This window comes from Rhinolophus sinicus, linkage group LG05 (genome assembly GCF_036562045.2).
Source record: "Rhinolophus sinicus isolate RSC01 linkage group LG05, ASM3656204v1, whole genome shotgun sequence".
NCBI classification, from domain to species: Eukaryota; Metazoa; Chordata; class Mammalia; order Chiroptera; family Rhinolophidae; genus Rhinolophus; species Rhinolophus sinicus.
In genome coordinates, this window is record NC_133755.1 from 121,162,236 (window position 1) to 121,284,131 (window position 121,896).

The 121,896-nt window shown below is 38.0% G+C and overlaps 1 protein-coding gene and 1 pseudogene across 1 annotated transcript; both read left to right on the forward strand.

The window, feature by feature from the left end:
* Positions 1-42,215: 42,215 nt before the first annotated feature.
* HTR1E (5-hydroxytryptamine receptor 1E) lies at positions 42,216-115,859 on the forward strand. The gene is made up of 2 exons (XM_019743235.2): positions 42,216-42,746; positions 114,209-115,859. Exon 2 carries the CDS (start codon positions 114,394-114,396, stop codon positions 115,489-115,491), a length of 1,098 nt encoding a protein of 365 aa, XP_019598794.1. The 5' UTR covers positions 42,216-42,746; positions 114,209-114,393; the 3' UTR covers positions 115,492-115,859.
* Positions 90,443-91,931, forward strand: LOC109453487 (E3 ubiquitin-protein ligase RNF13; annotated as a pseudogene).
* Positions 115,860-121,896: the final 6,037 nt, after the last annotated feature.

Genomic DNA, 121,896 nt, shown 5'->3' on the forward strand with positions numbered 1-121,896 from the left:
AAGAAGAAAGATGAGAGCAGAGAAGTAAGCAGAAGCCAAAACAAGACTTTGTCAGCCATTATAAGAACTTCAGATTTTATTCTAACTCAGATGGAAGCAAGCCAGTGGAGGGTTTTGAGCAAGTGAATGATATGGTCTGACCTAGTGGTCTACTTACTGTCTCTACTTGAGTGTTTCACACGCATCTTAAACTTAACATACTCAAAGCAGAACACTTTACCTCTCTCCCACCAAAAATAAAACAAAATCATCCTGTTCCTTCTCCATTTTTCCCCATTTTAGTAAATGGTATCACAAACTATCCAATTACTTAAGCCAAGAACTTGCAAATCATCCTTGCTTCATCTATCTCCTTTATCATCTCTCACATCTAATCCAGGCTAACACACACACACACACACACACACACCTTACTTTTATCTTCAGAAGAGATGACTAATCTATGTGCTTCTCTGTGCCTCTCGTGCCAGCAACCTAGTCCATGACCATCTCTAACCTAAATTATAACACAGAGGCCAGATCTTTTACAATATCTACTTTCCTTCAATGGCTTCTCCATTCTCTAAAACTATAATCCATACACCTTGCCATGATCTACAAGGCTCTTGCATGACGGGGTCCACCGCCAACACTTTGATATTTCTCACCACTCGTCCCAAACTTCCTTTGCTCCAGCCTCACTGATCTTTATCATTTCCTTGTGCACAACTTTCAGACATTTGGCTTACTATTCACTGTTCTCTCACAGCTTGCTGGCTTTTTCTTGTCCTTCACTGTCATATTCACTCAGGGAGGACTTCTCTACCCATCCACTGTACAGTTGTCCTCCCCTGTTGTTCCCTATCACAGCACCCTCTTCTTTCATTTTATGGCACTTACCACACTGTAAGCTTTATGAGAATAAGGACCATGTTTGTGTACACATCCCAGAATTATGCCTGAAGCATAGTAGTCACTCAATAAATATTTGTTGAATGAAGGATCAGTTGGTACTCTTATCCCTGTGTCATTTGGAAATGTTTGCAAACATACAAGATTACCTCCCTTAAAAAAAAAAAAAAAAAAGACATTTTTCTAAAATGCCAGCTGAAAATGAAGTAAATTTAAGGAATTAGACCATATTACCCATTTGACTGTTATATAAATTTGGTTATGCATTTCCACAGGGGGCAGGGGGAATGATTCTAAAAAATTATTAAAAGTAGAATTAAAATCATAGCAAATCTTTGAAAACCACACAGTCCATAAATCAAATATTTTTTGAATGACAGGGATAACATTTTTGAATCTCATCTGTTTCCTGGATACTGTTCTAGGCACATTCCTTATCTTGCCTCATTTAATCCTCACAACCATCCTGTATCTTAGAAACCATTGTGTCTCATTAATAGACGAGAAAACTGAAGCTCAGAATTGTTCACTAAGCTGCCTAAGAGAATACAACTAATTAGGACAGAAACAGGATTCAAACTCCACTGCCTGTTATGTTACAGGCACCATCTGAAAATATATTTATATATTTTTCTAATCACAATATTAAAAATAGATAAAGACCAATGTCACTTAACTTTAAAACATTGGACCAGAAAATGTCTTTACTTTGACCTACATCATGGAAGGAAAAGAAATATGTTCTTTGGGCCTGTGCCAAACACAGTGAAAAACTCATAACAGGTCAATTGTTGTTGATCATTTAAAGGATTCCTTAAATATCGGTTATGGATTTCTTTATCACAAGGTAAACATTCATAAAAACTTAAAATCTTACTGTATTCTTCCTTGTGTGACTTCTTTTGATTGTTCGTTTCTTTAATAACAGCATAAGGCTTTTAATGTAAGTTAATACCTAATCTTAGCATCTTTTGTAAGGTTTTTCAATGGCAAAATTTATAGAGACTTATTGCTATAAAAAAGTCTACCAGTTGCCATTGTATGTATGATAGGCATAATCTATTATTTTCATGAAGCTAAATTTCTATGCCCTGATCCATTTTAATGAGCTCACATATGCATATAGAGTATGTGCATCTGGCTGCCCCAAACAGAAGAATCTCTTTGGTATTTCCACAATTCTGATGAACAGATAAGTCACCCATATAAGTTAGAAGTTAAGAATTCCATCTTTCTATCTTCTCACAGTTCATGGAACATAGTGGGCACTTAAATATTATTTGTTAAATGAATGAATAATTGTATAAATGAATACATGAGACAAGTGAGTAGAAGGAAGAGACATATGAACTTTTGCTTTAAACAGAAAACACTTCTATTTATATAGAGGCTGTTGATTTTTTAGGATGATATTCCTTTTTCACATTCTTGATAACTTATCATTTAGTGCTTAAACTAATTTTTATTTTATCTTATAACTTTGTATCTACTATGAAAAGCACAATGCTAAACATACTATAAATAATTAAAATGCTCATTTTATTTTCCAAAGTAGTATTTGTTAACACTTATTGACAATGATATCTGCTTTGACCTATCTATAACTTAGAATGCACCATGTATTGAAACAGGTATTTTGCAAATATTGTACTGTGTGATCTTCGTAAGAACTTCAAAAGTAAGTACCATTGTCAACCTTTTTTAAAGATGAGGAAACAAAAGTTAAGGAGGTTATATAATGTTATAGAGGTAACAGTTCTGGCCTGGGACAGAACGACTTCCAGCCTAGGCTTGTCTGACTCCAAAGTCTACTCTAACTCCACACAAGACTTGGCTCTAAATTGGGTAGAACCACATGGCATTGCCGATAGTCAACCATTTTAGACATAGTGGAAATTGTGTGTGATTCCATCTAATATGAATAAAATTAGTTTCCATTATTACTTTTGAATCAAGTACCATGACAAATAGCATCAAAATATCAGGTTAAAAGGTTAAAAACAGGTTATCAGAGGATGTGGGTTCAAATCCTGGCTTACCCACTGACGAGCAGTGAGAAATTAGTAGGCAAATCACCTCACTGCGGGTTTATTTCCTTGTTGAAAAACTAGAATTGGCTTGCCCTGAACACTTTATAGAAAGTGTTTTTGGGGAGCAAATGAAGTATATAAAATTGTAAAGGATATAAAACATAAAATGATTATATAAACAACACACATATATATATGGTAAATCCAACAAGCCACATTTCCAAGTTTCAAATGTGAAACAGTAGCATTAGAAATTAGTGTATAATGTAGGTGGTATTAATACAAAGTTCATAGGCTTTTGGACTCAAAGGCAGACCAAGGTTTGGATCTTTACCCTCCACTTACTGTGTGACCTTGTGCAATTTGTTGAACTCATTTATAAAACAGATTAATAATGCATCTCATAGGATAATTGTTGAAAATTAATAAAATCATTAACATAAAATGTCAAAAAATAAAAAGAAATTAGTGTAGAAGGCCCAAGAGCCCTCTACGGTGATGCTGACTCCATTTTTTATATTCATGTCAAGGCCAAAGCCAATCCTTCAGAACCCTATGAATGATTAGAGAATCTGACTCATCCTAAGGACAATAGCATATCCTAAATGTCAAACAAAAAATGCTTACACAGAAATTTGGCCTAATCTGTGAAAAACTCATCACCATTTTTGGTAAAGCTCTCAAAGTTGTTCAAGAAATAATTATTGCTATACTATGTAAAAGCCCCAATTGAAATTTCAAGAAGCTTAGAGATTTCCATGCATCTTACATAAATTTAAAGAGAAGGAAATATTGGCCAAGTATCACAACCCCAGAACATGTGCCTCAGCTGGAGAAGGTTTCTTTAATAAGGGCTTAGAGGAACTCCGAGCAGCCCTTGAGATGCTCTTTCTACAACGCTCTTTGCTACACACCCTTCCTGGAAACGGAAATTAACTCAGCATGAGGAGATTCTTTGGAAATATTTTAGCAGTGTGATTTACATTCAAGAGTTTTATTCCTTCCAATACTTTTAGCATGTGAGATAATTTAAGTGAACATACTTTGTAAATTGAAAGTCACTAGACAAATGGAAGGATTCTTCATAATTGTTTCCTAAGATAGACATAGAAGCCTATGAACCCTTTCTGAACCCTCATCCAAGCAAGAATTTTAAGATGAACTTAATTAACACGTAACTTTAATGAAGATTTACTTTTGCTCTTGCTACTTTATGAAAGATGTCTTCAGCAACTATTAGGTTTATATAACTAAAGCATATTGATCTAATGTTAAGTCTGGTTCAAAATTGGCATATGTGCTCCTCTGATTAAATAAGATAACTCTTGCATACCTTTTTAAAAAAATTTTTAACCTTAGCCCATCTTTTCCCTATGGTTATTCAAAATATTTTTCATTCTAGGAAAATCTCCATTTCCACATTGCCTTCTACGCTTAGCCAATGACCTGATCTCCTTCAGCTCATTTTGAGCAATATCTCTCCAACCCTCCCTCCCCACCCCATCTTTTTCTCATCTCTCCTCAGAAAAGGGTGGGAATTCCTTCATTTCCTAGGTGGACTCTTCCACCTGGGGTTCCATTCCTTTCCCCTACAATTTATCTTCTCTTTCTCCTTCATCTTTGTGTGTTCCTTTCCTATGGAATGGAAGTCTTTCTTATCTCTAAGAAAATAAATAAATAATCAATCAATCAATCAAGGCAAACAAACAAAGACTTACTTCAATTTTATTCCTGTTTTACATTCCCATTTCATGTTACATCTTCTTTGACACCAAGCCCTTAAAAGAATATTCTGTACTTGTTTCCTGAACTTCTTAGCCATGTGCTGTTAATCCTATAACCTAGTTTCCATTTACTGCTCTTCATTAATCTTCTAAAAAGTCTTCTCTCAAAGGCCTGAATAGTAAAACACCCTCTCAGTCATAGTTTCTAGAATTCTCAGTCATCTTTATTAATCTCTTCCCTCTTTCTCCAACAGTCCCTTATCCAATCAGTTAGTATGTTTTGTCAAGTCTTTCTCTACGCTGTTCCTCATACCCGAAGCTTCCTATTTATTCCAATAAGAATAGGTCAGGCCCAATTTCAGTCCTTCACCCCTTCTGCCCTGGTTATTACAATTCACTCCTATCTGGTCTCCCTAAACTTTCCTCCACCCCAACCCTCTATAAGTGTCTAAAAAGTAAGCACTCTTCTTCCTCCATCATTAGACCCAAGCTCTCCTTCAGGCTCCCCACCTCCTGAGCCCTCTTGGCCCACATTGGTGTCCTCATTTCTTCCTGAGCTTCCTGACTTATGATTTTGTTTAAACTGTACCCCTAGACTGGAAACTCCTTTCAAATCTGACTGTGGAAATGCACATACGTTTACTGGCTGCCTCCTCCATAAAGCCCTCAACAAAGTACTCATAAGTTAATAATACAAAAAAAAAAAAAAAAATAGGACACTAAAACATAATTGCATTGTAATCCCAATTCACATGTATATTTGTATTGGTATATAAACATACTGGATAGAAATCAGCTGTAATGTTAATGGTGCCCATTTTAAGGTATGATAGTCTGAAGATATGTTATGGAACTTTGGGCTCATTTTCTTTTGTATTTTCTAAATTATTCAAAGTAGCTAATACTTATTGAGTGCTTCCTATATACTAAACTCTTTACATGCATTAATTCCTTTAACCTAACAACAACAACAACTCTCTGATGAGGCGTTAGTAACTTGCCATCACCAGGCTGGCAAAGGTGGCCTGGCTCCTGAGCCTATGCGCTTAAGCACTGAACTGCATGAAGGATTTTCATAACTGGGAAAACATAGTTTTAATTATCTTTTTTCCTCCTGTTTTTACCTTCTGCCCGCCTCTACCCCTCCACCAAACTCCAAATTCTCCTTCCATTTCTTTCAAAGACACTAATCTCAGCTAGATGTTAAGGAGAAAAGCAATCTGATTAAGAAAATTTGCATGAACTTGTGAATTAGTAATTGCCATCTTGAGGTAATTGCATCTTAAAAAGCATTCTTGTTAACATAAATGAATCTCTAATTAGTGAAATTTCCGTTGCTATGACTAAGTGAATCCGGCATATTATTGGCAGTGTGTGGAGAAGTAGAGGAGTATCTTGGGAAAGAGGATTTTCCCCATAGACCTTAAAGCACAAAGGCTGTCTTATGCACAAGCCCTCCCTTTGTCTCGCAAATCTATCCTCCTTCCACAATGAGTTTTGTTGAGCACCAATAATCCCCACCCTGAGACCTCTGTAAAATCCTGTTATACCTTTTTGATGCTGCAGAGACCACCAAAATCCAGGCTAAGAACCAGAACTCACAGGTGTGCCCAAGGTTATCTGGCTGTAATTCTCATTTTAGCCTGACAAGAGCACCACAATGTTAATAAATACATAACTGCAGCAATCGGTATGTTTATATTACGGCATTTATTCCAGCTGTGTGTTAGCTTTCACAGAAAAAAACGTTCCAATGTAAGTGTCTAGTCTAACCTCCTTTGTACATTTCATATTTCAGGAGGTGAGTTTTATGGCTTGTATTTTTGTTGTCCTACTTTAGTTGCATAACAATGAGATTTTAAGTCAAGGATTCTGCCTTGTGTTTACTACCTTAAAATAATACTAGGGATCCATATGACATTATTTTCTCTCTGCATTCCTAGACACTGAATGTCCATCGAGTATTTACTATGGTCAAGTTCCTGAGAGAAATCCGTGGATAGAGCACACTGGTGTCAACTGCAGGGCAAGCTGTTTACTCCCTGAGGAATTGGTGGGGGCTGAAAAACAACGGACGTTCATTTTCAGACAAAAAGTCTTGAATGAAATAAAGGATCAAAAACTGAGATACCTAGTAAGAACTTAATATTTTTTGGATGGATGGATGGATGGATGGATGGATGGATGGATGGATAGATAGATGGACGGATGGATGGATGGATGAATCAATGGGTGGATAAAAGCACTCTTGGAAGAACAAATGGTCATAGACCATAGTGAGGGAAGCAGGAAGGGGAAAATACAATAAGGGAAAAATGAAGTAAGTAACACTCTTTATTCCCTCTGCCAGTTTTGAAGATAGTTTTGTTGTATGTATGTATTCAGGGAATTGGGCAAAAAGCAAGCGCTTCAGTCTGACAGTCAGTCTTCTGCAAGGCAGACTCAAATCTCAATGGGAAGAGAAGAACCACTGGAGGAGGCAAAGCTGAGAGAGAATTTCAGTCATTCTAAGATTCTACATATCCAATGGAGTCCAGAAAGTGCCAGAAAACGGAACGAAGAAGTAAATGTTCCCCCCAGTCTTGCACACCCACCCAGAGAAAGGAGTACCACCGCAGGGGGAACAAATGAGGTGAAGAGCCTAGGCAGGCTAAGGTTGCCCAGAAATTCTGAAAATCTAACACAAGTTCTCTCCTGGCTTAAAGTTTGAAATTCATATTATTCAACGGTTTTCTGTTATTTAAAACTTTCAAAGAAGTTTCTAGTGAGAATAGCTGTGGCAGAGACCTTTGCTACTCATCAAGTATTCTTTGCTGTCCCACATTTCCCACCCTCTTGCAGTACAAAGGGCCACACGATTAGCTCTGGACAACAGACTGCAAGCAGAAGTGGCTTTTGTCACTGCCAAGAGGAAGCACTTAAGAGCCAGCACATGATCCCATGATGCATAGACTGAGGAGTCTGCATGTTCCAGATGTTGCAGCTTCAAGATGGCAGAACCCCCATTAGCTTGCACCAAGGACGATGTGGGCTCAAATTTCAATTCTTTCACAGGCTAGCTGAGTGATTTTGGATGTGTGGCTTAATATCTCTGAGCCTCAGTTTCCTCAGATTAAGTGAGTATAATAACAACAGTACCTACGTCAGAAATTTGTTTAGGGTGGCACAGAGTGAGCACTCAATAAATGCAATCTATTATCAATAATCTTAGAAATAATAAGAAAGGTCACACAATAAATACATTTTTTGATTTCTCTCTGTCTCTCTCTAAGAAATGAAGGAGAGGCTGAACTTTAAAAAAAAAAAACAACTAAGTAATATAATTTATACTATCACTTCTGTGTCTTTTTCCTTGTTATGGAATTTCTAACCTCACAATCAACATTCTGTTTTTTTTTTAAAAAAAGTCTATCACAACCACATTTTCAGATTACAAATATTTTAGCAGGTCTTAGTTTTCCTTTTCTTGAAGGAGTATATCTATTTCTCTAGAAATCTATAATATTAAACTTCCCCACAATTTTCATGTGATTTATGCCCCTCTGTCATGTCCAATAATTTCCCACACACACTGAGCTACTTTGCAAAATACTGAATTGACTGGTGATTCATCCTCAGTGTAAAATGAGATGGAAGCAAAATAAGAAGGTTGAAATCTGGTTCTGTTTCCAGAGATTCTAAAATAATATCCAGGCACTATTCATTCACAGAATTGTAACACGCTGGGAGTTTTCTTATCTTTTCTTTTTTATTCTTTCTTTTTTTTCTCTTTTTGGTCTCTTTTTTTTCTCTTTTTGGTAGTATCAAATGAGTAAACAGAAACCCACAAAAGTCTGGTCCAACTTCTCATGATATAGCTGAGTAAAGACAGTCACTAGACTCAAAAACAGAATATTGTTGCTACTTAGCCACGTGATGTTGGATAGATCACCTCATATCAATAGACTCAGTTTCTCCACTTAAAGTGTGATAAATAGCCTCCCTCTTTATTGCACAAAAGAGTTTGTCAAGGATTTACTATGATAATATATGTGAAACATGCCTTAAAATCACTAAGAAAAATACAAAAATTATATAAAATGTGCACAGAGGCAAAGAATATACCAGCTTCCTTATCCATAAGAAGTTTATAATTTCAAAGTGAAATTTAAAAACTCATATTGATGAATAAATAGATGAATAACTCTCAGTGGGAAGAATCACACCACAGACAGGAAGCTGTACAGTGTCTTCAATAATTGCTAAAGGGCCAGGGTGGGAGAGTTAAAAGACAACAGAGTGCAAAACAGAAAGGAGATTTGGGGCTATACAAACAAGGGTATATGGTTTGGTGATGAACAAAAAGATCATTTCATGCTTTGAGAAGATACTGGCTTATCTAACACCTATGAGGCCGGGAACCACGTAATTCATTTTCAATGGTGCAATGAGGAAATACAGTGAAACAGCCAATGTCAGTTCAAAACTATTCCGAGTTCTTTTCTTGCATTTATTGAATACTGTGAGGGGTACACGTAGACCATAGCAAAGCTTTGTGAACATTTCTCCCTCTCACCCCGCAACACTTCCCTCTCATAGCACAACAGTCCTGGAGAATATTTCTTGTTCATCTGGAAATCACCTACTCTGGCTAGAAATAGCCCATAAGTATGTCACCCCTCTCCCCACCACAAGTTGGAGGTCCAACCATCTGGGAGCACAACCTCTGTCCGCACCAACACCAACAACACCAACAGCCCCCTGCACCAGGACCTCTGGGAAATATCATGTCTTCTGCCCCCAGGGTTGCTTCCTGTGATAATTGCAACAAACCCCTCCCCCATCCTCTTCATTTCTATAGGGGTGGGAGAAGGTTGTAGACTCTGTATTAATAATTTTTATCCCATCACTTTTATTTAAGGTTAGATTTAGTGTAGTGAGTTGAAAGTTCCACATTTCGGGAGGGCAGAGAAGGCTGACTTGACATTCAATGGGGGACTATGAACAGGCAGCCAGGACAGGCTTGATACAGACCAGTGACCGATAAGGAACATAGTGACAGAGACTCTAGGGTTTGTTTGATCACAAATGTTCTGATGGAGAGAATTATTAAAAAGTAGCCAGGCACAATATCAAAACTTTGACATTTAAAGGAAAAATAAATGTGTTTGTGAGTTAGGTGTCCTGTGTCTCTTAAGCATATATCTTGTTCAGGAGTTCCAGTAGGGGACCATACACATTTAGATATCCTTAACCAAAGAATTCTTCTTTCTCCTCTCTCTGTCTCTCTTTCTCTCTCTCATTCTCTCTCTCTTTCTCAACTAAAACTTACAAAACATTTGCCATTTGCCAGGCACTATCCTTAGTGATGTAATCCTGAAGGGATTAACGAAATAACCCATTCCTATCTATAAGATCTGTTCCTTTGTTTGGCCAAAAGGATTTGAGATAATTTGTTAACCTCGAGGCAGTCTCATATCTTTGTCCTGGAGTGAGGGAGACATTCCAGGACCTGGAGTTTCAGGATATGGCTGCTTTTTGTTAATTCCAATAGGGACACCCCCCACCCACCCCATCCCACCCCCCACCACCCACCCCCAACCCTGTCTACCTAGCAATATACTAACTAACCTGTCTCATTAGCACTTTACGAATATTAAATAATTTCATTTTTCACAATGCCCATTTTTCAGATGACAAAATCCAGGTACCAAGAGACTAAGTGACCAATCCAAGTGGAACAGTCAGGGTTCAAGCCCAGGTGATCTGGTTCCAGAATTAAAGCTCATATGTACTATATTATCCTGCCTCCCAATTAATAGTACAGTCTTGGGAAGGATGCATATGAAACATAAATATTTAAGGAGTAAAAAGATGAGGAGAAAGTCTTATTATAGAAACCAAAGGAGTAACAATATCAAGGAAGAAGCTTCAAAATATATCAATGTACAGAAAAGTCAAGTCATCAAAGGACTAGAAAAGTATCCATTGGCTTGGGCAATCCAGGAGAGGCTGGTGACCTATTCCAGGTTGGTTTCTGTGGAGTGGAGGGAAATGAGCCAGAGCACTCAAAGTGCTGAGTGTGGAGAGCTTTTACTCAGATAGGAAGGGAGCCCAGGAAGGAGAAATGGTGTGTTTCCTTGAGATAGCAAGTTGTCATTGCAAGACACTTCTTTCCTTCCTGTGTCTTCTCTTCTCTACTCTTAACACATTTCTAAGGGTAAAAAGACAGAAATTAAAATGGTAGTGCAGGTGGTAATGAGGCCTTTGGTGGTATGAACATTAGGCATATGAAAGGCTTCAGGGAAATGCTGTTGGCAAGGCTTCTCATTATGGGTGGGCTGGATGGACTGAAGACTGGTCCACATTGATGGTGAGACAGAGAAGGCCACATAGAGATGATAAACCAACACCAGGAGAGAGAGTAGGGCTGAACTCCTTAGGTAACATGACCAGATTTTGACCCCATACATTGCTCCAATCTCTTTAACCACTGGGACTAGTAAGGCTGTGACACAAGCTCAATTTAACCCAACCTAAAAAGTGAGAGATTCAGTAATCTCTGAAATCCTTTGCATTTTCATCCTATAACCCTATAAGTAGCCAATATAGCCCCAATGTTCCATCACCATAACTCCCCTTCTCTATCATCAATTTCCATAGTTCCAGGCACATAAAATAAACTCACTACCAAAGCCAACGCAGTTCCTGACACCGAATGTGGTGAGGGAGAGAAAACATCAAGTTCACTATCTCTGACATTCTTTCTGGGTCATCCTGACACATTTGGGCAAAGCTTGAATCGTCACAGTTTAATGATACAGAATGTCAGCCTGTAGAACTATAAGCCTAAAATTTCTATTAAGATCATTATCTGCTACGAATAAACAATATAAGAAACTTCATGTTAAAAATAACTTTTCTGTAACTGAGTTATATTTAACAATGTGACACAAGAAAAGTATTGTAGATTGCACAACTAAAACTAGCTCTGCCCCTTGAAATATCTGTGCATAAAACCACCTCACCAGGCTTCAGATATAGGCCAAGTGGTTCATCAAAAGTTACAAAGAAGTGGAAAGAAAAATAGGAATAGGGAAGAGAAGTTTCTATTCTGTTTTTATAGGAGCGCTGGGAACAACTAAATGTCAATGAACTCAAATAAAGAAAATTGAAGCGACTCTTCTGTTCACTGTTGAAATGACCTTTCTAAATTTCAGGGCATTAAAATAAATACTATGCACATGACCCACCACAGGAAAATATTTGAAATAAAGGTTTATTTTTATGTTTTTGTACTACTATGAAAGATGTCAGGCAGTGCTATAAATGATGCTTTCCTGTTATGTTTGATTTCCCAGCTTAACTAGATTTTTATTACAGAAAAACAATAGGTGGCAGATTCAATGGCATGATAATTATGTAGCGCCTGGACTGATATGCTACTCAGTGAGTGAGAACATGAGTTTCTAAACTTCATACTCAAAGTTCAAGCCTAACACTAAAGCAAGTCAGTTTCCCACTAGCACCCATCCATTTTCTTATAAACATGTACCCCTCCATTATGAGAGGAAGAGAGAAAAGGGGCTGAAAGAACAACACAGCCAAAGCAGCGACTACAATGGCAATTCAATGAGTACTCTGTGAAGAGTGGCTCAGACACCATCATGATCTCTGTATATAGAAAGCAGATCATGGTAATGTTTTATATGGCACAGTTTCATAACCAATATTCAAAACTACTTTATCGATCACGATGATAAATCTGAGCTCTTAGAGCTCAGATTGGAAATCTGAATGATTTCCAGTCATTCAGACTAGAAACATTTCTCGATATTAAGAAAAATATCTCTTTTGATCTCTCTCAATTTCCTCCATAGGCATGTATAATTATTGGCCTATCCCAAAATATCTTAGAGTGACAAGTTTATAATACACTTCTGGGTTCATTCTTGCAAATATTATTAATCCTTTTGTAGTGTACATATGAAGACTGCCTACTACGGTAGAGTTATGGAACCATCTATGTGTTTGTGGGTAGAAGAATATGTACATCCCCCGCCATGGATCATACTTATACAAAAAAGTTTCCTTATATGTGTGACATATTTTGATGCAAAACACTTCAAATCAGTTAATAATTAATAACTATGACAGCTTCACTAAAACTACACTATAAATTAGATCATCCACAATTTTAGCTAAGTTAAAATAATGTGACTCTCTTGAGTCTCTCTTCCTCTCTCTACCCCAATGTGAATGTAGCAATGGGTCATCTTATAAGTGTCCAAGGCACCTGTGTTCTATTTTCAGACTCAGTGTTATAAACTAATTTATTTAAATAATAATATTAATATACCTTTTCCATTTTTACCAAATGTAAAATCACTTCTTATAACCTTATTTGAGTGGTATTAGTATGGTATCGTTATTATTATATTAATAGAATCTACACAGTATCCATCATTTGTTGGATTTCATTTCATTTTTGTTGTTGCTGTTTATTAAAGGTCATCTCATACTAATTCATTAATTTATCCTGTTATAGTAAGATGCTCCAAGAATGCTGGGGGTTGGATTAATTATATAAATATGTATCGAAATAACACAGAATGTCTTCTAGTCCTAAAAGAATATAATCAGGTGTATAGATACATTCAATGAAAGCCTCACCAGAAAAAACATAATCAAGCTAATAATACCAGATTCAGGAAAACAAACCATGGCATTGTTTATCTAGCACTATTCAAGACAGAGGCAAGCAATCCCATCACTAGAGAGATATTCTACATTGAGGTCTGCTAACACGCCATACTACTTCTTCAGAGCTCAGTAGAAACATCCAAGCAAATCATTCTGTTGTTACTATCAGCAGTACCTGGGGTTTCTTGAGTAATATGAGGAGAAAGACATTAGTCCACTATAACAAAGTACATCAAACAGCCCCAAAATATAATGGCCTGTATCAGATCGAGGTTTCTTATTCTCTCGCACAGCCATCTGGATGTGAACAACCCAGGACTGGTGCAGCTTACTCTACCATCCCCTACATAAGGCTCTCAGGGTTGTTCTAATTCTCATCATTCCCCAGTCAGTATCGGGGAAAAAAAGAGTGTCTAGGATGAGAGAACTAATCTCAAAGGTGAGGATCCAGGAACCACACAGATCCCTTGTATTCAAATACAATTGGTCAGCAATTAGCTGCAAAGGACATAAGGCAAGGCCATTCCTAGCTGGAAAAGGTGAGAGGATTTTCTTACTAAAAAAGAAGAAGAGAAAGGATACTAGGAGGAAGTGATTAGTTTTTGTCACATTCTAACCTTCTGATCATCCAAATATGCATGCACAGTCATTTTTACACATATAGAACACTCACACCTTCCCCATGCGCCCTGCATTTCATCCAGCTCAAAGCCCTGGGTCTTTGAGTGAAACGAAGTCCTTTCCATCAGGTCCAAGTGATGCGCCTTACATTTCAGTGAGCTACAGACTAATATACAAGTGTTCTCTCTCTCTCTCTCTCTCTCTCTCTCTCTCTCACACACACACACACACACACAACAATGGTAGAGAAGGAACAGGATAGCTGCCATAAAATCTATTTATAAAAGACAAGAATGGCACATGCACAGCAGAGTGGTCCCAACAATGAGGAATCCTGCTGGGTGGAATTTATGAAGACACCCTGTCCTGGAAGTCTAGGAGTTCTGTTTTTAAAAATTGTTGTTTGTTTTTTTTAATTACAGTTGACATTCAGTATTATATTAGTTTTAGGTGTATAGCATATTAGTTAGACATTTATATTATAAACTAATCCCCCCAATAAGTCTAGTACCCCCCAGCCCCCGACTCAAAGTTCAAGCCTAGTAGTTATAGTATTATTCAGCATAGGAGTTCTCTTGATTGGAACCTGGTTCTGCTCACCAGTTCTCTTGATTGGCACCTCCTTGTCAATTATTCTCTGTGGCCACTGGCATTGCTCTCTGGATGGTTTTCTCTTGTTCACCATCATAGTGGCCCACACCTAAAGAAGGGGTCATTGACACATGTTCCAGTTTTCTGATGGTACAGGTTCAGGGGGGCAGGGAAGAACAGTTATAAGCTTTTGTAGGTCAGACTTGTGGTTTCTTTGGCAAAACAATTCCCTCAAAATGTAGTAAGCTCTGTGGGTTTGCTTCTGCCAAGTTCCAAGTGCAATAACCATTCCTAAAGTTCTCCTCCAGGCATAGTTCTTAAATTGAGTGACTATTCCCTTTATTTACTGACCTCTGTATTTCCTCAATTTCATGACTGCTACCCGGAGGCCATTCAAAACAATAAGCTTGGGAGGGAAAGCATTGCCCTTAATCAGATCCTTGCCACTGAGTTACTCCCAGGTCTGGATATGGTGTCTTAACCGATTTTTCAGAAAAGCTCTCTAAATGACAGTTTTATCTTCAGATGTTTGCTACAGAAGAGTTGAGTTTTCTAACCCTGTGAATCCCAAATTTAACCTGTAGGTCACAAGCAGAGGGACTTTCCTTTAGCAGATCTATATTCCTTCCCATCTCTGTTTCTGAAACTGGCTAATCTTGTCTGCTTTCATCTCTCTTTTGTAAAAACCCAGCAAGAAGAAGCCAATAAACATCAAACCTTTACGTTTTTCCATGTAGTTACGCTATGCCAACAGACTCAGTAAGCATGTATTTTGTCTTCCAACTTATTGTAGACTAAATTTTACCAATTATTTTTTCACAGCCTACAGTCAGCAACATGACAACTGCAGTATCTGTTGCCTTGCAATATCTGTCCCCTGTGCGGGGACTGCTAAGCGCAGCTTTAGTTATTGGTATGTAGGAACTCACTTCTAGGTTATCGCTTCCTGTTAGTAGGCTGCTATAACCAAAGACCCCCAAACAGTGGCTTATAATAAGAATAAAGTTCATTTCTTTCCCACAAGTCAATCGAGAGCTCCCAGAGGGGCTCTACCATTGGTGACACATGGCCTTCAAGGTTCTTCCAGTTGTCACCATTTCTCAGCCAGCACACAAGGGGGGAGAGACAACCCAAGACACACAGGTTCTCTCTAAGGAGATGACTTAGAAATTACACACATTTCTGGTCACATCCCATTGGCTTAAACTTATTTACATGGCCACAACTTGATTCTAATGTGTTCTCTAGCTAGATAACCACCTGTTCCACTAAAGTTTGCTGGAGAAGGACTCTATTATTAAAAACAAAGGGGAAAAGGGTTAGTGAAGAGCCATCACTAGTCTCTGCCGCATGGGATTTCAAAATCCCAGCCCACCATTAGTCTATTGTTCTGATTCCCTGTTTTAACGCAGGTTCCCAACAGTCTGCAAAGCAGAATAGGCAATGTAGTATCTCAAATAGAGACTCAAGACTCACTTTTGATGAGTTTTCATAGATTACAACACCCACACACATTACACAATCCCAGTCCAGCCTCCCATTCACCATAATATTTCACATCCCATAAAAAGGAGGGAAGAAGGAAGCAAACTAGCATGTAAGTCTATTACTTCCATTCTGGAATGTTTGTACTTGAAGATTGCCTTTATTACCTTTTTGTTATGCTGAAATTCTTGGAATGCTGTGTCACACAGCACCCACTCATTTGCAACAGCACAGTTTTCAGATGGATCTGGGCATTGCCAACCTTTTCAGCCCAAATGTTATCCTCCCTAAATTCCACCAAAACCAAAAGTATGACTCGTGGGAATATTATTACTCAGAACATAGTCATATAAATGTGATACATAGCATTCTAAGATAAAATGGAAAACAAGTCCATTACTGATTATAGTTTATTGCCCCTTAACCCAGGTGCCAAGGGTTCCGTTGGAGTCTGTGTAATGCTACTTCTAGGACATTCTACTTCTAGGACTATAATTCCATGCTTATCTTCTGATAAGTAATAAGCTCACTTCCCAGACACTTTGATACCAAGAATATATATCATGGATAAGGGATTCATGAAAGGTCTGTCGCCGAGCATAAATTGGATATAACGTTATTATGCATGAGTTGCATGTACATTTAATAGCAGTGAGTCTGTAATTAAGAGACAATAATCTCTGGTTTAACCAAGCAAATCTTTTTTCTAGACCGACAAGGGCGTGGGACAAACAGTAGAAAAATGGTGATTCAAACAAGATGCTTTTTCTAGGAGACTCTACTTACAGCTGAATTGTCTTCCGTACAGCAAACTCATTGGCCTTCCCTGAAACTCCTATAAATGCGTTTCTAATTCATGTCAGTAGATCTTTTGTGAGCTGTAAATCTAGGGGAATGTGTGATCTTGCCAGTTATTTTTTAAAACACTTAAATAGGAACGACTCCAACACTAATTAAAGTAATACGACTGCTCTTGGTTTCTTATTTTCTTTAACAAACTCCTATTTAGAAGAAACGCTCATGCACACACCACATGTACCAGAAGACCAAACACTGACGACAAAATCCTTTTCATCATATGGGTTGATAAGTATACACTATACATCATCTACGCCCATAAGAAATATTCTAAACCAGTCATAGCACCCTTCACCACAAATGCCAGAAGTAGTCTTGAAATCATTCTTTATACAAAACCCCAGGAAACTGTCTTCCATTAGAACTGGTCCTCAGAGTGAAACTGTTCAACACTCTAACAATTACACACACACACACAGATCTAAGGTCACATGAAAAATTAGTGGTAGATCTAGGACTAGGGTCCAGGATTTCTCTTTCCTGAGATTAGCACTCTTTCTTCTACAAAGTATTGTGATGGCTTATTAGTACATTAACATTTGTAACAGCTTGAAATGTCTTTATTTGCCAAGGGGAAAATCATTGAAAGGAAAATCAATCCATAGCTCCCTGGATAGCATTTTAAAAGATCCATACCATAAAAATAACTTCTAAAAGCCCTTCTAAATGTTAAGAAGGTAAGAAAATTGTGGTTAATTAAATGCTCAGTTAATGTTTATTATAGTTATTATGTCACTATTAGGCTAAATTTATAACACAGTAGAGCTGCATGCATGTGCTTCTTATACTTTATAGCATATTTGTGCTTCCCTGTATAATCAAAGTTTGTGAATATCAATGCCAGTTATATAGGCTTTTAATAAGGAGTATAATAGTCAGTATTCTGACAAATTGGGAGACATAAGAGAGATCTGCCCTTAGGTTAGAGGATTGGTGTGAGCTAGTCACTGACTTCTCTACACCCTAGCTTTCTCTTTGTTAAGTTGAAGGGGTCTTTATGGTCTCCGAAAGTGTTCAAGCCTTATTATTCAAAGCAAAATTTTGTTATTATTATAGGATACTAAACTTGAAGCTTTCTTTCACAACGTACCTAAAATATTATCAGCTTGACACCAAAATTTCAAAAACTTTTATGCCTCCTCATATACTATTGAGTCTGAATTTTTATCTCAAATGTAATAGTTACGAAGATGCAGTTTCTAGTATATTGCATATTATGTGCAGTAGTTAAATGCGTTTTTAAAATATACTTGGAGTTGCAAATTTCGCCTGTTCAATTAATGAAACATACCTGCTATATAAAACTTCACTAGCAAAGCCAGTCCTCATGGTCAAACCAATTAGTCAAATCAGACTTTCTTTTTGCCATAAAAAACCCAACTTCATCTTTAGTAAAATGTCAGTATGTGCTCCATAGCCATGCTTTTATGTCTGAATCCTATTAATATTTCTAACATACACAGACAGAGGCAAGGTGGACATAGAGGCTTTCCATGAATTTGTGACCTGAATAAAATCAAGCATTACTTTCATCCTTTTTTAAAAAATTTGTTTGTTTGTGTTACCAAATCTAGGGACTCTCATTCAGAAGCTCTGTATTTTCAAACATCCCTTTGTTTAGTGCCCTTCAGTTTTTCATACCCTGGAAATTGCCTCATAATACGATTCAGATGGGAGAGAGGTGCACTTTTCTTTTTAAGTAGAAGAAAGTCTACTGTAAAAAAGGAGGGAGGAAAGGAGAAAAACTGACTGCAGGTGTGGCTCTCTGGTCAGCTTTAGAAAGGGACACAATGGAAGTTGAGCATCTACAAAATGATTTGCCTAAAGCTACCCAAGTTGTGTACCCCTAGAAAGTCTTCAAGTTCCCTAAGGTATGTATGTCCTATTTAAAGATATCTGGACTGAGATTTCTATAGGGTTGGGGGGGGAAAAAGTATGTGCAGCAAGTTGGGATGTCTTTATTGGAAGGAATGAGACAGAAATCAAATTCAAGTAAGAATTCACTTCCCTGGACCATTTATGCTCAAGCCCTCAGGGCAAAATTATTTGCCATGCCCCCACACACAAATGGCAAAGAGGTTTTGTCATGCAGGGACTCAGCTCCCGCTCCCCACACAAAAACGCAGGATATGGCGAGGCCAAAAAGACACACCAATGGAGCCATAGACAGGGGAGTCATACCGTTATATTCTCGCTGGCGTCTGGGTTGGAGACACAGGAAGCAGGAGCCACACGATCTGCAATCCATCGTCCGTTTCTCTGCCAACCAACCAACCAAAACAACCCCCTGCTGTAGCCACAGCAGATATATTAGTGGCTAATGACTAACTGGTAACAGCTGATGGCCAACTAGTCACAGCTGATGACCATCTAATACCCGAGCCAGCACCTTTCCCCGTGAGGTCAAGAGCCTGGAAACTGCTCTCCTGGCTCTGTTCCCACAGGTTTCATCTTAGAAACTGCTCCTACTGGCAGGAACTTCCTAGAGTATAGGGATGGGTTTGTGATGTCGAGTCTAAGCTCTTCACAAAAAAAGGCCATGATTGATGAGCAATATCGGGAAGGGTGGGGAAGTGACAGCATAAATGCCATATCATTCTTCCTACATTAAAGTCATGATGACCTAACCAAACAACTTTATTTTAATGTCATTAAAATAAACTATGGTTCCTAGAACTCTGAATGTAGGTACATTCCAAAGAATATTCCTTTTTAAAGGAGATATACACAAGATTTTCACTTTATCATATTAGGTTGGTACAAAAGTAATTGTGGTTTTTGCAATCATTTTTAACCTTTTAAACCACAATTACTTTTGCACTAACCTAATATATGTGATATCATATGTAAATGTAAACAAATTTTCCCCACATCAGAAGAAAATAAGTGTATTTAGTAATCAATTGAGAAAATAGGATTTATTCACTCATTTATTACTAGATAGAGAGATAGACTTAAAAGAGAGTACACATGCTGTATTTAAGGAAATGAATTAATTTTAGTATGGCTGGAAAATAAGGTGCAAAGGAGTAAGAAGTAAAGAGAAGCCTGAACTAATCAGCAGAAGCTATGTCATGAAGAACCTTGTAATCCATAGGACTAATTCATAAGGCATGGTAGCCATCAATTTTAATCTTCATATGTGATCAGACTTACGTTGTAGAAAGCTCCCTCTGGTGACAGTGTAGGGAATAGATAGATTAAAGGGCAGTAAAACAGGAAATGCACTTGGGAATGTTGAGGCAAAAGATAATGTTGAGCTGAAAAAAATAGTATTTGTAGTGGGAATAAAGAGAAGTGGAAAAACTCAAGATTATAATAGTTGGAATCTCCCAGACTTGAGAATTTGTTGGATGTAGGCAGAGGAATGGAGGGCAGAGTCACCAAACTGGGGAATAAAAGAAAGTATAACAGGTTTAGAGTAAAAAGACCGGGAGTTCAAATTTGGACACGCAGAGATTGAGCCACTTAGATGGGTCTATAGTTCAGAAGAGAGGTCAAGGTCAGAAATGGAAGTGGGGGATTTCTGACATAGAGATAATGGTCAAAGATGTGGAAGTGTAGTAAAATTGGGGAGAGTGTGTAGTGACGAGGTGGGGTAGGAAATGGCTAACAAAGGAACACCAACATTATAGGGATGGTTCAGAAATAGGAGCTTGCAAAGGAAACTGAGAGATATGACCAGAGAGTTAAAGAAAAACTGTAGTAAGGCGGGGTTCTGGAAGGCAAGGAAAGTGCTTCAACAGAGAGTAGCAAAGGTGTAAAATGTTGCCAAGTGGGAAGTAAAAAAGGACTAAGGCATATGGACTGGATGCATGGCAAACTATTTGTTGGTAAAAGGTTGCTCCCTGTGTTGGTAACTTAAGATAGAATGCCATGGCTTGAGAAGTAATGAGAGGTGAAAAAAGGGAAGAAATTTGAATATAAAAAGGTGACAAGAACAACAATAAATGGAAAAAGGCACATGGGCTCAAGGAAGGCTGTTGTTTTGTTTTGTTTTTTTAATTTACGGAGTGACATTGTTTAATAACATTATACAAGTTTCAAGTTTACAATTCTATAGTACATCATCTGCATCATTTCTGTTTGCAAATGCAGCAAAAAGAATAAAATACCTATGTATAAATTTAAGAAAGAAAATGAAGGATTTATACACTAAAAACTATAAAACATTGTTGAAAGAAATCGAAGAAGGCACAAAGAAAAGAAAAGATATTCCATGTTCATGGATTGGAAGAATCAACATAGTTAAAATGGCCCTATTACCTAAAGCTATTTAATGCAATCCCTATCAAAATTCTAACGGCATGTTTTGTTTTGTTTTAACACAAGAAGGATTTGCACAGTTTTAAAAGGAAGGGGAAAGTCTGTACACAAATGAAATGTTTAAAGATTGAGGAGAGATGTGGTATGCTGGAATTGTAGTGAAAGGCAAGAAGAGGCAGGAGGCTTTGCCAAGCAGAGGTGGAGAGAAGAGCCTTAGATAAGAAAAGGGACGTTATCACAGGAGGGAAGGATGAAAAGGAAAGTAAGGATGAAGCAATAAGCTGTAGGTTCATTTATAACTATTCTCTGTACAAAGCAGAAGGAAAGGTCATCTGCTGAGAGTATTGGGAACGGAGTAGCAGGGGAGATGTAGGGAGATTTAAGAAGAGTAAAGAATGTGGAAGCACCGGCATGAGAAACAGGAGAGAGCTGACTATGGAAAGGGAGGGAAGCTATTCTAAGTTACCATTTTATTTGACACATAGCTAAAATCTAATTGAACTAAGAATTTTTAAGAACAGATGAGAAACTACTTAGGTTAATAAAATACCCTAAATTAATGTTAAGTAATGATTGTAAGTTGTTCTAAAGAGCTGATTAAGAAGACAGTACTTAAAAAATAAAAATTAATGAAAGAATAAATATAAACCAGCATTTTACTGGAATATAATTCTTTTCCTATTTCTGCTCATTCTCCTGGATTTTGTAATGTTTTCTGACAAGCCCCGCAGGAAGATATACATGTAAGAAGTATGGATTCATTGATATTATCATTTCAAATTACAGTTAAGAAAGGTGTGGAAAAGAGGGTAAATGCTGTGTTTATCTTCTCTCACAACCACATCAAAATTACAACTAAACTACAAAACAGCCATCATTGAGAATCACCTAAAATCATGCTGAACCAAAGCTCTACAATGAAGGATGCGCAAAAGAAGCCACCTCAAGACTGGGAGGAGGGGCATAGACACCAAAGGGCTGGTCCCACAACCCTATGTGACCATGAAAGATCAGGAGGGATATCTTGGCTATGGCGGTCCAGAGGAGCTACAGGACCCTGCTACACCCCAGCCCAGGGTTACAGTGCCAGGGAAAAAAGTCCCCACAATTTCTGGTTGTGAAAACCAGTGGAGATTGTGACCGAGATTGAGGGTGGCTGCATTCCCAGGCGCTCCTCTTAAAGGGACTGCACGGACTTACCCACCAATGGAATCACTTGCTCTGAGCTCCAGCACAGGAGCAGCGGTTGGAGAGGCAGCAGGGACATATGGTGGGGAACTGAGTTGTCTGGCTTGGGACAGGGTCTGGAGAGGTGGATTTCTCCTGGATGAAGGAGCCAGTGGAGGCCACTGTTTGTTTGTTGAGCCCTCCCCTTTCCTGGCACCCAAACATAGGTGGCCACTGTATCTGAATCTCCATCGTTTATTTGCCACACCCTGGCAATTCAAGACCTGCACCACCCAACTTACAGACACAACCTTACAGACACACTTCCAGTGACTTTTTCATACAAGCCACCTGCCTTGGCTCAGGCTCCAGACTTTCCTAGGATCTCTCAAGGGTTCGCAGAATCCAGACAAATGGCATCTGGCTTGAGCATGTCCTGTACCTCTCTGGCTGAGCAGTCCTTAGCTCAGCACTGGCAGCAGCCGGCCTTGGTTTGCTGCTTGGCCTCTCAGGGCACATCTGGGCATGGCACAGGCAGTGGCCACCTGCAGATTTCTGCGTGGTTCCTGCCTGGTGGCCCTGGTTGGTACATAGACTGTGGCTGAACTTAACCTGTAGTGAATCCCCTCCAATGTGGTCCTGGGGCTGGTGCCCCCAGTGGCTGGCTTCAAAATGAGCTGAAGCATCACCAAGCTGCCTTGAAGTATGACACACCAAAGGGGCAGATTGGGCAGGCACCAGAGTCCTGCTGAGGCAGATAGGGTAAGCCCCTGAACAAAAACTGTTCCACTGTATTCAAGGCCAGCCCCACAATGAGTGAGCCCAAGGGTCAGTCCTTCCCACTAATGTGCAATTATCAACCAAGGCACAACTACAAGAGGAGGACACACATAACCCACACAAGGGACACACCTGGAATGCATGGCTAAGGTGGAGACTGCACCACTGAGCCCCACAGCACACCTACTACATAATGCCACTTTACTAAGACCAGAAGACATAGCAGCCCTACCTAATACATAGAAACAAACACAAGGAGGCAGCCAAAATGGGGAAACAAAGAAATATGTCTCAAATAAAAGAAAAGAACAAAGCTCCAGAAAAAGAGCTAAACAAAATGCAGACAAGCAATCTATCAGATGCAGAGTTCTAAACACTGGTTATAAGGACGCTCACTGATCTCAGGGAGAACTTTAACAAAGAGATAGGAAACATAAAAATGAAGACAGAAAACATGAAAAAGAACCAGTCAGAAATAAAAACTATAATAACTGAAATAAAGAATATATTACAGGGAATCAACAGTATATTAGATGAAGCAGAGGATCGAATCATCGATGTAGAAAATAAGGTAGCAGAAAACACCCAACCAGAACAGCAAAAAGAAAAAAGAATCCAAAATATGAGGAGAGTTTAAGGGGCTACTGGGACAATATCAAGTGTACCAACATTCACATTATAGGGGTACCAGAAGGAAAAGAGAGAGAGAGCAAGGAATTGAGAACCTATTTGAAGAAATAATGACAGAAAACCTCCCTAACCTGGTGAAGGAAATAGATATACAAGGCAGGAAGCACAGAGAGTCCCAAACAGGGACCAAACAGGATGAACCCAAAGAGGTCCACACCAAGATACATCATAATTAAAATGCCAAAGGTTAAAGACAAAACGGGAATCATAAAAGCAGCAAGAGAAAAGCAGTTAGTTACCTACAAGGGAGCCCCAATCAGAGTGTTGGCTGATTTCGCAAAAGAGACTTTGCAGGCCAGAAAGGATTGGCAAGAAATATTCAAAGTGATGAAAAGTAAGGACCTACAACCAAGATTACTCTACCCAGCAAAGCTATCATTTAGAATCAAAGGACAGGTAAAGAGCTTCCCAGAAAAGAAAAAGCTAAAGGAATTCATTATCATCAAACCAATATTACAAGGAATCTTAGAGGGATTTCTTTAAGATGGGAGGGGGTTGAGGGTGGGTGAAGAGAGGAGGAGATTGAGAAGTACGGATTGGTTGTTACATAGTGGTCATGGGGATGTGGGGTATAGCCCAAGGAATATGGTCAATAATATTGTGATAACTGTGTGTGGTGCCAGATTGGTATTAGATCTATCGGGATGATGGATGGGAATGGTTTGGGAGCAGAGTGAAAAATGTGAAGGTACTGAGAGATTCAAATTAGTAGTTACAAAATAGTCATAGGGATGTGGAGTATAGGGAACATAATCGATAATATGGTGAAAACTATGTATACTGCTAGGTAGTAATGGCTAGGGTGATCACTTCCTAAATTATATAAATGTCTAACCACTCTAATTGAAAATTTAAAAAAGCGGGGGAAGATCAATAATATTGTGATAGCATTGTACAGTGTCAGATGCTTGCTGGACTTATCACGGTGATCACTTCTTTAGCATAGGGAACAAAATCAATAATGTGGCAATAACACTGTATAGAACTAGGTGGGTACAGAGGATAACTATGATGTACTCCTGAAACTAATATAATATTATTTGCTAACTGTATTTTAATAAAAAAATCTTTAGAAAGAAAGAAAGAAAGAAAGAAAGAAAGAAAGAAAGAAAGAAAGAAAGAAAGAAAGAAAGAAAGAAAGAAAGAAAGAAAGAAAGAAAGAAAGAAAGAAAGACAGTAAGTAAGAGAGAGAGAGAGAAAGGTGTGGAAAACATGACAGAAGTAGAAGATCAGCTGTCTAGATTCCCAATGATTAGGAACAGAGAAATATCCTTCCCAGCCTTCCTGGTCTTCTGTTCTGCAACTATGCAACAAACATCTATCCAATGTTAGATCCCATGCTAAGGAGTAGCCCAATAGTAAAGGGAACATAGTTTATGTTTGCAAAATGTTCACAGTCTCATGGTAAATAAAGTAAGTACATGGGCTCTTTCATCTCCATGTAATGTGGACTAAGCATATTTTGAGACTGTTACCACAGTTTGCTCATTGTGTTTACTTATCCCCAACCCCCCACACACACACACCCAACACCACTTGTACAGAAAGCATTCAGAGGATTCTTTTCTGAGGAATGTTATCAGTCTAAGAGAAAAGCCTAAAGATACCACCCAGATTCCCTGATGAAATGGCCCAGTCAGGTCTCCTGACAAAGCACACTATCAACAAGCCCTGCCCACATGCACACAGCTTCCAATCAGCTGTATAGATCCCTCATTTAAATATGAGGAGAGAGCCAAAGATCACTAGACATCTAAGGAGTGGGCTTTGAGAGAGTGGGGGAAAACTGTGCCATTATAACTGAGAGGGGCAGAAATATAGGGCTTATACTAGTTTATAAAATTGTTAACATGTTTGAAGATCCAATGAATATATGTTCTACAACAGAGATCAGCGAACTAGTCCATGGGACAAATCCAGCCTACCCACCCACAGTTTTTGTAAGCAGAGTTTCATAAAAACACAATCATGCCTATCATTTACCTATTACCTGTGGTTGCATTCATACTACAATGGTAAAGTTGAGTAGTTGAGAGGGAAACAATATGGCCCACCAAGCCTAAGGTATCTGCTATGTGGCCCTTTATTGGCAAAGTTTGTAGACCTCTCTTCTACAAAATAAATCATTCGAATGGTCTCTTCATTCAATTTTTCTTTTTGTTGTGTGCTCACTATATGAAGGGAGAAACAAAGATGATTAAGATATGGAATCCATCCTCAAGCAACTTATAATTTTGTAATAAAAGATTATATATATAAAACCACATTGGGAGTACGTGGTATAACAATTAAGTTGGCGAACTTGCCACCGTGTGCTTACATTGGCAGCACTGTAAAACTAGCTCAGTAAGGTTTTATAACATTGGTAGATCAGTGTCTCACAGCTGTGTTTGTGTCAATGTGTGGAGGTGTCTTCTGGAGTGGTGTTCATTATTGTTGTTGCGTGTTTTTGTGTGCCGTCGCAAGAATGTCTGAACTTGAATTAGAGCAATGAAAAACATTAAATTTCTTCTTAACTTAGCAAGAGTGGAAGTGAAATCAGGGACTTGTTAGTCCAAGTTTATGGGGATAATGCCATGAAGAAAACAGCACAGTACAAATGGATTAGTTTTTCTGAGGGGAAAGAACACATTACTGATGAAAAGAGGTCAGGGCAGCCAGTAATGAGCAGAACTGATGAAAACATTGAAAAAAAATCATCAAATTGTGTATCAAAATCATCGGCTGACTACGAGAAGCATAGCAGACCAAGTATACACCGATAAAGACACAGTTAGGAAAATCTTAATTGAAAACCTTGGCATGAGAAAGGTGTGTTCAAAAATGGTCCCAAAGGAGTTCACCAATGAACAAAAGCAAAGGAGAGTTGAAGTTTCCCCAGACGTTTTGGAGAAACAAGATGATGTTTTTGTCCATACTATCACTGTTCATGAAACATGGGTGTACCAAAACGACCCTGAAACAAAGCATCAAAGTGCCCAATGGAAGTCAGCCAATTCTCCACGACCAAAAAAGTTCCGTCAGTCCAAATCAAGAGTCAAAACGATGTTGCTAAACTTTTTTAATATGAGAGGAATTATTCATTATGAATTTGTACCAACTGGACAAATGGTTAACCAAGTTTACTATTTGAAAGTGCTGGAAAGGCTGTGTGAAAAAGTTAGACAAAAATAACCTGAAATTTTCACCAACAATTCATGGCTCTTGCAGGAGCTCACATGGCACTGTCTGTGAGGGAGTTTTTAGCCAGTAAACAAATAACTGTATTGGAACACCCTCCCTACTCATCTGATCTGGCCCCTGATGACTTGTTTCTTTACCTGAAGATAAAGGAAATATTGAAAGGGAGACATTTTGATGACATTCAGGACATCAAGGGTAACACGACGACAGCTCTGATGGCCATTCCAGAAAAAGAATTCCAAAATTGCTTTGAAGGTTGGACCAGGCACTAATGTCAGTGCATAGCTTCCCAAGGGGAGTGTTTCAAAGGTGACTGTAGTGATACTCAGCAATGAGGTATGTAGCACTTTTTCTAGGATGAGTTCACAAACTTAATTGTCAGACCTCGTAGATAGTGGAAAATGCTAAGTGGAGTCCAGATAATATGCTATAGTTGTTGGGAATTAGACAAATATTTATATAACACAGGGACACAGAGATTCCTAAAGTAGAGGATATTTGAGTTGGAACTTAAAGATTAGATATGTCTTTGAAATCTTTACATTCTTTTATGCTCTCTGAAGTACTTTAAATATTTACTTGAAACTATGGGTTTTTAACTCAGATGTTTAAAACATAATAATAATCCTGTCCTTTAAAAATATCTTTTATACAGCTTTTTGTTACAATTGTATTTAATTTCATTTCTATCGAATTCTTGTCAAAGACCTTGAAAAATTTGTCCAAAGAAGCTAACAATGAGCTCACATCATGTTCTCTACAATACTCTGATTTGGTAGGAATCATTTATTGTGAAATACTGTATGGCAGGGAAGAAGAAATGGTTAGGTCAAAGTAATTACAGCCAAGCTGTCCTCTAATCTCAAGGTAATTTTGGCTGTTTGACATGAATCTAATTTTACAAAAGATGCCATTCATTATTGCTGCTGTGAAAGAATATTTTTTGAAGAACACTGTAGCTCTATACAGCAACAGAAGACTAAAATTTTATTTTAAGTTTTGAAATTGTATTAAAATTAAAGATGAACATTTTTTCTGAGCTCCATATACATGAGTAAGCTGAGGCTGTTCACCCATACCAGTCTGGAATGATGGCTTACTACTTTCTTTTAAAATATTGCAGCTAACTATTGCAAGTTTCACAATAAAAGGACAATCTCTTCTTGGGAGGGGATCCCTAGCTCTTATCTCAAGACACCTGTATGAGCGTTCCTGCCACCATCTTGCTGGTTTCAAGCACTGGTTATTGATGCTGATCAATAATCACCAATGCAGAAAGGAAAAAGCCTGAAAATTCACCAAGGCTTTATTAAAGACTCTGGAATAACAAGTAAACAGCATGACAGAGAGAGAGAGAGAGAGAGAGAGAGAGAGAGAGAGAGAGAGAGAATTTTACATTATTTAACTTTTTATTGAGCCATTTGAAAATAAGTTGTAAGCATAATTACTGACAGATACTCTACTCCAACATGCATCTTCTAAGAATAACAATATTCTCTTACCTAACCCCAACACCATTATTTCATCTAAGAAAATTAATGAGGTGTAATTGTTGTTAATGGGATGTAATTGCTTCTGAGACATTTTAGTTAAGAGAGCAAGGAATACCTATATACAATTAGTTCATGCTACCTCCAATGCAAATCCAATATCCCAGGTTTCTTCCTTAATTTCTCCCATTCCATATTTGTAGCCCCTTTCTCTCACAATGAAAATTCTTGTTTTCCCCCAAAACTTATGTATTCACTCATTCGCTCTGTCCTACTCCACAAAATAGTTTGAGAGTTACAACACCAATATCACTAACAACAGCAAACCTAAGAAGAAGAATTCAAAAGTGTTTTGTAATTGTCTATGTCCTTGGAATATATACTTGTAAGTATGTATGATCAAAGCACTCTGTTCAAAACTTATTTGAATTAATAATGCCTTTTTGTGTGTAGTTATGATATCAACCTTACACACAGTAAGAATCGTTTGTATCTGTTCTCAGTTTTAGTGTTTGTTTACTTGTTATTTATTTATTTTTGAATATATACAATTACATAAAAAATTTAAATGAATGTATAAAAGATTATCAAAGTCAAAACTATGTAAAAGTACATTCAGAGAATTCTAGTTTCCAGTTCTATCCCTTCCTCAATTCTCACCTGCCTACTTGTGGAACCACTTACATTAGTTTTGTTTGTCATTCTGTGTTTCTTTTTTGAAAAACTAAGTAACAGGTGTGTGTGTGTGTGTGTGTACTCTTATATATATATCCAGGAAATCATTCCATATAGTTTCATAAAGATCTTGCTATTTTTATGGTGGAAAATTACTCCATTTTTATGGTTATTCAACTAATCTAAGAGTGGGTATTTAAGCTGTTTTAGTTTTTATTAAGTTTTATTAAATTTATTGGGGTGACATTGGTTAGTAAAATTATGTTGGTTTCAAGGGTACATTTCTATAATACATCATCTGTATATTGCTTTGTGCTCACCACCCAGAGTCAGTTCTCCTTCCATCACCATATATTTGTCCCCCTTTTCCCTCTTCTACCCTCTGGTAACCACTAAGTTGTTGTCTGTGTCTATGATTTTTTGTTTGTTTGTCTTGTTCATTTGTTGCTTTCAGTTTCATATCTCACATATAAGTTAAGTGATATGGTCCTCGACTTTTTCTGTCTGACTTATTTCTCTTAGCGTGATAATCTCAAGATCTATCCATGTTGTCATAATTGGCAGTATTTCATCTTTTCTTATGGCTGAATTGTATATATATATATATATACAATTCAGCCATAAGAAAAGATGAAATACTTTTATATACTATATATATATATATATATATATATATATATATATATATATATATGTATATATATATATATATTCCTCATCTTCTTTATCCAATCAGCTATTGACAGACACTTTGGTTGTTTCCATCTGTTCACCACCTTGAATAATGCTGCAATGAACATCCGGGTACATATATCTTTATGGATAAATGTTTTCAGATTTTTTTGAAATCCCAGAAGAGGAACTACTGGGTCATACGGTAATTCTATTCTTAATTTTTTAAGGCATCTTCATAGTGTTTTCCATTGTGTCTGTACCAATACATTCCCACCAGCAGTGTATGAGGGTTCCTTTTCCCCTACAGCGTCTCCAACACTTGTTATTACTTGTCTTGTTGATAATAGCCATTCTAACAGGTGTGAGGTGGTATCTCACTGAGGTTTTGATTTGCTGTTCCCTAATAGCTAGTGAAGTTGAGCATTTTTTCATATATCTGTTGGCCATTTGTATGTCTTCTTGGGAGAAGTATCTGTTGAGGTCATCGCCCCATTTTTTAATTGGATTTTTTGGTTTTTTGATGTTGAGTTTTATGAGTTCTTTATATATTTTGGATATTAGCCACTTATCGGAGGTATTGTTTGCAAATATCTTCTCCCATTTCCATTGGTTGCCACTTTGTTTCATTGATGGTTTCTTGGGCTGTACAGAAGCTTTTTAATTTGATATAGTACCATCCATTTATTGTTTTCTTTTACTTCCCTTGCCTTTGAGATCAAATTCATAAAATACTCTCTGAACCCAAGATCCATAAGTTTAGTACCTATGCTTTCTTCTATGCAATTCATTGTTTCAGGTCTTACGTTTAGGTCTTTGATCCATTTTGAGTTAATTTTAGTATGTGGTGACAGATAGCAGTCTAGTTTTATTATTTTACATGTGCGTAGGTTGTTTTCCAATATTTTACTAATACATGTCATTTTGCCATGAGTAATTTGGGACATTTTTGTTTTGTATTTGTAAGATGTATCTTCAGGGGCTTAATTTTTTTTTTTTTTTAAGCATTTGGCATAAGAGATGGTTAAATGCTAGAGATATGGTTAGGATAATATGATAATTTTCTATTTAATATTCATTTTCTATTTCCTCCTAACAGATTCCTGGTGTAGTTATAGGCCTCAATATGCCAACTAGAAGACTATATCCCCTACCCTCTCTTAAGGAGGTAAACTCAATAGGAAGGGGATCCCTTTACCCTTCTGTCCTCTGCATTCTTTCTGTCTAAAACTTGAACAAAATGTCTGGAAGCCCCAGGTGCCATTTTGGACCATGTGGCAACCTAAAAAGCTAAAATCTAAGTGCAAAGGATGGCATAGTGGACAAATATTAAACTGAGTTCTAGCCCCAAATTGCCTGCCTCCAGGTTTCTTTTACATGAAAGAGAAATAAACTTTCATATTGCTTGAGCTATTTATTTGGATTTTTCTTATAAACAGCTGAATAAAATCTTAGTGATACAGAAACTGGTACCTGAAAGGGGAGTGCTACTAAGAACTTAAGCCAAAATATGTCAAGGCTTAGTGGAGGCAAATCAGCTGGAAAACTAGTGATCCTTATAAGGAGGTAGCACGATGCTCAGTTAAATGCTTTCCTCTGCACTTTGGAAGAATGTCCATGTGCTGATAGAGACTCCAGTGTTAAGAGAAATGGTTGGAATATTCATAATGATACATGTGTTGGCTCTTTATTGTCGCTTTTAGTAAAAGCTACAAGGGAGAGATAAACTCAGACCAGAGCTATCAATTCTGTAAATTGAGATTAAAGGAAACACTGCCTGAACAAGGAAACTGTTCTCTACCCGAGGTCTGCAACGTAAGTTGAATGAAAGACTCACAGTTCAAAGCTTCCAACCTGTAAGAGCAATCACTGCTTCTGTACTTTCAACCAGAGCAGTAATAAGAAATGTCTGTAAAACTGCAGACTTCGCAACACTAGTGACTACATTCCCCATGCTGCACTCCACTTCCCCGACTACCCCACAATTACCAATCTGCACCTCTCAATACCCCAAACCCACCCCCTCTGGCAATCACCAGTCTGCTCTCTGCATCCACGAGTCCGCCTCCATTCCATTTGTTTGCCCATTCTGTTCTCTAGACTCCACATATAAGTGAGATCACGTGGCATTTGTCTTTCTCAGTCTGACTTATTTCACTTAGCATAATGCCCTCTAGGTCCAGTAGTGTTGTGACTGCTGTTTGGTTGTGGTGGGTGGTAGACTGACTGGGGGTGGGGAGGGGGAATCACTGCGTAGGTTGTATAGGTGTCTGGTCACTGTGCTGCACATCTGAAACTAATATAAAATAGTGATGAATGTCATTTGTAACTGAGAAAATAATAATTTAAAAAATAATAAAGTTAATTCAGAACCTGAACCTATGTTGTAGAAGTACAAAAAAAAGAAATTACAACATTAACAGTATTTAAGATGGAAGGTGCATCTGTTGGCAATGACAAGCCTGAGGATGCCGCTTCCTACTGGAGCCATTATTTCAAATGTCCTCAAGACTTCAGCCTTGAAGTTAAGAGTGTTGGAGAGAACACCAAAGCCAAAACTAAAAGCTAAACTCTTCAGGCTTTAGAGTGATGTATCTGTGGGTGAGCTGGAATGCTGTCGTCTTTTTCGGAATGGATATGATGCCATTGAAGCAGCCCAGGACTGCGACCATAAGAACTGTCCCTGCCTCCTTGACTTCTGTCTTCCACAGGAAAACCAACTGCTACTGAAGCTCATGTGTCTGCTCCAAATGAGTTATATCAGGAATGCTGCATGAGAGAAAATTTGTCATTGGCTTTCTTTCTCTGAAGACTGGGAGGAGATCAAGAGGTCTAGCTGCTATTGGATGGACCAACTACAAGTTCACTGAACCAGTACATTCTGCCAGCTGGGTCCTGCTGACCAATATACAATTTTACCTCATAATCCCTGGTACCTTTTGAGCCAAAAGACTTGAATGCTAGTCTTTGACTCTTCGAGGGAAGAAAAAATATCTTCAAAAGAAGATACCTATGCCAGGATTAAAGTCTGCTTTGCCTTTTTCAAATAAATCCCCTAGATGAGATCATCGCAAGGCTAAATTGAAGTGATATCCCTTACAGACTTCATGAAGGAGGTGAAACTTGAAGAATGGGTAGAACTTAAATTAACTGTTACCTCCTTCGAGCAGAATAAACAGCATGAGTGATATAGTTGGACAGGGTGTTTAGTGCAAAGCTAATACATTTGGGCTTTGTTCTGTTGGTAACAAGCGTTCATAGAAAACAAAGGGTGATGTTTGCAAATACTGTTTTTCGTATGAGTTATATAGCAATGCCCAAAGGTAAATCATGGAGTCAGCTAGGACCCATAGAAAACAGCACAAGCCCAATTGAGGAGAGTGAATAAGCAAAATGAAATAAATCAGTGGTTAAACTAGCAAGTCGCTTCAGTGCTCACCAGCATTGGTCACGATGGCAGAGTTAAACAGGGGCAGCTCTGCTTTTCTGGAAAAACGCTTTCATTTTTACTTCTACAGAATCAGACTAACCAATTTGGGGACGTAGGTAGCATATGATGAATTATAGCTGCCAAATGAGGACTTTTTAAATCTTGCCTCTTTTCTCTGCCTCATTGTTTGATAGTAGGTGAGCATTGGACTGCTTCTAGGAACATCGAGAGTCAGATTTGTAACTTGTCCCTCTAGACTAAATCTGTTCAATTGTGTGGCCAATTCTCTTTTTATGAATGCATTGGAAATGACTAACTAAATACAAGGACAGAAGTTCTTTTAAGCTTACCAAGCAACCTTGAATTTTTTGCATCAATTTATGTAGTACTCTCTATCAGCCTTAATTGAGATAGGATACAAGATATTGTCTTTATTTTGTCTCATTATGTCCATCAGATTGTGTCACCTCACTCTGGCAATGTACTATGATTTCTCTGAATTTTAGGCAATGTGATCCTGAAATGTGCTGTAACCTTTAGTGACCTGTAATCTTTAGTGCTGATTGTGGTTTACTGATAATGATTTACTGAACAACCATTATACACACATTGGTGCAATCATCTCAGCTTCTGAACTGTCAGTTCCAGATTACAAACTTGATTTCCCAAGGTGGGGCACAGAGAGAGAACATTAGGTCTGGCTTTAAAAAGGGATTAGAAGCAAAGATAGATTCAACTGTAAAAACACTATTAAAAATAATTAATTAAAGCAAAAACAAATATTATCAATGCCTCTCTAAGAAACAGAATTAAATTATCTAAACATGACTGCAACAGGATTATTACTATTTATTAGAGTTTATCTCTCTCTCTCTCTCTCTCTCTCTCTCTCTCTCTCTCTCTCTCTCCTGTATCTCTCTCTCTGTCTCTCTATCACCTCTCTCCTGTTTGGTACAGTACATCCTTTTAAGTTATGTTTTGCTAAAGGCAAATATAGTTTTTGTTGGTGCTTTTCTACATCTGAAGTGAAAGCAACGCTGAGTGTCATTTGAAGGTAGACAGAATCTTATTTGTTCTTTTGGAACACTTCCACACCACAGGTACTTGATAAAAGCTTAAAAATAAGGAAGTAACCCGTTATTAGTGGTATATACCATCAAGATCAGTTTTTATGGTTATCCTAAGAACAAAACTTTAACTCCATAATTCCAGAGTTTGTGTTCCCATAGACATATGAAAACCTTTCTGAACTCAGGCATTTGACCAGCTCGATCTAAGCTCATAAACAAGGTGAGAGTTCTGATTATCTTTTTTCCTCCACAAAATAATACTTTCTACTCCTAAAAGGAATGCATAGCCATCAAGAAGAAATTAACTGGGCATTTTCTTTTTAGTTTAAAGATTTTTGTTTTTTTAAGGAATGATATTATCTAAATTACAGAACAGTCTCTGCAGGTTAGCCTAATGTATTAATATGGAGACAAAGATGATTATCTGGTACAGAAATCCAGGGGTTCTTACCAGGTGTCATGGATTGAATTGTGTCCCCAGAAAGATGAATTGAAGTCCCACTCCCTTGTACCTGTGAATGTGAGCTCATTCAAAAATAGGATGTTTGCAGATGTAATGCAGTTAAGATGAGGTTATTAGATTGGGCCCTAATCCTATATGACTTGTGTCCTTATAAAAACAGGAAAATGCCATGTTAAGACAGAGACACAGGAAGAAAGCTATGTAACAATGGAGGCACAGATTAGAGTGATGTGGCTGCTAGCCAAGGTATGCCACCCACCACCAGAAGCTAGGGAGAGGCAAAGAAGGAATCTACCCAAAATCTCAGATGGAGCATCACCCTGCCAACATCTTGATTTTGAACTTCTAGTCTCAAGAACTCTGAGGGAATAAATTTCTGTTGTTTTGAGTTTGTAGTACTTTGTTATAGTACTCTAGGAAATTAATGCACTAATATAGTATTAAAACAAAGGCAGGAGAGATGCATCAGGAGCCTGGAGTAGCAGCAGCCAGTCAGCAGTCTCTTGCCTCAGGAGCAGGATAAGAAGCAATATTTTGTCCTCAGCAATATTTTGTCTTCAGCAATATTTTGGTTTTCTTTCTAACACATTAAGGAATAATTTGGGAAAGACTTTGAAAGAACAGATTTCTGGGCTACAGCCTCAGAGATTTTGATTCACTAGGTCTAGAGCGGGGTCTGGGTTGTGTTGTTGGTGTTTTTACATTCTCCAGATGATTCTGATGCACAGCCAAGTTCAGAAACCATTGCACCTTCTCAGAAATAATAGAAGAAATGAATGAAATCCCCTCCTCCCTCTAAACTTGTCTATACCCCACCCACTCCTTTTCTTACCAGTAAAATGAGTTTAAATGAATCAGAGTGTTAGATTGGAATCAGTATGTAGAAATTTTCTGATGAAGAACAAGAAACTTGCCACTCTGTGGTCCAATGATCAGATAATCTACACAAGAGCAGGATAAGAACCTCAGGAAGACACAGAATCAATTCTGTCTGCTCACCAGATCTGTTACAGATCTCCAGACACTTGGGTTCAAAATAATCTCCTGGATTAGTCTGTTTACTTTCTATTTACCTTTGCCTTTTAAAACCATAGATTTTTGTCTCCCAGCCTAGAAACAAGTGAAAATTCCAACACCCTTTTCCCTCCTGCCCCTCCTCTCTAGTCGGTCACCAAATCCTATTGATTTTGCCTTTTTAAGTCTCTCTTAAATACTTTCTTACCTCTGTACTTAACCACAACCTCTGCCTTATTTCCAATTCTTATGATTTCACACAGAATTATTGCAATAGCTCTAGTTTTCATTGCTTACAGCTTGACCTTCGATGATCTAATCCTGGTTAAGGTCCTCCACATTCCTTACAGGTACCAGCAGGGATTTTTTCTCCTTTCAAGCTTAACTCCCACAGCCTGACCCCAGTCCTGAACTATAAACACACAGCCCAGGGCCAGTCACATGAACTATTTTATTCTCTGAAAATTTTTTCTCATGATACAAATGAATTTCACACACTTTCTATTGTAAATTGCCCCTCTGCTTGGAATATGACTTCTCTAAAACTTGTCCAGTCATATTCATCCCTTCTTCCAAACCATCCTAAATGCTGCCTCCTCTGCGAAATACCTGCAGGGTTAACAGGGAAAAAAAAAAAAAGTTTTGTGAATAACTCAAATCTCTGGATAGGGCTGTTCTTGGTAAGAAAAAGAGTATGGGGAGTTAAAAACCAAGCCGTGAGTTTATGTCTCTAGAGCCTGGGATGTAAAGCAAAGAATCTGATAAAGCCATGATGAAGGGAGAGTCTGGTGCCTGGAGAGAGTCAGCTCTGCAACATTTGTCTCAGCACTGCAGTCATATTTGACATTTCCTAGAGCTGGAAAGTTGAGAGAGGCTCTCATAGAAAACCAGAACTATTTTCCTTCCAAGGACTCACTTTGAGAAGTACTTGTTAATTAATTTCCAGAGCCCGATATAGCTAAATTTCAAAACCTTTCTTTAATGCCAACTCTTTCTGAAAGACTTGTGGCCAATGCCCTCCGTGTAGACATGGTACACGGAATTATCATGTTTGCTCAGTTACCTGTGAATTCAATAATTCACTGGAACTTCAGTAGGTGTGGGCCCTGTCAGACATGCATTCGTTGGGCCTCAACCTCCAAGACAAGCAATGATGTCTCCCTCAGGCTTTTACTTCCTGTTTCAGCATCCTCCTCAATATAAGCTCACTCTTTTTCTGTTTCCCACCACATTAGGCTTCACAACAATCTTTAAGAAAGAAGCTAATAACGAAAGTACCGCCTTTGGAGTCAAGAGACCTGGGATCTAATCCAGGCCCTGCCTCTGACCAGATGTGTGACTTTGGAAAAGGTCAGACACATCTTTCTTTTCTCAGCCCGTATCCTCATCTATACAAAAAAAAAAAGAAGTGTACTATATATTAATGTCTAGGTGTCTAATTTTTCTAAAAGTCTCTGGGATCTGATAAATGAATTTATATCAAATATATCTATATTGAGAGGGAGAGAAACACCTCCATTTACTAGCAGGGGCCTTGAATAAATCAAGTCATCTCTTAAGTTCTCTAGGTCTCACTACGGTGCCAGGTTACCTGGTTTTAAACTCCAGTTTAGCCACCTACTGGCTACAAAGATTTCAGAATGTTAGTTAACCTCTTTGCACCAGCCTACCCATCTAAAATATGAAGACAATAATAGCAATTTCCCCATAAGTTTGTTGCAAAGATTAAAAGAATTACTACACATAGCATATTTAGAGCCGTACTGCAAATGGTAAGAGCTCAATAAATATCAGTTACTATTACCATCTTTATTGTTGTGACAAAATGAGAATAACAACCTGCTTGGACCCCTTCCCATGGTCATGAGGGCCAATTAAGATAAAGTGATTTGTAAATTTAAAAGTGATATTTAAAATTAAACAATTACACAAATGTCCAGAAACTGGTGACTGGGTTTTTTTAAATGTGCCATATCCATACAATGGAAAACAATTCAGTAATTGAAAGGAAGGAACTAACGGTACATGCCACATACAGATGAACCCAAAGACATTTTGTTAAGTCAAAGAAGCCAGATACAACATATTGCATATTTATATGCACTGGCCTGCAAATTTAGAGTCAGAAACCAGGTAAGTGTTTGCCTAGAACAGGGGGCGTGGGAGCTCGAAATTGACTACAAACAGGCACGAGGGGACTTTTCAGGAGAACGAAAAGTTCTACAATTGCATTGGGGTGATGGCTGCCCCCCTCTATCATTTAATAAACCCATTGAACTGTATACTCACAATGGATGAATGTTATGTAATATAAATTATACCTCAGTAAAGCTATTAAAATAAATAAGTAAATAAATAAAGCTAAGGTGTTATTGTCACCTAATTATGTTTTGCTGTAAACCATGTTTTGTTTTGTTTTGTTTTGTTTTCAAATGATTTGAAGTTACTAGGTTTTGTGAAGAGAGCAAAAGAGTTTTGAAAGTTTTGAATCTCTACACAAAATAATATTACTAATAACAAAATAAGAAACACCGTTGAAGGGACTCTGTGATTGGCCCACCTCTCCGCCTGCCCCACACCCTCACTATAAACTACCTCTGCAGGAATCCCCCGCTTTGGTGAACCTGAGTCCCACCGCCCCCTCACCCCCATAACCAGGCTTTCCTTACAGCTCTATCAACCCGTCTCTGGAACACATTGCAATGGAAGAGACAAGAACAGGCTTTAGAGCCAGTCATGGGTTCAAAGCTCACCTCAGCCACATACCACTTACCTGTACGTCTGTAGACAAAATATTTACCCTGAGCTCCTCCTTTTCCAGAGGGCAGGAAGACAGACAGTGAGGCAGCAAGATGAGCCCTACCCCGGGAGAGCCTAGTCACACTCTGCACATCTTTCCAAATCCAGGTTAGCCCCAGTTCCTCCGGCATAGGCTTCCCTGCTCCTGTGGCTCTCACTCTGCTCCTTCCATAATTTCAGGTAGTAATTCATGAAAGTGCCTTCATACACCTTGACTTGGAGCTCCTTGAGGGCAGGGACTAGCTAAAGATATTTTAAGCTTGCAGGTTGGAGATATTCAAGAAATATTTATTGAAAAGGTGTCAACTATTTCTACTCTTCATTGCTACTCACAATTATTTTCGATGAAGGAGTGTGTTGATCATGGGCCACTCTCCATACAAGAGCTTGAAGTTTTGTTCCATGTTAGATTTCTCCTAATCTACCTAGTCGGTCTTACTGATTTTCTATGGGAACAAATGTTAGCATGTGCCAACATGGAGAAATCGCCAGTCTGTGGCCACAGAATGGAGCTTTTGCTCACGGCAAGACCAACTTTTCCCGTAAGGTTTGCACCCCATGACATGTTCTGATCAGTTAAGTTAATAAACCTAGATTCACTATTTTGCTCCCTGTCTCCTGAGGTTAGTGAACACCATTAGCCAGTAGACTCAACAAGTAAATATTTTAGAGGAACAAAAAAATGCCTTTTTTTCAAAAGCTTTGCTGAAGACTGTTATGAATTAAATAATTTGTTCACAACATTTTGACGCTCCCAGGCCCATCTCTACAGAGCCCAGACCTGCAGCCAATCCATAGCTAATATGTACTGTGAGCAAGATAGAAACCTTTGCTGTGGTAAGCCACTGAAATTTGGGGGTTATACTTTGTTACCATAGCATAACTTACTGAAAGTCGACTAGCGCAGAAAGCTACCTATAGACATTTTGGACTTTCCTTCTGGCCACAGATACAGAATGCAATTTGAAGCTCATTCTTTTAAAGCAAAAGTAAAAGACATAAAAACTATGCATAGGGTTCCTGGGATTATTTGGTGGGCTAACACACAGAGAGAGCACCTAGGATGGTGTGAGCTCCTCCGTAATACTACTCCTTCCCTCCCCATTTTATTCCCACTTCCATGGTGGAGGTGGGAAATCATGGACAAACATCCACTAGGGTCTTGACTTTTCTCTATACTGGTGAGATGAACAAGTCATACACAGTCTTACCTTAAGAGCTCCCAGTCTAACTCCTAGCAGGAAAATGCAGCATGTGCATGCTTGTTTCCTCATATGTTACAGTGAGATCCCAGCTTCCAAGTGGGAAACTAATAAATGTGATTAGGATGTGGCTTGGGGATGGAGATAAGCCATTGTTCATCATTTTTCCCACTACCAACCACCCCTCCTCCTATACACACAAAACCACTGCCCTAACCTCCAGCTGTTATTCCCTGATCCTGAGGCTGGATTAGATTGCCCTCCTTTGTTCTCCTCCAGTACTTTGTACTTCCCCCTTTTCCCAACTATTACTCTGGATTGGATTTACTAGTTTGTGGATCAATGTTTCCACTAGATTCTAGGATCTGTCAGAGAAGAAACTGTATCTTCTTTATTGTATTCCTAGAGTTGGCTCATGCCTGATACAGGGTGGGTGTTACCATCATTATTTGAAGAAAGGAAGGAAGGAAGAAAGGAAGGATGGAAGGAAGAAAGGAAGGAAGGAAGGAAGGAAGGAAGGAAGGAAGGAAGGAAGGAAGGAAAGAATGGAGGGAGGCAGGGAGGGAGGGAGGAAGGGATGACTTTGATTAACTAATTCCTTTATAATTACCTTTGAGTTCTCACTGCAAGTTGATGAATTTGTTATGCCTTGTGCCCAGGGCTCTACTCAATTGTTATAGATTTTTTTAACTGACAAGGAATTCTTCATTATCAAAGCGGCATGTGATTTACATATACCTACAGTCTTAAAGCACTCATAGAGTCCCATGGAAATGCAAATGAACAATCCACAAATTGAATTATCAGCTACTAATTAAGCAGATGTTGACTTTCATTAACACTGGTAAAATATATCCCAGAAGTTAATTAATAGCTTGAGAATGCCATGAACCTCATGAAGCTGAAATCTGCGAAAGCTGGGATATTCTGAGCTATGTGCAGGAGAGTTTCCAAATCTAATATATGTTTCTATAGTTGCTTACACTGCAATAACCAAAGAATAGGCAAACTAATTTCCTTAAAAAAAGAATATAACAAACCCAAATTTCCTTCATCTTTTGGAAGGACCATGTCCTCACTTACTCCTGAGATATCTAAAAAACAAAAAAACAAACAAAAAAAGAAACTTTGAGGTTCTTTAATAACATGAGGACTGATTCTTGTTCTGTTTATTTTTATGTAATGCCTCTATCATTAAACACCTTTGAAATGATGACTTGAAAGCACTATCTTTCTTTGATAGGAAAACATCCTTCCATCCCATCGTCCTGTTAGGTTTTAGTCCACTTAAGCCTTTTCTGTTAGTGTAATAGGATGAACAGAAACAAATCACAATTCATGACTATAGTTTACCAGCTTTTCTTTCTCTTGTTCAGAGAAATTCCCTTTCACACCCATCACCCAACCCTTGCTGATCCTGAGGCATTCCAGGTGGCAGGAAGAAGGGCACACAGGCTTGCTTTCTGAATTGAAGAAGAATTCCATTTGTTTTTGTTTTATAATTGCCAATCTACAGACAAAAAAAAAAAAAAAAAACCTTCTCAATTCAGCCATAGGCTACACATAAGACAGACAAATGTGAGGCAGATATTTGGGGGAACAGCATGAGTTGTCTACAGAGGTTCCTGAGGTCGAGTTCCTTTCAGTGTGAAGATTGTATCAGGCTGTCTACAGATCATTTTGTCTGCATAAGGTTTTCTATTTCATTTATTGGCTCCCCATCTCTCTTCTCCCATCTGCCAGGGTTGTAGTTCAAATAATCTTGAGTTTTCCCCCCAAATATTAGGGAATTGATCTATGTAAAGCTTCAGGGTTTCAGAGCCACCCAAGTTCCTGACAGGAAGTAACCAACTAGAACTAGCCCTCAGGAAGCTTCCTTCATCAGTGCTACGATCCTATAAGGTCCCTCCCAAATTAACTTCTCTGGCCTTGCGGCAGGTGGACACTCCTGGACCACTAGGAAGAGCACAAAGCCTTCCGCCAACCTGAAATACCAGCTCCAACCTCCCCACCCCACCCCTTCTCCTTTTCTTCTTAGCTTTCCCCACCTCTCTGCCCCCTTTTACTTTTCCCCACCCCAACTTCCCTCCACTTCTTTCTCACATCCTTCTCCCCATCCCTCTCATTAAGGCTTTCTGTGCAGGCTGACTGTAAATTTCCCCTCGAGGAATGTTGAGTAATTCACCTCCAAAGGGTTTGCCTGGAGGAGCCCACAGAGTCAAACTTCAAACCCGCCCGCTCTTCCTTCTCTCCTCAACCCAGGCTGGCGGCACAGGAGGAGAATGGGACCTGCCTCTCATTGCGCCAACTTGCCCCTTCTCCTCCAGGGCCGCTGCCAACAGAGGGCTCAGGAGGTGGAACCCTTGTCCACACCTCCAACGCGGTCGGCCGGGTTTATAGTGTGGACAGCGCTGCCCTCTAGTGTTTGCAGCCGAGAGCACTGAGGGCTCCATCAGCTCCAGAATTTCTTTTACAGCCTAAGCAAGACCTGAAGCACCTCGGAGCTAAGACCCCCAGTTCTCTTCCACCACCACCGTCCGCATTGCATCCCGGCTCACGTTTTCATCCCACCCATCCCCTTCTCGGGTCAGGGGTGTCCTGAATGGCTGCAACCGGCCGGTTGATTTAATAGACTGTCCCCCTGCTCCTGCGCCTCCTCCTCTTCTCCGCTCTCGCTGCCTCTTCCAGTCTGGGCGCCCAGACTTGACGAAGCGCAGCACCTACCACCCAGCGCGCCGCGCTCCCGGCTCCGTCTCGCCGCAGCCCTGAGGCATCGTTGCGGGCAAGGGACTCTCGAGAGGACAGCACCCTGGGACTCAGCGTACCTCAGAGGCAGGTAATGCGAGAAGCGGTGCTTTGATAAAAGCTCGGGAGAAAAAGGAGCGTGTTCGGAGTCAGACTTCTGGAGCCAGCGGGACGCCCAATTCGCCCAGTGCGACGCGGCTGCACGCACCGTCCACAAGGTGAGGGGCGCACTCGCGGGGGCGACCGTGACTTCCCTGCTCATCCCCACCCCGGACCAGGGGCTCCAGCTCGGCCTTGGGGGGATTTTTGCTACCTCTGAGGCGGCGGGGGTTGGGGCAGGAGGCGGGAAACTAAGGGGGTCGCCTGGTAACCGTACCTGCCCCCTGGACCTCTTAATAAGGAATGCATTTCTCAAACAATCCCCCCAGATGTGTGAACCTGAGTGTCGACATTGTGTATAACTGTGGTTTATGAATTTTACCCTGCTTCCTTGTGAAAGGATTTGAGGCGGCTTAAAGATTTTTAAAATGTGGAAGGGATTCTAGGAGGAAAAACTTAAGTGGAAATCCCGCAGAGAGGGGTGAGCTCCAGGGACTGCTGGAGTACAGATGAGGTGATTTCAAAGCCAAGGCCGACTGAAAACCCTTTGATTAGAGAGGACAGCATGGTTGCTCCAGCCCTCACCAAATAATGATGTGCTTAGTCCTGATAAAGAAAATTCCCAGGTGGAGCTGACTCTTTCTTAAATTACAAAATAAAGCTTGGAAGTGCGAGTTATGATGGGAAGTTTGGTCTTAAGCTATTTCCACCCAATACTGCAAGGTGAGAGACTGGCCCCCCACGTAGTGAAATGAATGGGAATCGAGGCTAAATGCAAGTGGTTCCTGCTCCTATCACAGGACCATACATGGTTCTGCCTTGCTAAAATACGGCATGTATACTTCATGCGTCTGCCTGCGTCCAGTTTTGGGCAAGACCATGTATTCAATCCAACCCTGCATGTCCTTGGGTGAGAATGATGAGGCGGAGAGCGGCAGCATCCCGGGGAGCTTCTTCCTGACCTTCCTCACTGTCCTTCTCTGCCTCCTGCACCAAATCTCTCAGAGTCCACGATGGGATAATGGATGGGCAAATGGTTTGGAGAGGGCTGTTTTCCTCAATAATTCAGGGTTCTCCTATCATTCTGTTTTTACCCCCAGCTCCAAGCAGTATATGCTCTGGTCTGAACTTGACATTGGTTTAGGATATATATTTGCCACAGTTACACATTTGGACATAATGTGTATGATCTTAAACACCCAGGATGGACTTGTGAATCTGGGGCTTTTCTGACAATCCTATTCAAGCGGCAGGAAGCAGGGGCCTGGGTCTGGCTCCCTGTGCAGTCTCTTCCCTGGGGAGTATATTCGAAATCCCTTTGAAATCATATTTCAAATACAAAGAGGAGATTATAGCCAGCCTTTCTTCTCCTGCTGGTGAACTTGTATTCCTGCTGAATTAAGTGAGATGACCTTGTCTTCAACAAATAAATGAGAAGAGGCATTTCAGGCCCACTTAGCAATTTCAGAAAATAAGCCTATGCCAGTGCCTGCCTTTTTCCTCCCTTCAGAACTTTAGCCCCCAGACCACAGAACTCTGAAAATGAAGCAGGCCTCCTAGGTAGCAGCCCAATTTCTGTAGCAGGTTTAAAGCAAAGTATGTTGCTCATTTCTGAAACTGCATAGCACCTCCACAGCTAACCATTTTGCTGCCTAGAGGTGGGAGATGTGCTTCAGCCCAGATATTTCATCACTAGAGAGCTATACAGAAAACTCATTCAAATCCTGATTCATCATTGTTGAGAGAACTTCACGATTATGTCATCCTCACCTGATACGGGCTGTTGAAACACAAGGATTGCTACATAGCTCTATAAATTGAGACTTGTGATGGTAGAGTGGGAGAGGGGCTCAAAGAACAATGCAGGTAAGACTGAGCCTCAGAGTCAGGTATGTGCATGGTGCCAGATTCCTGTAGGTGACATTGTCCCTTTCTTGAAGATTTCCAGGGATGAACACTTCGTAGCTTATTTTTATATTAAAAAGTATTCATATCAACAATTTATTAATACATACACCAGCTGGAAATTTTTAAATTCCACATAAATCAACATCATGAACATAGTAAAGTCTAGTTTTCATTCTTTTCTCTTCTGCCCATGGTGACTTTACTCAGGGCCTGTTCCTAGACCCAGTGTTCCTTGGTGTCCTCCTGGACACACCATTCCCTCAGCACGTGTTGAGGTATTAGTCACAGCCTCCCTTGCAGCTTACCCTGTTGTCGCCTTTGTTAGTCAAATGTGCTATTCTAAACACTTGCTCCCCATTTCTTCTTAGTGATGCCCGGTCAGCATTAATCATGTAAATATATTTCTGTTCTTTGGAAGAAAATAATCAAGTTAGGATGTCTCAGAGATGGTATTTAGGAAGAGACAAAATCCAGGATTCATCTCTAGCCCAGATGACACTGTGATATGTTCCTATTTGCTGCTGTTTGATGCGATTATTATAGGTTGGTGCAAAAGTAATTGTGGTTTAAAAGGTTAAAAATAATTGGAAAAACCGCAATTGCTTTTGCATCAACCTAATATAATATGGAGAACAAAGTGAGATGCATCACTAGCAGCATCTCCTTCCCACCGGGCTCAGTCACCATATTACGCCCCACACTACCACCGCCAAGATCCCAAGTTGTCTCATGGAAAGTAGTTCCCTTTTCAGAAAGCCTGAGGCCCTGACCCGATAGGTCTCTTCTCATTATGCAAACATTCTAGGTATTCCCTATACCTCAGCTTTACACACAGGTTATTTTTTTTTTCATGTTTCTGTTGTCCTTCTTGGAATTTTACTTCTATGCTACCCTTTAAAAGTAAAAGATCTAAATCTAATACTTCAATATGGGGAGGCCTTCCCTCTATTTCTGTAGGTTTATTTACATGAGAAAATAAGCTTGAGGCTGCTCAAGAGGTGAATTTCAACCAAATAAGGCTTTATTGTTTATACCATATGTTCTCAAGGCCATCTCAGGGCAGAGGTGAATCGGGCATCTCATGTTTTTGGCTCCTTTCTTCTCCACCTCCCCCATTTTCATACACGTGAAATTAAGTGAACATTAACTTCAAGGAAACACTGAAGATGAGTATGCCAAATAAAAGAGAGGGCAGATGGGTGGACAGGTAAGAAAAAGCGGGGGTGGGGGTGGGGAAGGGGGCAGCGTTTCTTTAGAGTGGCTGACTTCTCCCTTGTTTTCTGCTCCCTGAGTCATTTTCTAAGAACCAGTATCATGGCCCTGAAAGCTTGGGGCCTAGATGAGTCCACTTACCAAAGTCCATCTTCCTGAGAATAAAATAACTTTTATCAATATCTAATCTACTTTTCATAACTTGGTATCCCTTCCCACATTTTGTGGATTAAGAAACAGAAAAAGAATTTATAAAAATTGGCATAATCCTTGAGAAGTCTGATACAGTTTAATTCTAACTTTATTTTTCATATTTGTTTTCTTTTGTTTTGTTTTTTTGTCTCACCCACTGTGCATTACTTGGTTTACTATGGTCCTTGTCCTAATAGAGTTCAGTGCTTTTATTTCAAGGTCGTGTTCCCCTGAGACTTGCAAAATGAAAAATACACATAGCCAGCAACACACTTCGTTGTTCATTGTTGTTCATAGGTTCATTGTTGATCAATTCTCAACACATGCAGTTGTAGGATTAGGAAGACAAAATCCTTTAGAAGAAGCTGTAAAATCCAATCTGGACCATTGTAAAGTACAAGTTGGAAGAGGAATGAGCATCTCAAGAATCTGGTTATCAGTGCAGACCTGATGGAAGGTCTGTATGAAATCTGACATCAGAAGGAAAGCATTTCTATAGCAAGAAGATAATATTTTGAAAACTAGCAACCAGTAGCAGCAGCACTTGTAGTTCTAAATTCTCAGATCTTCCTATGATCCCATCTACCTAACATGCCTGAATAAAGCAAACCTAGACCCCATGAAATATCTTTCCTTAGCTATAGCTGTTCTTTACTCCTTTATCAGATAACGGGCATGTGGTAATATTTCCAGGGATTTGGGAAGGAGCTGACTTCAACATTAAAGTATGGGTTTTGTTGGGACCATTTGTCCAGGAAAATGAAGTCTGTGTCAAGACTTGTATTCTAGAGAATTCAAGACAAGCCAGAGTGTCTCTGGGGAGTAAATTCCACCAAATGGATAGAGATTGATAGGTACTACCTCCCAAAAAGTGTTTTCAGCTACAATACCATAATAATGTTCAGAGATATCAGAATTCTATTTATCTGTCCTGGGGGGAGGGAAAAAAGAGGAAGAAACTAACACAGGACGAGTGCCTGCTATGCTTCAGGAATTGTGCTAAGAACTGCACATATGTTCTGTTATTTAATCCTCAAAAAAGCACTGAAGGGTATGTATTATCAACCCCACAATTCATTCATTCATTAAAAACCTGTATTTGTCATTCAACCGCCTGACCTTTTCAGGAAGCTGCAAACAATCCAGAGTGATTGAAGTGAACACACACAGTGAAAATAGCTAGAGAGAAGGTTTGAGAAGTGTGCTGTTCATAGAGAGGATCCTATGAATTTGACTTCATCCTGTAGGCCTGGGGGAATCATTATAGGAGTTTCAAATATATTTATTTTAAGAATAATGTACATACAGGAAAATGTGAAAATCCTAAATATTAAGCTGAGCAACTTTTCTCAACATGAACAGACTCATGTAACTAAGCACCACCAAAATAATAAATGCAACACCACCACCACACAAGTTCCTGTCCTGTCCCCACCCGGTCATTACTTCACCCTCCTCCCTAAGTGTAACCACTACCTGTATTCCAACATCATAGATTATTTTCAGCTATGGTACAGGATGATCTTTTTGTGTGATTTGGCTCAATGTTATATTCATGAGATTTATTCATGTGGATGGTTGTTCATTTATTGTTGCAGTACAGCATCATATTGTACAAATATGCCACCATTTAATTATCCATTTTTACCATTGATAGTTATGTGAGTTACTTCCAGGTTTTTGCTGTAATAAATAATGCTTCATTATAGTATTTTAAGCTGTTGACCAAAATAATTAGTTTCATTTTACAGAGAGCTCACCCTGGCTGTAATATGGGGTGGAAGGAAAGAGGTCTGCCGGAGGAAGTTACCGTAATGACAGCGCAAACCAAGACAGTCGTAGTAGACATGGAGAGAGGGAAACAAGATGAATTGAGGTTGTAGGGGCAGAAGGAAATAATAACACGCAGAGATTAAGTGGATGTGAGTAGTGGAGGAAAGTATGGAATGCAGGACAATTCCGAGGTTTCTAAACCTGGTGAGTGACATTTCCTTTCTCCAAGACTGAGAACACAGGAAAATGGACAATAACACATTTGTTGGATCTCAAAAGATTAAAAGAATTGCCCAAGGTGGTTCCAAAGCTGTGCTTCTGCTACAAAGCACTTTGTTTCTCCCCTGGCTCCCATCATGCCCCTTCCTTCTGCAATAGCACCCCTCACACCCCAATTTGCAATGGGTAGTAACCTGAAAAGGAACAAGAACTACTGCATATTTCCTGAACTGTTGCCCTATAAATCATTGGCTTTTCCCTTCAATTTTGTCTCCTTCGAACAGCACAATCACAAGAAAAGGAGATGATGATGAATCAGCTGAAATTTTGTTTTATCTTTTAGACTACAAGACAGAATCCAGGGCAAGAGAACGGAAATGAAGCAAATAGAATGTAGACCACCTCATCTTGTTCTGGTTGGTTCAGGAAGACAGACCCAGTTAACACAAGAATAGGGAGGCAGACTCCAACGCTTAATGGAAGAACTGCCTGACACTATCTGAAAATGCAGTGAGACTGCCTATGAGGTGTGGAGTCTGCATCAGTGGATAGTGCAGCACCCTTGGGGGCACGTCACAGGTTTCTCTAAGAGAAACATACTCTACGATGGGGTGTATTAGGCAGGATGTATGTAAGGGAATGCCCTTGGGAATTAGGCTGGAGGAAGGAAAGGAAGCCAAACTGGGCAGAGCGAGAAATTGAGCTGCAAAGTGGGCCCAACAACAGCCTCAGCTAACCTCATGGGGGGTCTGCACTAAAATGGTCCATCAGAGTTGTCCCAAGCTAGGCCTAAAAGGGTCAGGCTTTTCAATCCCTTCCTGTCTCAGGAGCTGAATATGGGCTGCCCCTGAGAAGAGCACAGTCTTGAGGAGGCAGCTGTCTGCCACTGAGGACATCCCTGAAGGGGCTGACAGCTGAAGGCTGACCTGACCCAGTCCCAGCAGCTGGGCTATAAGCCTTTTCTTGAAGGAGGGATCTAGGAAGCTTGTCTCTGTGTCTATCTCAGGACTTTTTTCATATGGACTTCAACCACAAAGGATTAAACTAGATAACTTTCCAGGCTCCTTCCAATTCTGAGATCTGCATTTACTTAAAATATTTCACTTGAACCACTCAAAATGGGTGGGTGCAAGAATTCTCATAAACATATATGGCCCCTTGATGCAGAACTTCTCATAAGGTAGAGAGGGTATACGGCCAACTGTCTTTAGAAGGAACTTTTTAGATGATCATAAAGGCTGTGTGTGTGTGTGTGTGTGTGAGAGAGAGAGAGAGAGAGAGAGAGAGAGAGAGAGAGAGAGAGAGAGAGAGAGAGAGGATAATACCTGTATTTAACGCTTGGACCTATGTGACAACTGAAATATAACTGAAAAACTGCTCATGAAAAGTCTCTTCTTACTCTCTCAGCCTATGCAACTCAGTAAGTACCCAGAAAAGGGATTTTATGCTGTACACTTTACACTTTTGACAAGGGGCTGCTTGATACTTTTCAGCTTGAAGAACCTCTCAGAGCAGATTCTGCTGGGAATATCCCTGCTTTCCCGTCAGACACAGCAGCCCCTGAACTGGAGACACGGCCCCTGACTTCTTGGTTCAGTGCTGGGGCTGTGGCTTCCAGCTTTCCTATTTAGTGAATTCCGACCAAAAGAGCCACTCCACAAAATTTTAATGGCCCAGAAAGGGTAGAATCACACTGTTTTCTGCATCCATCCGGCTCCATTCCTGGGTGCTACTTACTTTTTCTCCCAGTTTCGTCTCATTTCAGAAATAGTTGTAGTGTCTGCAGAAGCATCATTATAAAAGAACATGGTTCTTTAAGAAACTGTCACTGATTTCTGGCCTTTGTTGTATTACTTTTCTGTAACACTCTTACTCCAATTCTCTGGTTTGTTTCTATTGATTGTAATCTGATGCTCCCCCCTCACTGTGTTCTTATCACCTAAAGCAAATTCTTTCTTTGATGGCCTTGTGCCTCAGTTGTCCCACCTCTAAAATGTGAGTGACAATTCCTGCCTTATAGGCATACTGTGCGGAGTGAAGAAAGGGTAATGCAACATACACTGTGAAGAAATGGGAGGTATTATTACAACTATTATCTCCATAGTTATTCTTGTATGGGTGTTGTAGAAATAATACTGAATTTAAGTGAAGCATATGAAGCTGGCCTTGTAGAAAATAAAGAGAAATGGGTTTGGGCTGAGTTCCACTGCTTTGAACCCTATTGACAAGAATTTTTTTCCCTTTTACTTATAATACTGCCTCAGATCAGGTATGTCTTCAAGCCCTCAGAGAATGCCCTTGAGTGGTGCTTTCTCCAACCATTGAATCTCCACACTGAATTTACTCACAGATACCTCCTTTATAGATGTGGAAGCAGAGACTGACCCCAGGATGTGATTCCAGTTCAATTGGCCATTGCTCGGCACCCAGAGAGTCACATGATTTCCACATGCTCTGTAGGGGTTGCTCTCAACCTTAGTGAGCAGAAGAATCACCTGGATTGCATGTTAAACCTCAGACTCCTGGTCCCCACCTTCAGATCCGCTGATCAGTAGGGTGGGATGAAGCCAAGAATTTGCATTTCTCACAAACTCCCAGGTTATGCTGACGCTGCTCATCTGCAAACCACGCTTTGGGTGGCATGAAGCTACCGGGGTCAGCATAACATAGAAAACTATATGTTTTTGTTACAGCTAAAGAAACAGAAAAACATATAAGGGAACTGACTCTCAAAGAACTACAGCCCTGATTAGAGATATGTAATCTTTAAGCAAGGAAACATGTTGCTCTCATATTGCAAATATTCTATTACCAGAGTCTACTTTATGGGGAAAGCAAACTGCCTTTAGAGGTGAGCAAGAAGACCACATCAATGAGCCAATGCCCATCTCAAAGATTACCAAAAGTTTATAAAATTCAGTATAAATTCATAACTTTTGAAAACTAATAAACTAGAAATAGAAGAAATAAATTTCCTTATAAACTAGAAAGGAACAGTTTGTCACAATAAGAACATCTTTCTGAAACAAAAGCTAACATCATTCTTATTGGTAAAGCACTATAAAGATAGAACAAGGATGCCTGCACTGTCATGCCTTCATTATTTAACACTCATCTGAAAGAAAAAGGAAGGGAAGGAAATGGAAGGGAATGGAAGGCGTGTTATAAATTTATAAATTCTGGTCAGGCAGTAGCTGTTTATTGTTTACCGATTATCAACTAGGAAAACTCAAGTGAATAAATGAAAATGCCATTTTAAGGAATGGGAGAATTCAATAAGATGAGTAGCTACAAAATATACAAAACCAATAGCTTGCCTGACTGCCAACGATACAATTGCAGGGATTTATACTAAGCTTGCAAATCACTGTGGAGAAAACAGGCCTGAGAAATGGAAGAAGATTCTGTCAGAGTCCAAGAAGAATGAGAAATGAAAGCCTGCCTCATCTGAAGAAAACGGAGGAAGAGGACCACGTAGGAAAGGACTCCACATTCCAAAACTCATTCCTATGAATTCTATAATATTTATCCCTACAATACAGTGTGGCATTGTAATTAATTATCTCCTGTACTATCATAAATGAACAGAACTGTATTCTTCCTTAAGTAGCTTACATCTTAAAACTTTATTACATACTGCAAATTTTAACGTGGAACTCCGCCCTACCAAAGGAAATTTTTGTCACCTGGCACGAGAATTTGACATTTAGAGAATTTGATCCATAAATACTCCGGCATAATTTAAGTAACCATTCAGGGAAAGAAATAGGGTTTCCTCTTTGATTATGTTTTTGTTAGAATTATTTTAACTTTTTGCTGACTCTGTCCCTGCAAAACTAATTCAATTCCTTATACAGATGCTCTTTTAAAAATCTAGTATTAAATAAAGCATTTAATAAGTAATTGGCCATTTTGCAAATAAATTTACAAGTAAATATCTTTCAGAAAAAAATTTAAATAAAATTCGTATTGGCATATTTTATTTCATAGATTCTAAACTGGTAAATCAATGCAATCTCCTCACCCATTCCGTGACATGATAATCCTGTTTCCAAGGCCACCTGAGGCCTTATTTTATACTTAAGGCATTGGAGGACCAAAATGGACTGACTCCAGGGTTTGGTGATTTACATATAAATAAAGCATCTTACTAAAAAGGGATGAAAATGACTAGCAAAAACAAGAATCTCAAAGCTCTTAAGATTTGATTTGTTTTTCAATTTGGTAGCAGAGGCAATGCTCCTGTGATGCAGATGGAACAATTTTCTCCAGCACATCGTGGCAATTTATACCATTATACCAAGAAGGTGATGGTCAGCCAGGTCCCAGTGACTTTAGGATAATCTCTCACATTGCCTTGAGTGTACTGAGTGCTTCTTTCTCAGACATATATAACATTAGCCTGCATCTAATTAATTATAGACAGTTCCATATTATGGTTATTATGATTGCTACACATTATTGTTGCTGTATTAAAATATGTGGATTTTGTAGCTTATCGTTTACCTGTCTAATAAAAATGAGTATGAATCTAATGGTGAGGAGCATGCAGCAGAGACTTAGGGCCAGACGACCTGGGTTAATGTCCCCACATCCTGGCAGTGTGAGCTGACTAGTTTGTCATCATTACAACAGGACAGTAATACCTGCTCTGCCTACCTTAGTCTCCTTTCAGGGAAGTTTCTCAAATCCAAGTGTGCTGTTGAAATTCATCCTTTAATTATCACCTGTATTAAGTCAAACTGCTTCTTGTATCATTTACAAGGGCAATTCAGCATGGGACTCAAGCCCAAATTCAGGTGTCCAGGGAGTCAGCTTCTTACCCCATCTCTGTCAGTTGTTAACTACTTGCATTAGGAAAAATTACTTCACCTCTCTAAAACGTAACTTTCTCAGTTGTTAGGTGGGGCTGGCATAATAGTATTACCACATAGGGCTATTATGAGAATCAAAAAACATGCATTACAAATTACCCCAAAGCCTAATGGCTTAAAACAACAGATTTTTATTATTTCACACTTCATGTAGGTTGGGAATCTGGGCATGGCTTTGCTGGGTCCTCTGGCTCAGGTTTCTCACAGGGCTGCAAAGTGTCAACTAGGACTGCACACATCTCAAGTCTCAACTGGGGGAAGACATGCTTCCAGAGTCGCTGGCGTAGCTGTTGACAAGCCTCAGTTCCTGGCTGGCTGTTGCCTGGAGACTGCCGCTCATTGCCACATGGGCTATTATCAACACCCTGCTTTTCCCAGAGGTTGCAGCTTGCTTTCTCCCAAACAAAGGCTAAGAGTGAGAGATTCCAACATGGAAGCCACAGTCTTTTTGTAACCTAATCGCAGAAGTGACATCCCATCACTTCTGCTATATTCCTTTCATTAGAGGCAAGTCACTAGTTCCAGCCCACACTCAAGAGGACACAGTGAAAGAAGGGTCTGAATACCAGCAGCAAGGGATCCCTGCGAGCCATCGTAAGGCTGCCTACCACAACACAATAATACACAAAAAGCGGTTTGATAAGGGCTCAACTTAGTGTCGGCTGTTGATATTATTACCTCATAGAACTGTTCTTACGCTGAAATGAGATCATCCAGGTTTTAAAAAATGGTAAAATGTAAAGATCCACGCAAAAATCAAGATTTTATTAGTTTTATTAACATTGAGAATCTAGTTCCCAGTTGCAAGTGGTGATATAAGAACAGCAAACCAAGGTCTAAGAGATCTGAATTCTACATCTTACTCTGTGTGTGACCTTGGAAAACCATTTATTTGTATCATGCCTTAATTTTCTTATAAGAGCAAAGGTAATAATAGTCTTACCAAGATAAAATGTGATAGTATACATAAAATTATGCTGAAACCTAAAAATTAGATGATGATTAAAATTAGATGATGATGATGAAGATGGCAAAAATATGTAAAAAGATTACGTATTTCAGCTACTGCTTCTTGTTCCTGTGTTAACAATTGAGCTAAATAGGTGTGATTTTTATCAGTTTTATTTAAATGTTTGCATTAAATCCTGCTACTCCCAATTTTTACAGTAACTTTGTATGGCTTAATCTAATATTGCTTTGCACATTAGCTATGCTGCCCTGAAAGGTGGATGCAAATAGAATTTTTGGAAATGGACTCATAATTCAAATGCACAGAGAGGGTTTCCATATATCTAGTGGAATTTTACCATGCACATGAGATATTGTAACATAATTAGCATTTCTATAATGTAAATCATTATCTTTATCTAATTAGCTTGAATTATCTGACATTATATCAACTGCTCTAGAATTAAACACACCTGTATAAATATTCTTCTAGTATATAATCAAGCCTTATATTTATGAAAGAAGGAACTTGCAAAACAGCCTTTTGAAGTAGACAAATATAACCAACTCTTGGTTATCTCAAAGAGTGTTTTATGTTTGATTCTAGTGCTACCTACATTTCTTCTCTCACTGTAAACTGACACAAATTTACAGGCACAAAACAAGTAAAGTTCAAAACCCTCTGTTCAACAACTTTAAGGGTTTTTTCCCTTGATTATAAAGGTATTACATATTCATTGTAGAAAATGTGGAAATATAAAAACGTATACAGATCATCAAAATTACTGAAAACCCCACCATCAAGAGATAGTTACTATTGAGACTTAGGTACATTTCTGCCTCCCCTGTGTTTTTCCTCTATATAGGCAGAAAACAGATTTTTCTTTTTTAATAAAATTAGAAGCATACTATGTATTTTTTATCCAATTAACTTTTTGCAATTGACATTTTATCTTCAATACTTTCACATATAATTGAATATTATTTAAAAACATCACTTCTAATAGGTGTATAATATTCTATCATAAGGATATATATGCCATAACTCATTTAACCAGTCATTGCTATTGGACTTTTAGGTTGTCACCAGTTGTTTGTTTTTTAATATAGTACTATAAAACTAGAGTGAGAAAAGAAATTTTCACATAAATCTTTGTCCTTCATGATTCTGATTATTTTAGTAAAAGTTCTGTAGCAAAGGAAGTCACTAGGGGGAAATGAAGTTTGGTCATTTAAGTGCGGATAGGATTTATATATACATCATAACCTTCTCTTCCCGCTTCCCTTCCTTCCCTTCTTTGGCAGAAGTTTATAGGCTTTTAGTGCTGGAAATTGCCAAAGCAACAATCTAATTGGGGTGGCCATCTGTGGTTTCTGGCCTATCCAGCACCCATCCCCCTTCTATGGTAACAGTGCCCTGACTTTCCTTGAGGAACCACGTCTCTTCACGCTCAGTCTATATGGTTCAGATCAAACTGAACGCACCCTTTACTCTAAGAGTTGCATGTGACCCAGACCAATCACATCATCTTGCTCTCCTGGTCACTGTGCTTAGTTCAGGGATGGCCCATGATCCAGAGCAGACCATTCAGAATCAATGAAACTCAGTTCAGGGGCTCACAGGGACCATGAAGGTATTATATCTATACTGCTTTGGAGATATGAGGACCTATGCCTGGAACCACTGGGACCTGGCATAAGGGCAGAGCCTCCTAAAGATAAAAGCTTACATGGTGAGAAGAAAACATGGAGAAAGGTTCTTGAGTACACTTGTTTGAGTTTTTAGATCTACCCTGGACATTGAAGTTTCCCAAGCAAATACATTCCCTTTTATTTTGCAAAAAAAACAATTTACGAGGATTTCTTTCATTTGTGTTCGAAAGGATCGTCACTGATCCAGAGATCTTCCACCCTCAATCGATGAAAATGAGTGGTGATTAAGATAGTAGAAGTACATACTTTATAACTTTGTGAGGTGTGGTTAAGACAGATCTGGAGCTAAACCCTAGTTCCATCACTCAAGCTACATGACCTTTCCCCACTCAAGGCTAATACTTACCTAACAAGGTTTTGAAGGGTTAAAGTTACTATGTGAAAATAATGTTGCAAAGATTTTGTAGGGTGTCAGATGGGCACTTGTCTTATTAGGGAGACCACTTCATGGACAGTATAGATGCCTGACCACTGCTCAGTACACCTGAACCTGAAGCTGAATAATATCGAATGTCAACCATAATTTAATACACATATATGGTCACAGGATGTGGAGTACAGCATAGGGAACAGAGTCAATGGAATTGTAACAGCTGTATGCCATGTCAGAAGGGTAGTAGAATGGGGGAGGGCGGTTATCACTTTGTGAGGGATGAAATGTCTAACTGTTACATTGTTTTGTAAACCTGAAACTAACACAAAAAAATAAAAGAAAGAAAGAAAAAAAAAGTGCTTAGGGCAGTGCCTGGCACCTCGTATGTGTTCTAGAAGTGTGGCCTTGCTGCTACTGTTCTTACTATGAACGTGAAACACTGGAGGGTAAATTTCTCACATGCAGGGATTCATTGGCCAAGCTAAAATTCCAGCTGAGGTTGTCTCTCTTCTCTGCTTAGTGGGCCTTCTCAAAAGTTAACCACGCCGTCATCTTTATGACAGATTTAAGCATTAAGCTTTGAGAGGTTTTCTGTCTATATATTTGAATGTTTCTGTCAAAAGCATTCGAGGGAAACCTGGAGCCCACAAAATAGGTTTATGTTATTAGCAGTGACCAGACCCTATTGTTAGAACTGTAGTTTATAACTTATTTCTGAATATAACTTATATAACTGAATATCTTTTATTATAAGAAATTTAGTTAAATTCACTTTTTACTTAAAATTAAAATATGTTTCATTGCAATTTCTATTATTACAAGTGACTGAAAAAGAAATACTTGGTACTCTTCCCAGCTTTTTATTGTGTAAATAAAATATACCTTCCCTTCCCGGTTGCACTTACAGAATGCTTAAATCATTCTCTATTCAGTTAGTAGGCTCCCATTACCTACTGAGCACTGGGTGAGCATGTTTGCTGGGAGAGGCAGCTGGTCTCTCCCAAATGTAAATCAGATTTCATCACGTCTGGCTCAGAGAGAACGTGGCATATGGCAAATGAATACACAGCTGCCTGGTGAATTTTTCCACCGAGAATTAGTCTAATACCTAAATGCACAGTGAATAAAACATTTTCTGAATAAGAATATTATGTTCAAATTCCTTGTCACTGTTAAATATTAAGAGTTGGGTCATTCTTTTGAATTATAACAAAATCCCACTATCTTACTTGAAAAGGTACATGTATTTACGGTCATACTATTCAAGTCCAGGCTGACTTTTAAATTCTATTATTCGAAAACATTTTCAGACAGCTACTATTGCCTGTTATTAAAATACAAGCTCTTCCTTGGATAGAGAAGTTTTCCGTAAGACCTTGGAAAGTTCTGATAGAAATGGGGGGTGTGGAGGAATAAGGGTGTGGGGGGAAGTCCCTGGTCCTGGGCTTTGCAATAGTCAGGTCAGAGTTCAAACACAGCCCTGCCACTTCTTGGCTTCCTGGCACTGAGCAAGGTACTTAACTACCCTCTGCCTTAGTTTCCACATTTGTAAAATGATAGTAATAATATCATGCAATGATGATGATAATATGTACAAATCTCATCGGATTGTTGGAATGAAAATGAGAAAATGCATACAATGCTCTGAGCATAACACCTGCTGCATAATAAGCACTCAAATATAATGACAGCTGCTTTGTTGTTGGTTCTAAGGTTTTGCTGAATTATCTTTGTAACCATGGCAAAATTATCAAACCTTTCTGGGCCTCAGTTTTGTCATCCTTACAAATAAGTTACCAGATTCGGTCTAAAATGCCTTTCAGGTCTAAAATGCCATGGCAATGCCTACAGGTGTGGAATAAACCAAAAAATCTATCACAGTGTCAGAGTTGGGAGAATTTTTTTAACCTATTCCTTCACAATGAAATCAAGCTGCTTCCATTCTCCAAAGGTGATCATCTCCTCAGGTGAAACAGCAAGGTTCATCCATTCATAACTTTTCATTCATCCTCTACTCAAATTTTTCACCATTTGTTTGGGGAGGAGAGTTCAGTGGCTTGTGGAAGAACTTTCCTCATCATGGTGACTTTAATAGTATTATTGACATTATTTCAGATGCCATAATGAAGCCTTATCATAACTGAAGGGATTCATGATGGGACAACAGAGACAAAAAAAAAAAAGTAACCAATTCAAATATGAACTTAGTTAATGAGGATCACCAAGGTAGATTTTTCCCCCTCTCAGTTGCTTTGGCAGGGTGGGTGTTGGATGCACTGTGTAGCTGTGTACACTGACCAAGCTAACCTGAAAATCTCCTTATCAGACCTTAACTTTGTACTTCACCAACACAGCCTTTGAAGTATTTGTTTTTCCTTTCATAAAGAGTTTTTAAATTTTTTTGCCTCCAAAAGTAAGAAATCAATTTAAATAGCATTACTTCTAACGTTGACTCTGAGAGCCTCTGTACATTATCATTAAATCTAAATTGATAAGTATTTTTTTCCTTAAAAGTTGCAACTTTTAAAACTAGTGCCATTTCTTATGTGAATAACTATGGTTATATTGATTTATGAACTCCAGGAAGAATTACCACGAGGGAAAAAGAGGCTACAAGAGCGTTAGTCATTAAGCAGATTTTAAACTGGTAATAATGACCCTCTTACAACATTTGTTTATGTGCTAACTGATATGTACACTAATTTTTCCTAAATGAATTGTAGATTGATAAAGGACATATTCAAAACTCAATTCACTGGAAGAATAAACAATAGCTATGTCTATTTAAATATACCCTGTGAGATTGAAAAATGTTGTTCTTCTAATAATATAAATGGAATTTAAAGTGGTACACAATAGTTTTGGCCCCCAGATTGACTATTGGCATAAGTACCAATAAATAAAATAGAAACTTGATACAACCAAGTGCTGGCAAATATCCTTTTATTTGATTGTTAAGGAACTCATAAATACCTTTTCATTAATGTGAATTTTTCTTTGCTGAGGCTCTCTTGATTACAAGTAACATAGTCGCATTTCAAATTATCTTAGTCGTGAAGGGAATTGATTGGAAGATGCTAGGATACCTGGTGGAATTCAAGAGCCAGAACTAGCTGCTAGGCAGTTATGGAGAGAGAACCTGGAACCCAGTGAGTATGTGTCTCTCTTTTCTCTCCTCCCCTCTCTCCCCTAGCTAGCTCTTCTCCTCCCCTCCCCTCCCTTCTTATCCTCTCTCCTGTTTGGTTTTCTGAGCTTCTACATGCATGTGGCCAAATACAGGTGTTCCACAGCTCCTTAGTTTATATGTCCAGATTCAAACAACTCAGCATCTCTTACTCACAGTTTCAAAAATTTAAAAAGACACTGATTGGCCCAGCTATAGTTATGTCTCTAGCCCTGGCCCAGTCAACAATGTCCAAGGAGTGAAGTTATGGAACACAAAAATGGTTGCTGGGAATCTAATCCTAGCAGGAGGGGAACAGTGTGCAGAAAAAAAAAGGATATGGATTGCAGAGATACTCCCCCAAATTGTGTATTCTTCCTTTTGGCTGGCACATGTGTGAGCACTTGCATGCACACGTGCATGTGCACACACACACACACACACACACACACACACACACACACTCCTACATTTCTTCCCATTTATTAAGCACTCTCCCTGCCATACATGATTTAACCATCTTACGTTAAACTACACTCTCACCCACGCTCTTCCTAAAGGGAGATAATCCAATTAGTCAGCTAGTAACTGAATTAAAAAATGTCATCAAAGGGCCCCTCTTCTCAAAGTGAATGATTTCCAGATTAGTCCATTTTCCCTCTAGATCAGACTCCATTTTGTTCAAACAACACTCCTTTCCACCTCATAATACAGTGTTTAAATGGAAAAATTAGCTAACAGACCCACAAACATTCCCACTTAGAAAAAGATACAAAATGCAAAACTCTTCACTGCAACCATACATTGACTACCAGAGCAGAGAATGTATTGCATCCCTCAGGACAAGGATCAGGAGGTAAAGGGTATGAAAAACATGTTTTACTGGCATCCATTGGTGGGTTCCTTGCCTAATCAGCTGTTTCACTACAACATAATACAAATAAGGGTATTCTTTCTGTATGCCGCCCTGAGAGATTCAGCCACGTGTTTCCATATCCTGTAGCTCTGTTCATTCTAACCTTCACTATCGATACAGTTTCTCTCTTAGTCAAGAGTCTTCATGTTGTAAGTAAAAACAAGCACAGATACAAACCCACATACTTCAAGTTAGCTTAGGGAAAAAATAAGTTGGAAGGAGTGTATCAGAATGGTACAGGGATGTATCAATTAGCTTTTACTGAATAACAAATGACCCCCAAAACTTAATGACATAAAACAGCACACCTTATTTAACTCAATTTGGGAGATTGGCTGGATAGTTTTTCTGCTCTGGTCCAGCTCAGCTGGTCTCTGCTAAGATTGCTCTTGCATCTGCACACAGCTGGCAAGTCATTTATAAGCCTATGATCTAGTATATTCTCACATTTCTGGTGTTTGACAGGCTGTCAGCTAGTGTAAAGGAAGCAGGTGGGCCATGTGGTACTCGATATCCAGGATACTAGACAAGTGTCTGCACGTGGTGGTCAGAGGAATCCTAAAAGAGCAATGGAGGAAGCTGAGAAGCTCTTGAGACCCAGATTCAAAAGTCACACAGTTCCATTTCTGCCATATTCTATCAGTCAAAGTAATTCATAAGGTCCACCTCCTGATGGAAAGAGCTGCAAAATATCATGGACATTTTTACAATCTCCAGCAAGGGATATTTCAAGGAAGTCAAATATAATATGCACGGCCAGACACCAAAGCGGCTAGAACTGGGAACTGTAAAGCTAGCAGAGCCTAGGACAGTTCCCTTTTTATTCAGGCTATCTGTGTACCTCTCCTCATAAGGTCTCTGGCTGTGCTCCTCTCAGTAAAACAACTAGCTTTATTCTATGACTTTTTTCTCCTCTTTGGTGTGTGTGTATAAGACCAGAGATGACTGTCCCACACGTCACCAGTGTGAATGTCTATCGACACCAGTCGGGTAGCTGTTCACCCAGGTTCATCCACTGTGTCTGGGCGGAGAGCCATAAAATAGATACATGGTTGCTGGGAGCCCACCCTTTGGGAAAGGATGTTGTGGGATCCTTCCCAGAGGATGAGAGACCCAGAGGCACTTGCTATCACCAAGTATAATGACAAAGCCTGCGTGCAGTGAGAAAGCTCCCTAAGTGAAGTGAGCACTCTGTTACCAAGTCAGTAGCAGGCAAGTGCAACAAAAATTGAAAACAAGTTTGTCATTTTCTTTTATTCCTTCTGAATCTGAAATGCCTATAAAATAGTTTCTGTTCATTCAGGTTTATAAACAATATTTAATGGAAGTCAAACTTGGTCTGCAGCATATTTTTTTTCTCCTTTCTTGGGAACATCCCCTAATAAAAGAAATATTCCAGAGCAGCATCACAGAATGTGTCTGGGCTATGAGCACAGCATAAACCAGAGCAAATAGCCTATCTGCTTCCTGATAGCCAGCCTGATTTTCAGAAGTGTCCCTGAGCCCTTGTCTTAGGACTTCACCACACTTTGCTGTACTTCCTAGAGGTCCAGCAAAGAATCAGCCTCCCTGGCAGTCTTGTTGTGGCAAACAATATCTCTTGCTGGCACTACCATTTATTTCCTACAAAGAAATTAGAGGAAACATGGGCCTCACACAGATTATCTCCCCATCTGCATTTGCCAGTCATGTGACCTCAGGTGGGACCTCCGCTCTGTCAGTTTGTCAACTGCAAAATCTAGATTAAAATATCTGCTCTGGCTGGTGCTCCATATATTGGTTATAGAGATCCAAAAAGACCGTGTCTACAGGTGCTAGCTCTTTAAAAACAGTAGAATGTTCCACACGTGAAAAGAAGTGGAACTTCTCTCCCAGGTACTTGGTAGTGAGATCAGTTGCCACAGGTCGTTTTATGGCCAGTGTCACAGTCCAGAAGTAAAATCCCACCGTGGAAATGTAGGTGACCATGTGCAGTATTTTTGCTCTGCCACCCCAGCCTGCTGCTGCTCCTTGCGGTGTCTTGGAGGCTTTTCCTCTTAGCCTTCCTCTTTAGGTAGAAATACTTGACTATTCAAGTCCATCAGAAGAAGGTTGAAGGCATGAGAACTAAACAAAATTTGGTTTTCCCAGAAAGCCTCCAGAGAGCCTGCCAGTGGGTTCAGTGATGCCTTGTCACACGATTCTAGTTTAGAAGACCTTTGGCCACCCTCCTTCTGATATCGCTTCTGTAGTTTTCTCCTAAATTTAGTATCGCCTCCTCTGACTTCCTTTGAACTTTTCTTTAACAGATGATGCTTTCCTATCCTTGAAATTTCTTCCAAATGTCAAGCAGACCCAAAATTGTAAGATGCTAAAACACTCAACCTTCAAATTATGTTCTGGATGTAGTACCTTTTGCTATTATTTTTAATTCTTACACTTGAATTTTTCCAGTACTCCAAAGTTTTATTTTGATAAATGTCAAATCTACAGAAAAATTGAAAGACTAGTACCATGAAAATGGGTATATTCTTCTAGATTCAACATTTTCCCACATTAATTTGCCCTCTAACTCTGTCTCTCCATGTGTGTGTACATATACACAAATTAAACATAAACACATTATGCATATTCATGTATGTCTATATGTGTATATATGTATATATAAATGTATAGGTTGAACTATTTTAAGTCACAATGTTCTGGGCTCATTTTCAACTTTCGCTACAGCAATTTGGAATCACCCATTTCGCCAAGGTGTGCTGGTTTCTTTTAATGGGGAATGGGGCTTGGAAACCACAATTTGGGCTCTAGGTATACTTGTTTCGTTGCTTCTAGGCTTTCTTAATGAACAGAACTAGGAAAAACAGTTTTAAATTATGAATTTATATTAATGTTTCCAACTCATATCTAGCACCCAGGGTTCTTCCTCACCATCCCATTTTATGCTTATGTCTCTCTTCTTTCACAGTGAGAACGCTTGTTTCCAACTACATTAATATGCTTTCTCACGTGTTCTACCCTGCTGCATGCACAAAGTAGCTTCAGAATTATGGTACCAATAATCATTGCTAACAATAAAGCTTCTGAGAAAAGGTCAAGATTTCTTTGCAGTTATTTTCCTCTTTAGAATATATATCATTTAGTATTACAGAGTATGTGTCACTATATTATCAGTTTGATTAGGTACTTTTGTTTCTATTTATACCCCATTTTACAATTTGCTTTTCAATTCATTATTCTTTGAGCACATAAAATATTCATGAAGTGCAAAAGTCAGAATATATATATATTCATATATATATATATATATATATAATTTTTTTTAATTACACTTAGAGAAGAAGTAAGTATGTCTATGCTTTTTACCTCATTCTCACCCACTCTTCACAGGTAACCATTTGCATTAGTCTCTGGTTTATCTTTCTTGTGTTTCTTTTTGCAAACTAAAGATATACATTTACTTTTTGTCTTATACAAAAAGTAGATATATTCTTTTATTCCTTGCCTTATTTTGCTTATCAGTATATCTTGGGAATATCAGTTCAAAGAGATCTTCTTCTTGATTTTTTTTCATGACTACATACATAATACCCTGTTGTATGTATGGACCAAGGTTATTCAACCAGCAACATGTGCAAGAGCTTTGCAGTTGTGTCTACTTCATTGTTATCTTATTTTGAAACTTGCCACAGCCATCCCAACCTTCAAAAACCACCACCCTGATCACTAAGCAGCCATCAACATCAAGGCAAAAACCCTTCACCAGCCAAAAGGCTCAGATGATAGTTAGCAATTTTTAGCAACAAAGTATTTTCAAACTTTAAAAATAAGTTGTTTCTAGTATTTTACTTTTAAAATAACATTGTGATGATTAATGTTGGGCTTTTTAAATATTTTTAGAAGTAAATTCATAGAAGTAGGATTACTGAGACAAGGATGAAATATAATTGTACAGTGAATTCCTAGAAATGGGATTGGTAAAGCAAAATGTGTATATATATATATATATAGATTTGTTAGGTATTGTCTGATTGCCATATTAGCAGTGTGGAGAAGTGGTATTTTCTCTCTACCTTGCCCAGTAAAGTATATTGTCAGGTTTGTTTGTTTTTAATTTTTGCCAGTCTGCTAAGTAAGAAATAATATTTCTGTATAGTTTTTTTTTTATGTATTTCTCTTATTATGAGTGAATTTGAGCATGTTTTCATGTATTTAAAATTCATCTATTCATCTTTTCTATGAACTGTCAGTTCATGTCTTTTGTTCATTTTTTATATTGAATTTGGGTCTTTTTCACTTAAAGAGCTCTTTTTATATTAGGTAGATTAGACTTTTATCTTCCATACATGCTACAAATACTTTCCTTCCGTGTATTTCTATGTGTCTGCATTTTGCCGTGTAACTTTTTTTAATATAGTCAAATTTATTAATATTTTTTATTGCATTTGTATTCTGAAGCAACATTATAAATGCTTTTCCTATGGACTATAAAAGAATTGACTTATTTTCTTTTGTTTCATTTTTGCATTTAGAACTCTGATTAATTTGGAATTCTGGTATGGATTTAATTTTGTCTTTTTCATATTGCAATCCAATTGTCCCAACACCATTTATTTATAAGTCCATTATTTTCCCAGTGATTTTAGATGCCATTTTTATCACAATCAAAATTTCCATTTGCTGTGGAGTCTATTTGGGGATTTTCTATTCTGTTCCATTGGTCTATCTGTCTATTCAAGCTTTAACATAAATGTGATAACTTTCCAACTAGGTTTCATACAACAGCCACTCCTTCTGCAATTGGTGCTTGTAAGGGGTGAAGGCAGGAGGTTTCATCAGGCCCAGTATCTCACAATTTAAAGACTTGGAAAAGTGTTTGTGGTGGACAGACCCTAGAGTGATTCCCAATGATTCCACCTTCTGGTATTCATGCCTTTGTGTACTCTCCTCTTTTTCAATGTGAATGAGCCCCGTGACTTGATTCTAATGAGTGAAATACAGTCAAGGTGAAGGGAGGCCATTCCCTTCCATTATATAAGACAGGGTCTTGCTAGCAGACATACTCTCGTTCTACTGACCTTGAAGAGGCAAACAGCTACGTTGTGAAGTACAGAGTGGACCAGAAGGCAGAGAACTGGGGGTGACCTCTAGGACCTGAGGGCAATCTCTGGCCAACAGCCAGCACAAACAAACAAGAAAATGAAAGCTCTAGAGTCTCAGTCTCTCTCTCTCTCTCTCTCTCTCTCTCTCTCTCTCCCCCCCCCCCCATTGTGGGCTTTAAAGAAGCAGGCTGTCATGAATCCTACAGCTACAAGGAAATTGATTTTGCCAAAAACCTGAGGAGGCTTGAAAGTGGATCTTTCTGCCTTCGCGTCTGTGATGAGAGCTCAGCCCTGACTAACACCTTGGTTGCAGCTTTGTAAGACCCTAAGCAAAGGACTCAGCTAAGTCATGCTCAGATTCCTGATCACAGAAACTGTGAGATGATACACATGTATTAGGTTTTAGGATGCTAAGTCTGTGGTGGTTTATTACCTAGTAATGAACAACTAAGAGTGCTCAATCTTCTATCTAAAAATAACATTTTAAATAACAGGCTCTTAAGTGTGTATGACTGTGTGTAGGCTTGAGTGTGAGAATATGTGTGTGTGAGAGGAAAATTACACATTAAAAAATGAAATACATTTTTAAAAACATGGGTTTTTTTAGAGTGAGAAAGAGCTAGGATACTACTCACTTGCCCTATGGCCTTGTATGCATTATGTACATTTTTGCTTGTTTGTTTCATTTGTGTGTGTGTGTGTGTGTGTGTGTGTGTGTGTGTGTGAAAAAGAATAACCCCACCCACCCCAGAGTTCCATGAGAATAAAATGATTAAAGTATACGAATATGCTTAGCACATTGTTTGGCCATGCTCAAAGACTGTAAAGCTAGGTTTTTGATTATTTGTTTGATTCTTTATTGGTTTTCACTGGGTTCAGTGGCTGAGTTCCGTTACATGTCAATCTAGTCATTCAGTACATAAAACAATGTGGGATTTGTACCATTGTTGAAACAGTCTTCAGATTCCCAACAAGCTTATGGCACTGAGACAGCTTAGTAAAACCTACCCAACAGAATTTAAGAAGTCTTGGAGGCAGATCTTTGGGGGCATTTTTTTTTTTAATTTTATTGGTTTCAGGTGCACAAGACAAAACAATACTTAGACATTTATCATTTAAATCCCTCACACTGTGTGAACCCCCCTCATCCACTATCCCTCTGACATCGCACTTAGGCACCAACCCAGGGGGGATTTTTGCTCAAGTGGATCTGGCATGGTGGGACTTTTCAAAAACAATAAACTCTCAACATTGTTTAAAGCTAATTATGAGGTGATTACTTGAGCAACATAATTCAAATAATCCTAATTTAAGAAGAATTTTCCACTCTAACCTTTTAAAAAGGCAAAAAAAAGAAAATATCTTTTTTTCTTCTCTTAATATCTATGTAGATTAACCTCTGTTTACTAGGACATTTGGAAGTTTACTTTTATGATAGATGCTGGCCAAGATCATGTATGTTTTGGTGAAACATTGCTAGAACTAAACTCCAGAATTCCAGATAACCTTTCCCTTACGCTGTCACTTTTCCCGCTCCCTGTCACCTCTCTAAGGACTCTCCATGAAGACCTCAGCCCCATCATCTCGGTCATGTGCATTGGAGAAGGAGCACAGTGGGACCTGTCTCCCACGTCAGTTGATTTGAATGTTTACTACTTTCTATTTGTTTTAGAATTCCTTAAAAAATAATTTTTTCAGTGGGAAAGATTTATATGCATTTGCATGGACAGATTTCAATGATGTATTGTTAAATGGGAAAAAAGCATGCGGTGGAATGAGGACTTAGCAAGATCTCATATGCATGGAAGTGGGTGGGCAAAGGTGCATGAGCAGTAACCCGTGGAAGAGGAATGAGGTGTGAAGGAGGAAGGGGACCTGTCACCTTTGGTTATGAATACTTCAGTATTATTTCAATGTTTTACATGTAAGCTATATTCACATATTGTTTAATTTTTTAAGCTGGTTTTAATTGAAAGAGAACATGTAGTCCTTGATCAGTAGAGGCACTTGTCATTGGAAAGCCTATACTTAAATGTCAGCTCACTGAAATAACCTTCCTTGACCATTCTAGCGTACCCTCTCTTTTTCTAGTCTGTCCTTGCTTCCCTTTTTTCCTGAAAACACTTGTCACAATGCAAAACTAGCTGGTATAGATGTTTTTTGGCCTCTCCCCTCACCAACTAGAATGCAGGTTTTGTGATGGCAAAGTCTCATCGCTCTTGTTCAGTTTCAATTCTCCAATGCCCTTGTACCATCGTTTTCAGCTGCACAACCCCAAAGGGGCAAGAGCCACAAGGAAATGGAGAAATTTGCCCAGGTTTTACATCTGCTTCCAATGGACCCCTCTTTGCTTTGTTAGGGACACTGTTTCAAGGGCCCCAGAGAAAATTTGCCCAGTGAGAGATCCTGGCAGTGACAGAAGTGCCCACCAACCACATGTTTCTTGGCCAGGCTCCCAAACAGCATGAGGCTGTGTATTAATCAGCGTTCTCCAGGGAAACAGAACCAATAGTGTGTGTGTGTGTGTGTGTGTGTGTGTGTGTGTGTGTGTGTGTGTAGAGAGAGAGAGAGAGAGACAGAGAGAGAGAGACAGAGAGAGAGGCAGAGAGAGAGATTGGTTTTAAGGACTTGGCTTGCATTATTGTGAGGCTGACAAGTCCAAAGCCTGCAGGGTAAACCAGCGGGCTGGAGACCCAGGGAAGAGTTGGTGTTACAGCTCAAGCCCAAAGGCAGTCTGCAGGCAGAGTGCCCTCTTCCTCAGGAGACATTCGTCTTTTTTCTCCGAAGGCCTTCAACTAATTGAATGAGGCCCACCCTCATTTGGAGGGTGATCCACTTTACTCACAGTCTACTGATTTAAATGTTAATCTCATCTGAAAAAAATACCATCGCAGCAACATCTAGACTAGCATTTACCAAATATCAGGCTACCATGGCCTAGCCAAGTTGACACCCAAAATTAACCATCAGAGGCAGGACGACAGACCGTCAGCACATGCAGATGGGTAGAGGGTCTTGTGATGAAAAGATTTAGAAACAAGGGCATGTGTAAGGAAGAAGGGGAAAGTAACTTCCTGGCAGATTATTAACCTCTTTTAACCCTCTTTTATGTAATGATTGCAAAGAGAATCAGAAAATTAGAGCCAAGTTCAGCAGTGCGAGTCCTAGCTTTCCAATCTCATCTCAGCCAAGAGCCAAGATAAAACTGTTGTCAGAGACCAGGTATCTCCAAATCCCCCACTTTGTCTGTAGTGACACTCTTCCCCGGTGTCACTCTAGTCTTGAGTACTAGTAAGAAAGCCAGTTCTACCCAATTTATAGGTAAATAGATTGAAAAGCAGAATGTCTATGTAAACAAGCAAACTTAGGTGGCACACTGAAAAAGTTGTCCAGATAAATCAGGATAAGATTTGGCAGTCAAGTGTGAAAAGCTCATATTTTGGGTTCACATTATTCCAGCTAATGACCTTCACCAGTTAGATTCTCTTTACGACTCAACTCAAGCAGGTGCTCTACTGTCACAGATGCTCTGTTAGGTGCTCCGTTGAGGTGCAGGTGGCCTGAGGAGTTGATTAGGGACAACCACTCCAAAAAAATGGGAGTTTATGGAAGAAAACCTGGACTGGGGATCAGAGAAACAGAATTCAATAGGGTTAACACCTCTCTGGGTAATTTGGACAAAGTCATTTAATCTTCAAGCCTCAATCAATTTCCTTTCTGATTCTCTCCCAGCCCAACAATTTCATGGGATATCTAATCTCAGATGCTCAGCTGGCCATAAGGGCCTTAGGCTCCTCTCCTCATGCCTAAAACTAACCCCATGTGCCTTCAAATATCCGCCACTGCTGCTGTTGATTTTATTTCTACCACTTAAGTAATAAAAAAACAATATTAAAAAACATTTATTTGTTCCACAATGGTGAGTCAGAATACAGGTTCTGAATTGCTTTACGCATAAACTCTATGTTTATCTAATTATAAATAGAAAATAATACTGTGACAGTGATGAAAAAAATAAAGCTAGGAACTATCAAGAGAACCTGGTCATATTTCCAAATCCTATTATGCTCTTTAATAGTTTGGTTTCAAATAAGTTTCCAATATTTGGGGAGTTGGTTTTTCCTTTTTAATATTCTTGTTGCTCACTTGATTCAGAAAATCTCTTGTTGCTATGGAAGTCGACTGGGTTTTTGCATCTGTTTTAAAATACCCTCTTCATGCCTTTATAATTAAAAGTCATACCTAATTATAATGCTGAAAAATTGAATGTGAGATCACGTGTGAAATAAAAGAGTATACTTTATCTAAGTTTATTATTCTACCAGAATTTAACTCTTTCCCATTCTTTCACATCCAACTTGAATACAACTGAAGTATGACTAAAATCAATTATATAAGTTTAATTTGCTCAAGCTCAGGGTAAAATTTTATTACTCTTTTCCTGAGCATCTGGTTATTCTAATTAATTTCCTCCTTATCAGTGGATTTAATGATTCACTTCCATGCCCTTTTTTCGCCAAGTGCGTCAGAGCAGTATCGTTAGCCAGCGGTGTTTCCTTGGCTGTTAAGAAGCTCTGACCCTGGATAAAGAAACAAGTAGCGTGCTGAGCAGAAGAAGAGGAATGAGGTCATGGCTTTGAGCAGTGACTGTCACCTTTATTTTCCCCTTGGGATTTGTAATGTACACACACACACACACACACACACACACACACACAAATATATGCATCACTGAATGTATCCGTATGTTGTTAACGGGTGGTAAGTGCAGATGAGGGGCATAGTCCACATTTTTCAGCCTAGTCTAGATTCAGCTCATTTGCAGAGCTGCATCTGAGTAACCCCTTTTAAATCAGAGCCCTCTAATGACTCCAGATTCCCTTAACATTCGGCTATTTACGTGCCTTTGCTGTCATAGCAAAGTCACAGGCTGACATGCACGGCAGGGAAGATAAGTAAGAAATGCATGAACTTGTGGTACAAGTTCAGACCCCAAGCATACATGCTCATGACTGGCATTGAGGGAAATGTTAAACCTGCTAAAGGAAAATGAAGACTCTGATGTGAGTGCCTGCAATTAAGAATGAAGACACATTAAACCTGAAAAGGTGTGTATAGCTCCTACCGATCCACGAAAGCTATGAAACTGTCCCTGGTCCACTGAGCCCTCAGTAGTTTCCTTTACTCCTTCCTAAGGCACATGGCTCAGCCCCATACACTGAATGTCTTCCAATACTAACAATGTGTGCGAAAGCAGATGCGTGAGCCTGAGTACATCCTTGTGGAAGGGTACCACTGCCACCAAAAACTGTACTGAGGCTAATGTCACTCGTAGAGGAAGAATAAATCTACAACCCGTGCCCTGTGCTTCCGCCTGGCCGTTAATTCCCAAAGGTAATCTTCTAAGTAAGAACTGCCTTCTCAAAAGAAGTTTCTCCGTGTACCTCTTGCTTATTCACACAGAATGATGAAAAAAGAAGGGAACATAAAGCAGGTGAAATTCTGTTTGCACAGTAAGAATTTTCTGGTGACGAACGATGGAACAGTTTATAAAATGTGGTTGTGTCGTCTCCAAACCCAGAGCACGCAAAGAAAAACATCAAAAACCATTTGCCTGAAATTGCTTGGATCTGAAATATAGGGATTGAATGCAAACTATCGTAACCAGCTGTGAAACTGGTCAGTCATAGATACGAAGAGATTAATATAATCATTTATCCTATAAATACTCGCCCAGCACCTCCTACATGCCAAATGCTATGCCTGGCACTGGGACCACAAGGAACAGGTTCTCTGGTCAAGGCCCTCACAGTCTTAGGGATAAGACAAATGGACAAGCAAAAATTACTGTACAGTTCAGGACATAGTTCTAGAAAAGCCAGGACAAACAGACAAGCAAAAATTACTGTGGAGTTCAGGACATAATTCTAGAAAAGCCCGGAAGAGAAGTGTGTACTGGGTGCTCTGGAACCCAGAGCAGAGGTATCTTATCTGGGCCGTGCACGCTAGGGAAGGCTTCCTGACAACATCCGGTCCTCCAGTTCTAAAAACTAAATGGTCATGTGATTATGAAGAAAGCTGATGTAGTCACCTGCAGGAATTACGCAATATGCATTGGAATAGTATCTTGGGTGTGGGATAGGTTGCACTGTTAGCACACAAGACAAAAGTCAAGTATATGTATTTACAATTATTTGTAAAATTCCTTCATGTTGCTCATAAAATACTATGTACATGAATATGTGCAGTTTTATGCTATACTTATATTCAGTAAACATATGCATAAATATGTGGTATAAGCAATAAATATAAGAATCACAAAATGTGATGGAGCGCCATACACATTTAGTGATATAGCAGAATTGTTTGCAGTTTTCAAATTATTTCTTCCTACCTCTGCCTTTAGTTTTTTTTCAAGCATGGGTAATTTGATTTGTCTAAGTTAAATGAGCACGTGGTATGATTACACTGTATTACTTTGATTTCTCTTTACAACAGTAATAAGTTACAATTTGAAGAAAAGTCCTCAAAATAGCTTAACAAATTCTCTTAAAATAGTATTCACAGTACTGAGAGTTAAATGAAACAGAAGTAAAATAACCCTTCACAAATAACTAATGTTTATTAATTTTAGTATCCTTAGATTTTTTTTAATGCTCTGCAATTATGAAGAATTATTTCATTTGTAGGAATGATAGCTTTTACATAAAATTGCAACTGATAATTTAATAAAGGAAACAATATAGTACCATTAAAGAAATTAAAAGGAACATCATTAGAGACATATTCTCTGAATTTCTGTGCTTCATTCACCCCCAGATTGTTGCTTTTTCTCAGGCTGTTGCTTTCGAACCAAATCTGCTCAATTAATATCACCTCCTGCCTTGTTTCTGTTGCCTCTACAGGCCAAGTTCCCCCTCACTGCACCCACTCCATGCCCCACATGCAGCCTCCAAACCAGTCCTGACTTGAGGGACTCAGCACCTTTGGCTTCCTGCCCCCTTTCAGTGGAGCTGTGTGAGGGCTCCTCCATCAACCCCAGTGCGTGCTCACCGCTCCTCTGACCCAAAGTGTGGCCAGAGCTAACCTCTGATGCAAGGCAATCCTGAGTGTCCTCACCCTCTACAGAAGTGTTCCCTACCTGATAATGTGGTTCCCACTTCTGGCATAGAGTCTATCCCACGCCCCCCAACTTCTGAATCCCAGTTCAGGGATTCTCAATGATTCTCAACTGAAAACATTAGACGTCTTCAGTGCAATGGTTCTCAAAAGTGACAGCACATTTTATTCACTTGGGAAGTTTTTGTTATTTTTGTTGTTGTTGTTTAAAATACCAGTATCAGGCGCTAACCCCGTAGATTCTGATTTAATAGTTCTGGGGGGGTAACAGTCATCAGCGTTTTGTAGAAGTTTCCCAGGTAGTTCTAATGTACTGCCTGAGTTGAGGCCCATTGCCCTAGTAGGCTCCACAAATAATCCCAGTCTCACCTTCCCAGACAATGCCAATAGCCAGGCCAGTCCATCCAGGGGTTGCACACACACACACACACACACACACACACACACACAACCAGACTTGCTATAAGTAACTCCAGGAATGTATAACAAATAAGTGGTCTTTCTCTATAACTAAGAAGTTCTAACGGATACAGTCTTTCTTGGAGGGTGGCAAGGGATGAAAGGATAAGGTAGTTTCATAATTTTTCAGACTCAAAAAGACTTAAAATAAAGGAAATGCCTTGGCTATGTGGAATTTGAGAGAAGAAGAATATTACCAAGAAGAAAGAAGAGAAAAAACAGAGCCAAAAACAAAAGTCAGGTGAAGCCATTGAGTCCAAAGAAAAAAAGAGGTGAAATGAGGGGAGAGAAAAGTAAGGAGGGAATAATTGAGATTTTATGGAAACTTAATCTTACCTACATTACAAACAAAGGAAATCTTCATCCAATTATTATATAATCAAATGACTGAGGCCCTGTGGTGTAATGAAAAGTATACAACTCTTAAACTAAAATAGACAGGTTCAATCACATCTCTATCTCTTTCTAACTCCAAAACCTTGGGCAATTGTGGCAGATTTTCCAAGATGCCCACAAAATCTCTTATCATAGATGCTCTTCTTACAATGTGACATTAAATCTTTTAATGGGGGGGGGAGGGCTATGTTCCCCATGAATCTGGGTGGGCCTATGACTACAATGGATGTGACACTCCCTTACTTCTGAAACTGTCACGAGAAACAATATAGCTGTTTTGGGAAAGCTCTCTCTTGGGCTGCTCCCTCTTGGATCCCAGTCACCATGATGTGAGAAAGCAAGAGACCACATGTGTAGAGGCCACCTGTAGATATTGTGCCCAACAGCTCCAGCTGAGGTCCCAGCTGACCACCACCATCAACCTCCAAAGTGGCCCCATCCTTTCAGGCATTTCCAATTTCAAGTCTTCCCAGCTGAGGCTCTAGACAGAGGAACAGAGACAAAGTATACCCACCATGCTGTTTCTGAATTCCTGACCCACAGAATACTGGAGTATAATAAAACAGTTGTTGTTTTATAACATTTTTGGGGGGAGAAATGGGGGGTTGTTACATAGCAATCAATAATTGGAATAGCAAGTTACATACTTTTCTAAGATTTGGTTCAATGGTTTTCTAAGGTTTTGGTTTAGGACAATCTCCTTTGTAAGGTTGTGTTGAAAATTAGAAATAATGTGTGTAATTTACCTGGCACAAAATAAGTACTCAATAAATAACATGAATTCATGATAATGATTGTCATTCATTTCCATTAACTACTGTCTCTGAGATCTGGCTTCTGCCATCACTCTATTCAAATTTAAGGATGCATGAGAATGTGAACAGAAAGCTCTGTATGATGGATGCTTTTTCAAAGCTAACTGCGCCGAAGGACCAATCCTTTTGATTTGAGGTGATACCAGTCATTTGCTCAACAACGCAATTATAGGTTACTTTTTAGATTTATGTTTCCCTGAGTAATTTAATATTTATTAAACAGTGTGCTGAGCACCATGACACAATATATAATCCCTGAAAAAAGGAGTTAATAATCATAATAATAATCAAGAAAGAACACAAAATCATCAAATAGACCAAAGAGAGCTTCTAAAATGTCCCTTCATTTTATACTTGAGGAAATTGAAATCTGGGAAAGCTAATCAAGTTGCCCAGGACTACACATTATTATCAGCAGAGCTGGGATTAAGACTCAGGACTTCTCACTTCCAATAATGTATTCATTTATGCCTTCAGGAAACATCTGTTGAGTACTTCCTATGTTCTAGCCATTGGGGATTGGAAGGTAACTAGGGAACACTCTTGCTGATAAGGAACTCACAGTCTGATGAGAGATACAGTCACAAAAGCAGATAAGTATAGAGCTCAAGGGAAGTGCTTCAGCATAATCAAATGGTATGGGAGCAGAGAAGGGAGCTGCCCACTCTTCTCTATTGAGGAAAGATTCAGAAGGGTAATGACATTCTAGCTGAGCATTGAATACTGAGTAGGAGTTTACCCAGCAGAAAAAGGGCATTCCAGGTAAGATAACCAATACAGTAGCCCCTTCCCCCATCCATGGTTTTGCTTTCTGGGTTGCAGTTATCCATGGTTAACCATGATCTGGAAATATTAAACAGAAAATTCGAGAAATAAACAATTCATAAGTTTTAAATTGAGCACCATTCTGCATAGCATGATAAAATCTCACACCATCCTGCTCCGTCCCTCCCAGGATGTGCATCATCCCTTTGTCCGGCATCTCCACTGTATATGCTCCCAGCCTGTTAGTCACCTAGTAGCTGGCTCTGCTAGCAGATCTTCTGCTGAGGCATCACACTGCTTGCGTTCCAGTAACCCTCATGTTACTTAGTAATAGCCCTAACGCACAAGAGTGTGGTGCTGGCAACTTGGATACGCCAAAGAGAAGCTGTAAAATGCTTCCTTTGAGTACAGTACAATAAGATATTTTGAAAGAGAAAGAGAGACCTCATTCACATAATTTGTATTACAATATAGTGTTATGATTGTTAAATTGTATTATTAGTTATTATTGTTAATCCCTTGCTGTGTCTAATTTATAAATTAAACTTTATCATAGGTATGGGTGTATAGGAAAAATTGTGTCTATATAGACATATATATATCAGTACTATACAAAATTTCAAATATTCACTGGGGGTCTTAGAACATATCCCCCACAGACATGAGGACACTAGGGCATGTGTGAGGCTTGGGGATATGAGTGCACGTTTTCATTCTACCTGGATTTCTGAAACTCGGCTCTGTGGACATATTCTCAAAGGACCTAGAGAATTTTTATCCTTTTAAAGGGTTAATATTGCATACAAGTTTAATAAGCCGACATAATTCTTAATAACCCAAGGCACATAAAACATACATTTTTTTTTAGAGCGACACAGAGCATCTGCCTTGGAGGGGCCCCCAGACATTATATACGAGTAATCCCACGTGTACATGTGCCATGGCTGAGGAGCAATACAGCACAATGAGCAGGGAGGCTGCAGATTCAGAGCCACAGTTAAAGAGCAAGAGCAATTAAAGGTTAAAATTAGGTTATTTTCCCCTTTGGTGCCCTTCTCCCATGGCAGATCACAAACTATAAAAGCAAAGGGAAGGGGAAAAACACAGCAAATGGGGAGACAATATCCTCTAGCCAGCCTATCACAATTATAATAAGGTATTTGAAAGAAGAAAAGACATTTCCAAAGGGCACCATTATTAATGGCACCAAGGAGAAATTGGAAAGAAGCAGTTTAAATCATTGGTTTTTTGCCAGTTCTCCTTTTTATATAAATACCAATTCTCACTGTGAATTACTGCACCTTAATTTAGTTAGGAATACGTTATTAAAATGGCTTGCTAAAAGGTGTGATTCAATAGCAGGGAAAGTATTATCAAGTGGTACAATGGTCCATAAATAGCTATTATTATTATTACTATTATTATTATTATTATTTAACATGTGTTAAACACCCACAGTGAGCTAAGCACCATACTAAACTTTAGAAAGATGTGGTTCTTTCTTTGACAAGGAAAGATTAAATACACCGAAGAGTGGAAAGCTTAGATCTACATAGGATCAGGGAAATTTATCTTTCTACTCCAACTTGTCCTCACTTTGCTTGCCAAAGTAATATAATTCAAGATATTGGACTAGTACTAATAACAGTTATTCCTTACTTGTGTTCAGTGTTTTATACTTTACAAAGGGATTTATATGTATATCTCATTAGATAAGTTAGCATATAGTTTCTGGAACATGTGAATGTTAAAAAGAGGTCGTTTTATTTAAGAGAAGACCTAAAAAGTTGGTGGAGTCAGCTGGCCTGTGAGAGCATCAAAAGGCAGATGTGCTTTGAGGGAGGAGAGAGATATTTCAGAGAGGAAATACATTCACAAAATAATTGCCGCTCCCACCTTTGTCTTTCAAGCCACTAGATTCCCTCCCTGGAGGCAGTGACTGTAACCAATTTCTTGAGTCTCCTTCCTGACATAGCAAATTCACACACTAGCATACAGTTTACACACATAGTATCATACTATATGCATTGTTCTGCACCCCACTTCTTTCTCTTAGAACATATTTTGGAGAATATTTCATGATGCATTATTATTTTTAATGCTTGTGTCCTATTTCAGGTATAAATGTACCATAATTTTTTTTAACTAGCCTGCTCTTAAAGCATATTTTGGGATATTTTGGTTTGTTTCTTTGTTTTTACAACCTTCTGCTATTACAATGATTCAATAAATAGCCTTGCAGAAACAACTCTTTCTTATATATGTGTAAGATAATTTCCCTTAAGTAGAGTTACTGGGCCAAAGTCTGTGTGACTTGGTAATTTTGATAGCTGTTGTCAAATTCCCCTCCAGAAAATCCATATTGATTGACATTCCAGCAGCAATGTAATGGAGTGCCCATTTCCCCACTGGCACTAAAACCAGTTATCAAAATTTTTAATCTTTCATAATCTGATAAGCAAAAACAGGATCTTATGATAGTTCCATTTACCATCCTTCTAATTATGAAAATGCTTGAGTATTTCTTCATAGTTTAAAAAATATCACTACTTCCTTTTCTGTGAACTCTGTTGAATAGCCTCTATCAGGTTTTCTTTTGGGTTAGTCATTATTTTTCTGATTGACTTAAGGGAACGCTTAATATTAATGAAATTAGTCCTTAGTAGATAATCTGAATTGCATATATTTTTCTTAGTATGCTGTTTGTCTTTTGGCTTTGTTCATGATGGTTTCTGCATTGCAGAATTGTCTAGTTTTAATAAATTAGTGAATTAATCAATCTTAGGTTTTGTTTCATATTCATAAAGGTCTTTATTAATGCAAGATTATTTCTAAAAGAAACTCACTCATTTTCATCTAGTATTATGATTTTTGTTTATAAATTATAGATCCATTTGGCATTTATTTGGTTGAAGTAAGTATCTAACTTTGGTGTTGTTGTTTTTCTTGGTGGCTACTAAGTGGTCCCAACTCCATTCATGAATAATTCACCTTTCCTCCACAATTTGAAATGCCACTTCTGTCATATATTAAGTTCCCTTATAGAGAATAATGCATTATTAAAGCCATTATTCAGTTGAGGGATCTAGAAATTCTCCTGGGTTAATTCACCAGAGCTGATGCTAGACGTGACCTACTAAATCCAACTAGATCTGTGGGGCAAGGAACACAGAAAAAGTAATATGCAGGAAACAAGCAGAGTGCTTAGCTGTCATTAAGACAGCAAATAGGAACAGAGAAAAGTTAAGATAAAAATATGAGGGAAAAAGTAGGAAAGATTCAAAACAAATGCTTTAATAATGCAGAAGGTCATAGGAAGAGACCTGTTCCAACCACCCTCATGATAAAGTCCAAACTCCATCATGCAAACTCCAGGACCTATCTGATCTGGCCTCTGCTTACTCTCTAGCCCAGGGTGTAGGTTACCCCCTACTTGTCTTTCAGGTTTCACCCTAAGCGTTGTTCCCCCAGATCTACTTCCCTGACCTGGCCTAGACTGAGTCAGCAACTCCTCTTCTGTGTCTCTGCAGGATTCTGTACATTATAGAGTCTAATAGTCTAGGCTCTTAAGACTCCTACCTCTGTTGTGGACATTTTCCTCCACTCCCCAGCTTCTATTTCTCTTTCTTCTGGTAACTAAATTTCTTCCTGAGGGTCTTCACCTTCTCTTACAATAAGCTTTTGTATTTCTGGTGCCATTGACTCCACCCACCCAGAGGTCCCATACCAGATCTAGAGCAAAGCCACTTAGCACCAATCATTCTCCAAGCCCCAATGATTAGTTCAGGGATGGGCGTGTGCCCTATGACAGCCAATAAGATGCAGTGAAACTTGGGCCAGAGAACCTGGATGAAAATTCACACCAGAAGAAGTCATTTTACAACACAAGGCTGCAGAATGGATCAAATATGAAGAAGTGGGACCGAGAAATGGAGAGCAAGAGAATGGCATTTGAAGCCTTAGGTCAAATCTGAAACTAGTCTTGTCCCTGGACTGTTTAATATTGCGAGCTAATAAATTTCCTATTTTTTCTTAAATTATTTTCAGTTGGATTTTCTGTCACTCCCAACAGCTTCTTAACTGCTCCTAAAGTTTAAGCTTCTTAAGGGCAGAAACTGTGTCTCAGTGCTATTGTATTTCTAGTACCGTGATCCTAAAATAACAATTGCTTCCATGTATTGATACTCTACCTTCAAAAGATCACTGAGCTAGCTGATGGCAGAGCCTGTATTCAAATTCAGGACTCATTTGGGTCAAAATCCTTGGTTTTCTCATCTATGAAATGGTGATAATAATATCTACTTTGAGGTTTGATGATATTAAAGTGATGATAATAGGCCTGTGTGTGTGGCCGGCCCCGTGCCAGCCACCAGCCTGCAAGACCCACCATTAACTGCAGGCCAAGTCCAGGATCGCTTGCGTGGGGCCTGCTCACGATGGATCCAGCGGAGTTCTCTGTGCTGACTGAGAGCTAACAACTTTACCGCCAGACTATGTGCCCTCAGGCTGGAGTTTGCAGAAAAGGTGCTGGAGGCCTGGGCCAAGTCATGGCAGAGAGCAAGACCCTGGAGGATAGGGTTTGGAGCTCATGGCCGAGAACCAGCCTCTGCACTCGCTATGGCAGGAGGAGAGGTAGGCCAGGGAGAAGGCACACCAGGCTAGAGGCTCAGGCCTGGGCGCACAGCTCCAAGGGCCAGAGGTGCTACAGCTCCAGTATGGGGCAGAAAACCTTCCTCACCTGAGAGTCCTGGAGCCACGGACAGAAGAAGTGTTGAACTCCCTGAAGAGCTACAAATGGACCATGCCAGAGCAGGGCTGGTGGTCAGACCACAGCACAGGGGCTCCTAGGGACTCAGAGGGTACAGTACTGGCCCAGGGCCCAGGGACTACGTGTACGTGGAGTTAGGGGAGTTGGGCCTGATCTGGAATAAAGCATTTGGTGCTTCATATGAGGGAGGCTCAGCTTATTCCAGCACAGCCCCCGCATTCTGGCTCCTGCACCCACCACTTGGTCAAAAACTCCCCAACACAGTGCCCTGTTCCGCCCACATATACAACTCTGGGCACAGCACCAGGACTTAGAGTGGTTTCTGTCTTACAGAGAAGCAGACTGAGCCATAATCCCCTGGGGCAGCCAGGTCATCTGCTGAATATCATGGAGGGTAGTGGGTGGCAAAGTACAGCCCATAAACCAAATCTGGCCTGATGCCTGTTTTTGTAAAGACAGTTTTATTAGATACACAAATAATAATGATAGTAGTAATAATAATACATAACAAATACTTATTCTTAAAACTGATAATTTCAGCCTTTTTCTCCTGCTCCTCAGAATCTTTATGGATTATAAAAACCACATAGAATTCCCTAAACTCTGAAAGGAAGGCATCATGGCTCTGAGAGATTACTCTGATTTCTGCAAATAAAATTACGTTTTTATTCAGCTTCCAATTGTCTCTGCTAATGAGAGAATGCAAAGTAGTGGGTAATCCAAAGTTATCTATATGTGCTTGGGGACCTTATTCTATGATGTGTTCAGCAGTAAATTTTCCTTCCTAATTGCATTTTGCCTACAGTGGCACCAGAATGAGTTTGGACTGTCTGAGCACATATTGACTGGGTGATAAAGAAGATAATCATTATGCTGGACAGGAAAAGGAACGATTTTAAAATGTTTAAAAATTTGACTTCATATAATCCTCAAAATAGTCTATGAGGCAAAGTGATTACTATTGGCAGAGTATAAGAAATTTTTTTATTCCACTGCATCATTATGATTTTTAGCGTAGCAGTGTAATCTTTTATTTTGCAATAACTTAAAACAATCTTACCTACTGTAGTTGGTGGAAATTTCACTAATTGTAAAATTTTATACCACTTAAATGATTTCATGTTTCAATTACCATCTTCTGAAAATAGCACAAGTGATGGCTAAAGCATTATTTATTCTGCTCATAAATTAATGCTGTTTAAATTGCTAGTGAAATGTATTAAAAATTCTTTATGCATTTTTTTGCACCTTTCAGATCCCCTGCTATGCAGGGTTTAAAGGCCAAACAGAATATTTGAAAATATATTTTGGGCAATCTTAGAAAAAAAAAGTTGCCTAAACTAGGCTCTGCTACCCTTTTCATGGGGGCTGGTGGTTGTCTACATTAATATGTTATTTCTGGAGGGCAATTTTCCAATTTGAATAAAAATCCATGAAATATTTAGCATTTGATTCAATTACACTTTGAGGAGTTATCTTAAGAAAATAATTAAATACACAAAAAAGATATGTCATTGCAGCATTATTTAGAAGGAAAAAATGTAACTTTCTAACAGTAATGGCGTGTCTGTAATTTTAAAAATCGTGTTTTCAAAAATTATTTCATAGCAAGACAATACACTTATAATTATTATTAAGTGTAAGACACATACAAGGGCAGAAGATTATCCCAGATATCTACCGGTATATGTGTAAGTATAGAGTATGGGTGGAGTCAGAAATGGAAGAAATTTTGACAGTGATTATTAAGGTTGTAGGATTATGGATAATTTTTACTTCTCATTTTCAACTAATTGTACCATCTCAATTTTCTGTAATAAGCATGTATAACTTTTATAAGAATGAGTTTTATTTCAATAACTAGATTCTGGTTTCCAAAGCAGGTAGATTAAGTAAACAGCCCTATTTAGAGGAGTTTCCTTCACTCTCATTTATTTCTCTCTGGATCAAAATTGGGCAAGTGAATCAAATTATTAATACTTCAAATGGAAAACACTGCCTATTACATTCTGTTGCTGGAAAGAGTCCTCTGATGCAATGAGAATGATGGCAGCAGCAAAGGGACTATAAGGAAGAGGTTATGGAACAGAGGAAGGAGAGAAATGAGAAAAAAAGACAGTTAAAATGTGGAAATGAGGAAAGTAGCATGGAGAGAGGTGCAAAGAGGAGGCCCAAGAGAGGTAGTAGCCTAAATGGGAGGGATGTGAAGAGGGAATAGTCAAGTGACATTCAGGAGAGTCTGACTTGGCCACCAAATCCCATGGAAACACCTCTATAGAGAAACAACTCTATAATTAGCCCCAAAGCAGTGCTACTGTCAAAATGAAAAAGAAAAATCATCTATTTCAAGATTACTGTCATGTCTAAGTAAGTAATGGAGAAATTGTTATTTTATACACTTCCTTTAATTCACAACTGAATGAGATTGATATCCAGAAGCGCGGTATCACCAACTTCTGGATTTGGTCTAGATATTTGCTTACTGACATCTTTAAATAATCCCTGTTTTGAGAGTCACTTTTGGAGACCACCTAGGCATGGCTATCTACACAATGAGACGGTTCTTGGTTAACTGAAATTTTAATGAGGAAAAATACTGATATTCTATGTATAAATGGAATGCCTGTAATTCTTAACATCACATCTAATTTTGCTGCTTTGATAAAAAAAGAAACTGCATATCCTGTAATTCATAATGTCAATGTTTCAGACTCAGTCCCTTATCAACCATCTAGAAAGATGTCTTATGTTGTGGTGTTGTAAAAAACAGGGTATTAAACCCCTGCCTTTTTAAACAGTTTTCATTCAAAAAAGTATAACAGAATATGAAGTTCTTCCTTACTGTACCTAAGACTGCTGGATTTCCAAAATATATTCTTGAAACACAATAGAACTTAAGGCCAATGTTTTAGAGAAAAAGAATATCCATTCTCAAAATAACTTAATACATAGTTAATTCATAGTTTGATTTAATTCACAGATATTTTTAGTGAAGGTTAATCTTTCTGCATGCTTCCCACAGGTGCTATTACAGATACTACTGAAAATATCAGTAGAAGACATTAGTTACTTTGCCAACACCCATCTTTCTTCCTTCCTAAGAGAATCCTGGTTTCATTTGGATACCCCTCCCCAAAAGACTGAGAGAAAACAGACCTCATTGTCAAGTTGTTCTTGCAGTCAGCACATGGGACTGCTCTGGCTCCTATTGTAGACAGAGAAGTTATGTGGCCTACCTTGGTCCAATCATAGTGGGGGGAAAGGTCCCAATCTCTTTTAGAACGTGGACAAGAATATATTTTGGATCAAATAGTGTTGGCACGTATCTTGCAACCATAAGAGAAGCCAGTCTGAATTCAACACTGTCACACTGAGGAAAGCAGAGCAAAAATATAGGAAGAATTGGGATCCATGATGACATTGTTGAATTACTGAGACACCAACCTGACCAAACCTGACTGTACTTCTGGACTCACTGTTATGTGAGACAATAAACTTCTTTACTGTATAATTATTGCATAATTCTCATTAAATTGGGCTTTTATATGTATAGCCAGAAGCATCCTAGTTGATCAAACCAGGTCCAAGCTCCAGTCTGAAAGCCGAAATTGCAGGCAGACATCCATGCCAACCTTGCAGTGCTAGGGAAAGTGCTTTTACAAGTTAGAGGCAAGAGTTACAAGGACTGCTCAGTTTCCCTGCAGAAAAAAATAAATCTGAAAATAACTGAGAACACTAGAGAATTCTATTGCAGATTCCTTCTGTTTAGACAACTTTTAAATAAGTATGGACTGTAACCCTTTATTTTCTGGCATAGACAGAGAAACAATGCCAGCTTTGCAAAAGTAAACTGATTGGTTTGAGGACAAAGGAAATGATGTTCCATAAATTCAACCAAAAAGAGTCTTGGAAAATTCTGATGTTCTTTGACAACTATCTACCTTTGAGTCACAGTTTTTAGCACAAGCTGCCATCAAAATAAAAATGTCAAAATCAAATTAGTGCCCAAGATAACTTTCATGTTGCTATGTCAACCTCTTATTCAAAGTTAACATCTAATGCCTTAATTTGGGTAGAGTTAATATTTACTTTACTTTTGGGACAGGTTTTTTTTTTTTTGCACAAATTATATTTATTTCAATTATTTCCAGAAAGTCACCATTAGATTGTACATGATTTTTTCTATAATTAAATTATTCTGTGCTCAAAATCAATAACCAATTTAGTAAAATAAAACACATTCAAATTTGTGATATATATGTTTTATGTACTTTTCTGGGGAGAAAAATTATATTTTCATCTGATTCACAAAGAAGTCATGACTCAAAAATTTTAAACTATTGCAGATGGAGACTGAGTAATAACTGTAGGTGGTCAGAGAAATTACCATGAAAGGGGAAAGGAGCTAGAAGGAATGTATTTAAAGAACGGTGACATGGACAGATACAAGGGTGAACAGATATAAGAAAACTGTCTCCTGCATATGGCAAAGTGGTAGTTTATGTATTTGTTACAGTATAGTGGGAAACACAGCAAGCGCATAAGAAGCCACAGAAGACTTGAAGATATTTAATGACAATACATTGCAGTACATGTGAAAAATAGGTACATGCCTGCATCATTCATAGCCCTGGCAGGAAACGTATGGCACAATGTAAAGGCTAATTGAAGAGATTTTAATGAAAGGAATATTTATCAAAGAGTGGACAGGATTAAGTGAAGCCACAGGGATGGTGAAGGAGCCTATGATGGACAAGAAGAGGCAAGAGGAGGAAGTTTTCTCGGAAGCTAGCCTTGTGAGATCCATAGCTACAGGACCAGGGCAGCTGACCTTAAGGAGAGGGATGCAGAAACTGCCAAACTGCAGCCCCACAAGAAAGGAGCCAGGAACATAAATGCCCCAATCTCACTAGCTCCACATCCTCTGACCTCCTACCAGAGCCGCTCACTGACCAAATCCACACAAAACCTGAGGGAAGGAGTAACTGGATTATCCTGTGTAAAGACGTCAGTCCCTGAGGCCCAAATAGGGTCAAGGGTGCAGAAGAACCTGACAGGGCAAGCAGACACCGCCCTACACAGACACTGCCCAAATAACAGCACTGGAGGGACTCATTAAGAAATGGAGATACTTGGTTCTACAATAGTTTTGAATATACATTTTGGGCTAAGATATATATTTTATAATCCTTTCCATTTTGCTAATTTTAGTTTTTAGTCATCATATTTCATGTTGAGAACTTTTTTAATATAACCAAATACATATTTCATAATCATTAATTTTCTGACAGTTAATCCAATTCTTTTCCCTCAGACAAAAATACTCTTCTAGTTCCATAATCTAGGCAGTATATTATTAGTGTCAAAGTGCAAAGTATTTATGTAAACTTGAGAGAATTTACTTTGATTCCATCTCCAAACTATATTGATTCACATTAGATTCACATTTCTTCTTTGAGCTGCTATGAGCATAAATTTTGTCTGGGAGTATGGGTAAATGCGTACGTATAATTTACTGAACTGATCAATAGAGAGTCTATGTGGATAGGTGATCTAAAATGCCACACTAGCTCACCATGTCTGTGTCTTTTCAAGAACTGATTACATAGGTTGTGTGATACAATGGAAAGCATTCTAGACTTTAGGTCTGGAGGCACTGGTTATGTATGCCCTGTCTCTTCGTTAACAAACTGTAGGACTCTGCAAGTCTCTTCACCCATCCAGCTTCTCTTTTATTTCCATAAAAGGAGTTGAGGCAAAACAGGCTCTGATGCCACTTCCAACTTTCAAATTCTGTGGTTTTCAATGCATGTCTCTAATTATCATGCCTCACAGGAACCATCAGTTTTGCTGCTTATTGGTTGCTTTAATTTGAAAGGACTTTTTTAGCCAATGTAGAGAATGCTAAATACTCTATCTTAAATTAAAATTTAGATAAAGAAACCAACAGATGACATTAAAAGCAGCAAATCCTCAGTGATTTTTTGAGTCTAACAGTTATAGCCTCCCATGAACCTTGGCATTTCCCTGGATTGCATAAATTATGTTTACCATTTCACAGGTAAATATTTACATGCATAAGTAATGACTCCACAAACTATGAGAAATGAAGAGGATAATTTATGCTCTGGAGTAGGTCTGTACCTTGTAATTCAACTCCATTGAAGAAACTCTCCTTTACATCCTTAATGTGGTCTTCTGTGCCCTAGAACCAAAGAAAGAGATATTCAGCCACTGCTGAGGGAGAACTATTCCATACAAGCTGTCACGTGGGTACTTGTACACATTCCTGCATGGTATAAATAAATAATTACTTATGTATTTAATACCTACTATCCATTGTATTAAGGTTATTACTTTTTTTTTTTAATTCTCACAACTGCCCTTTGATAGTAAATCAAATTTGCTGGTCTCAGAGAAGTCAAGTAACATAACTAAAGACAATCACTAGTAAATGACGGAGGCAGGATTTGAACCTAAGACTCTAAAGCCAATGCCTTCATTATTGTTACCCTAGTGCTTCCAGCAACACTGGTCAGATACATCCACTACATCTCAAATACTTCATTTGTTTTTCATACAAAATGAAGCTTTGAAACTAACTTGGCTTTCTCCCTTTAGCAGTGCCACTGCACCTTGAGCCCCTTCACATGTCCCTCTAGCAATATCCACCACTCCATCAGGAATGAGAACCGGATGGACTTGGCCTCAGCTGTCAGCATTCTCAAGCTCTGTAACAGGGGCAAATGAGACCTCAGCAAGGCATTTAAGGCATTAAAAGTCCTATCTCATTTCCCCATAAGTATCTATCTCCTGTCTCCTTCCACCATAATTACCCCACTGTCCAAATAGCTTATCCCCTACTTCGATTCTCCCTAGAAAACATTTACCTTCAAAACATGCTTTAGAAAATTTTACACCTTTATTGGTCTTTGAGAAATAAAGAAGGATTGGAGGCACTGCCATTGACTACTCCCCTTCTGTCTTAGATTGGGTTTCCTAGAAACAGACTGAGATGGAGAACAGTATGCAGTAGGGTGGCTGTGGAGTATTCTCAGGAGATACACTGCAAGGAAGTGAGGAAAGAAGGACTGAGTGAAGGAGGACCTAGGATTGGGTCATCCCTAATGAGGGGTCTGAGATGAGAAGCATGGTATGCAGCACACCCTGTCAGACTTGTGGGCCTAATTTATGTCTTCAGTCTCATTGCCTGAACCTCTTCCAAGGTTCTTAAGACTAGTTTGGGATCTGACTATGCAGAATTTAAAAGATCTTGAGCCCTCTCTCCTGGGAAACTAAATGGAACAAAGAAAGATTATGAAATATGAAAATTCTAAAAATAATACAATGAAATTGGGTAATTTGAATGAAAGCCAGTCAAATATATGTGGAATATATCATACTACTGATTCATTATCAGGCTGCATAATTTAATTCTATTCTACTTACCATGCAATTTTCATACCCTAAACCTTTTAGTGTGAAGTCTGTGTTATGTGATGAGAGAGAGAGAGAGAGAGACAGAGACAGAGACAGAAAGAGAGAGAGAGAGAGACAGAGGCTCCATGTAAGAGAAGCTTAAATAAGGATGGCAGAATACAGGCAAATTCAGGAACATTTTTAATATGTAAAAGAGATGATGGAAGTTCATCTTTTGTTTTCTATAAATAAGCTGGGTTTATCTTAAACTATTAGTAATTTCCTTCCCTTTCATCTTTCCGTCAACTTGAGCCATTTACAATTTGTAACACATAGAACCATTTCCAGACCTAACTTAACGTGAAGCTTTGTTGCTTCAATTGAATTTAGCAAAACCTAGAAATGAAATTATTTCCTAGGACATAATTAATTTCCACAAAGTGTTAATTTAAAATTGCTAAGTTAGGGACTTACATATCTCTATTATTAGGTTCTTCTGTTCAAACTTTAAAGATAATCTTTCAAATATATATATATATATATATATATATATATATATATATATATATGCCTCAACTTCTAGGATAAGAAGGTTTAGTGACTGAATGATGCTGAGGAAAATGTAAAGCTCTTACTTTAAAATATAGAATCAAACACATGGTGGTATTACCTATATTGAAAATAATTATTTATTTTTGTCATAATAGATTACAGTTGACCTATAAGAATACAGGGGTGGCTTCCAGTCAAGATGGCAGAGTAGGTAAACACTGTGCTTGTCTCCTGTCATGACTACATCAAAATTACAACTAAACAACACAGGAATTGGGGCTCCCTGTGCAGTCAAATCCATCTATAGCTTTTAACTCTCCAAAAACTTAACTACTAAGAGCCTACTGTTGACCAGAAGACTTACTGATAACATAAACAGTAGATTAATACATGTTTTGTGTGTTATACATATTGCATACTATATTCTTAGAGTAAGGTAAGCTAGAGAAAAGAAAATGTTATTGAGAAAATCATCAGGAAGAAAAAATAAATTTACAGTATTTATTGAAAAAAAACACATATAACTGGATCCATGCAGTTCAAAACTGTATTCTTCAAGGGTAAACTGTAATAATAAATATGTAAGTAATGCTGTTAGGTTAATCTGATCAAATAAATCAACAACTCAAGAAACACCCTAAAGTTTTGAAATTATTTCCATATAAAGAATAAAGGGGTGGCTTCCGGTTAAGATGGTAGAGTAGGTAAACACTGTGCTTGTCTCCTCCCACAACCACATCAAAAATGCAATTAAACAACAAAATAATCATCACTGAGAATCACCTAAAGTCCAGCTGAACATAAGTCTTACAGCTAAGGGAATACAGAAGAAGCCACTTTTAGACTGGTAAGAGGGACAGAGATGTGGAACAAGCTGGTTCCACACCCATGTATGGCAGTGAAGAATCAGGAGGTATATCTCAGAGGTATATCTCTCATGGGAAGTGAGGAGAAGTGAGAAGTGAGGAGTCCCAGCCCCACACCAGGCTGCCCAGCCCAGAGTTCCAGTGCCTGAAAGAGAAGTATTCATGTCTTCTGGCTGTGAAAACCAGTGGAAATTGTGGCTGAGTGAGATGGAGGGTGGCTGGAGTCCCACATGTTCCCCTTAAAGGGTCCATGCACAGATTTATTCTCTGATGGACTCACTCGCTCTGAGATCCAGTTGTTGGGACAGCAACTCAAAAAGTGCCAGTGACATATAGGGAGGAACTGAATTCTCTGGCTTCAGGACACAGACCCAGCTGGGCACCATATCGTAGTCTCCATCAACCTGGCTAACACCATTCATCCTGCCCTGGTTATTCCCTGAGACACTGCCCCAGGGACCTTGGCTCATGCTGCAGAATTTCCTAAAATCTCTCAAAGGTTCACAAACACCTAACAAACAGTATCTGGCCTCGGCATGCCCCATACTCTTGCTAAGCAGCCCTAAGCCTGGCACTAGTGGCAGCAAGCCTCAGTTTGCAGTTTCATCTCTCCCAGGCAGCTCCAAGCCCAGTACAAGTGGCAACCATCTGCAGATCACTTTGCAGCTTATACCAAATGGCCCTAGGCAGGGCACAGATTGCAACTGACCTTAGACTTTAACAATGTCCCTCCCAAGAGGTCCCTGAACCAACACACTCAGTGGCCAGCTTCCACACTAGAGAACCACCCAATTAGTGTCACAAACAACATACCCAAAGGGCAGACTCAGTAGACCCCAGAGCCCAGCTAAAGTGAATCCTATTCTGTCCTGCTCTGTAGGGTCAGCCCCTCCACAATAGCACCTCCACTGTAGTCACAGCCAGTCCTCACAACCAATAAGCCTGAGGGTCAATCCTTCTCATTGACGTGTCAACAGCAATCAAGATTCAACTACAACAGAAGAGAATCACACAACCCACACAAGGGACACACCTGGAGTGCCTGGATCAGGTGACCAGGGAGATTGCTCCTGTGGGACCCACAAGATACCTACTACATAAGGCCACTCTACTAAGAACAGGAGGCATAACAGCCCTACATAATACATAGAAACAAGCACAGAGAGGCAGCCAAAATGGGGAGACAAAGAAACATGTCCAAAATGAAATAAGAGAACAAAGCTCCAGAAAAAGGACTAAACAAAATGGAGACAAGCAATCTACCAGATACAGAATTCCAAACACTTTTATAAGGATGCTCAATGATCTCAGGGAGAATTTCAACAAAGAGATAGGAAACATAAAAATGGAGATAGAAAACAAGAAAAAGAATCAGTCAGAAATAAGCTACAATAACTGAAATGTAGAATACATTAGAGGGAATCAATAGTAGATTAGATGAAGTAGAGGATTGAATCAGTGATTTAGAAGATAAGATCACAGAAAACACCCAATCAGAACAGCAAAAAAGAATTTTAAAAAATGAAGTTACTTTAAGGGGCCTCTGGGGCAACATCGAGCATACCAATATTCTCATCATAGGGGTACCAGAAGGAGGAGAGAGAAAGCAAGAAATTGAGAACCTCTTTGAAGAAATAATGATGGAAAACTCCCCTAACCTGGTGAAGGAAATAGACATACAAGCCCAGTAAGTGCAGAGTCCCAAACAAGATGAACTCAAAGAGGCCCACACCAAGACAGAGCACAATTAAAATACCAAGGGTTAAAGACAAAGAGAGTCTTAACAGAAGAAGAGAAAGCAACTAATTACCTACAAGGGAACTCCCATAATACCGTCAGTGGATTCCTCAACAGAAACTTTCCAGGCCAGAAGGGATTAGCACGAAATATTCAAAGTGATGAAAAGCAGGATCTACAACCAAGATTACCCAGCAAAGCTATTATTTAGAATCAAAGGACAGATAAAGAGCTTCCCAGACAAGAAAAAGCTAAAGGAGTTCATCACCTCCAAACCAGTATTACAAGAAATATTAAAAGGATTTCTTCAAGAACAAGAAGAAAGATAAAAAATATGAATAATAAAATGCAATACCGACATAACTATCAGCAATTACTTTAAATGTAAATGGAGGCAATTAGCGCAAAGTTGGTGACCATTGCAATGGAAGGCAGGAGACCACGAGCGCTGGGCGCTCCCCTGCCACCTCCCTATCCCACAGAACACCACTCTCCACGGCCGGTCCCCTCACCCGCTGTCTACTTGTGGCAGGAATGCCAGGTGCTCCTTATGCTCCTGGGACAAATCCAGCAGCATCTTCTCTGGGCAGTGGATTTCACCCAGTGCATGCCCCACGCTTGCCACTTCCCTACGGAGTCCAAACACAAAGAAGCTCCGGCTCCTCAGCATCCTGAGCTTTAATTACTAGCCTGCAACAGTGTTTCACTCAAATGTTCCCTGTCATGCATGCTGGAGACAGAAGATTCTTCCATTTGCAAAAATCTTGCAAAGATATGAAGAATCAAAGCTCCAAAATTATGTAACAAGCCAGTGACAGAGCTGGAAGAAGAAGATCAGATGCCTTGACCACCTGGTCCAAAGTCCATCATTCTACACAGTGGGCTGACAGCTGAAGGTGATTTTACAGCAAGATGCTGCTCTCCATAGGGATGTTCATGCTGTTGGCCACACAAGTCTACCATCTTGACTGTCCAGTTTTTTGCATTCTTAAACCTACTGCCTGTCGAACCAGATATTTTAGCATATAATTTTGAAAATGCATCTAGGACCTTTGATGACCTTCCTGCAAGATTTGGTTATAGACTTACAGCTGAAAGTTTAAAGGTTTCTTGATTAACTCAAAACCAGAGAATCCCTGTGAAGCCATAGTGCTTCCTCCACCAATTAAAGACAATTCATCTGGCACTTTCATCATGTTAATGAGAAGACTTAATTGTAATTTTGATATAAAGGTTTGAATGCACAGAGAGCAAGATATAAAGCAGCCATAGTTCACAATGTTGACTCTGATGACCTCATAAGCATGGGATCCAACGACATTGATGTGCTTAAGAAAACTGACATACCATCTGTCTTTATTGGTGAACCATCAACTAATTCCCTGAAAGATGAATTCATATATGAAAAAGGGGGCCACCTTATCTTAGTTCCATAATGTAGTCTTCCTCTGGAATACTATCTAATGGCAACTATAGTTGGCATCTCTCTCATCTTGGTATTCATTTTCATGATCACAAAATGTGTCCAGGATAGACATAGAGTTAGAAGAAACAGACTTTGTAAAGATCAACTTAAGAAACTCCCTGTACAGAGATTCATAAAAGGAGGTGAATATGATGCATGTGCCATTAGTTTGGATGAATATGAAGATGGAGATAAGCTCAGAATTCTTCGCTGTTCCCATGCTTATTGTTGCAAGTGTGTAGACCCTTGGTTAACTAAAACCAAAAAACCTATTTAGTCTGCAAGCAAAAAGTTGTTTCTTCTTAAGGAGATTCAGACTCTGAAACAGACTGTAGTGAAGAAGAAAACGAAGTGTCAGAACATTCCTCTTTACTTAGACCTTTGGCTTCTGTCAGCACCCAGTCACTTGGGGCTCTGTCAGAATCTCACTCACATGAGAACATGACAGAATCTTCAGACTATGGATACTGACAGTAGTGATGCAAAAAACGAAATTAATGAGCATAGTGCTGTGGTCCAGCTGTAGTCTAATGGTGAACAGGATTACAACATAGCAAATACTGTTTGACCTTCAGAGGGTGATGATGGGGTTATTTCCCTTTAAAATGTTTATTTAGGTATATAATTTGACTTTTTTTTTTTTCTCCCTTCAGAGATTTGTGTAGAAATAACTTAATTTTTAGTATTCTACAATTTAACCAGATTACTAAATCAGGTGTCTTTGATTGGTTATTTACCTGCAGGAGTGTACTCCACTTCACTAATAATTAATAATAAACTGATGCTGTAACTCAAGCATCAAATCAACTTATTTTGGAATGAAACATAGCCATAACATTAAAAAAACATTCCTCAGTATAGCTTGCAATTAAGACCTTGATCACAGTATGCAAATTTTGTGTTTTATATGCAAGGTCAGTGCTGTGGCCACCTAGCATGCGCTAAGCCAACTTCCATTTCCATAAAATTACCTAGAGTTGTTGAGTTGGAATATGTTTGTTCTGGTATTACCCCAAGTGGCCATCATTAGTGGAGGCGACAAGGTGATTTAGCATTTTTCCTCCCATAAGCACCACAAAGAAACTCAAAGCTATCTTTTTCCTTTCTATTCCCAAGATATTCTGATAGGAACAGTCTGTCTAGTGCAGATTTCAAGTTTTAAGGTTTTTCATACTATAGTGCTATATATGAATTTGATTTGTCAGCTAAAGTAATATGTCTCTGAACTTTACTTACTAAATTTCAGTATCCTTAAAGGTTTTGAGTTGTGATCAAAGCAAAAAGGAAATGCTGTACAAAAATACCAACCTTCTACAACTGTTAATACACAGATCACATACCTCTTAATAAAGAGCATCTTATACTAATTAGTCTTGTTAACCTATGACAGAGGAAATTGTTAAAGTATTAGATTTGGAAATAATTGTGTATGTTTAATAGAACTAATAATGTAGTTAAACAATGTATTATGAAAAGCTAAATTATATACCATTGAAACTATGTAGAAAATATAGACTTATGTGTAATAAAAATGCTAAGAATTTTTATACAACCAGCATGAAAGAGGTTTGAATGTTAATAAACATGTTTTCCACTTTTAAAAAAATGTAAATGGACTAAATGCTCCAATCACAAGACATAGTATGGATGAAGGGATAAGAAAACAAAATCCTTACATATGCTGCCTACAAAAGACTCACTTCAGATTGAAAGACACAAGCAAACTGAAAATAAAGCGATGAAAAAAGATATTTCATGAAAATTGGGGGAAAAAAAGTGCTGGCTAGCAATACTTATACCAGATAAAATAAGACTTTAAAACAGAGGCTATAACAAGAGACAAAGAAAGGCCCAGTAATCCCACTTCTGGGTATTTATCTGAAGAAACCCAAAACACTACTTTGAAGGGACATGTGCATCCATCTGTTCATTGCAGCATTGTTTACAATAACCAAGATATAGAGGCAACCTGGGTGTTTGTCCATAGAAGAATGGATAAAGAGGAGGTAGTACATATATACAACAGAATATTGCATCAGCCATAAAAAAAAAAAAAAAAAAAAAAAAAATGAAATCTTGCCATCTACAACAAGCTGGATGGACCCAGAGGGTATTGTGCTGAGAGGAGTAAGTCAGACAAAGAAAAACAAATGTGGTATGATCTCACTTATATGTAGAATCTAAACAATAAAATAAGGGAAAAAACAAGACAGATGCAAACTCATAGATACAGAGAATATTTTGATGGATGCCAGATGGGAGGATGAAAAAGAGGACAGGATTAAGAATTACAAATTGGTAGTTACAAAATAGTCATAGGGATGTAAAGTACAGCATAAGAAATATAGTCAATAATATGATAATAACTATGCATGGCATCAGGTGGGTACTAGATTTGTTGGGGTGATTACTTTGTAAGTTACATAAATGTCTACTCACTATGTTGTACACTTAAAACTAATGTAATATTGTATGTCGACTGTAATTGAAAAATTAAAAAAATATTTAAAAAAGAATAAAGGGGTATGTATGTATTTATTTAAAACATTTCCTACAATTTATTGTGTCCTAGGAATTATATAAAATGAACTTTTAAGTCTGTGTCTAACAGAACCACAATTAATGTTTCATTTGAAATAAATTTGCTACAAACAGGATTTAAAGTTGTGGGAGACAAAGCTTTTTATCTATTTTATTTACACCGTCACCAAGTGGAACAGTAACAGGTATAAAGCAGGTTCTCACTAAATGTCTGTTGAATTAATAAATTAGGACAAAGTTAGTGAGGACTATAAGACAATATAAAGAACAAGAAATGATCCTGGCCATTCAGTGAATGTATGTTGTCTTTCAAAGAGAACTAGCAGGTATTTAAAGTAAAGTTCAATCCAGGTTTGGGTTATCACTAAACACTCTATTATCGTCTGTCCAAATTCTATTCACAATCTTAGATTCTTACATAAATGTTCTGAAATCTTTCAAAATAGCATAACTAGCATAAACCCAGAACCAAGACAGCTTTGTTTCAATAGAGAGTTAAGAGGTGGCCTATTTGTGAAATATTTTAACCATGAATTATTCATGCTGAGAAACAAACAAAATACCGACTAATTCAGCTGTGATGCTTACTTGTGCTGTTTGACCAAGAGATTGAAATGACCCTGGAAAACTCAGGAGAGACAAGAGAACTTGGCAAGGAATAACACCGCATGGAGTCACATAAAGACCTTAAATAATACATCATTATCACTATTACATAACATGCTTTATAGTTCACAAAGCATATTGATATATATTGTCTAAATTAATGCTAAAGACAATCGTCTGATTCAGGTAATAGTAATGAACCATGTTGGAAGCTTGAGAATACTAATCACAACCTTTTATAATCTAACCAATTGAAAATAATAATGGCAATAATCACAATAATCATAGCTAACACCTAAATAACATTTATATATGTGCCAATACTTTTACATTTGCTAACTCATTTACTCCTCACAACAATCACAAGTGTTCAAATAGAATCAAGCCATCTGCTTTATTAAAGTTGGTTGGCAAATTTAGTTTCCACCTGATACAAAATTGCACTTTTTGTCCCTCTCTCCTGAATTGAAGATAATCAAGGAATGACGACCCTGACTTTCCCACCCATTGTCATGCTATAAAGCTGGAACAGAGAGAATTGAAGTCTGAGACAGAATTGTGTGGTCTGGAGGTCTTTTCACTGACAGAGCCTGAATGTGCGAGCTCCAGCCTCACCTGGACCCAGGCAGGTCTATGAGCTGAAGGAGACGAGGCAGGAGCAAATGTCAGGCTTTTCCCCATTTCACTGACCTCTCACAAGTTTTGTCAGTGAGCAGAAAACTGGTACTGAAAATGACGCCGCTCTCTCCTGGGAAGTGAAACAGGTACCTCTTATGCCTTCATGGGAAACTGCAAGGAAGAAAATGAGTGGTCCAGTCTATCCTACCCTCAACAACTCCAACAGCCAAATACGGAAAACTGAGGACCAGGTAGGCTTAGTTCTCAAAGTCGAAGAACTGGCAAGTAGCAAATACATACAGGTTTTGAGTCCTACTATTCTGACGGCCGTCCATATCGTCCACATTCTACACTGCGCTGGAAAGCTTCCACTCAGACCAGTTTGGTGAAAGCTGAAAGTTCAAAACTCTTGAACATTCTTCTAGAAATGCTTCCATACCTTAACCAAACTCTCTCTTACCTAGTTCTTGACACATGTGTTGAAAACATATTCAAACCATTTTTTTCTGAGCCAAGTTAAGGGACAAAGGGAACAAAAGAGAATAGAAAACAGAAAAAGATTTAATTGCACTTCACCTTGCATGAGCATATTTAAAATTTGACTCGGTTTGACTTTCATGCATTTCCATTATTCAATACTTATAATATTGAATAACAGGGTAAAACATCTTCAGTTTAGAGTTACCAATTGTGCCAAAAACACTAGTATTTTGTTTTGGTGAATATTAGACTCAGGAACACATACCACATTATTCTCTTATTTGTATTTTTCATCAGTCTTCATTCAACAGGTATCCCAATATGAAACTGTTTGTTAGCTTATTTTCCACTAAATATATACACATAATTAAAGTGTGCTAGTTCATGTAGTATTTACTGTACTATTTATTATAAACAGGCTCAAATCGCAGAGTATGAATAAATTTGACAGCATGTCACTACCAAGAAAGAATCATATCAATCTAATACAATTAGAGGAAGTCTTCCTTCTAATTTATTTTGTGGGTTTTTAAATGACAGCTTGATTCACTGTATTATATTTCTAAAGTTCTTTTTTAAGAATCCCACTATGGGAATTTAGAATTTAGTATCTAACTTCTCAGGTTGGCTCTGATCTCTTAAACTATTCTCCCACCAATAAACTCTCTAATTGCAATTATAGTGAGAGATGTTGTGACATTACAGAAGAATTTGAGATTTGGGTTGTAATGGGAATGAAGAAGATCCAAAAATCCTACCAATTCTGGATACTATTAGTGTGTCTATGGGAGCAGGAGACTTTAGCTTCTGCTGTAATGCTTCCTGATTAAATAAAAAATGAAAACTTAAGTAACTTTAAAACCTCATAAAATCATGAGAAAAATCATTTTAGTTTTGAATAAGGCAGTAATTACTTCAAATAATGTCTATCTCATCTCTCTTCTACTTCCTTTGGACAGATTCTCCTGGGTACCCTTTGAAATGTTACTTGTTTTTATATTTGACTATTTGTTGTGATGGTTATTGTTCAGGGGCCTAATTTAAGTATGTAACATTTGTTTTTAAAGATCAACAAATATTGTTCCCGATAACCCTCATAGAACCAGAGTATCTTTCAGCTCAACCATCTTAATTTTGTTTTCCAATGAGTTTGGTTAGTTTTATAATTGTATCCATTATTAGACTGATATAGTTCTGAATAATTTCATTGCCCGTGAAAATGTAACCAGAGTATAGTAAAAGCTTAATAATCATGAAAGAAATGCATTGTGATATGAAAATGTTTCAAATCAAATTCTTTTTCTATTTCTGATTAAATAAAACTATTTATCTCACTAAGCAATTAACTTCCAAAAATAACCAATATATAAAATTAATAAAAATCAAAGATCATATCTTGAATTACAACAATGGTATAGTTATTTAAATATGTATATAATTCTAGAGTTATTTGACCTTCACTTAACTAATACCTTTTCTGATTCATCGCCCTGATTAAATTCAAGTTTATATTGGCCTATAGTCACATTTATTTTGGAAGTACTATAAACTTTTTTCCAGATTGGGCTTTTAAGCATAGTTTATTTTTCATTTTGCTTTAAGAAATTCCAGTATGATCCATTTCCTGGAGGTAATTAAATCTTAGTTGCTGTGGTCTTTGCTTCAATCGTTTTGATTTTTAATGTAAAGGCTCACTTCCCTAATACATTCTATGACTGGGCATACGTATTCAGGCCTCCAAAGGCCACATCTTCAAACTTAAGAAACAAAAGCAGTAGTGGTTTAGAATAAATGTATGTAAAAATATAAAATTATCTTTTAGGGTGGAGGGTCCTACAATTCTACTCTCATTAGGAAGAAGTCTGGGACGCTGATATTTTTCACAAAGTGGATAAATGAATGTGAACTGATAAATTCAAATTCTCTCAATCAGCCTCCTTTAAAACCAAAGCACAGCCCTCTGAGCCTTGGTGTTTAGAGCAACTCTCTCTGGCCTACGCAAAGAACCCACCCATGACTTGGGTTTCAATATTGTGCCCTTAACAAATGGCAAGACCACCAACAAGAGAAAACAGGGACACTAAATTAAGTAATCAACTACAATTCTTCATAGGTTAGAGTAACCCTAAGTAATATAACAACTAATCCCTGAAATGTCAGTGGCTTGAACAGCAGATGTTTATTTCTTGCTCAGATAATGGTCCATGGGAATGCGAATTAAGAAGACCCCAAAGTCCTACCAATTCTGGACACCATCAGTGTGTCTATGGGAGCAGGGGACTTTTTGTTTCTGCTGTAATGTTTCCTGATCAAGTAAAAAATAAACACTGTTAAGTAACTTTGGTCTAACTTGGGAATTCCTGATTGAGAGGTAGCTCTCCTCTACATGGTGATTTCAGGCTCCTTTGTCTTTTGGTCTTGCCATTCAAGGCCTCATAATCTTCCGTATGCAGCCAATGAAAGAGGAAAGCATGGAGAAACACCCTGATTCTTTAAAGCTATGGCCCAGAAGTAACACACATCACTTTTGCTTACAGTTCATTGATGAAAAATAATTACAAAATCAAACCTAGGTGCAAGGGAAGTGGGGATTGAAAATAGAGTCCTTGATTGGATGGCAACCTCCCAATGATATGCTTGGACTATGGAATGAGAATCATTACTACCATAAACATCATCAAACAATAATTCATTAACATGTATTTTGTTCTGGATGCTGCGTTAACAATCAAACGCAGCAGATGTGAAGTGACAATAATTAACTACAATGTATTCACTCAGTCATTCAACAAATGTTTATTGAATATTGAGTGTGTGCGACGTGCTGGGCTGGAATAGTGCTCTCAGTCCAGTGTAGGAGACAGGCCTGCATGGTGCTAGATTACCCCAAAGTAAATCAAGTACATGTTTAGGGAATCCAATGTAGGAGCACCAAAAATAGAGACTTCTCCATCTCTTTTTTTTCTCTAAAAGAAAGCTTTGAGATGATTCAATCCTTGGTATGTCCTTAAAAGGCATTAAAATGGTCATCAACAGAAAAGTAAGAACTTTGTTGGACTTCCTTACACTTACATTGTTTAACATTTTTTTAATTACACGTAGAAGGAAAATCAAAATATTTTACAATGCCTAAGGCTTCTGAAGTCTGAACTTAGTCTTAGATATTTAAACAAATAACTTAGGAATTAAGTTATTTAATATAGTCATATTTCTATAGTCATGCACTCTATATGGTGCATGTGCTCCCGCCCCTTCCCACACCCACAGTAAATATCACCATTCCCAGCACTCGTGCTGAACCCTGATGCAACCTTAGAAAATTCAACACATTAGTCTGTGCAACACCTGGGCCATGAAACGAGGCTTAGTTTTCATTCATAGTCTTATCTCTCTGGGATTGGGGAGCCCAGGTCAGAAAAGACCTCACAAAAGGGATGGGATTTGGGTGCGTTGGAAAAAGAGTGGGGTTCAAATGAGGAAGGTGTGCCAGGTTAAAGGAACGTTAATATTGCTAGTCCGTAAACAGTGTCATGCTACAATTATGGGTAGTAATATCAATTAACTTGGAGGGAGGTCGGGTCCTCTTTTCATCCTACCTTCACACAGGCTATGATTTAGACAAATCAGGTCTGTCTTCCCTGGTGAACTACGAGTACCTCAAGGGCAATGACCATAGTCATCCTTTATCTCCAACTGGATCTGTGCAATTGTAAGTGTCTACTCAAGTTTGGAGAATTGAATAAAATGGAATGTGTGCACTCAGTTACTTCTCATAAACTCTATGGTAAACATTACAACAAGGGAAAACTTTTTAATCATATCTTGACTTTGTAAACTATATGTTATCAGGTTGGGATGAGAGGAAGGTGAATGCTCTTATCGTCTAGGATTGAAATGCTTCTGAATTTTATCATAAATTGAATTTACTGGAATTTTTCTTCTCTGTACATTTCTCCTTCTGTCATCCCTTCTTACTTTATGCAGTAAATATGAGATATTTTTTTCTCCGCATAATATTTACCCCAGAAAACGGCCATTATCTATTTTACTAGCCCTAAATATCTGCCGAATTGAAAAAACTATTACTTAAAAATTCATGGTGACATTCTTCACATTTTGTAGAACAAATTCTGGCAATGTTTCTTTCCAATATCTAGACAGCTGTTATTTACTATTTGTGCTGTTGTAGAAGTGGAAAAAGTTATATCACTACCTTGTGCTTCTCATGAACTATAAAAAAAAGTAGCATGAAGGGTCACAATTCTATCAGTTTTCGGATAAGAGCTTGAATTCAAAAGCATGGTATTGGAAGAATGTGGTTTTCTCTAGGCAGAACTGGGATTGAAATTAGATTGAATAAAGATGACGGTCGTCAAGCCCTTTGATGCTCTTTGAAAGGACAGTGATTTTTTTTTTTTTAATTCTAGGGACATAAAACATGTTAGATATTCACATACCAATCTAGGCTGGTTACTAGTGATTGATCACTTATCAGTCATAATTTTCTTCTGTCAAATCTAGATACCACCTCTGACTCCTCAGCCCAACATTCCAGGAGCCAGGATCCATGACATGGAGTTTATATTCAGTGAAACTATTTACCTTGTCTGTTATATGTGAAGTACCTCACCTGTAGCAGTTTAAGAAGAAAAAAATATAATCCTATAATATTTTCAGAGACATCAGTGCCCTTTCAAATTCTGATTAGTGATACTAATCCCTATACTCTTTCATCACTTTGCTGGAAAAGAGTGAAATCTAATTAACTATATTCTAGAAGGGACTGTGACTGATAATAGCTTAGCAACTAAGAGGATTCATCAGGGATAAAAAGAAACATTAAATCCTCTAGTGCCCTTAATAACCATCATGTTGAGGAATGGGGGTAGGGAAGGAGGTGAAAACTGACAAATATTGTAAATTTGGGAGTCAGACAATCTAACTATAAGAAAGTCAAAACAAAAGGAAAATCAAAACACATTTATTTTCTGAGGCAAGACAATCAGATACAAAGTACACAAATAAATACCATGTTTCCCCGAAAATAGGACCTAGACAGACAATCAGCTCTAATGCGTCATTTGGAGCAAAAATTAATATAAGACCAGGTCTTATTTTACTATAAGACTGGGTCTTTAATATTATATTATATTATATTATGTTATAATTATATAATATTTATAATATTATAGTTGTATAATATTTATAATATTACAATTATATAATATTTATAATATTACAATTATATAATATTTATAATATTATAATTATATTGTATAATAAAGCATTATACAATATAATACTGGGTCTTATTTTACTATCAGACCGGGTCTTATATAATATAACATAACATAACATAACATAACATAGCATAGCATAGCATAGCATAACATAACATAACATAACATAACATAACATAACATAACATAACATAACATAACATAACACAATATATACTGGATTCTATATTAACTTTTGCTCCAAAAGATGCATTAGAGCTGATTGTCCAGCTAGGTCTTATTTTCGGGGAAACACGGTATAGGACTGAAAAGGCAAACATATAGGGTGCATGTGCTCCCACCCCTTCCCACACCCATAGTAAATATCACTCACCATTCCCAGCACTTGTGCTGAACCCTGATGCAACCTTAGAAAATTCAACACATTAGTCTGTGCAACACCTGGTCCATGAAACGAGGCTTAGTTTTCATTCATAGTCTTATCTCTCTGTTATCAAACTGCACTTAAGTTTTTGCTGCATATAGAAAGCCAGGGTTTTCCATGGCACACATGAGTATTAAAATTTACCAAAGGTTAGAAAGAGACAGGTGAACTGGTCTCATCCAACCTCCCAATAATAGCAAAGGAACACAAAAATAGTCATATTTCTATAACACTCCATATGTGTAAAGAGCTTTGTCAGCACTGCCCAACAGAATTGGGGGCCATAATAAAAATGTTATATATCTGTTTTATCCAATATAGTAGCCACTAATCACATGCCACTACTAAGGACTTGAAAAGTCGCACTAGTATAATTGACAAACTGATTTTTAATTTAATTTAATTTTAATGTAAATAGCCATGTATGGCTGCCATATTGGATAGCCCAGATATGTATTATCTTTTACTGTGAAGATTAATTCCACAGTAACCTTGTGAAGTAGGTCATCTCCAATAAAAAGAGAAGGAAAAGAAGTGCAGAGATGCTAAGTGACTTGCCAATGTTGCAAAGTTAGAATATAACAAAATGTATACTTGAATCCAGTTCTTTTGGAACACAAGTTCTCAGCTCTTTTTTATGGTAACTCATCAAGGCAATTATGAATTAAGAGAGGACCACCTCACAAAATTAGTTATTTTATACAACCCACTAAAACTTCACAATGAACAGTACACTGCAAAAAGAACTAACGGAAAATCTGATATTTTACCCTACTTACAAGCTAACCAATGCCACAGTTTCATGGAACCATCAGAAGACAGGAGATTCCTGGGTCAGAGAGTAAGGATTTTATTACAACAATAGCAGTAGCCAGAATATTAGCATTTTCTTATACCAATTTCCCAAGCACAAATTCCCACACAGTGATGCAAAGAGAGCCAGATGATTCGTGCATATGTACTGAGTGTTTACAGGTTGCATACTGAGCTTAGGGAACCCAAATCTTTTATAATGGGCAGTAAGCATCCAACCCCTTATTCCAAAAGGAGGTATTATCTTTATCATACTAGAGAGTAAGCATGCCTCCCTTTCCCAATCTCTGTCTTTCAAGGCTATTCTCTATACAAACATCCTTGAAATGATAGTCTGGAACAAAGTCAATTCCAAGACTGGCATAAATGTGAGAGACCACACACCACCCATGACAAGTGACAAACCAAGAGAAAAACAGTCAAGAAAATAGAAAGGTAGCTATATATTGACATGAGAGTCAAAGTGTAGAGATAAATATGTGTGTTTGGTAAAAAGATTATGTGTTCAAAGTTGAAAACAAAATTAATCTTAAAACCAGAAAATTAATGTGAAAGTAAATTTGAAAAATAATAGTCCTACATAAATGTCAGGAATCCTTGGCATTTTTATTGGGCATCGACAACACATTTATAAATATAATTTTCCCAAAATTAAAGGCTACTTTTCTTTTGAAACATAAATATATGTGCATTGCATTTTTCTAGCCACAATAAAATTGTAGCATAAAAATCATAACATATAAAAAAAAAATCATAGCATGTTGGACCTGAAAGATGCTCAGATACAATGAAGTCCTAATTATACAGAGAGAGAAACTGAGACCCAAAGGCATGGAGTATCTTTTTCAGGGACAGACAATTAACCATCAATAAATCTGAGATGCATTTGTAAGAGGTATCTATTCTTGACCCTTCCACTTCCATATAGCACACTATTGCTTGCTTCTTAACCTGAAGTATGTTTAGAAAAAAAACAAACAAACAAAACCGTGCAAACCTCCCTCTTGTAGAATATACCTTTGGAGGCAGAAGGAGCATACCAAGTAATCTGAAATAACAATGCTTCCCCAGGTGGAAACACAGTAAAGAAAGCACCTTAGCCCTAGAGGCAGCTTAAATGCTCATTCCTTTGGATCAGCCACAAAAACACCTTACATTGCATTAGATTTAAAAGAAAAGTGTATGCACAGCACAGGAGGGAGCCTAGATCTTCTCTGAGGAATCATTAAACTGAGTCAAAAAGAAATCATTTCATTTTTTAAATAAATATGCTAATACAATCTCAAGCACTAGCTAACTTAAATGACAGGTACTTCATAAAGTTCATTTTTATTATTCTCAGCTGAAAAGCAAATAACTTTTCCACAGATGTCCTTCATATTAAAGGCTTTATTTGCCTGCAGTAGAGATGCTCTATTGACTAAAACCTTACCTACTTCACAAGACAGATTGTTTTTTCTCATCCTCTTTTAATGAGATATAGCCAGCCTATACAGGACAAAGGAAAACAGATTTATGAAAGAGATGATGCAACAGGAGCTGATTGGAAGAGCTCCCAATGGCCAAAGTTGGAACAATTTGAGCAATAAACAAATAATGTAATATTGGATTATAATCCACAGAATAAGATAAATATCCATGAGTCAATACTGTAATATAAATAAATAATATAGCTATCAATTGCACTTTTATAAAGGTAATTTTCCCCAAACTACAGGCTATTATCCCCTTGAGACAGAATCATAAACATATACACAGATAAATATAAATTATTGAATACGTAAATAAGAAGAGGATAAGAGACAAACCTTCCGTACAGAAGAATTTGAATTGATATATGCACATCTTCCCTCCTCCATGAGGTGGAGCTTTATTCCCCACCCTTGAGGGTGGGCTAGAATTATGGACTCAATTCCAAAAAAACAGAGAAAGGAAAAGGAAAAATAATGAGAATCCTAGGAAATGCTACCTTAACCAAGTGATAAAGGTTAACATCCCTATTGATGTCATGGATATTCCATACTCCTGATATGATGTAATGAGAATGGCACTTCATCTCCATGGTATTCTTTCCAAAAACCATACCCTGGTCTAATTAGGAGAAAAACATCAGAAGAACCAAGATGGGGGACATTCTACAGGACACATGGCCAGTAATCCTCAAGACTATGAAGGTCATGAAAAACAAGCAAAGATAGAAATTGTCACAGACCAGAGGAGACAGGAGATTCAATAACTAAATACAATATGGTATCCTGGATTGAAACAGAAAGAGGGTATCAATGGAAAATACTGATTAAATCCAAATACAGTCTGGAGTTTAGTTAATAGCAATGAACCAATGTTGCTTTTTTAGTTTTGATAAATGTACTATGATAATTTAAGATATTAACAATGGGTAAAATGGGTGAAAAGGATAGAGGAACTCTCTATTCAATCTTTACAACTTTTTTATAGATAAAAAATTACGCCAAAATAAAAAAGTTTATTAAAAAAAAATAGATGCTACAAATTTATTGTATTGTATGCTCCTGCCTGGAGCATGGCAGAGTTTTATAGTTAATGAATTGCCAAACCCAAGAAACACAGTTAAAGAAGGCTTTGGAAAGCTACATGAATTCAATAGCCAGGAGTGGCACGGCAACAACAGACTATAGAACGAAAGAAAAAGTTATGTTTGTTATTCACTAAAGCTAAGCATTATTTGTGTAGTAGTTTGAGATGCAGAATATGTTCTGATCATAATGAAAATTGAGGCCCTCCTTTATGGTAAACAAAAAGAAAAGTGATAAGGTAAAGAAAGCAAAAATAAAGCCCAAACCAATAAACTAACCAGAGTTTACAGAAACACAAATGTGTGCTGGCTATCTAATAATGACTATGTTTAATGGTAGAAAAGACTTAAATTAAAAATATAAGTTTTAGGCAAACTCCTCAAGTTTGGGAAATTTCTCTAAATTCTCTTTGTGAGTTATCTAGGATATTATAATAAATACAACTTTTATATTGTCATTGACAATGTAGTAAAACAAATTGGCCAATGAAGTGTATCACGTTCTTCCCCCTAGTCCTCTAAATTGCTTTTTATTCACACTCAGGCTTTTAACCCTGAAGATTTCATTCCATACCCAACTTCCCCCCTCTATTTATCCCACCCACATCCCCTGACCTCATTAAAGAAATCTCAACCACCCTCTTGCCTTTGGCACCTTCTCTAGATTTATCTAAAGTAAATTTTAAAGGGATAGATTAAACATTCAAAGACACAAACACAAGTAAATATCCCTTAGTTCACTATGGAGATAACAAATCCATTAGTATATCAACACATGAACATGCTCAGCAAACAATAGATTGAACAAATGTTTATTGAATACCTCTTACATGTTGGGAAATGTACAAGTACTTTGGCAAGTGCTATCTCATTTAATTCTCTCTCTAAACATATAAAACAGATATAATTATCTTCATTTTTCAAATTGTGAAACTAAGCTTCCAAAGATTGAACCACACAGGATAGTTGATGTGTCACTTGAGGTAAATAATATTAGCCCCTTTACTGATACTCTCCAAAATATTAGTGGTTTAATACAATAAAATGTTGTTTCTCACTCATATCACTATCTAATGCAAGTCAGAGGGAGGAGGAGTAATATTCTGCTCCACCTAGTCATTCAAGGACCCAGGATACTTCCATCTCATCCAACTGGTGGATGGAGATTGAGAATAAGGATAGTACATTAGAAGTTTTTGGAGACCAGGTCTAGAAGTGGCACATACCACTTCTGCTCACATTCCATTCCTTAAAAATGGTCCCTATTCTGTTAATAAGGAAAGAATGAATGCTTCTTCCCTATGATAAGGCCTAAGATGAAGATATCTGCTCTTACTATTGATAATCAACATAGTATTAGAAGGTCTAGCCAGTTCAATGAGGCAAGAAAAGTCATACAGATAAGAAAGAAGAAATAAAAGTGTTCTAATTTGCAAATGACATGATCATCTGTTATGTAGGAAACTCCAAGAATCTACCAAAAAAGTCTTATCACTATTAAGTGAGTTAAGCAAAGTTGCATAACACAGGATCAACACACAAAATCAATTACATTTCTATATCCTAAAAATAAACATGTGGAAACTGAAATTAAAAACATAATGCCATTTACAATCACTCCAAAGAAAATAAAATACTTAGGTATAAATCTAACACAATGTGTACAGGACTTTTATGCTGAAAATTACAAAATGCTAAGGAAGTAAATAAAAGGAAACCTGAACAAATAGAAAATAAACAAAAAGATGATAGAATTAAAGCAAAATATACCAATAATTACATTAAGTAGAAATGATCTAAACATCTTACTCAAAAGGCAGAGAATGTCAGACCAGATGAAAATGTAAGACTGAAATAGAGGTTATCCATAAGAAACCCACTTCATATAAAGACATAGATAGGTTAAAAGTAGAAGAAGAGAAAAATGATATATACCATACAAACATTAATTAAATGAAAGCTGGAGTGGCTATGTTAATATCATACAAAGTAAACATCAGAACATAAAACACTATGAAGGACAAATGGAGACATTACATAATGGTCAATTCATCAACAAGACATAACAGTTCTATATTAGTATACATTAATAACAGATCTTCAAAATACATTGACAGAATTAAAGGGAGAGATTGGCATACCCACAATTATAGCTGGAGATTTTAACACTCTTTTCTCAATAATTGATAGAGCAAGTTGACAAAACATCAGTAAAGGTATAGGAGACTTGAACAATACTGTCAAGCAAATTACATGGAATAATCACAGTACACACCAGACATTATTTTTAAACACACATATAACATCACCAAGATAGACTATAAGCTGTGCCATAAAATAAATTTCAAATGATTGAAACCATACAGACTATGTTTTGTGAGCCTGAGTACACTGGAATTAAAAATCAATTTTCAAAGAATCTATAAAATCTTTAAATATTTCGAAGTTAAGAAATGTACTGCTAAATACTGCATAAGTCAAATAAGAAACCACGAAAGAATTTAGAAAGTATTTCTGACTGAATAATAATGAAAATACAAATATTAAATAATATTAAATATTAAATAGCAAATATTAAATACAAAAATTTTTAGGATGCATGCAGCTAAAATAGTGCTTAGAGCAAAATCTATAATTCTAAATGCTATATTATTGGTGAAAAAATTTTTAAATTAATTAGCATCTACATTAACAGACCAGAAAAAGAACATAAAGTAAGTAAAAGAAGGAAAGGAAAGGAAATAATAAACATAAGGGCTGAAAGTAATTAAATAAAGAATAGATAATAGAGGAAATCAAGTTATTCAAAATGTGATTTGGAATAAAAAAAGAAAAAAGGTGATTTGCAAAGATCAATAAAATTGAAAAATCCTTACCTTACTGATCAAGAAAAAAACTAAAATGATCAATATTAAGAATGAAAAATGGAATGTCATTATATATTATAGGCATTAAATATGAAAGGAATATTATCACCATCTTCATGACTATGAATTTAACAACTTAGATGGAATGGACAAATTCCTTAAAGGATGTAAATCACCATAAGTGACACAAGAATAAACTAATACTAAAGAAACCTATATATGTTAAAGAAATTGAATTTACAATTAAAAATCTTCCCATAAGGAAAACTTAAGATCAAAAGGATTCACAGATACATGTTAACAAATATTTGCAAAAGAAGGGACATCAATATTTCTCAAACTCATTCAGAAAGTTTTGAGCACTTATTTTTTTTTAAGGCCAGCATAGCTTTGATACCAAAAGTAGGCAAGATAGAGGAAAAAACTTTTTCACACAAATATCTCTCCTAAATACAAAATCTTTAACAAAATATTAACAAATCAATATATAAAAAGGACAATACACCATAGTTAACTGGGTTTTTTCCAAAAATGCAAGATTGTTTAACATCCAAAAATCAATTACTGTAATTCACCACATTAACAGAATAAAGATTTTGTAAAATCATTTCAATGGTTGAAAAAGATAGATTTGATAAAATTAAATACCCACTTATTATAAAAACTATCAGCAATTTAGGAATAGAATAAAATTTCCTCAACTAATAATAAAAGAGATCTAAGAAAAACTTTGCTAATACCATATTAATGGTGAATTATGAACATTTCCCCCTCTGATATTGGGAACAAGGTAAGACTGTCTGCTTTCACCATTTCTACTCAGCATTTTACTCGGGTTCTAGTCATTATGATAAGGCAAGGCAAAGAAATAAAAGCAATCAAATTGGAAAAGAAATAAAACTATCTCTATTTGTAAGTGGTATGAATCTACAAAATATCTACTAGAATTAATATGGGTATTTAGCAAGATCACAGATTTAAAATTAGTATAAAAAAATCCACTGTATTTCTCTATACAAGCAATATAAATGGAAACTGAAACAAGTACCACTTAGAAAACATCAAAAATACTGGGGGTGCCAAAAAAATGTACACATTTTAAGAAATATTATCTATGTATTACTTCTGAAGTTGAATTGAATTACGGTAGCAATATGTAGTATGACGTTCCCTCAAAAGATGGCGTTAATCAAATGAATGCTAGTATCATTCATTCCTTGTATTACAATTTTAATACAGTTTTTTTTCTTTCTTAAACTGTATATACATTTTTTGGCATCCTCTGTATTAAAACACATAGGGATAAATTTAAATAAATATGTGCAAAAACCTCCACACTGAAAACCACAAATGTTACTGAGAGAAATTAAGAAATACCAAAATCAATGAAGTACTCTATTTTGTTCATGAATTGGAGGATACACAATATAAATAAATTTTCATTCTCCTAAAATTATTCTATAATTTTTATAAATCCCAACTAAAATTTCAGCAGGGTTTTTGTAGAAACTGACGATTTGATTCTAAAATTAGTGTGGAAATTCATATGCCCTATAATAGCCAAAAAATCTTGAAAAAGAACAAAGTTGGAGTCACACCACCAGACCTCATGAGTTACTATAAAAGTTACAGTAATAACGTTATTTTGTCATAAAGGTAGATCAATGGAATAGAACAGAGGGTATAGAGATAAACTGATATATATTTCATTGGGGAAAGACTTTCCCACAAAAAGTGCTGAAATAACTAGATGTCCATATGGGGGGAAAATAAACCTCAACACCTACCTCACATCCAAATGCAAAAACTTATTCAAGATGGATCATGAACTGTTGGTTCAAAAATTCAGGAAATTGGTACTTGTACACACACACAGAGGACAAGGAAAGACAGAAAAAAGAGGCAGACCACTCCAGATTGGCACCGTAGGTGGCAGGCTTAAGAAGCAAAGGAAATTACATATGAGGCTTGTTTTGGGCAGTCACAAGATGAATAGCTCTCCATACCCACCTGTGAGAATCTTAAAAATTTAGTTCAGTCACATATACCATCCAGATGGTCTCAACAACAAATTGAAAATTGCTCTAGCTGTGAGAACAGCAAGCAGCGTGTACATTCCAAGGACATGAGGGGTCCAGGAGCCTCTGATTGCCCAGGTCCAGTGCTCCCGTCAACCAGCAGTCATGTCCTCTGCATGACCTCCTCCAACATGAACATAAAAGTGAAAGCTATTAAACTTCTAGAGGAAAATATAGAAAAATACTTTTGTGACCTTGAGGTTGGAAAGGACTTCTTAGGACACAGGAAGCTCTAATCATAAAGAAAAAATAGATAACTTAGATTTTATCAAAATTAAAATCTCTGCTTTTCATAGCATCATTAAAAACTACCAGGCAAACCACAGAGTGGAAGAAAACGTTCACAAAACATTGTTTTGACAAATGTTCTTATATGTGGACTTGTGTCTTGAATATATAAACAACTCCTAAAACTGTGTGCTCTGTTTTGTTTTAATCTTTACAATGATAATGTTTTCCTGTTGGTATGCATATAATAACCTCACAATAACCACATGTCATGTTCCAATCACAATTAAAATAAATAAAAATAATAAGTAAATAAATAAATAAGAAAAAGAGAATGAAGAATCCCACAGTCTAGCATCTCCTCTACATCTTCCTTTGCTCCCACTGAAGATCAAATTAAAAAACATACCACCATCTACACTTCCTTTGATTGGACAGGCAAAGAAAAGTCTTTATGAAGGCTAAGGAAGTGAACTGAATAATTAGAGAGACGAAATTAGTAATATGAAGGCAAGCTGCCACTCCTGAAATAGCAAGAAGAAATTGGCACATATTGCAGATTTTTTTTTTAATGACTTGAGGAAATTTGGGTAAAATGAAAACAGTAAAAGAAGAGATGAAAGAATATGGTGAATTATCAATAGTTATTGAAAACCAATAGGAGACTAGAAAAGATAGGGAAATTAAACATGAGTTGAGTGTGCTCGTGACCTCATCCCCTTGGTCTCCGACAATTGCTAGGAGAGTGGCATCTGGTAAATGGGAGCAGCATGCACTAACCCATTTGGCTTAGAGTGACTCTCTTCTACTCATTATTTTAATGAAAAACCATTGAAATATGGCTTTGGACTGCACTGGTATTTTCCATGTCATAATTAGAGCATAAACTGAAAGTTACAAATTCCCCAAGAAGTTCCTGCATCAACTCCTGATAGGAAATGTCTGATTTTAGCTATGATTATTGCAGTTGTTTCCATTCCAGTGGACTAATAAAAGTTTGATGTGTTGATATTAATGATTGGACTGGTTCTGCAGAATATGTTTTGAGTTAAGTGTTATTATAGTCCTCCCTCCACTATGTGAAAAGCTAAAGAGACTTAAGAGATTTAACCAGCACTGTTCTAATTAGAAATCATACTGCCTCCTAAAAAGTTGGTAGTAATTATAAAACCATGTATTATTTTCTTAAGAAGGCAAAAGGAAGCCAAGACAACTGAGGTTGGATCATTTCCTGATATGGCTGTTTATTTGGCCCCTTCAATGCCTGCAATGTGATCCCCGGGGTCTCCAGGCCTCACTAACTGACTCCCAGCCTCCTCCATTACTGCTTTTCTGCTTTTTATTTTTTATTTTTTTATATTTCTCTCACTCCCAAAATATTCTCTGTCCCAATATAAAGAATATTGAGTGAGAAAATGGTAAAAAGCCTAGTTAAAAAAGACAATGTCTCAGTTTAAAAAGGAAGCAACCTTGACCCCACATCTCCCTCCACAGTCACTACCTTGTTCTCTACTCCCCTTATCAGCAAAACTCTTAATTACTTTTATTCACTATTTCCTCTTCTCCCATTCCTTCTTGAAACCATATTCAGCCTTTCATCTTCACCACTGCACCAAACTGCTCTTGTCAAGTTCATCAACGTCATTCACATTGCCCAGCCCAACAGTCAAGAACACACCACCAGGCCCTGTTAGAGTTATTTACACCATTGATCACTCTCTCTTACTTGATACCCCTTCTTCACATGGTCTCGGGATGAAATTCTCTCCAATTGTGCTCCTCCACCTCAGTAGCTCTTCTCTGCTTTGCAGATTTCTCCTTACCTACCTGACCTTTAAACAGTGAAAAGCTCCAAAGCCCAGTTCTCAGATTTGTTCAATCTGTCATTGCTCCTTAGGTGATGTCACCCTGCCATTCAAAAAATGTACTATATGAGTTGCTATGAAATAAAATTTAAGATATATTGTTAAATGAAAAAAGATGAAAGACGGCAAGCTGGATGTGAGCAGGAGTTTGGGGTGACTGACAGCACAAGGATAGAAAACTTAACTCCTAGTCTGAAAGGCTCAGGCACAAAATAAACCAGAAAGTCACACTAAAGAGCTGACAACGTAGTCCTCACCAAATTGCAATGATTTTTCTGATTTAACTAAAGGCAGTTAAAAAGATGAATCAGGCATGTAACCTACCCTCCAGAAAGGCATAATCTGCTGGGCGGGGGATAAAAAATAGTTCCCAAATAAAGAACAAAATGGGGGTCATCAGAAAAATGACAATTAGGAGGTATGGGAGCTCAGATAAATAGAGCTGCTTTTAAAAGCTCTGTGAAGCTGAATTATTCTTCTTATTACATGCTTTCAAAATAACTTCATTTACTAATTGCCTCTATTATCAAATTGAAATTTCGAAAGCTTTCTCTCCCGTATCCATGCTATTCTCTATATTCAATATTACAATCAGAGTGGAAAAATCTTTTTAATGAGAACTATTTTATTATTCAACAAACCTCAAGAACCCAAGGAAAACATAACTAAGGATTAATATTTACAGAAAAAAAACACAACTTTACTAAATTTTTATTACAGAGAAAGAGGTCAAAATGGAGAAATAAACACATGGAACACAAGAAGAAATGTAACAAGGTTACCCCAAACAGCCAGCAGATGGCCCAACTGAAATCTAAATACAGGTTTGTCTAATTCCAGAGCCTATACTCTTTCAACTTTATAGTCTGGTCTCAAAAAGTAAATGCACACTTAAACTGATTATAAAAGGAGGGAAAAGTACTGGTGGAGAAGAAAAAAACATTCAGTTTATTAAAAAGAGGGGATTGTTGTTGGAGCAAATCCCCTGGGAGAACTAGAGAAATGCAAGACATCCAAAAGTAGGTACATCCACAGAAACTGTAAAACCATAATGGAAACAGAGAGGCAGAATGATTCTTATTTAACTGCACAAAGATAGAGACTCTCTTTAAAAAACAATTGCCCCATTTTGGGTCTTTAGTGAAATCATTATTATTTTCTTTCATTTTCTATATCTAAAAGATAAGTGGCACCCATCGCCCTTCTTCCTGGTTTTAGTCCTATGGACAAGAGAAATTAAATCCTGAACTAGATTTCACTTAGCCTGGAGATTTTGATTCCTGCCCCCTGACTTCCTGTCCCCATTCCACCCAATGACCCTTACCACTTTCACTCCCATTTCACACATGCCTCACCTACTCCTGCCCTCATCTTTTGCTGAAATCATTGTGTTTGTTAGGCCTAATCCACATCAGTCTATGCCCCTTCTTAAAATTGCTGAAACACCAGTTTCTCTTTGAAGTTTTCCTGGACCTAGTCCCATAGAGTCTAATCAGAAGATCTCATCAATGTCTAACCAGCAGCCATTAGCTGTAAATATCCCTATGTGAATTTTTATTGTCTTGTGACTATATGTTGATATTCAACTTTACTTTTAAAAATCCCTGATAGCTATGCATTCAATAAATGTCACTGACTATCTCAGTGACTGCCCAGCTTAATCACAGTTATCCAATGAACGGATGATGATAGATAGATAGATAGATAGATAGATAGATAGATAGATAGATAGATAGATAGATAGAAGATAGATGATAGATAGATAGATAGACGGATGATAGATTACAAAGATAGATAGATGATAGATTAGACAGACAGACAGACAGACAGACAGATAGATAATATAAACAGAATACAAATGTTAACCAAAACTAAACACATTTTTTTAAATGTAAAGATTTTTGAGCTTAGTGACGATGCCGTTTCAGTAGGTTGACTGTATTACTCTGAGAACAATTTGCCGTAAACATCAAAGTAACGTTACATGTTTTCTTCTTTCTTTTCTCCAAAGAAATGCACAGTAGGATATATAAAATGTCAGAAACAATTAGATAAAATTGCACAATCCCACTTGAGACACTAAAATATATCTGGAGATAAATATTTGCTGTGAAACTATAAAATCTGGTTTGAAGGCTGCTTATTATAAATAACATAATTTTTTCTTTAGTGTAATGGTCTCAGAATTTTTAAAGCATGCTATAATGTGAATATATGTTTCCAAGCGTAAAAAAGCCTTTTATATAAATATGTTCCATATATAAAAGAATAAATATAAATAAGAAAGACACTCAGATGGAAAGATGGACTTAAAGTTTAGTTATGTCTTCATCAGAAAGAGTTCAGGAACTTAACCCAACAAAAAAAATATCCTTTGAGGAATAAGGTAAGATAAAGTTTACATTCAGAGAGGAAAAGGAAAATTATATCAAAATTGTGCAAAGAATTTATGAATACTAAATATTTTCATGTTTTCCAGGAAAAATAATATGGCTTTTTCTTTCACTAACCAGTAGCATACTATTTTCCAGGAACTGTCCATCCAGAAGAAATGCTGTGGTGCTTCTCTTTACCCACACAAAATGAAACACAAGAGGCTACATAGCTGAAGAAATTACAGCCTCCTTCCAAATGAGTGACATTCAAGTCTAAGTAGTTTCCAGCTGAAGGAAAATAACCAGCAGCTTCTCCATAGTGTCCATTGGAACGGGAAAACATGAACATCACTAACTGTACCACAGAAACCTGTGTGGCAGTGAGAGCCAGGACCATCACCGAGAAGATGCTCATTTCCATGACTCTGGTGATCATCACCACCCTGACCATGTTGCTAAACTTGGCTGTGATCATGGCCATCTGTACCACCAAGAAGCTCCACCAGCCTGCCAACTACCTGATATGTTCTCTGGCCGTGACGGATCTCCTGGTGGCAGTGCTCGTCATGCCCTTGAGCATCATGTACATTGTCATGGACAGCTGGAAACTAGGGTACTTCATCTGCGAGGTATGGCTGAGTGTGGACATGACCTGCTGCACCTGCTCCATCCTCCATCTCTGTGTGATTGCCCTGGACAGGTACTGGGCCATCACCAATGCTATTGAGTATGCCAGGAAGAGGACCACCAAGAGGGCTGGACTGATGATCCTCACCGTCTGGACCATCTCCATCTTCATCTCCATGCCCCCTCTGTTCTGGAGAAGCCACCGCCTGCTCAGCCCGCCCCCTAGTCAGTGCACCATTCAGCATGACCACGTCATCTACACCATTTACTCCACTCTTGGGGCATTTTATATCCCCTTGACTTTAATACTGATTCTCTATTACCGGATTTACCATGCAGCCAAGAGCCTTTACCAGAAAAGAGGGTCAAGCCGGCACTTAAGCAACAGAAGCACAGATAGCCAAAATTCATTTGGGAGTTGTAAACTTACGCAGACTTTCTGTGTGTCTGACTTCTCCACCTCAGACCCTACCACAGAGTTTGAAAAGATCCACACCTCCATCAGGATCCCTCCCTTCCACAATGACCTAGATCACCCGGGAGAACGCCAGCAGATCTCTAGTACCAGGGAGCGCAAGGCAGCACGCATCCTGGGACTGATTTTGGGTGCATTCATTTTGTCATGGCTGCCGTTTTTCATCAAAGAGTTGATTGTAGGCTTGAGCATCTACACCGTGTCCTCTGAAGTGGCCGATTTTTTGACTTGGCTTGGTTATGTTAATTCTCTGATCAACCCTCTGCTCTACACAAGTTTTAATGAAGACTTTAAGCTGGCTTTTAAAAAGCTCATTAGGTGCCGAGAACATACTTAGATTGTAAGAAATCAGAAGTCATGACTTTTACCCGCCTCATGAGTGGACAGGGGTAAGGGGTACAACTTCTTAATTCTTAAACATAGTTGGTTCAGGAGAGTTTGTAAGTATGTGTGATCTTGTTTGTTTTGTTCTGTTTTGTTTGAGGCTTGTTATTCGGTGTGCTGTTTTCTACCTCTGGTCTTATTTGTGATATATAATTTCAAATAAACATACAAAAACAAACATTTTATAGAAATAATATTTAGGTGAAATAGTAAATACTTTTTTTTTCAGCCATTTCAGTTAACCCTGAAATTAAAGAATGCCAAAATAAATCTTTATTTGCAGAATTTTGTATTACTTATAAATAAAATGTCTGATAACTTGCCCTCGTGTAACATTAAATCCGAGGTTATGGCTCCAAATGCTTACAAAGTCCAGTGGGAATTGCATGGTTACATAAAACAAAAAACAAGCAAACAAATAAAAGTATTGTGCTGTCATCCACTGCTTGCAGACCTGAGCTAAAATCATTTACTGTGACTGCATAGCCCACTCCTTTCAGGCACAAATAGTATAGATGGCATGTCCTGTTCAGTTTATGATTAGATAAGCTTCTTCATTCTCTAAAAAGAAGCTGGAATGAATACACAGGCACTTTCCTAGGTCTTTGACTATAAATATGAAACATAAGTTAGAAATAATGTAAATCTACTTTGGTCAATGTGTTGCTGTATTACCTGAAAGATACATGGGGCTCCTCCCATTCTAAAAAGTGTCCCAGCTACGCTTTGCATACACTCTCTCACTCTAGCAGGATTAAGGTGGGAATACATGACAGGTTTGGGGAACTTTTAAAGCAGCTTCATGGGGGGCAGTGATCAAATAAGGAAATATATTACCCGAAGAACTGTGTTGGAGAATATTACTCATTAAATTACTGATTGTGATGTTGAAAAAAATTAAAAGTTGAATATCTATGTTTACAGCAAAGGCCACCAATCAGGGCATGAGTATGAAATTGTGTCTCCTGGAATTCCTGTGGCATCCATGCCACACTTCACCCTGGGGCCAGGAGACGGCAGAAGGGAACCCAAGACCACACAGGGGCCTGAATCAGCCTCGCCTGACCTGGAGTGACCACTCTAAGTTATGTGGAGGAGCTCACCACTAAGTTGAGAGTGATCACAGAAAAGGCTGAATATTTGTAAATTCTTGTATATTCCTAAGGAAGTAACTATTCTAAACCTCTGCTTCCCCTCTCACCTTTCACCCACAGCTTCTCCCCATCTCTTCATTCTGCACAGATCATCTTTCTTCTTTATTTACTGAGAAGACATTAACTTGCCCCCCTCCACCACCATGTTTTAGCCCTTAAATTAATCCCCTCTTAACTTTTCTGTAATCTTGCTCCTTTTTTTTCTCTCTCTCTCTCCCCCGCACTTTCTTTCTCTGTCCCAACCCTTTCTCTATTCACTCTTCTTCAATCTTACCTATTAATTTGCTCAAGTCTCTTGGGCACTAAAATAAATCTCCTCTGGCCCTACTTCCTCCTCAAACTCCTGTTTCATCTCTTTCCTAAATCTCCCGCCTGAGTTTCTCGATAATCAATCCACTCATTCTGCTCCACCTCACTTTCCACTGACTTTTCTGTCCTTGCTATCTGAGCATGCCCCTCCTAGTTCTTTCAAAACTGATATCCCAAAAGTCATTGGTGACTTGCCAATAGGCAAATCTAGTGGTCTTCCTTTTGTCCTTATTTATATCCCATTCTCTCATCAATTAAAACAGCTAACCATCCCTTTCTTGTTTAAGCCCATGCCTTCCAGGATACTTCACTCTCCTGGTTCTCCCACTACCTCCTCATTCTTTGTTCTCTTTTCTTCATCCTACCATGTTTCCCCGAAAATAAGACCTAGCCAGACAATCAGCTCTAATGTGTCTGTTGGAGCAAAAATTAATATAAGACCCAGTCTTATTTTACTATAATATAAGACCAAGTATAATATAATGTAACGTAGCATAATATAATATAATATAATATAATATAATATAATATAATATAATATAATATAATATAAATATAATACCTGGTCTTATTTTGCTATAATATAAGACCAGGTATAATATAATATAATATAATATAATATAATATAATATAATATAATATAATATAATATAATATAATATACCGGGTCTTACATTAATTTTTGCTCCAAAAGACGCATTAGAAGCTGGTTATTCGGCTAGGTCTTATTTTCGGGGAAACACGGTAGGGCTTTCTTTTCAGCCCTCACCTCCTGTACATTTATACTCCATTCCAACCTCATCATTTCAAGAATTAGTTCCATGCCTATGGCTCTTCAATGTATGTCTTTAATTCTGATCTCTCTTTTTCTCAAACTCCAGACCCATGAATTATGCCTGCTGAACATCTCCCTCTGAATACTCTGTCAGTGCTTCAAACACAAGCTTTCCAAACTGAACTCATGTTCATTTCCCCACATACAAACTTTCTCCTTCTTCCACTTTTTCAGTCTCAGATAACAGGATTACCATGCTTTTTATCATTCATGTTAAATAAATGTGATTTTCTCTCTTTGTGGCTTGTTTCACATCCAGATAGTCTAAACTCTTGTCCATTTACCTTTATAGAAATGTTTGTATATGCCCCCTCTTTTCCAATAATTTGGTCCTCTCACCTGGACCAGTCTTCTTGTCTGATCCACCAACCTGCAGATTCCTAAACTGGCAACTCTGCCCCTGTGTACCTTCCAGATACATCTTCCTAGAACAGTGATTCTCCGAGTGGCATCTCCAGACCAGCAGCATTAGCATCACCTGGGAACTTGTTAAAAATGTAAAGTCTAGGGTCCCAATGAAGACCTACTGAATCAGCAATTCTGAAGGTGGGGGGACCCATCAATCTCTACTTTAGCCCTCCAGGAGACTCTGATACGTGCTAATGTTTGAGAATCACTATCCTAGAGCATATCATTGATTTTTAATGGCAGTACTCAAAATCCTCTACTATTTCCCCATTAGCATGAAATAATTAAGATTTCTGAGTATAATACTCAAGGCTACTTCACTGTGTGGCTTCAAACTACCTTTCCAGAGTTTATTGTCACCACTTCTTCTCACCTCCTACTCCAGAGAAGTCTGGATATTTCCTGTGTTTTCTGAGCTGCCCTAAAATCCATTCCCAGTTTCAGAAACCTGACACCATGGCTTCCCACTCTTCTTCTACCAACCCTTCATCATGTAGTTCAAATGCAACTTCTTTTGTAAAGTCTTCCTGAGATCCTCCGTCCCTCTCTATCACTATGGAAGTCCTTTCTCTCAGCTCTATGCTCCCATAGAACCTCATTTTTATCTCTATTATTGTATGCATCCTATCTTGTAGTACATTTGTTTGTGCCTTTTTGCTGTCTGCCCTAGTAGGCTGTGAGCTCCTTGAAGACAGGAACCATATCTATTTCATCTCTGTATCCCTAGGGACGCCTACAATATTTTACACACAGTAGGCACTGAATAAATATCTGTTAATATGAATGGAATTAACTCTCTGAAAGAGAAAACGTAAATGTGCTACTGTGTTTCCCTGAAAATAAGACCTAGCAGGACAATCAGCTCTAATGCGTCTTTTTGGAGCAAAAATTAATATAAGACCTGATATTATATTATATTATATTACATTATTTATATTACATTATTTATATTACATTATTTATATTACATTATTTATATTACATTACATTCTATTATATTATTTATATTATGTTAAAGACCCAGTCTTATATTATAGTAAAATAAGACTGGGTCCTATATTAATTTTGCTCCATTGGAGCTGATTGTCCGGCTAAGTCTTATTTTCAGGGAAACGGTATTATATCTTCTCTCAGTGAGAAAACTGAACTTCTGAAATCTCATGGTGGAGTGCTGACTTCCTTTTCCCCCAAAATTTATCCTACCATTCCCAGCCTTGTTCCACAAAATGCTAGGAAATGCTTTCCATGTGGACTTCTCATTGAATATAAATGAATGTCCTCTACTAGTTAGCGTTCAGATTAAACTGCTCTGAAAGAAGAGACTTCAAAATATAGCAGTTCAAACAATATAGTTTCTTTCTCTCTCACATGACAGTTAAGAGATAGGAGGGCAGCCCAGAGTGAGTAGCAGACTCTGCTCCACAAAGTTATCCAGGGACTCAGGTTCCTTCCATCTTGTGGCTCTGCCTTCCCCTCAGCGCTTGTCCTTGTCTAAATGGCCAAAGCAGACTCTCCATCATATCCACATTCTAGTCCATAGGAAGGAAGAGAGAGAAGTAGAGAACAAATAATTTCCTTTTAATGAACTTACATGGAAGTTATACATGTAACTTGCGCTTGTTTTCCATTGGCAATAACTTGGTCATTCGGCCACACAATGCTGTGAGAGAGAATAGGAGAGTAAATCTGTAGCTGGGCAGCCATATGCCTTGCTAATAATGAGGACCTTATAATAAAAGGAAGAAGGAGAAGATGACTACAAGGTGACAATTAGCAGTCTCTGCCACAAGGGGATATTGGTTTCTGTATGTACACATCAAATATTACCAGGCAAGTCAAATGGCTGCCCAGCTCATGGTGATCTGTGTGCAAGGATGTTGAGATTTAAATGACAAGTGATTTAACTGAGATTGTGCATAGGCTGAAAATCCAGTATTTATTACTTATGACTATAATATTTATAATGTCTAGAAATTGTAAAAGCAGCTCACTTGCTTTCCCATCATCCTTCATATATCATCTTGGTAATTATAAGGGTTTTTAAATTTCAAGAGTCTAAGTAAATAAAAAGCAAAAATCAGCTGCATAACTAATTTTCACTTACTTATTTTCACTAATTCATTTTTAATTTACTAGATAAGCATTAATAAAATGCATTTCTCTCACACCTTCCCCTGCCCTTAACAAAGAAGAATCTGTATATAGTTTCTAGTATAAATCAAAGCTGTTGAAAAAAAATCTGTACTTTGGTTTACTCATTAACTGATAGTTCTAGCTGCTATGGACTACTATTGCCCATTTAAATTAAAACTAGAATGAAGTAAGAAAACCTTCTGATATGGTCAGTTTTTCTAATATAAACATTGGCAGATTAAAAGTAAACCCCAGAGGTGACATTTCAATCACCTCCATTAACTAAAAAATTTGGACTTCCTGGTCTGTGTACATAGTGAAAGAATTCTTGGACATAAGTCACTCCCTTGTAACGGAGGGCAATAAGAACCCCTAATAGCATTGCGATCACTATCTGCTTTGGGTAACTGTATAGGACTCCTATACTTAATGAACTTCAATTTGCAAGCTCTGATAATTATATACAAAGTAAGTTCCAGAGCGAGGTCCAGCAACTGTGCTGGTTAACAGCACAAGACACTTTAGTTTCAAAAATCACATTGGTCTTTGTCTATTAATATGTGTTCATTGTGTTTGCTTAGTTTTTAAGGTCTTCTACACACAAATTTTAACTTAATTATAGACAGTATTTGCAAAAGCATGAGAGCATCAGAAAAGTTAGTGAAAAGAAGCATATGACTACAATAGAAATACAAGTAAAGGTAATTTTTATGAAAAGTGCTGAGAAAATGACAACCATTGCATATGAGAATGTGATCAAATTTTGTTTAGTTTTCAAGGGCCATTATATGCCATATGTGAAAAAGCCCTCTAACCTAAATTATTGACAATAATCTACAAATAATAAGGAAAAGCAATTAATGAGATGGGAAAATATCTAAGCATTACACAGCAGTTCTAAAAGGCGTTTGGGTATGTGTGTGGGCATGTTTAGTTATCCCAATAGAGAACACTAATGGCATGTAGTGGTAGGCTATAGGGAGGCTAAATACTGCAATTAAGAAACCAGCCCCACTCAATTAAGAATTGCTCTACCCAGAATATCAATATCACCGCCTCCTGAATAGCTCAGGAATATCAGCATCAACATGGATATTCAGAAGCCTAATGTTAATTCAGGTGTCAGCGAGGGATTATTTGAGAACTTAAACATTGAGCATGGTGAAAGGGCTGCTTATGAATTTTACTGTAATCCATGAAGGGTTTGAAGGCTCAAGGCCAATGTTAATCTTCCCAATATCAAAGTGAGGGTCAGGCCAACAAATACAGGTACCATATGTGTTAAAGAGTTTCCCATGACATGAGCAGAGATCATTAACAAAAAAGACCCAATAAATGTCTATCAACAAGGAGGAGCATATGCATGGTATTAATGCTTCAGAGGGTTGACTTATATCCTTATTTGATGGAAAGGCCTTCAAAGACTAAGTAAAGGCTCACCTAAGTCACCCCAGACTTAGAATTAAAGGGGAATCTCTGGCACCTGTTAGTAGGAGGAGGAGATAATACAAACAGAAGG

What these genes read in the sequence shown, in the direction of transcription:
- HTR1E (XM_019743235.2), top strand. Translation starts at nt 114,394, where the DNA reads ATGAACATCACTAACTGTACCACAGAAACCTGTGTGGCAGTGAGAGCC.